Raw genomic sequence first — 144179 nt, forward strand, 5'->3', positions numbered from 1 at the left:
GAAATCCTGCGGCGCCCGCAAGGTCCCCCTGCTCAAGAAAGCACATATACATGCCTGTCTGAAGTTTGCCAATGAACATCTGAATGATTCAGAGGAGAACTGGGTGAAAGTGTTGTGGTCAGATGAGACCAAAATCGAGCTCTTTGGCATCAACTCAACTCGCCGTGTTTGGAGGAGGAGTAATGCTGCCTATGACCCCAAGAACACCATCCCCACCGTCAGACATGGAGGTGGAAACATTATAGGGGCCATGTACCGTCAAATTTTGGGTGAGAACCTCCTTCCCTCAGCCAGGGCATTGAAAATGGGTCGTGGATGGGTATTCCAGTATGACAATGACCCAAAACACACGGCCAAGGCAACAAAGGAGTGGCTCAAGAAGAAGCACATTAAGGTCCTGGAGTGGCCTAGCCAGTCTCCAGACCTTAATCCCATAAAAAATCTGTGGAGGGAGCTGAAGGATTGAGTTGCCAAACGTCAGCCTCGAAACCTTAATGACTTGGAGAAGATCTGAAAGAGGAGTGGGACAAAATCAAACCTGGAGGCCAACTACAAGAAACGTCTGACTCCTGTGATTGCCAACAAGGGTTTTGCCACCAAGTACTAAGTCATGTTTTGCAGAGGGGTCAAATACTTATTTCCCTCATTAAAATGCAAATCAATTTATAACATTTTTGACATGCGTTTTTCTGGATCTTTTTGTTGTTATTCTGTCTCTCACTGTTCAAATAAACCTACCATAAAAATGATAGACTGATCATGTCTTTGTCAGTGGGCAAACGTACAAAATCAGCAGGGGATCAAATACTTTTTTCCCTCACTGTAAATGTTAATATAATTCCCATTATTCATAATGCAATGTGGTCTCTGGCATTTTCTGTTAATCTCCGTAGCATTGTAAATGACAAGCCGATTTACAAGGGTTTGGCAAAATTGCTTTAGCATTGTAACACTCATAATAGATCCAATTTATTTCTCAGGTCACAGAAAGCTATTCATATTCAGCACAGTATCTTCTTTCTGTCTGTTCAGTTGAATCCCTATTATCATCTTTGCTATGGGAGTTTTCCTTTGAGCAACTATAAAACCATAGTGCACCCTAACCAATCATCACACAAACGTAGGAGAGCGCCTGTGCACTTCTCCTGTGCTGCCCTTCCTCTCTAAGAGGTGAAATGAGTGGAGCATTAAAACAGTAGGAGATGACACCAGTTGGGTGGGAGGCTATGCAGTAATAGTCTTGGTGGAACTGCTTCTGACAGATCACAGCTCTGAGGAGACAGAGGCAGGCTTAATGCTGGTATCTCTGTGACCTTTCCAGGCATCACCAGAGTGCCCAGAGCGTGGCACGTCACTGAGACACTGAGTCTCTGCTGCTGTATGTCTGCAATATTTCCCTTAAGATGTAATTCCTCCAGACAGACAGCCCGACCGTCATCGGACTGTAATTCAGCCCCTAATGCCCCAATAGCTGGCGACACTAATGATCCCTATTCTCATTAATGCATTGAAATGTTTCCCTCGCTGTTTTTATTTATTTATTTTATTTCACCTTTATTTAACCAGGTAAGCCAGTTGAGAAGTTCTCATTTACAACTGCGACCTGGCCAAGATAAAGCAAAGCAGTGCGATAAAAACAACAACAACACAGAGTTACAAATGGGATAAACAAAACGGACAGTCAATAACACAATAGAAAATCTTTATACAGTGTGTGAAAATGTAGTAAGTTATGGAGGTAAGGCAATAAATAGGCCATAGTAACAAATAATTACAATTTAGTATTAACACTGGAGTGATAGATGTGCAGAAGATGATGTGCAAATAGAGATACTGGGGTGCAAATGAGCAAAATAAATAACAATATGGGGATGAGGTAGTTGGGTGGGCTTATTACAGATGGGCTGTGTACAGGTGCAGTGATCGGTAAGCTGCTCTGACAATTGATGCTTAAAGTTAGTGAGGGAGATAAGAGTCTCCAGCTTCAGAGATTTTTGCAGTTCGTTCCAGTCATTGGCAGCAGCTGTTGGGTGGCTCAACCTTTGATGAGGCTCTGGCAGATCTCAGAACAGGGAATAAAGAGGATTAGTTGATTCATGAAAGCCATTGTAAAAGAAAGGTTGCATCAGATGCTGGTCTTTATTTAGGGAATTTGAACAAAAGCACAAGCCCAAACACACAGGAAATGACAGATGAAGAAAAATATTTTTCAACATCTGTTTAACAAGAGTGCAAATTGTGTTAAGTCTTAGAGAAACGGTTAATTTAGAGCTATCTATTTCAAACTGGTGATATGACATTTCCTTTCATGCAGAAGAAACACATTATCATTGTATTAACTCAACATAAGACTATTTAAAAAGATTAGCATCCATAAATACTATTACAACTACATCTTGCAATATCATATGTCTGCTGATTAGGGAAACATAATCATACTATGAGTAGGGCAACAACAAGGTTTCAGAGCTACAGCAAAATACTATTAATATGCATGCATATTTATATAATGCCAATTACATATCATAAGAGCCCCCCAAAAATAGTCCAACAAGTATTAATGCTTTAAATTGAACAGAAACAACTCTGAAAATGTGTTGCAAAGTTTAAAAAACGGTGAAGTTTATATCACAATGAGTCTCCTGGCTGTAAACCAGAAAACACTATTCGAAAAGTGCCTTTAAACACATCCAACACAACTTTGTTTTCCTCCCCCACAAGTTCCTCCCTGAAGGGAGATTTTATCAATTCATGACAACACTGCGTCTATGTTCCCCCCATCGGCCTCCATATCTGACGTCCTCCAGACACGTGCCTCTAAGATTGTGTTTTGAATGACAGATATGAGGAAATTATTCATTTATCAGACAGAGACCAGGCTGTAATCCCAGGTGCCTTGGTGACAGTAGCGGTGCGTAGGTAAAATCACCAGGGAAGCCAATCCAGAAAAAAATGCCATATTATAACCTATGTGTTGTGATAATTGCGTTGTTTGTGCTTTCACCTGTTAGTTCATATGCCTTGACACCGTCATATATAGGCCTAAACAATAACAAGGCACAGTGGTAGAATAAATTCAACCACACATTTGTTTCATTACAAAACCGGAGAGCAACATCTATTCGGTGAAGCCCACAAAACATATTGCATATAACAAACAGTTACATGGTCAAGCAAGGTAATGTTTCCGACATTTTCGGACTACTAAACAACTATTGATATGGAACCACGGAGAGTTACCGCAAGTCGCAAAGAAAACAGTAGCTGCCTCCACTATTCCAGCACCATTTCAACTTTAACATTTCAACATAATCTAATCACCTATGCTTAGTCTAATACAGTGACAACTAAAAGATACCAAAAACTATTTAGTCCATTCAACGTAAGCTAAATATGATTTGTCTGTCCATGTTACTGATTTCTGTGTGTGTGGTGTGTGTGTGTGTGCGTGCAAGTAGAAAAAACATGTTGACTCACCCTACTTGTAGAGAAATGCAAATACCATCCTCCTCTTTGATGTCGCCTAAACGGTCTATGACTCTGTCATACAGTACACACTTTTAGTTGTTGTTGTCCTAGGCTACCTGGCTGAAATACTTGCTCACTAGCCTAACTTCCTTTCATGGGCAACGATGCGCCAGGCCAGCTAGTTAACATTAGCATACTAAATCTAGCTAGATGTTGAACTTCCATCCTCTCAGGCCAGGGGCACAATGTATGAATTTATGGTTGGATCAGAATCACAATGCTACTCATACTGAGACAGAGGGGTGCTGTTTCATTTGCTCAGATGCTTTCTCCGGTGAGATACGTTCAGCCTCTTGCGAATTGAAAGACATTTATGAAACACAGAGAGATGAAAGATACATTATTTTTCTTGGTCTATTTGTTGGGGAAGCCTGGTTTCACTTGGCATCCATGAATACACACCACTGCCTGGTGATCAGACAGCTGATATTGTACATCCTGCCCTGGCTGATAGTTGAACCTGTTATAGGGCCTGTCAATGGACGTGCAGCGGCCTGGCAAATCTCAACCTCTTCTATAGGTTATCTTTCCTCTATCCATCCCTCCCCGACTTCTCTTAATGACAGAAAACACAAGCTGGCTGCCTTTGAAAAGTGGACGTCATGTTCTTAAAGACTGGTCATCCTCGTCACCTAATTCAAACGTCAGTCCAAATAGTTGAGTGAAAGGTGGACAGTCTGGAGAAATTAGGTGTGAACAGGCCTTTCAGGACTATAATGATATTCTTGGAAATTTAAATATGTGTTTGCACCCCTGAAATGAGAATTTTCTTCAGCTTTCTATAGCCATTGTGTGTCTGTGTGTTTGTGTGTGAATCATCTCAAGTTTGTGGCCAATGGACCATTTTTATGAATATAAAATTATTTCAGTGGGCAGGTAATTTCAGAGCATAAGTTATAAATTATGTGGACAATGTGATCTGCTGTCCATGGTGCTGAAATGCCAAATGTGCACTTTAGCGTCTGTACATTCCCTCACCACAACAGAATTAGAGCCTCAGAGGGAGTCAGTCTCTCTACCCTAAGGCAGAAATGTGACCATGACAGACTCACATTGGTGAAGTACAGTGGGGGAAAAAAGTATTTAGTCAGCCACCAATTGTGCAAGTTCTCCCACTTAAAAAGATGAGAGAGGCCTGTAATCCAGAAAATCACATTGTAGGATTTTTAATGAATTTTTTGCAAATTATGGTGGAAAATAAGTATTTGGTCACCTACAAACAAGCAAGATTTCTGGCTCTCACAGACCTGTAACTTCTTCTTTAAGAGGCTCCTCTGTCCTCCACTCGTTACCTGTATTAATGGCACCTGTTTGAACTTGTTATCAGTATAAAAGACACCTGTCCACAACCTCAAACAGTCACACTCCAAACTCCACTATGGCCAAGACCAAAGAGCTGTCAAAGGACACCAGAAACAAAATTGTAGACCTGCACCAGGCTGGGAAGACTGAATCTGCAATAGGTAAGCAGCTTGGTTTGAAGAAATCAACTGTGGGAGCAATTATTAGGAAATGGAAGACATACAAGACCACTGATAATCTCCCTCGATCTGGGGCTCCACGCAAGATCTCACACTGTGGGGTCAAAATGATCACAAGAACGGTGAGCAAAAATCCCAGAACCACACGGGGGGACCTAGTGAATGACCTGCAGAGAGCTGGGACCAAAGTAACAAAGCCTACCATCAGTAACACACTACGCCGCCAGGGACTCAAATCCTGCAGTGCCAGACGTGTCCCCCTGCTTAAGCCAGTACATGTCCAGGCCCATCTGAAGTTTGGTAGAGTGCATTTGGATGATCCAGAAGAGGATTGGGAGAATGTCATATGGTCAGATGAAACCAAAATATAACTTTTTGGTAATAACTCAACTCGTCGTGTTTGGAGGACAAAGAATGCTGAGTTGCATCCAAAGAACACCATACCTACTGTGAAGCATGGGGGGTGGAAACATCATGCTTTGGGGCTGTTTTTCTGCAAAGGGACCAGGACGACTGATCCGTGTAAAGGAAAGAATGAATGGGGCCATGTATCGTGAGATTTTGAGTGAAAACCTCCTTCCATCAGCAAGGGCATTGAAGATGAAACGTGGCTGGGTCTTTCAGCATGACAATGATCCCAAACACACCGCCCGGGCAATGAAGGAGTGGCTTCGTAAGAAGCATTTCAAGGTCCTGGAGTGGCCTAGCCAGTCTCCAGATCTCAACCCCATAGAAAATCTTTGGAGGGAGTTGAAAGTCTGTGTTGCCCAGCGACAGCCCCAAAACATCACTGCTCTAGAGGAGATCTGCATGGAGGAATGGGCCAAAATACCAGCAACAGTGTGTGAAAACCTTGTGAAGACTTACAGAAAACGTTTGACCTGTGTCATTGCCAACAAAGGGTATATAACAAAGTATTGAGAAACTTTTGTTATTGACCAAATACTTATTTTCCACCATAATTTGCAAATAAATTCATTAAAAAACCTACAATGTGATTTTCTGGAATTTTTTTTCTAATTTTGTCTGTCATAGTTGACGTGTACCTATGATGAAAATTACAGGCCTCTCTCATATTTTTAAGTGGGAGAACTTGCACAATTGGTGGCTGACTAAATACTTTTTTCCCCCACTGTATGTCTCCCAATACAAGGCATCCAGCCGCATCCAAAATCATGTGTATTAAAAGCCACACTTTAGACCAGGGATCATCAACTAGATCCAGCTGCAGGCCGTTTTCTTCTTGAGCGTATGGTCAGGGGGCCGGAACATAACTACAAAGAATTTGTAGACTGCCCAAACAGATATCATATTTTACTAAAACATAATCATTTCAAACCTTGCTTGGATTTGTATACAATCACATATATCTCTCTATTATGCGTGTGAATACTTTGGAACAAATATCCAAAATGTAAGATCACTTGGAGCTGATTTGCTGGCAGGACGCCAGATGCGGAACCCTGCTTTAGAGTGACCATGGACTCTCTTTCTTTCTCTTTCACTTTCTCTCTCTATTGTTTTAGGTCATAGTCTCACACTGTTGGGTGGACTTAAATTATGGAGCAGTAAAATAATCTAATAAAAAGGCGAAGGGTGAGAGCCATTGAGGTTGAACATAGTACTGTGACGGTGCCGAGGCCTGAGGTCCTTGTCAGGCTCATCAGAGTCCATTGTCAAACTGTATGTAGGAAGTAGAAGGTCTTTAATTCTGCTCTGCAATTCTTCTAAACAGCACAAAATCATAATCTCCTCCAACTCTTCTGCTTTCAGATTTCTATTGGTGACCTTTGGCACAATTTGCAGTGGAGCAATTGAAAAAGTCAATGAAGGGAGATGGAGGTTAAATGAGGCTTTACAGAGAGCAGCTTCCCTTCCATTACTTTTCCAACATAGCCATATTCTTTCAACCAGAGGACCCATCTTTTCACCTCATTCATTTGCAGCCCCGAGGTGTGTTGCCCTAATTCCTGTTGAATATTTACATATATATCTTATATTCACAAAAAGGGCAAATTTACCAGGCAGACAGATGCATTTGCTTTTATCCAATAAGCAAGATGCAAATGAATTCCAGGAAAGAAGGTAAATCACATTCAAGTCCCATTTGAAAAGGTATGGGATGGATGTTGTTAGTTTATAATGGAAGAGCAACTTTTAAAAGAGTATGCCCTCCTAACTCATGACACATACCAACCTCTTTGGACACACAAACAGGGAAAAAAAATATATTCTGCAAACATATGAATGGATATTATCTGAAAGTACATGAAAAGGTATTCAAACCGTTCTTAACATTGTGGAGAGAACTAAACCATGTGCATTGGGCAGGTCACCAAAACCATTTGGCGTCTGACCACATACCACTCTGCAGTATGTGGAGATGTGCTGACTTGGCTGCTCTGTTCTAGTCCACCTGTTCACCAGGGAATGACCTCCAGACCCAGGTAGGAGATCACAGTAGGACTCATCAGCATCATGGCTCAAATCCAGAGGAGAGGAGGTGAGAGGAATATGTTGATTAAAGAGTGATGAAGGGATAGAGGACAGGTAGGTGGAAGTGTTCTAAAGTATCAAGTCAACCTTACCTTTTTACACCTAGCTTCTTGCCAGCTATCCCCAACCTTTAATGATGAGTGTTTGTGTACCATAAATGGGTTATGAATGGCGGGAGAAAAGTGATGCCATTACTCCAGCCATTCAGAAACACTTCACACAGAATGAATGCATCTGATGTTTCATTACCTTCCTTCAGATCTTTATTTACTTATTTGCTGGGCACAAAATGTCAGCAAATGTCAGCTGTTGAAAATGCATGAGTGATGGGAGGGGAGGATGTTTGCATATCACATTCACAGATAATTGGTTCTCTCTCTATTTCCTCTCTCAGTGAGGGTCACGACATCCTGAGAATGGCTCTGGAGCCAATGGGGGTAATAACATGAATATGGATTAAAATTGAATAAACATGAGTAGACTAACATTGCACACTGTTGTAATTGAGTATGGTAAATATGTAGACACAAGGAGGGTTGCATCCCACTCAGAGTATCAAACTAGTACTACTGTAGGTAAGTTTTCCACAAAGTGTAATTACTGATTCAATAATATTGAGGATGTCTTACTCTCTAACTTCAGTTTTCTAAAAAGTCATAATATAATGAATATGGTTCTGGTTCTCTATGATGAGGTAAGATCTTTGCGTCCCATAAGGCAGCTTCATCAATATAGAAATGTCATATGTAGCTGTAAATAATGCAAACTAAAAACTGCACAGTGCACATTTACTAGGCAGCCAACAGTAAAAAGTTTTGTCCCCTTAAGGTATTACCATCCACAATGACCGCAGTACAATTGTTTTCAAAGATGGCAGTACAGTACATCTTCCTGCTTGGTACTTGCATTTGGTTATCAAGTTTATTAAAATAGGCCTACATTCCTTTTCAAGTAAGTCTCAGCACGTTTAAGTGACCAAAGATAATTGTTTTCGAACTCAAGATTCAAGTGTCATTTTGATAAATGTTTTGATATAATCCAAAGATGATGGATGTGAAATTAACAAAGTGTGAAACTAATTCAGTGTGTTTGTTTAGCAATCCTCTCAGTCTCATTCATTTGAAAGCAAGGTTGTAACGGCTCAGTTTTTTAAAATAGGTTTTTGTTCTTATTATCTATCTGTTATGACAGCTTGATTGGGCAGCCAGTCAGTTCAATACTCTACCATTTGCATGCACCTCCCCATTGTGTTTCTCCACAGTGTTGTGTTGTTATGGTAATTTCCATGCAGTAGATTGCATCTAACTGTTCAATTCTGTCTCTGTCTGTGAATAGGGCCCTAAGCAAAGGCATAAAACTGATAATGAATACATCTGAACAATACGTTGTATGGCAGACATATCATTACTGATAGCAAATACTAATGACCAACATGATCACTTTATTGGTCAAAATCATAATTCTAAAACATTCACTGTCTTGTCACTCTGCAAACCAGCTATGTACTGAACAAGTCTGACTGTTCTGAAACCTTTGTGTTTTTAGAGTGCCCTGTCTTTCTGTGTGTTTTTCCCTGTGTAATTGGGGCTCACGGCCAGATCACCTGTGGTGGGCCAGAGGGGAGTACCTGCCATCTGTGCTGCTGTGGGGCAGTCCAGCCAGCCTACTGGCCACCTCTGGGCCGCTCAGCACCACCAGGTAGTGGGTCTGACATCTCCACCCGTCAACCGCTGGATAATGAGGGCCAGACAGCTGGCCGACTGACAGGCTCTGCTACTGCCTCCAGGAAAACTGTCAGAAAAACCTTCTGCGCTTTTCAGCAATGTAAGCAGGTCTCTGGTCAACATTCTCTGGGTTTGACTTTGAGGAGTATACAATGGCACCTACTGCCTGTTTATTAATTAAACCATGATTGGTTTTCTAATATAAGGTGACCTTATTCTGTATTTAATGAATATTGTTAGGTTAGTTCCTCTACCAGCCCAGGCTGTGTCTATGGCAGAATAACTTCACAAGGAATGTTATCCTTACCACAACATTTACTCATGGGTAGAATGCATATGTAAATTTTCAAATTAGATATTCTGGATGTTTTCTCTACTAGTTAGATTTTCAGGCAGCTAGAAGCAAAGAGAAAGAGTACTTGAACGAGTGTGGTTGCAGCAATGAACCTATAGATGTCAGTGTTTAAAAGGGACATTTTACATTTACATCTCCAAGGGTACATAAATGATAATGTTGCATTGTGCAATGTTTCTTTCTTTACCCACTGGGCACAGATGCCAGTTCAACGTCTAGTTTTGATATACAAAAATGTCACCCTGTTGATTACTTTTTGTAAATCCAATCAGCTTTCCACATTGATTCAATGTCATCACATTGAATGTTTTGGTTGAAATGACATGGAAACAATGTTGATTCAGCCATTTTTTCCCTAGTGGGTTGTCACTATAAAAAAACTGTGCAATAGAACACAGTGTGTGAATGTGAGAGCATCAAATGACTCAGTTCTGTGGACTAATTTGTCGATTTTTATTGTATTTTATTTAACCTTTATTTTGACAGGGAGTCAATGCTGAAACCAAGGTCTCTTTTCCAGATGGGCCCTATTTAGCACAACAAAACACATAAAAATAGAATATATACACATTCAACTACACCTCCATTTACACATTCAAATATACATTATTATACACAACAATATATGAAAATAAAACCCAATCATAAAAAACATTCTTCATTAAAAAGGTCCCCTAACAGTCTGAAATTCCCTAGAGGCACCAATTCCTCAAATTTTAAAGATGAAGCCAACTAACGTTCACTGTCCGTTCAATAAAAAAGATTGCATTGAGCCCTTGCCAAAGGATGACGCGAGGAAGGTTGGGTTTAAACAGCACACTGTACGTGAGATGCAAGTGAACTGATGAGAGTCCTATCTTGAAGCCTACCACCGGCATTGAAACACAGAATTGAAACGTGAACGAGTGTTTTGAAATGTGGCAACAAGAGAAAATTATTGATGTTGAATTAGGGATGCGAGTTTAGAACACATGTAGGGCTAAATGTCCATTTATAAAATGCGAGATCAGATAACTGTTTCAGCCTGATATATGAGAATGATAATTGTCGCATCCTGAATGTTTTTTTTTATCGGCATATGGACATAGCGCGCATCACAGCTGACCGTGCCATTGTGGGACATTTTCCAACAACAAATAAGGACACAAAATTCAGCAGGTCGTTTATTAATTTAACACACCAGACACATCATGACTGAGCCTTTTTACATCTCAAGGTGAGTACCATACTAACATTGATAATTGCAGCTCATGAGAGGATGAAATGGCAAAGTTGGGTTATTACTTTGCCCGCTCAGGACGCAGTGAAATGATAAGCGCGCGTCCAAAATAAATTAGCTACATTCTTATTGTTTGAATGGATTTACATACCTGTATATAATTTCAAGATGTATTTACATACAGGTATATTCTTTCATGATCTTTCAGGATGTAGACAATGGTAACAATTCTGTAGAAGTCAGGTTGAATTGAATTGCATTTACTGTGATATAATTTCGTTCTTCCACTCACCAAGCAGCTGATTGGGTACTAACGCATATAGACCTCATGCTTCATGAGTTCTTTATATAGAGCTAGAGTAGGCTATCTGACTATCTGGAGTATCTCAGATTGTGATGCATTTCCTATTGAATCGCTCTTTTAAGGTGATGAAAAATCGTGGACTGATTTCTCTATAGAGGCATCACCTCTGATTGTGTTTTTGAGGCAGGCACGTTACTTATGATTGACAACTGTCATCATCATCATCATCATCATCCTAATCATTCTCATCATCCTAATCATCCTCATATGGGCATACATCAAAATGTGCATCCTTAACAACCCAATATTGTTAATAAACCAGGTTGTCACCAAAATAATTATAATAAAGTAGCCTTACATTTTTTAATATTTTTTATTAATACCAATACTGTTTTCTATGCTTGTTTTCACTTAATACTTTGGGATACTGGTGCACTTGTAGTCAGAAAGGCCCTTTTTTCGTGTGGGCAACCTACACGATTTTCTTCATAATGCATTTCATATTTCGTGGAGCCTACATTACACAATTTTCTTCATAATGCATTTTATACAAGGCTATGTCGAATTTTATGAGGGTTGCCAGATTGGGCAAAAATAAGTGTTATTATATATACAGTGAGGGAAAAAAGTATTTGATCCCCTGCTGATTTTGTACATTTGCTCACTGACAAAGAAATTATCAGTCTATAGTCTTAATGGTAGGTTTATTTGAACAGTGAGAGACAGAATAACAACAAATAAATCCAGAAAAACGCATGTAAAAAATGTTATAAATTGATTTGCATTTTAATGAGGGAAATAACTATTTGACCCCTCTGCAAAACAGGATTTAGTACTTGGTGGAAAAACCCTTGTTGGCAATCACAGAGGTCAGACGTTTCTTGTAGTTGGCCACCAGGTTTGCACACATCTCAGGAGGGATTTTGTCCCACTCCTCTTTCAGATCTTCTCCAAGTCATTAATGTTTCGAGGCTGACGTTTGGCAACTCGAACCTTCAGCTCCCTCCACATATTTTCTATGGAGGTCTGGAGGCTGGCTAGGCCACTCCAGGACCTTAATGTGCTTCTTCTTGAGCCACTCCTTTGTTGCCTTGGCCGTGTGTTTTGGGTCATTGTCATGCTGGAATACCCATCCACAACCCATTTTCATTGCCCTGGCTGAGGGAAGGAGGTTCTCACCCAAGATTTGATGGTACATGGCCCCGTCCATCGTCCCTTTGATGCGGTGAAGTTATCCTGTCCCCTTAGCAGAAAAACACCCCCAAAGCATAATGTTTCCACCTCCATGTTTGACGGTGGGGATGGTGTTCTTGGGGTCATAGGCAGCATTCCTCCTCCTCCAAACACGGCGAGTTGAGTTGATGCCAAAGAGCTCCATTTTGGTCTCATCTGACCGCAACACTTTCACCCAGTTCTCCTCTGAATCATTCAGATGTTCATTGGCAAACTTCAGACAGGCATGTATATGTGCTTTCTTGAGCAGGGGGACCTTGCGGGCACTGCAGGATTTCAGTCCTTCACGGCGTAGTGTGTTACCAATTGTTTTCTTGGTGACTATGGTCCCAGCTGCCTTGAGATCATTGACAAGATCCTCCCGTGTAGTTCTGGGCTGATTCCTCACTGTTCTCATGATCATTGCAACTCCACGAGGTGAGATCTTGCATGGAGCCCCAGGCCGAGGGAAATTGACAGGTCTTTTGTGTTTGATCCATTTGCGAATAATCGCACCAACTGTTGTCACCTTCTCACCAAGTTGCTTGGCGATGGTCTTGTATCCCATTCCAGCCCTGTGTAGGTCTACAATCTTGCCCCTGACATCCTTGGAGAGCTCTTTGGTCTTGGCCATGGTGGAGAGTTTGGAATCTGTTTGATTGATTGCTTCTGTGGACAGGTGTCTTTTATACAGGTAACAAGCTGAGATTAGGAGCACTCCCTTTAAGAGTGTGCTCCTAATCTCAGCTTGTTACCTGTATAAAAGACACCTGGGAGCCAGAAATCTTTCTGATTGAGAGGGGGTCAAATACTTATTTCCCTCATTAAAATGCAAATCAATTTATAACATTTTTGACATGCGTTTTTCTGTATTTATTTGTTGTTATTCTGTCTCTCACTGTTCAAATAAACCTACCATTAAAATTATAGACGGATCATTTCTTTGTCAGTGGGCAAACGTACAAAATCAGCAGGGGATCAAATACCTTTTTCCCTCACTGTATATACAGTAAGGGAAAAAAGTATTTAGTCAGCCACCAATTGTGCAAGTTCTCCCACTTAAAAAGATGAGAGAGGCCTGTAATTTTCATCATAGGTACACGTCAACTATGACAGACAAATTGAGGAAAAAAAATCCAGAAAATCACATTGTAGGTTTTTAATGAATTTTTTTGCAAATTATGGTGGAAAATAAGTATTTGGTCACCTACAAACAAGCAAGATTTCTGGCTCTCACAGACCTGTAACTTCTTCTTTAAGAGGCTCCTCTGTCCTCCACTCGTTACCTGTATTAATGGCACCTGTTTGAACTTGTTATCAGTATAAAAGACACCTGTCCACAACCTCAAACAGTCACACTCCAAACTCCACTATGGCCAAGATCAAAGAGCTGTCAAAGGACACCAGAAACAACATTGTAGACCTGCACCAGGCTGGGAAGACTGAATCTGCAATAGGTAAGCAGCTTGGTTTGAAGAAATCAACTGTGGGAGCAATTATTAGGAAATGGAAGACATACAAGACCACTGATAATCTCCCTCGATCTGGGGCTCCACGCAAGATCTCACCCTGTGGGGTCAAAATGATCACAAGAACGGTGAGCAAAAATCCCAGAACCACACGGGGGGACCTAGTGAATGACCTGCAGAGAGCTGGGACCAAAGTAACAAAGCCTACCATCAGTAACACACTACGCCGCCAGGGACTCAAATCCTGCAGTGCCAGACGTGTCCCCCTGCTTAAGCCAGTACATGTCCAGGCCCGTCTGAAGTTTGCTAGAGTGCATTTGGATGATCCAGAAGAGGATTGGGAGAATGTCATATGGTCAGATGAAACCAAAATATAACTTTTTGGTAAAAACTCAACTCGTCGTGTTTGGAGGACAAAGAATGCTGAGTTGCATCCAAAGAACACCATACCTACTGTGAAGCATGGGGGTGGAAACATCATGCTTTGGGGCTGTTTTTCTGCAAAGGGACCAGGACGACTGATCCGTGTAAAGGAAAGAATGAATGGGGCCATGTATCGTGAGATATTGAGTGAAAACTTCCTTCCATCAGCAAGGGCATTGAAGATGAAACGTGGCTGGGTCTTTCAGCATGACAATGATCCCAAACACACCGCCCGGGCAACGAAGGAGTGGCTTCGTAAGAAGCATTTCAAGGTCCTGGAGTGGCCTAGCCAGTCTCCAGATCTCAACCCCATAGAAAATCTTTGGAGGGAGTTGAAAGTCCGTGTTGCCCAGCGACAGCCCCAAAACATCACTGCTCTAGAGGAGATCTGCATGGAGGAATGGGCCAAAATACCAGCAACAGTGTGTGAAAACCTTGTGAAGACTTACAGAAAACGTTTGACCTGTGTCATTGCCAACAAAGGGTATATAACAAAGTATTGAGAAACTTTTGTTATTGATCAAATACTTATTTTCCACCATAATTTGCAAATAAATTCATTAAAAATCCTACAATGTGATTTTATAGATTTTTTCTTCTAATTTTGTCTGTCATAGTTGACGTGTACCTATGATGAACATTACAGGCCTCTCTCATCTTTTTAAGTGGGAGAACTTGCACAATTGGTGGCTGACTAAATACTTTTTTCCCCACTGTATATATATTGGTATTGATTAAGGTATTTGATTGGGGAATGGGGATACATTTTTATGATGTGAAATTATGATACACACCATAATACAAATACACACACACAAACACACACATATACACACACTCACTTTGTTTGTACTCATGTTGTAGCAAACTCTTTATTTTTGAATGAATTATTTTTTATAGATGTTGGGAATAGTGGTACAGGAGAGTCTGAAATGAATGAAATACTCTAACCCTAAGCTATGTTCAATGTCTGCAGCAATTTCCAGTGAGAAATGCTCAGTCTGAAGCCATTCGGCTATGGGTTTCAAAACCCTATAATAATGCTACAAGTTATTTCACCTTAAAAAGGGTTTATTTACAACATCTGGGGTATAACATGTTGGGCAAAGGGGTATAGGAGAGTCTGACATATAACCCCTAACTTGAGTTCAGTCCTCACCAATGAGAACCAAGAGGGGCCTAGCTTCGTCATTCATGACTGGGAAAGGCCTTGATTCTAGGCCGTAGAAAATCCTAAATCCATCTCATTAGATCAGAACAGGATGTATCACAGTGATTCATATTACTGGTTTGCATCCTAAAAAAAGGATAGTTGTGTTTTGCTGCATAACACACTTACATTATTTGTCTACCCATATGATGTGGATCATTGTCAGGTTATTTGATATATAAGGTTCAATAACAGAAGAACACCAAGTTTGTAGTGGGTGTTTAAAGAAAACTGAACCATGGATTACAGTTTCTCTTGGCCCATAGACTACTTTCAGGGTGAGGACCCATCTAACATCACGTAAAATAGTGAACTGCTCCTTTAAGCCTAAACAGCAGCTGCAGTACAAACTTCACAATGCTGTTGACCAAGCTCATCTCATCTTCGTTCTGTCTGTGTGTTTGGAAGAGGGATTTGGTGCCTTTTAGACTCTCATAGTCATGCAAACCAGATGAACCCAGGGCTCTCGGTGTGCTCTCTGTGCTCTCTGCGCTCATGCTTATCTCACTGGCCAGTTGGACTGGTATTTATTCCGATGGTCTCACCAGAGCTGTAAAGCTTCTCACAGAGAGGGAGATTGACTTCTCTCTGTTGGCGCACTAATGCCAGGCCAGTAGCTTTATCAGTTGCCTGCTAAGTTTAGAATTTAAATAGGTCTTTATTTTAGTTAATTTTTTATTACTGTAGGCCTACTGTTATATAATGAGATTGCGTTTTCCTTTAGTGGTAACTCTGGATTGCTTCCATTACTGTATCTCTAAATCATTCTTTGCAAGCGCCAATGGTAAAAAGAGGGCTATTTCCTGCAGCATAACTTTCTCTAATCTACTGACCCTGTTTTCATTGCCTCTCATCAGTTATGAGTTCTCTTCATATTTTTTGATTCAATGTTGCAGCACTGGCTAGTGTGTTCTTTACCAAGGTGTCATTCCCCCATTTAAAATGATTATTGACCAATACAAAGACTATAGATAACAGGAGGCATGTTCAGTTCACTCACATTATGATATATTTAGTGTGGAATGATAGCCTGATCAAATGTTGACATTATATATGGTTGTTGTGTGATCCAAACATCATCAGGAGCAATGTGGGTCAGCGGCAATGCCCTGCACTCTATTTGTAGTGGTAAGTCAGGCAAATTAATGTATGTAAGACAATTACACCGTGTGTGACTGCAGAGCAGCTCACTACCCAGAGCTGGAGACCCCTCTCGTTGCCCACGGAGACACTGATGAAGCACGTCAGCTCAGATGCTACAGCCTGAGGAGGAAGAGGAGGAGGAGGGCCCTCATGTTGGCTAGTGTGTATGTATGTACATATGTATATGTGTGTGTGAGTGTGCACACTTTTGCGTATGTGAAAGAGGGAGCGTCACAAAGACAGACAGAGAAAGAGAGAGTGAGAGAGTATGAGAGTGAGAAAATCAATTAAATCCCCAAATGAACAAACATGGCCTGTAACCCTCCTGCTCATGGCCTGTAGCCCTCCTGCTCATGGCCTGTAACCCTCCTGCTCATGGCCTGTAGCCCTCCTGCTCATGGCCTGTAGCCCTCCTGCTCATGGCATGTAGCCCTCCTCTCATGGCCTGTAGCCCTCCCGCTCATGGCCTGTAGCCCTCCCGCTCATGGCCTGTAGCCCTCCTGCTCATGGCCTGTAGCCCTCCTGCTCATGACCTATAGCCCTCCTGCTCATGGCCTGTAGCCCTCCTGCTCATGGCCTGTAGCCCTCCTGCTCATGGCCTGTAGCCCTCCTGCTCATGGCCTGTAGCCCTCCTGCTCATGGCCTTTAGCCCTCCTGCTCCATCTTTTCTTCTCCATCAAGCACCTGTTAATTTAGTCTTAAAGCCAGCATAGAGGTAAAAAGACGTGTAAAGTGTTTAGTGGAGAGTGTGGGAAGAGAGATACAGATGGAGGCATACAAGGAGCTCACCTGCCAGATGGTACTTTTGGCAGTACACTGCGTGCAATATGGCATGACGCCTCCATATTGTTATCCCTATTTTCAATGTAAATGCTGCTGTCACAGTGCTGTTGTACTGGATGTTCTCCTACAGTCTACTTCCATGTTGATTTGTAATCCCTGGCACTTTGTGAGATGGCATTGTGCCAGTGTAACTGGTTGAGCTTTTTAGACAATAGGTGAGAGCCACAGATTAATTAGTGAGAGTATGAGACCTATGGAGGTAATGATAGGACATTGAATAGATGAACAGGGTTGAGAACAAAGAGATAAGAGCAGAGATAAAGAGATGGACTTGGCAGTGTCAAACATATAATGTGAGGGGAACATGATTTGTGCAGCAAGTCAGTCTCTATGCTTTTATTCCCTGTACTGTGCCATTGACTCTGGCATTAGTGCAGGTTAAAGTTAGGGGCAGGACGGACCCTGCAGACCATGGGAAGAAGCTATGCTGTATGAGCAGATACTTTTATTTGCAGAGCTCTGGGTGCCACCTCCTTGGTCTTATTTACACTGGGGATTAAATGAGGAATGGGTGCTGCCGGTGCACCGGAGCCTCCAGGTGTGAAGTTGTGAATAGTAGACAACATGTATTGTCTCTCCTCCTCTTACCTGTTTTCTGTGTTTCTCTCTGGGCTCCCAGTAATTTGTCAGCAGTGAAGGTAGCAGCTGCTCTGTTTGCGTTGTCATTTCTTTGATCGCAATTTTTCGTTCCAACTACCTCCATCCTTGGCATCCTGCTCCCTACACAGCCATATGGGCCAGTAGAGGGAAGCTGAGGAAACATACATCCTTCTTCTGAATCAGTTGTTATTGGCTTTGTGTGCGTGTCCATATAATGCATGTGTGAATTTGCCGCTTCATATATTCTGTTCCACCGTTATTTCCCCCTCATATACAGTGCCTTGCAAAAGTATTCATCCCCCTTGGCGGTTTTCCTATTTTGTTACATTACAACCTGTAATTTAAATGGATTTTTATTTGGATTTCATGTAATGGACATACACAAAATAGTCCAAATTGGTGAAGTGAAATGAAAAAAAAAACTTTTTTCAAAAAATTATACAAAATAAATAACGGAAAAGTGGTGCATGCATATGTATTTACCCCCTTTGCTATGAAGCCCCTAAATAAGATCTGGTGCAAACAATTATCTTCAGAAGTCACATAATTAGTTAAATAAAGTCCACCTGTGTGCAATCTAAGTGTCACATGATCTGTCACATGATCTCAGTATATATACACCTGTTCTGAAAGGCCCCAGAGTCTGCAACACCACTAAGCAAGGGGCACCACCAAGCAAGCGGCACCATGAAGACCAAGGAGCTCTCCAAACAGGTCAGGGACAAAGTTGTGGAGAAGTACAGATCAGGGTTGGGTTAAAAAAATATATCAGAAACTTTGAACATCCCACGGAGAACCATTCAATCCATTATTAAAAAATTGAAAGAATATGGCACCACAACAAACCTGCCAAGAGAGGGCCACCCACCAAAACTCACGGACCAGGCAAGGAGGGCATTAATCAGAGAGGCAACAAAGAGACCAAAGATAACCCTGAAGGAGCTGCAAAGCTCCACAGCGGAGATTGGAGTATCGTTCCATAGGACCACTTTAAGCTCCACAGAGCTGGACTTTACGGAAGAGTGGCCAGAAAAAAGCCATTGCTTAAAGAAAGAAATAAGAAAACACATTTGGTGTTCACCAAAAGGCATGTGGGAGACTCCCCAAACATATGGAAGAAGGTACTCCGGTCAGATGAGACTAAAATTGAGCTTTTTGGCCATCAAGGAAAACGCTATGTCTGGCGCAAACCCAACCCCTCTCATCACCCCGAGAACTCCATCCCCACAGTGAAGCATGGTGGCGGCAGCATCATGCTGTGGGGATGTTTTTCATCGGCAGGGACTGGGAAACTGGTCAGAATTGAAGGAATGATGGATGGCGCTAAATACAGGGACATTCTTGAGGGAAACCTGCTTCAGTTTTCCAGAGATTTGAGACTGGGACGGAGGTTCACCTTCCAGCAGGACAATGACCCTAAGCATACTGCTAAAGCAACACTTGAGTGGTTTAAGGGGAAACATTTAAATGTCTTGGAATGGCCTAGTCAAAGCCCAGACCTCAATCCAATGGAGAATCCAGTGACTCTGTTAATAAAAAAGTGGTCAGATGAAGCAGATACTAAGCTACAGGACTGTTTTGCTAGCACAGACTGGAATATGTTCCGGGATTCTTCAGATAGCATTGAGGAGTACGCCACATCAGTCACTGGCTTCATCAATAAGTGCATCGATGACGTCGTCCCCACAGTGACCGTACGTACATACCCCAACCAGAAGCCATGAGCTAATGGAAGAGTGGCCGCACTGAGCTAATGGCTAGAGCTGCCGCTTTCAAGGAGCGGGACTGTAACCCGGACGCTTATAAGAAATCCCGCTATGCCCTCCGACGAACCATCAAACAGGCAAAGAGTCAATACAGGACTAAGATTGAATTGTACTACACCGGCTCTGACGCTCGTCGGATGTGTCAGGGCTTGAAAACTATTACAGACTACAAAGGGAAGCACAGCCGCGAGCTAAATCACTTCTATGCTCGCTTCAAAGCAAGCAACACTGAAGCATGCATGAGAGCACCAGCTGTTCCGGATGACTATGTGATCACACTCTCCGTAGCCGATGTGAGTAAGACTTTTAAGCAGGTTAACATTCACAAGGCCGCAAGCCCAGACGGATTACCAGGACGTGTACTCCGAGCATGTGCTAACCAACTGGCAAGTGTCTTCACTGACATTTTCAACATGTCCCTGACTGAGTCTGTAATACCAACATGTTTCAAGCAGACCACCATAGTCCCTGTGCTCAAGGACACTAAGATAACCTGCTAGGGCCCTCTGTAGCTCAGTTGGTAGAGCATGGCGTTTGCAATGCCAGGGTTGTGGGTTCGATTCCCATGGGGGGCCAGTATGAAAATGTATGCACTCACTAACTGTAAGTCGCTCTGGATAAGAGCGTCTGCTAAATGACTAAAATGTAAAATGTAAATGACTACTGACCCGTAGCACTCACATCTGTAGCCATGAAGTACTTTGAAAGGCTGGTCATGGCTCACATCAACACCATTATCCCAGAAACCCTAAACCCACTACAATTTGCATACCGCCCCCACAGATGATGCAATCTTTATTGCACTACACACTGCCCTTTCCCACCTGGACAAGAGGAACACCTACGTGAGAATGCTATTCATTGACTACAGCTCAGCATTCAACACCATAGTGCCCTCAAAGCTCATCACTAAGCTAAGCATAAGACTCCTGAACAGCTAATCATGGCTACCCGGACAATTTGCACTGCCCCCCCCACCCCGTCCCCCTTTTTTACTCTGCTGCTACTCTGTTTATTATTTATGCACAGTCACTTTAACTCTACCCATATGTACATATTACCTCAATTACCTCGACTAGCCGGTGCCCCCGCACATTGACTCTGCACCGGTACCCCCCTGTATATAGCCTCCCTACTGTTATTTTATTTTACTGCTGCTCTTCTTAGGTATTTGCTTTTATGTTTTTTGCTTAACTCTTTTTTTATTTGTTTTACTTTGCATTGTTAGTTAAGGGCTTGTAAGTAAGCATTTCACTGTAATGTCTACACCTGTTGTATTAGGCGCATGTGGCAAATAAAATTTGATTTGATTTGATTTGAATCTGTGGTATGACTTAAAGATTGCTGTACACCAACGGAACCCATCCAAAATCCTAGTGGCTAGATGTGCCAAGCTTATAGAAACATACCCCAAGAGACTTGCAGCTGTAATTGCTGCAAAAGGTGGCTCTACAAAGTATTGACTTTGGGGGGTGAATAGTTATGCAGGCTCAAGTTTTCAGTTTTTTTGTCTTATTTCTTGTTTGTTTCACAAAAAAATATATTTTGCATCTTCAAAGTGGTAGGCATGTTGTGTAAATCAAATGATACAAACCCCCCAAAATCAATTTTAATTCCAGGTTGTAAGGCAACAAAATAGGAAAAATGCCAAGGGTGGTGAATACTTTCACAAGCCACTGTACTGTACTCTATACAGGGAAGTGTACTTTGTATATGGAAGTCTACTGTCTATCATTTGAGAGAGCAACATCTTTCACTGCTATGTATGGCTTTTCTATCCTGAATGATTGATGCCAACAAAGCTTACACAATATAGCATACTACACACAGTCATACTGTAAATGACTAAGACAAAAATAGCTGATCTACATGGACAGTTCCAATAAATCTAGAATGTCGTAAGCTATACAAAAAAAAATGCACTCAAGGCAGGAATAGACTGTAATGTTGTAACTAGCTGGTAATCTAAGGGAACAGTGAGAGAGCATATCCAAACAGAACTCTATAGATGTTCCTTGTGCCTGTCCCAACCACACTGGAGAAGAGAGCTGGCCTTATTCCCTAGTCCCCTCAGCTGTCATGCCAACAGGGCACTCATAGCCTTGCTCTTTCCCTTGTTATTTTTCTAGTCCCTTAAATGTCATTACCGATGGGGGTGTTGTAGCGATGTACAGACTTGCTCTGTCTTTCACTGAATGCTGAATTATAGAAGACCTGGTATTGCACTTGGGCTGCACAGATTTTCAACAGAGTGCTGGAGGTCACTTTGACTTTCCCCTTTGATTCTCATCATTCATGCAACATGAGCGCTCCCTGATTCAAAGAGCCTGTTTCAGGTCACCATTAGTCAGTAGAGATCCACAGTGAAATGTACTGAAGACAGCCCAGGGAAGGGAATTGATGAGTGAATCTGACTATGGCAATATTGGGATGCTCTATATTTCCATGCGGACTCAGAATTCTGCAGTGTTGCAGCAATTTCAGTTTTACCACTGTGCATAATGCCATGCATTGTCAGAGGTCACTGATTGTGTTTTGACAATATGCTTGAAGAGATTCCTTTCCCCTAGCTTGGTTCACCACCCTGTGGTTTTAATAACCGTAACATTCTGGATTGATTGAGTGATGTTTTATGGTTCTTAATGCTTGGTCTCTAAAGCTAGCAGTCTGAGAATTGTTCACTAAACAACACAATTGATATAGAAATAAATGTAATTATAATTATTTTATTTGTAACATCAAACAATCCAACAAATTATTCTATCAAATAAAATGAGGAACAGCCTGAATTGATTTGAAGAGGCAAATGGTCACTAAATCTGGTAGAATTCACTGCTTGTAGGCCTATCCAATAATCACAGTATTGTGTGGTTTAAATGAACATCCATATGTCATTATAGCCATTTGGGGGCTGAATGTAGGTTTGTAAGAAGACCAATAAAAGCAGAATCCATAGCCCCCGGGCCTGGCTCTCCAATGGGAACACAAATAAGACACAGAGGAGTGATCACAAAACATTTATTTTACCATAAACCCCACAGGTCCCTCGTGATTAAATCTGACATTCATTTAAAAGTCATCGTTAATAAAGACAGCCTTTTCATGTCCTAATTCCTCTACCCCTCACTGTAGGTACCAGTCCGGCTCTGGTTCTCTGGCTCGCTCTCCCCCCATCTCCAACACGTATGACCTACTTCTGTCTCCGCATCATTGTAAACAGATCTACTAATTGCCTTCATTTATTCATTTGGAAGTCAAGTTCTGTTGGGGCTGGCGCCCTCCCAGTTCATTCATGTGTAATGTGTACAATTTCTCCCTCCCCCCATGACTCGTCCACATGGATTTGTGGACCCCAAGACTAAGGTATCCCATCAGGCTTTGTGATTTAGCCCATGATTAAATGAGTGCCATTTTGAGGGGCGTGAGACATTTCCGCAGTGTCCCATTGTGCAGACTTACCCAGAAGTGTGGCACATGACAATATACTGCACATAATGCATTGACATAAGCTCTAGAAGGGATGAAGATGTCTTTATGGTTACATGGCTTTGTAAAGTTATTGTCAAAACCCCTGATATTCCACTCTAAAACCTAGAATTGGGGAACATACAGTGGGGAAAAAAGTATTTAGTCAGCCATCAATTGTGCAAGTTCTCCCACTTAAAAAGATGAGAGAGGCCTATAATTTTCATCATAGGTACACGTCAACTATGACAGACAAAATTAGAATTTGTTTCTCCAGAAAATCACATTGTAGGATTTTTAATGAATTTATTTGCAAATTATGGTGGAAAACAAGTATTTGGTCAATAACAAAAGTTTCTCAATACTTTGTTATATACCCTTTGTTAGCAATGACACAGGTCAAACGTTTTCTGTAAGTCTTCACAAGGTTTTCACACACTGTTGCTGGTATTTTGGCCCATTCCTCCATGCAGATCTCCTCTAGAGCAGTGATGTTTTGGGGCTGTCGCTGGGCAACACGGACTTTCAACTCCCTCCAAAGATTTTCTATGGGGTTGAGATCTGGAGACTGGCTAGGCCACTCCAGGACCTTGAAATGCTTCTTACGAAGCCACTCCTTCGTTGCCCGGGCGGTGTGTTTGGGATCATTGTCATGCTGAAAGACCCAGCCACGTTTAATCTTCAATGCCCTTGCTGATGGAAGGAGGTTTTCACTCAAAATCTCACGATACATGGCCCCATTCATTCTTTCCTTTACACGGATCAGTCGTCCTGGTCCCTTTGCAGAAAAACAGCCCCAAAGCATGATGTTTCCACCCCCATGCTTCACAGTAGGTATGGTGTTCTTTGGATGCAACTCAGCATTCTTTGTCCTCCAAACACGACGAGTTGAGTTTTTACCAAAAAGTTATATTTTGGTTTCATCTGACCATATGACATTCTCCCAATCCTCTTCTGGATCATCCAAATGCACTCTAGCAAACTTCAGACGGGCCTGGACATGTACTGGCTTAAGCAGGGGGACACGTCTGGCACTGCAGGATTTGAGTCCCTGGCGGCGTAGTGTGTTACCGATGGTAGGCTTTGTTACTTTGGTCCCAGCTCTCTGCAGGTCATTCACTAGGTCCCCCGTGTGGTTCTGGGATTTTTGCTCACCGTTCTTGTGATCATTTTGACCCCACAGGGTGAGATCTTGCGTGGAGCCCCAGATCGAGGGAGATTATCAGTGGTCTTGTATGTCTTCCATTTCCTAATAATTGCTCCCACAGTTGATTTCTTAAAACCAAGCTGTTTACCTATTGCAGATTCAGTCTTCCCAGCCTGGTGCAGGTCTACAATTTTGTTTCTGGTGTCCTTTGACAGCTCTTTGGTCTTGGCCATAGTGGAGTTTGGAGTGTGACTGTTTGAGGTTGTGGACAGGTGTCTTTTATACTGATAACAAGTTCAAACAGGTGCCATTAATACAGGTAACGAGTGGAGGACAGAGGAGCCTCTTAAAGAAGAAGTTACAGGTCTGTGAGAGACAGAAATCTTGCTTGTTTGTAGGTGACCAAATACTTATTTTCCACCATAATTTGCAAATAAATTCATTAAAAATCCTACAATGTGATTTTCTGGATTTTTTTTCTCAATTTGTCTGTCATTATGAAAATTACAGGCCTCTCTCATCTTTTTAAGTGGGAGAACTTGTACAATTGGTGGCTGACTAAATACTTTTTTTCCCCACTGTAGATGTACAGCAATTCTCTGGAGGTTTGATATAACAACATCACATGCACTCCTGTCCCTATGCCTCCGTACTGGGTTATTACTCTGTCTTGTCCAGCCTGATCAGACTTGGCCACAAGGGACACAGTTTTCATCACATCTGATGAAAGGACACGACTCTATTGTTGACTCAGTGTGAGAACACTGTGTCTGTCCTGCAGCCTGAAAGATGGTGTCACAGTCTGCTGACTGTTTCCAATCCTCTCACATGTTATCAGCCTGGACCCAGCAGGAGCCTCAGAGGCTGCTGCAAATGGAACACATTCCTGAGCTATAAAGCACAATAAGCACTGTGCATAAAGTGCACAGAGGGAGAGAAGGATACATATTTCTGTGATCATTTTAAATCATGTTTATGTATGGTCACAGACGGTTACCCTCCAATGAATCACACATAATAAGACACTGCAGAGTTTATGCCAGAATGTCGAGCCAATGCACTCCAATATAGGCTGAAAACATAGGCACAGCCCTTGGTGAGGGACTTAAGGTCAAATTAAACATAGTGGCATGGCATGGCATTTTGACTCGGATTGGTGACCGCCACCGTAGCCTGGCATCCCCAGAGGCCTGAGCATGTTTTTCATTGAGTGTGTGTGAATGAGTCATGTCTGGGGCTGAGGCTGGGGTTGGCAGGAGTGTGTCTGACTGGCAAGGCAGTGTATTCAGCAGGGAGGGCTGCAGCCAGCAAGGAGCTGTCTCTATAATCCAGGGTTAACACAGAGCAGCATGACTGCATGCCAGTTACTTCCTGCTTCTGGCCCACCTTGTTATTCTCTATAGAAGGTTTGGCTTGATCTTCGCAACACTGAATTCAGCTCTGTAGGTCTCTGTATTGCGGAACTATGCTGCACCTTGTCCTTTCTGTAATATTTGTCCTTAGCTTTACGGTTTCACTGAACATTGCACAGACACAGACATAATACTTGAGGCGCAACTAAGATCTTAATGCAAATTATGTTCAGGTTCATAACACTGAAGTTTGTCATATGATTTGGATTGGAATGATTTACAATAGAATAATGGCTTTACCAAAGCACTGACCACAGCAACTCAAGGTGGTCTCCCATGATATTGTAAACTGGGAGCTTAATATAGAGTTTGAAATGGGGTGTACTCCTGGGGGGATAAAAATGATTAGTGACAATCCATTTGCTTGGGCAACCTGTTAATGGAATTCACTTTCTGCATGTACAACAATTAAATGCTGCATAGAGTCAAGCCAGATCACCCTGAAGCCTTCATAAAACAGAGCTATGGCTCACACCTGTGTGAGAATCATATAACAGGGCCCGGAGATTCACTAGGCTAAGGCTATTCATATTCATGCCTTATACAAAATACAAATAATGTTTCACTACAAAGGCCAATTGAATACAGAATGTTATTATATTAGCATAGAAACTAGACAAGGAATGTTTAGTTACTACAGATGTGAGAGAGGGATTGTCAGGAGAAGGCCATGTGATATCTTTATTCAAATCAAAGGAGAAGGAATGCTTGGTTGAGCTACCGTAGCCAAGGCTCTGCTAGTAGCTATGGCTCTGCTAGTAGCTATCTCCAGCAGTGGCGGTCAGTGGCGTTTATGATGAGGGAGGCCAATTTTTTTTTTCATGATCATGGCCTTATTTCTATTACAGCACGTTGGGTGACTGTCATTCATATTCCATTCATACAGTTCAATGTAACATCGATAGGTTTAGGCTACTACATGATACTCACATTTTCCCTATACCCATCATGAGGTTGCTACAACCTAGCCTATGAATGAAAGTTTACAACGTGCACACAGGTCAAGAGAAAAATTTGAGATGACAGACAGTGACACATGGACAGACAGTGACACATTCAGTACCGCCTTGCACACTCTTGCCTGCATCTAGCTTATCTAGGGTGTAATCATTAGTCCAACAGTTGCAAACAGGTTTCTATTGGACACATTCAGGGTTTTTTTATCCCCGTTTCGTTTGCTTCTGTTTAAGAAACGTTTTTCAACAGAATCGGTGGAATGAATACACCCCTGATCACGCATAAACACAGTTCACTTAAGTTTCATAACAGACACGTTGTATTAATTCTAGCCTCTATGCGCTCTCCTCCTCTCACCTTTTCCCTTCATTTGTGGACTTCAAAGAACAACACATCAGCTGTATGTGACCAGGCGAAAATACCTTTCCAAGCCAAACTATGTCATAACCGCTATAAACAGCCTACATCATTGTCCCCATATTAGCTAAAGTAACGTCCTAGTCAACATAGCTAATATAACTAATACGTTAGTAAACCCGCTACAATCATGCAGTAACATTACAGTGTATAGTCAGTAAGCAGTTAGACTGGCGGGCCCCAGTGGCAATAAATTAATAAAACCAAAAGCTTACCTTGACTTGGAAGAGTTCCAGTGTTGTGTTGGATAGTCATAGCCAGATAGCTAACATAGCATCCCTCTGTTTGAGCCGGGTGTTTGAGTAACTGAACAAGCCAGCTGCATTTGCTAGCTAAGTAAGTGAAAAAAATGATGAAATCTCTCTCTCTCTTGCTTCTCCTTCATTTTGGAAGAAATTAATTTGTTGAAAACTGTTCAACTATTGTCTTTCTCTCTCTTTGAGTCAACTACTCACCAGATGTTATGCACTGCAGTGCTAGCTAGCTGTAGCTTATGCTTTTAGTACTAGATTCATTCTCTGATCCTTTGATTGGGTGGACAAGATGTCAATTCATTCTGCAAGAGCGCTGGTAAGTTGGAGGACGTCCTCCGGAAGTTGTCATAATTACTGTGTAAGTCTATGGAAGGGGGTGAGAACCAAGAGCCTCCTAGGGTTTTGTATTGAAGTCAATGTACCAAGAGGAGGACGGAAGCTAGCTGTCCTCTGACTACACCATGGTGCTACCCTACAGAGTGCTGTTGAGGCTACTGTAGACCTTCATTGCAAAACAGTGTGTTTTAATCAATTATTTGGTGACGTGAATATATTTAGTATAGTTTTATCTAAAAAGGATAACTTTTTCAATGTTTTACAATAATACAAAAAATGAAATTCACTGAGGAGGATGGTCCTCCCCTTCCTCCTCTGAGGTACCTCCACTGATCTCCAGTCAGCACCTGTTGCTCTCCTTCCCAGGAGCCACAGGATTTACCTTTTACAGTGAGGGAAAAAGTATTTGATCCCCTGCTGATTTTGTAGGTTTGCCCACTGACAAAGAAATGATCAGTCTATCATTTTAATGGTAGGTTTATTTGAACAGTGAGAGACAGAATAACAACAAAAAAATCCAGAAAAACACATGTCAAAAATGTTATAAATTGATTTGCATTTTAATGAGGGAAATAAGTATTTGACCCCCTCTCAATCAGAAAGATTTCTGGCTCCCAGGTGTCTTTTATACAGGTAACGAGCTGAGATTAGGAGCACACTCTTAAAGGGAGTGCTCCTAATCTCAGCTTGTTACCTGTATAAAACACACCTGTCCGCAGAAGCAATCAATCAATCAGATTCCAAACTCTCCACCATGGCCAAGACCAAAGAGCTCTCCAAGGATGTCAGGGACAAGATTGTAGACCAAGGCTTGAATGGGCAACAAGACAATCGCCACGCAGCTTGGTGAGAAGGTGACAACAGTTGGTGCGATATTTCGCAAATGGAAGAAACACAAAATAACTGTCAATCTCCCTCGGCCTGGGGCTCCATGCAAGATCTCACCTCGTGGCGTTGCAATGATCATGAGAACGGTGAGGAATCAGCCCAGAACTACACAGGAGGATCTTGTCAATGATCTCAAGGCAGCTGGGACCATAGTCACCAAGAAAACAATTGGTAACACACTACGCCGTGAAGGACTGAAATCCTGCAGCGCCCGCAAGGTCCCCCTGCTCAAGAAATCACATATACAGGGCCGTCTGAAGTTTGCCAATGAACATCTGAATGATTCAGAGGAGAACTGGGTGAAAGTGTTGTGGTCAGATGAGACCAAAATCGAGCTCTTTGGCATCAACTCAACTCGCTGTGTTTGGAGGAGGAGGAATGCTGCCTATGACCCCAAGAACACCATCCCCACCGTCAAACATGGAGGTGGAAACATTATGCTTTGGGGGTGTTTTTCTGCTAAGGGGACAGGACAACTTCACCGCATCAAAGGGACGATGGACGGGGCCATGTACCATCAAATCTTGGGTGAAAACCTCAGCCAGGGCATTGAAAATGGGTCGTGGATGGGTATTCCAGCATGACAATGACCCAAAACACACGGCCAAGGCATCAAAGGAGTGTCTCAAGAAGAAGCACATTAAGGTCCTGGAGTGGCCTAGCCAGTCTCCATGCCTTAATCCCATAGAAAATCTGTGGAGGGAGCTGAAGGTTTGAGTTGCCAAACGTCAGCCTCCAAACCTTAATGACTTGGAGAAGATCTGCAAAGAGGAGTGGAACAAAATCCCTCCTGAGATGTGTGCAAACCTGGTGGCCAACTACAAGAAACGTCTGACCTCTGTGATTGCCAACAAGGGTTTGCCACCAAGTACTAAGTCATGTTTTGCAGAGGGGTCAAATACTTATTTCCCTCATTAAAATGCAAATCAATTTATAAAATTGTTGACATGCGTTTTTCTGTTTTTTCTGGATTTTTTTGTTGTTATTCTGTCTCTCACTGTTCAGATAAACCTACCATTAAAATTATAGACTGATCATGTCTTTGTCAGTGGGCAAACGTACAAAATCAGCAGGTGATCAAATACATTTTTCCCTCACTGTATGTGTATCCTGCACAACACAGCTTGCCAGGGCAGTGACATTTAAAAAAAACATCTGGATATAGAGTTTTGATATTTTCCTTGTAACATCCAGCTTTACATGTGTAACTGACATGCATTACAACCAAATAACTACATGGCAACAGAACAGGGCAGCAATGACAGTGCCAGTACAGTGTTTCCCCTAGGATTTCTTTCAGCACCGGAGGCAAAGGTGGCGCGGGGTGGGGGGATATGTGTTGTATGTTTTAGAGAACAGGGAGAGAATACACAAAGTGCGTCTGTCTGCCAAAGGGACCAGAGGAAAAAGGGACACTCCAGTGATTTCCCCCCTGATGTCTTTGAAGCAGGGACAGATGGAGAGGAGACACTAGAGTGGAGCTGGAGAGAACCCAGACACCACTGTGTCAATCCTCCAGTCCTGTCTGTCCTCCCCTTCTCTGGCTCATACACAACACACTGCCAGACATCCTGTTAGTAGTTAGCAACGGAGTGCAGCCATGGCCACTTCTGTCCAATGCTAGGACACACATGACCATTTTTATTTAACATTTACTCTAACCAGGACGTCTCATTGAGATAAATAATCTATTTTCCTATCTTAAGGGGACCTAGGACCGAGAAGGCAATTATTTCCAAGCTAAAAGCTTTGAGCTGGCCAGATGCTTCCGTACCATTCCACTGGGAAGGTGAATGGTTTGTGAAGCAGAGAGGCTACAGTAGAGAGCTGTTGGTCTGGCATCAGACAGGACAGAGCGTGTGGTTTGTGGGGGCTCCACAGCCTTATAGAGCCAGCTTGGCTAAGCCTCCAGAGCTGCTGGGACTCAGACAAAAGGAGCGGGTGCAGTGCAGGCAGATGTGGGCTCCTAATTTACAGTCCTTTCCTCCGCGCCTGGCACTTTTATTACTACTATGGACTGGGTGGAAGTATGAAGCCACCAGTTCTACCTCATCTCTGATCAATGTTCCCTACCCTACATTAATATAAGCAGGAGGCCTGGTAAAAGTGCCATTTGTTCTCCAGGTCCAAAGTGACTAACCAGGTTATCTTGACTAATCAGTGTGAGAATTGTTTTTAATTTAGATAGATGTGAACTCAAACTAAAGCATACAGCACATGATGATCAGTAGATTGTGAGAAGAAAGAAAGTCATACATAACATGATTTTTTACAAGGCTTTCACTCTCCTTTCTCTAATCCATCCATCAATCCACTCATCCATCCACTCATCCATCCACTCATCCATCCACTCATCCATCCACTCATCCATCCACTCATCCATCCATTCCATGCAATATTCTAGAGGCATTGTTTGTCTCCTGGTTGAAACATCTACATAAAATATGCTAATGAAATTAAACGAGGAAGCGAAAGGGTTGATGCTGCCTGACTTTTAATCCCTAATGATTCTCGCCATCCCTGGAAAAGGCCTGATTAATTTAGGAATGTCTGCCACGCTGGAGAGAGTGATTAATTCCTGGAGGATTCAACCATTTAGGAGAACAAGAGGGAGGGGAGTAAAGAAAACAGGGAGCTGGAAATATGGAAGCATAATTAATACATTTGGATCCTATTTAATTAGCTGCCTGAACAGAATGTAAGGCACAGAGTCACTGTTTGTCACTGCTTTGTTGAAGTGTTAGGCTACATAATGTACCTTCCTGGCAGTCACAGAGAGAATGAGCCCCTGCAGATAGGGGAAGCAGAGAGAACACCTCTCCTGCTAATCTAGCCCAACGCATTGATTGCAGTGGGGATAGAGGTCTACACTTCTCCTGTGAAGTGATTACTAGAATTACATGTTCCGTTGATGTATGTTGTGTCTGAGAAAGCAGAGCAGAAGAAACAGGGTGAAACCATTTCAAGATGCTATTTATCAGTGTGAATCTGTGCTGTCTCTGGCCTGTATCTCTTAGTCCTGTCTTTTATAATGGAAAACTCTTGTCATTGTAAAATGTCACCCTTGTAAAATTGGAGGGAGGTAATTCATATAATTATTTTAATCAAAACATTTTATGAATAAAACCCTGTTTTATGAGTTCTCGCTAAAGGTTTATGAAAGGTTTATTATAACGTCTTCGGTTTGTTTCTGGTTAAATCAAAGTATTCTAGGTCATCTCAAGTCTAGAACAAACCATTTATCTTCTATTTCAGGACGATGTGAAAACCATTGTTGAGGATATCAACTACAGTGCAGCCTGACTGAGTACAGCCTTGTTCATTCCTGCCCTACAGCACTAGAGAGTTAGTCTGGACTTGCCATCTCTTAGAACCCCAATGGGGATGGGGACGTGTTTGGATATAGGATGCACTTACTGCGGCCGTACTAAGGGGCAGTCATGGCCCCTGACGTGGTGGCTGTTGGTCCTGATGTCCATCTCTCTAGCGATGGGCCAAGGTCAGACTGTCAACACTTTCCAGTCAGAGAGGAGAGAGTGGACCCTGAACCACCTGACAGTGCACAAGACCACTGGTGTTCTCTACGTTGGTGCTGTGAACCGGATCTACAAGCTGTCTGCTAACCTAACACTTCTGGTCTCCCACGACACAGGTCCTGAGTACGATAACAACGCCTGCTACCCTCCTCTTATAGTGCAGCCCTGCTCGGAACCCCTGGCATCCACTGACAACATTAACAAACTGCTGCTCATAGACTACTCCCACAACCGCCTGCTGGCCTGTGGCAGCCTCTACCAGGGTGTCTGCAAGCTGATGCGACAGGACGATCTGTTTATCCTGGTAGAGCCCACTCACAAGAAAGAGCATTACCTCTCCAGTGTCAACCAGACAGGCACCATGTATGGGGTCATCGTGCCCTCCTCGCAGGGCCAGGATGGCACCCTGTTCATCGGCACAGCCGTGGGTGGAAAGCAGGACTATTTCCCCACCATCTCCAGCCGTAAGCTGCCCCGTGACCCAGAGTCCTCTGCCATGCTGGACTATGAGCTCCACACTGACTTTGTCTCCTCTCTCATTAAGATCCCCTCTGACACGCTAGCTCTGGTCCCGCGCTTTGACATCTACTACATCTACGGCTTCGCCAGCGGGAACTTTGTCTACTTCCTTACCGTGCAGCCAGAGACCCCAGAGAACGGGATGCCTGCTGGCAGTTCCCCTGGTGACCTGTTCTACACAACCCGCATCATACGCCTCTGCAAAGGGGACACAAAGTTCCACTCTTACGTGTCTTTGCCAGTGGGCTGTGTACACAAGGGAGAGGAGTATCGCCTCCTACAGGCCGCCCACCTGTCTAAGGCAGGGAAGGTACTGGCCAGGTCCTTCAACATCAGTGCCCAGGATGACGTCCTCTTTGCTGTGTTCACCAAGGGCCAGAAGCAGTACCACATGCCTCTGGACAACTCCGCCCTGTGTATCTTTACCATCCGAGACATCAACGCCCGCATTAAAGAGCGTCTGCAGTCCTGCTACCAGGGAGAGGGCAACCTGGAATTACACTGGCTGCTTGGAAAGGATGTGCAGTGCACCAAGGCGGTAGGTACCTGTAGCTAACACCCTGAAGAGGGCTGCATCCAGTCCCTTCATTAGCATCCAGCTAGCCAGGGGCAAACCAGCATTGGCTCCTCTGATGTGGCATACAGTCACATTATTCAGACAGTGGAGCTGACAGGTTAGAGAATGTAATATTTAAAGCTCTTTGAATACCCCACAGCCTTGATTACACTAACAGTAGCTGATAGGCAGAAAGGTAGACAGAATCCCGCTGAAGAGTCCCATTCAACGTTTTCAATATTCCTCAAGAGCAGCAGAGTAAGTTGGGGAGATGAATGTACAAGGCTAATCAGAGGAGTTTTGTATGTGACTTTGATTCCATTCAGAGGCTCCGGCTCAGGCTCTCTCTCTCTCTCTCTCTCTCTTTCTCTCTCACTCTCTCTCTTTCCATTTGTGACTGTAATTCTGTATGATATGAGGCTGTCAGTGTTCAGAAAAATGGTAACAAGGACATCCATCAAGGTTGTTATTCAGCAACTCTCACCCAACTACTTTGATTCCAAGATCCTATTTTGCTAATAGTCACATACTGCCTCTTACCCATGTCATCCATCTGTTCCAGTGCAGAAGAAAGCAGAATAGATGCTCTCGAGAGGTGCAGGAAATGAAAGTACAAATGTGTTGCCCTAAAAAGTGAGATTTCTATTCTGTCTGACAGGCCATTAGTGGATGTTTGAGGTGGGTTGTGCTAGATGTAACAGGACTGCTTAGCATGCGAGCCTCTTTGATGCTAAATCAAAATCTGACATCTCTGGGCCTGTATGTTTGTGTGATGTCAGATCAAGCGATTTAAATCACAGAAACCTGCACCAAATACATGGCGTTCTCCTGTTTGCCACAAGCAATTAAACTGCTCAACAAACACACTGTCCTGGCACTGTTGACAAATGTAACAGCCCCAATATCTTTTGAAGTCGCGGCCTTGAAAACCATGGTAATTGTGTGTAGCAAATATGTAAGGATTTTTACAGTAGTCATTTTGAGATTTCTTACTCTCCTTCTCTTGCTCTCTGACTCACCCATCTCTCCCTGTCTTCCCCCATCTCTCTCTGCAGCCTGTGCCTATCGATGATCACTTCTGTGGGCTGGACATCAACCAGCCCCTGGGGGGCTCCCAGCTGGTAGCTGGCCTGACGGTGTACACTGAAACCAGGGACAGGCTGACCTCTGTCACCTCCTACATCTATAATGGCTACAGCGTGGCCTTTATCGGCACCAGGAGTGGCAGACTGAAGAAGGTAAGCATGGGTAATGCACTGACAGATCTAGCAGGGGGATTCTTTCTCCACACCCACATGAATAAATACTATAGTATATTATGGTATAAATACTAGTATTCACTGTAGTGTTTTTTCAGACTTGACTGTCATATTCACTGAAGTCTGCAAAAACACTACAGTGAATACATTTTCCATAACCTGTAGGTGGGTGGGTGGGTGGGTAGGTAGGTAGGTAGGTAGGTAGGTAGGTAGGTAGGTAGGTAGGTAGGTAGGACTGGGGTCTGAACGGATAGTTCAGAGCTTCTTCTCTTTTCTATAATACAATATATGGTCTATACATGGCATGTAGGTTTCTCACTTATGGGTTGCACAAATTGGGAAATGGAGGAGGGGAATGGGTATATGCAAATGAAATACTGTAGTATTTACAATAGGTAAAAAAGTGTAGTGTTTTTGCAGACTGTCATGTTTTTTGCTGACATTACTGTAGTATTTACTACAGTGTTTTGCGGATAATACAGTAGTATTTACTATAGTATTCTACAGTATACTACTACAGTCTAGTAAGTTATACACATGATTGAGGGACACTACAGTGTATAGTATAGTATTCTACAGTATACTACAGTTTACTACATAATTCTATAGTAAGTACTGTAGTATTCTATAGTAAACTGTAGTATTCTTTCATGTGGGCATTCCTGTAAGCAATCAAAAGAGAACCATGGCACTCTCCCAGAAGCTTTGCTGGTGCGTAAAACCCGCAAATTCAGACAAACAAAGAGGTGTAATGGGTTTGCGCTAAAAAATATGTTGCATAAAGCTTACTTCATTATTCAAGGTTTTTTGTTTTTTTTACTGCATCAGGGATTGCGTACACAGACGTTTCACTGCATCAGGGATAGCGTACACAGACGTTTCACTGCATCAGGGATAGCGTACACAGACGTTTCACTGCATCAGGGATAGCGTACACAGACGTTTCTGCTTTACAGCCTTCTTCAGTGTGTAGGTACAATATTCTTTAATTCAAAACAGCATTTAGTAAAGAACAACAGATGAGCAGCAGGTGCTTCTAATCAGGGTTGCCACTTATCTGCCAATCAGGGTTGTGGCTTTTCTGGTCAGCCAATATTTAGAGATCAATGGTTTATCATCAGGAAAAATAGATCAACAGCCAAGACTAGCAATATCATAAATTCTAGCCCCTTGGCTTTAATCGCTATGCAAGAGGCACAAATAAAAATATTCTTACAATATTTAGTTACTTCAAGAGTCTCTCTTGATATAACTGTATGGACATAAATCAAGATAGGGAAGTATTATTGTACGGATTAATGGGGACATGTTGTTGATGTTGTGACTCTCAGTGGTCACTAAAGATCCCATGTTAACCCCGGTGGCATGGCTAAATTCCCAATCTGGCCCTCATAACATCATGGCCACCTAATCATCCCCAGCTTCCAATTGGCTCGTTCATCCTGTAACTATTCCGCAGGTCATTGCTGTAAATGAGAATGTGTTCTCAGTCAACTTACCTGCAAAAATTAGGGTTAAATAAAAAATTTAAAGACATTAGCCAGTGGGGCACAGTGGTATAGGGTACAGTGTCAGCCTGTCTGGCACATATGTAGGGTGGAATTGGAGCAGAGGCTCACATAACTAGACAAGTTATGTGAGGTCCTTCTAGAAGCATGATACCGACTTCTGGGAGCCCCCATGGAGAAGCAGGTTACGTCTAGCCTCGTACGAACCATCCTGATCTCGCAAGCTCACATTGTGTAGCGAAACAGAATGTGATCTTGCGAGATCAGGATGGTTCGTACGAGGCTAGGTCACGTCTGTACTCCTATTCCATCATCCCAAATGGCCACGTAGAGTGGAAATGGGGCATGACAATAAATGCCTTCAGGAGATCAGTCAGGCAACAAGGCCATTGGATAAGGGCAGGCTCAGCACATTGGAAGGTCAGGGGCCAGAAGGTCATTCTCACGGTTCAGCCTCAGACACAGCATCTGGGGATGTCACTCATCAAACCCAGCAACACCCATTTCCAACCCGACTGGACATGTATTCTATCAATACATTGAATTTGTCTGTGTTTTGTTGTTAGAGTGTGGTAGTTGGGAAATGTCATTCTAGATTGGCTTCTTGTGTCCCATTAGCTAGCCTACTGTATGTTCCTGGCTCAACACAAAGCTGAATATGCCAGTAATCCCAGACCAACATAATGTGCCACTGCCACCAGTGACAGTAAGGCTACAGTTGGGGAAAAAAGTATTTAGTCAAATCAAATCAAATCAAATTTTATTGGTCACATGCGCCGAATACAACAGGTGCAGACATTACAGTGAAATGCTTACTTACAGCCCTTAACCAACAGTGCATTTATTTTAAACAAAAAAGTAAGAATAAAACAACAACAAAAAAGTGTTGAGAAAAAAAGAGCAGAAGTAAAATAAAGTGACAGTAGGGAGGCTATATATACAGTAAAATAAAGTGACAGTAGGGAGGCTATATATACAGGGGGGGTACCGTTGCATAGTCAATGTGCGGGGGCACCGACTAGTTGAGGTAGTTGAGGTAATATGTACATGTGGGTAGAGTTAAAGTGACTATGCATAAATACTTAACAGAGTAGCAGCAGCGTAAAAAGGATGGGGTGGGGGGCAGTGCAAATAGTCCGGGTAGCCATGATTAGCTGTTCAGGAGTCTTATGGCTTGGGGGTAGAAGCTGTTGAGAAGTCTTTTGGACCTAGACTTGGCACTCCGGTACCGATTGCCGTGCGGTAGCAGAGAGAACAGTCTATGACTAGGGTGGCTGGAGTCTTTGACAATTTTGAGGGCCTTCCTCTGACACCGCCTGGTATAGAGGTCCTGGATGGCAGGGAGCTTTGCCCCAGTGATGTACTGGGCCGTACGCACTACCCTCTGTAGTGCCTTGCGGTCAGAGGCCAAGCAGTTGCCATACCAGGCGGTGATGCAACCAGTCAGGATGCTCTCGATGGTGCAGCTGTAGAATTTTTTGAGGATCTGAGGACCCATGCCAAATCTTTTTAGTCTCCTGAGGGGGAATAGGCTTTGTCGTGCCCTCTTCACGACTGTCTTGGTGTGTTTGGACCATGATAGTTCGTTGGTGATGTGGACACCAAGGAACTTGAAGCTCTCAACCTGTTCCACTACAGCCCTGTCGATGAGAATGGGGGCGTGCTCAGTCCTCTTTTTTTCCCTGTAGTCCACAATCATCTCCTTTGTCTTGGTCACGTTGAGGGAGAGGTTGTTGTCCTGGCACCACACGGCCAGATCTCTGACCTCCTCCCTATAGGCTGTCTCATCGTTGTCGGTGATCAGGCCTACCACTGTTGTGTCGTCGGCAAACTTAATGATGGTGTTGGAGTCGTGCCTGGCCATGCAGTCATGGGTGAACAGAGAGTACAGGAGGGGACTGAGCACGCACCCCTGAGGGGCCCCCGTGTTGAGGATCAGTGTGGCAGATGTGTTGTTACCTACCCTTACCACCTGGGGGCGGCCCGTCAGGAAGTCCAGGATCCAGTTGCAGAGGGAGGTGTTTAGTCCCAGGATCCTTAGCTTAGTGATGAGCTTAGAGGGCACTATGGTGTTGAATGCTGAGCTGTAGTCAATGAATAGCATTCTCACGTAGGTGTTCCTCTTGTCCAGGTGGGAAAGGGCAGTGTGGAGTGCGATAGAGATTGCATCATCTGTGGATCTGTTGGGGCGGTATGCAAATTGGAGTGGGTCTAGGGTTTCTGGGATTATGCTGTTGATGTGAGCCATGACCAGTCTTTCAAAGCACTTCATGGCTACAGACGTCAGTGCTACGGGTCGGTAGTCATTTAGGCAGGTTATCTTAGAGTTCTTGGGCACGGGGACTATGGTGGTCTGCTTGAAACATGTTGGTATTACAGACTCAGTCAGGGACATGTTGAAAATGTCAGTGAAGACACTTGCCAGTTGGTCAGCACATGCTCGGAGTACACGTCCTGGTAATCCGTCTGGCCCTGCGGCCTTGTGAATGTTGACCTGCTTAAAAGTCTTACTCACATCGGCTACGGAGAGCGTGATCACATAGTCGTCCGGAACAGCTGGTGCTCTCATGCATGCTTCAGTGTTGCTTGCCTCGAAGCGAGCATAGAAGTGGTTTAGCTCGTCTGGTAGGCTTGTGTCACTGGGCAGCTCGCGGCTGTGCTTCCCTTTGTAGTCTGTAATAGTTTTCAAGCCCTGCCACATCCGACGAGCGTCAGAGCCAGTGTAGTATGATTCAATCTTAGACCTGTATTGACTCTTTGCCTGTTTGATGGTTCGTCGGAGGTCATAGCGGGATTTCTTATAAGCGTCCGGGTTAGAGTCCCGTTCCTTGAAAGCGGCAGCTCTACCCTTTAGCTCAGTGCGGATGTTTCCTGTAATCCATGGCTTCTGGTTGGGGTATGTACGTACGGTCACTGTGGGGGACGACATCATCGATGCACTTATTGATGAAGCCAGTGACTGATGTGGTGTACTCCTCAATGCTGTCTGAAGAATACCGGAACATGTTCCAGTCTGTGCTAGCAAAACAGTCCTGTAGCTTAGCATCTGCGTCATCTGACCACTTTTTTATTAGCCGAATCACTGGTGCTTCCTGCTTCAGTTTTTGCTTATAAGCAGGAATCAGGAGGATAGAGTTATGGTCAGATTTGCCAAATGGAGGGCGAGGGAGAGCTTTGTATGCGTCTCTGTGTGTGGAGTAAAGGTGGTCTAGAGTTTTTTCCCCTCTGGTTGCACATTTAACATGCTGGTAGAAATGAGGTAGAACGGATTTAAGTTTCCCTGCATTAAAGTCCCCGGCTACTAGGAGCGCTGCATCTGGATGAGCGTTTTCCTGTTGATTAATGGCCTTGTACAACTCATTCAGTGCAATCTTAATGCCAGCATTGGTTTGTGGTGGTAAATAGACAGCTATGAAAAATATAGATGAAAACTCTCTTGGTAAATAGTGTGGTCTACAGCTTATCATAAGATACTCTACCTCAGGCGAGCAAAACCTTGAGACTTCCTTAGTATTTGATTTTGTGCACCAGCTGTTGTTTACAAATATACACAGACCGCCGCCCCTTGTCTTACCAGAGTCTGCCGTTCTGTCCTGCCGATGTAGCGTATAGCCTGCTACCAATTTTGCAAGTTCTCCCACTTAAAAAGATGAGAGAGGCCTGTAATTTTCATCATAGGTACACATCAACTATGACAGACAAAATGAGAATTTTTTTTCCAGAAAATCACATTGTAGGATTTTTTATGAATTTATTTGCAAATTATGGTGGAAAATAAGTATTTGGTCAATAACAAAAGTTTCTCAATACACTTTGTTATATACCCTTTGTTGGCAATGACACAGGTCAAACGTTTTCTGTAAGTCTTCACAAGGTTTTCACACACTGTTGCTGGTATTTTGGCCCATTCCTCCATGCAGATCTCCTCTAGAGCAGTGATGTTTTGGGGCTGTCGCTGGGCAACACGGACTTTCAACTCCCTCCAAAGATTTTCTATGGGGTTGAGATCTGGAGACTGGCTAGGCCACTCCAGGACCTTGAAATGCTTCTTACGAAGCCACTCCTTCGTTGCCCGGGCGGTGTGTTTGGGATCATTGTCATGCTGAAAGACCCAGCCATGTTTCATCTTCAATGCCCTTGCTGATGGAAGGAGGTTTTCACTCAAAATCTCACAATACATGGCCCCATTCATTCTTTCCTTTACACGGATCAGTCGCCCTGGTCCCTTTGCAGAAAACAGCCCCAAAGCATGATGTTTCCACCCCCATGCTTCACAGTAGGTATGGTGTTCTTTGGATGCAACTCAGCATTCTTTGTCCTCCAAACACGACGAGTTGAGTTTTTACCAAAAAATTCTATTTTGGTTTCATCTGACCATATGACATTCTCCCAATCCTCTTCTGGATCATCCAAATGCACTCTAGCAAACTTCAGACGGGCCTGGACATGTAGGGGGACACGTCTGGCACTTAGTGTGTTACTGATGGTAGGCTTTGTTGCTTTGGTCCCAGCTCTCTGCAGGTCATTCACTAGGTCCCCCGTGTGGTTCTGGGATTTTTGCTCACCGTTCTTGTGATCATTTTGACCCCACTGGGTGAGATCTTGCGTGGAGCCCCAGATCGAGGGAGATTATCAGTGGTCTTGTATGTCTTCCATTTCCTAATAATTGCTCCCACAGTTGATTTCTTCAAACCAAGCTGCTTATCTATTGCAGATTCAGTCTTCCCAGCCTGGTGCAGGTCTACAGTTTTGTTTCTGGTGTCCTTTGACAGCTCTTTGGTTTTGGCCATAGTGGAGTTTGGAGTGTGACTGTTTGAGGTTGTGGACAGGTGTCTTTTATACTGATAACAAGTTCAAACAGGTGCCATTAATACAGGTAACGAGTGGAGGACAGAGGAGCCTCTTAAAGAAGAAGTTACAGGTCTGTGAGAGCCAGAAATCTTGCTCGTTTGTAGGTGACCAAAAACTTATTTTCTACCATTATTTGCAAATAAATTCATAAAAAATCCTACAATGTGATTTTCTGATTTTTTTGTTCTCATTTTGTCTGTCATAGTTGACGTGTACCTATGATGAAAATTACAGGCCTCTCTCATCTTTTTAAGTGGGAGAACTTGCACAATTGGTGGCTGACTAAATACTTTTTTTCCCCCACTGTAGTAGCAATATCAAAAACATTAAGTGTCCAGATAAAAATATTTTATAAATATTATATAATTATTAGATGACGCTTACCCGACACACTTGTCTAAATTGCTGGGTCATGTGAAGGATGCTATAACCACCCCTCACCCACATCTAGCTAAGTGGATCGATCACTATTGTCTAGACATGTACACATGTTCATGAAATACAATAGATGGCCGTAATCACCCCCAGACACACCTGGCTAATTAGGTGGGTCATGTAATAATCTGGCCGAAGTGGAGTCTTTTGTTTAGACATGTAGCTAGCTAGGTAGCTAGCTAGCTAAACAATGAACCGGCATAATCCCAACTCGTACTACTACCAATACAAACATTGTCATAGCTGTAGTATAAATCTGCAGGTAGCTAAAGCTAACAAACTAGATTCAATGTTAGCTAACTAACAATAGGCTATAACTAGCAATGCAAATGGATTTCTGATTAGAATAATATTACTACACAGATCATATGGCACACAATTGGCCCAGCGTCGTCCGGGTTTGGCCGGTGTAGGCCGTCATTGTAAATAAGAATTTGTTCTTAACTGACTTGCCTAGTTAAATAAAGGTAAAAAATAAAATAAAATAAAAAATACACATAACTTTAGCTAACGAGCCAGCAAGCTAATGTACGCGTTAACTTGCAATAAACATGACTTTCTGACAAAATTTGAAACTTATATCTGAAAATGTATCTAGACTCTTACCCGTATTCATGGATGAACGCTTCACGGCAGACTGGAACCATTTAACTCTGTTTTGTTTGTAGATACATCTTGTTTGGCCAGCATGTGTCAAGTCGCTCCGGTTCACACTGACAGTGGCGTGTGCAGAAAGTAGCCCATCACTTATTCCAATTGATCTGTCGATAGCGCCTGCTAAATTCAGGGCATCAATATTGTAGAGAAAATTAGTAGTTCTCGATGGCTAACATTATATCTTTCAAAAAACTTTCAAAAAACAGCGCGGTAGAAAGGACTATCAACACATACTGAACAGCTCACGTTACAGACAAAAGCATGCTACATGGCAGACCAATCCAAACTCATCTCCCGGCATGTCCAGCCCATCCATTATCTCAGCCAATCATGGCTAGTGTGAAGGTTCCTGTCTTTTTCCGTGGCTAAACCGACTAGGCTCGTAATTTAACAATTGTATTTGCATTTATGGATGGAATACAAGTTTGTTATTAAGGCACATGAAAGTTCACGTTTCAGAAGGCATTTCTGCAACAAACAAAAAAATCAATGTTTACGTTCAAATCCCTCTCCTGTGAAGTAGTGACGTGGGACACACGCCTAGTTTCCTGAAACGAGTCACAAATGCACCCAACATTCTCCTCAGTGATAAACTATAATAATTTAGGAGTATTTCCTTTAGATTAAAATGATAAGCACACAGCAAACAAAGCTCTCACGAATGCTCTCAAGTGCCGATACTGCATTCATTTTAGCTTTTTGAGAACTGGCATAATGAGGAAACTCTCCAAAGTATATCTAAATGATTCAAGCTTTTCAAAGACATGGCTTCACAATGGACAGGAAGGAGATATTTGGTGATTGAAGTGATTAGTAAAGAATCTCAGACAGGAGGACGACTGGCAAGGAAGGTGTGTTTGAGGCTAAATTTAAAGAGTTTTCAAAACTGCATGCTGTGAACAGTAGTCTCATTAAAGAAATCTTCACAGTAGATAGACATTTCACTACAAATGAAGATGTACATAGCATTAAAGTGACAACATTTACTGATGGCATGTCTATGTTTATATCCTCTGCTTCCCCTGAGTTCTGCTTGCATTAGGACATTTAAACATATGCTGTACTTAGTACACACCCATGAGCATGCATGCAAAGACACGCACATGCACACACACACACACACACACACACACACACACACACACACACACACACACACACACACACACACACACACACACACACACACACACACACACACACACACATACACACATACACACACACACACACACATACACACACACACACACACGCACACACGCACACACACACACACACACACACACACACGCACACACACACACACACGGGCTTGCATATACACAAACAGGATGCTACTGTTGGAGAGCAGTTAAGAAAGTTAAGACCAGACGAGTGCATGAATCGCTCTGTTGTCTTTCTCCCACAGCACAGTATTATTTGGTTGACCCTAGGAACCCCCCAAAACAAAGGGAATGGAGGAGGGGGTATAAAGGAGGACAGGAATGAGAGAACAGGAAGCAGGGACCTGAAGGAGAGCCCAAAAGATCTTAGGGGAAAACACAGAGACTTAGAGGAGTCTCTGGATATGTAGTAGAAATTGTGGTATGGGGGCTTGGAAGCTAGCCACACTGTAGAATGTTAACTTCAGGGATTTAGGGAAAACCTCAAGGATCATTCAGAAAACCTCCTATACCTTTGGGGAAAAACTGACGTACTGGAGATGCTGTATGTTTTTATTTTCTTTGTCAGACAAGCACTCTCCCACACTCAGCACACACTCAGCACATACTCAGCACACACACACACACACACACACACACACACACACACACACACACACACACACACAATTAGAGTGCATCCATCATAGTTAGTAATCATATTTGGTAATGGCATTTGCTAACACACAGCTTGTTCAATGCTGGGAATCAAGGAAAGTCGTCGCAGGACAGACTCCTCTTCATCAGCATTCAGCCAAAGTCATGATGGATATGGGCTAATCAATGTCCACTCTCCAGTCTGTCAGTTAGAATCTGCCCAAACACACAGCCACTCAACCCTGAAGGTTTGCCAGACGTACTGGCCTTATGTCATTGTATTTTTAGTGTCTTAGAAAGAGGCTATGTTTGGAAAATGTCATGAATCTTTGTTGATAGAGTGTCCTTGCTACCATACAGTACTGTATATGGGGCAAAGGAATAAGGGAGATTGGGTGACTGCTGTTCCCACATGCTTCAAGATGGCCACCATTGTTCCTGTACCCAAGAAAGCAAAGATTATGATGTGGAAAATAATCAATATACTTTATTAAAAATCAAAGTTCTTCCAGAGTTTTTGTAGAATCAAGATTGACTTTATTACAATGAACAAAGCCGTGCTGGTCTGCAGAGTAGCCTCCCTTCTCTCTCTCTGCTCCCCATCTATATAGTCCCATTCAAATCCCTCCTAGCTCAAAACTCCTCCTTCTTGGGTTCTCCTACCATTATCTTCAGTTTCCCACTCTCTATCGCTCCGCCCACTCCCTTCTTCTATGATGGCGGCTAAATTTAACTTTTATTCAGTTCAGAATCAATAGTAATACAATCAATCAATCCCTTATCTTGCAAAAACACGTTCATCATGTTTAGTTTAAACTCTGTTCAACCCCAGCTCTCCCGAGCTTGACCTAAAGATTCATTGTTGGACATGACAGGTTTACACTTAATCTTTCAAACATACCCAAACCTACTCCTCTTCCCTCCCGTCATGCTGTAATTACTCATGACTAGTCTAAACGCTGTTCAACTTTGGCTCCGCTCTCAGAACCTTTGTTTGAGGAGAGATGCATTAGGCAACAGTCTGGTTTCAGTCTCTGATAAGGTAAGACAGCCATGGATTAGGTAAGAGCGAGCAATTCGACCCTAGGTCAGATCCCCATTTCACACATACACAAGCCCAGTGAAAGGAACCATTCTTAGTTCTTGCCTAGCAACAGAGACGTCCGTGATTTAACTTTGTTTAGCACATAGTTCACTACAAAATCCACCTCATATCCCCCCAATGTGAGACTCATTGTCCCACAACCCCACAAAAGTATATAATGATTAATTATGGTCATGATATCAGACACAATCCTGGCATTTAAGGTTATAGTTTTCAAACATAAAAATTCAGAAGTTTCTACTCAAACCAATTCCAATATAAGTGTTAGTATCCTAACACATTAACATACCTAAAATAAATGCAACTTTGTTTTAACCATAATATCTAGGACATGTTGAGAATAGTGTCAACATCTTTAACTCACATTTCATCCAGATCAATCAGTCAGCTTAAAATGTATAATCATAATCAAATTAATTACCCAAAACAAATTTTGAATGACAATTCATAATTATTCACCTTGGTTCCATCACTCAAAGTTAAAACCCTCACCTTAGCACCCATTAACACTGGCAGAATGTACATTTATATTATCCATAATTCTAGCATTTGCTTCCTCATAAGGAGAATAACAACAGATCAGTATCTCAATGCATTCTTAATCTAAATTACTATAAATGTAGCAGTGTATAATACCTCCTTAATCAACCTACTACCTCAAATAACAATCCCTTCTTCCCCCGGCACTCAATCTTCTGGCCTGTCTTCATTATGTTCTTCAGATAGCTTCATAGTTCATCTTGGATTGCCCATGACAATGTCTCAATTCCAATGTCACACCTGAGCCGCCCCACCTCTACCTCGATTCTGTTTTGTCCGTTTTGCCAACCATTTTACCAGAACCATGAGAAATGTTGTATTTGAATAGATCTCTCTTCATGCCCACTCCACATGGACTCCTGTCACATTCTTGAGAGAAAAGGCATAAGAGAATAGGCAGTTGATCGCTTCGATTGGATGCTGGTTCTGATTCAGGTCTCCTGGTAGAGGTGGTGCTGGACAGGAATGTCTTCAACGCTTTTGTTGCTCCTCTTCAGCCGGGTAGAGGGTTTTTTGTTTTTATTGAGGTTCACACCGTTATGGACCGAATTATCTCTGCTATGCATCAAAACACCATCCATAGTAACCTCGAGAAAGGACAGATCATAACAGTTTAGTTGGGTTCATTTACAATCCAAAAATTCCCATAAGCATTGGATATATGACGAATTATTATGTTTCACCAATCATTCTTAATACCAATTTCTAATACTTGACCTGGCTGCCTAATAGATTTTTATTTGAGGGGTCCCTGCATTCCGAAGGCTATCTGTATCTAAGTGTGATATAGTTTCACCTTCTCCCTTGAATTCTCCTAAATTATAACTCAATTGTTTTATTGTAACGCTCATATTTTTGCTCATAGTCTATTTGATATTTCTCTGGTGTTTCCCTTTCCCTTGTCTCTATTCTAACATCTAATTGCTTACACTTCTTTCCCCACCCTGGTTGATTATAAAATTGTTTATATTTAGGATTTTCTAAATATGACAAACATTCTGCTTGGCAATATGAGTTCCTTAGATGACGGAAGTTGTGGTTGAACATAGCACAGTCCTGGTAACTGTGGAGATCTGGAACTACTGTTAATTATTTTAAAGGAGATGAAGTGTATATTAGACAGTTTTCTTTCTTTAATTTTAATGTAGTATATTGTACTCATCGATACCAGTCATTGTTTAACGCCTCCTTCCATTCCCTTTCTTCTGCGTTTGATGGGGCTCTAACATGTAAGGGGTTTAGTGCACTTCCCCAAGGAATAACTACTTCAACAACTCTTCCCCCTGGAAATGTAGCACTAAGTACTACAGTGAGGGAAAAAATTATTTTATCCCCTGCTGATTTTGTATGTTTGCCCACTGACAAAGACATGATCAGTCTATAATTTTAATGGTAGGTTTATTTGAACAGTGAGAGACAGAATAACAACAAAAAAATCCAGAAAAACGCATGTCAAAAATGTTATAAATTGATTTGCATTTTAATGAGGGAAATAAGTATTTGACCCCTCTGCAAAACATGACTTAGTACTTGGTGGAAAAACCCTTGTTGGCAATCACAGAGGTCAGACGTTTCTTGTAGTTGGCCACCAGGTTTGCACACATCTCAGGAGGGATTTTGTTCCACTCCTCTTTGCAGATCTTCTCCAAGTCATTAAGATTTCGAGGCTGACGTTTGGCAACTCGAACCTTCAGCTCCCTCCACAGATTTTCTATGGGATGAAGGTCTGGAGACTGGCTAGGCCACTCCAGGACCTTAATGTGCTTCTTCTTGAGCCACTCCTTTGTTGCCTTGGCCATGTGTTTTGGGTCATTGTCATGCTGGAATACCCATCCACGACCCATTTTCAATGCCCTGGGAAGGAGGTTCTCACCCAAGATTTGACGGTACATGGCCCCGTCCATCGTCCCTTTGATGCTGTGAAGTTGTCCTGGCCCCTTAGCAGAAAAACACCCCCAAAGCATAATGTTTCCACCTCCATGTTTGACGGTGGGGATGGTGTTCTTGGGATCATAGGCAGCATTCCTCCTCCTTCAAACATAGCGAGTTGAGTTAATGCCAAAAAGCTCAATTTTGGTCTCATCTGACCACAACACTTTCAACCCAGTTCTCCTCTGAATCATTCAGATGTTCATTGGCAAACTTCAGATGGACCTGTATATGTGCTTTCTTGAGCAGGGGGACCTTGCGGGCACTGCAGGATTTCAGTCCTTCACAGCGTAGTGTGTTACCAATTGTTTTCTTGGTGACTATGGTCCAAGCTGCCTTGAGATCATTGACAAGATCCTCCCGTGTAGTTCTGGGCTGATTCCTCACTGTTCTCATGATCATTGCAACTCCACGAGGTGAGATCTTGCATGGAGCCCCAGGCTGAGGGAGATTGACAGTTATTTTGTGTTTCTTCCATTTGCGAATAATCGCACCAACTGTTGTCACATTTTTACATTTACATTTTCGTCATTTAGCAGACGCTCTTATCCAGAGCGACTTACAAATAGGTGCATTCACCTTATGATAGCCAGTGGGACAACCAATTTACAATTATATATATATATATATATATATTGTGATGTCACGAGAGGCTGTGTCCTGGAGGGACGTTACATCCCCCTGAGGTGGCTGCAAACCCAGACAGCTATGGCTCCATCTGCTGGTATGGTCGGGAACTCCACCCCTCTATGGCCAATCTTCCCACGCAGCTGAAACAAATGAGGAGCTGATGAGCTGAAGGTTTGGGAAGGGAAGAGACACAGTCTCCAACCTGGGCTCTCTGGAGGACAAGAGTGCTGCACGTCCACTTCCATGAGGAATATAAGGATTTGAAGATACTTACCTTTGGGAAATACTCACCTTTGGATATATGCACCTGTGGAAATACGTGAGAGACATTTGGAAGGACTTTTTGCTGGGTTGGCCACTAGCTGCAACGTGGACTACAGTAAGGCTGGGGAAAAGTTATCTGAGCGAGTGAGAATTATGATTTTGGATGTGGAAGAGACATCCCTGAACTGTTAACCCTTAAAGAGCCACAAGAGAACAGAATTTTGTTATATTTTCGTTAATTTCCCAAGACCTATAATAAAATCCTTGTTTTGTTTGAACCTTGTCTCCTTGCACTACTTGAGCAATTCCGCTGAAAGCTGTGTAGCCTCTCGTGACGTCACAGATGGTGGAGAATACGGGCACGCTCAAGCGTTAATAGTGCATGTCAGAGGAGGATACCGAAGGTTTGATCACCCAGTTTTCCAAGTTGGCCGTAGGCTCCCCGCCCGACTGAAATGGAGGACATATTGAAAGCCCTTGTTGCTGGCCAGCAAGCCCAGATGCAAGCAAACGTGGCTCTCTTGGAGGAGCAAAAGAAAGCCAACCTTCTGAAGGCAGAGGAATTGCAGTTGCAGAGACAGAGGGTGGTCCAAAATACCCGCCCAATAAAGGCAAGTGACTTTATATCTAAGATGGGAGCTACCGATGACATTGAGGCATACCTGCATGCATTTGAGGCCACGGCCACTAGGGAAGCCTGGCCCAAGCAACAGTGGGTTGGTCTGTTAGCCCCCTTTCTAACCGGGGAATCGCTGAATGCTGTCCGGGACCTGGGCCCTGACCAGGTTACTGACTATGATGCCCTGAAGTCTGAGATCCTCAGCAGATATGGACTCACAAAGTTTGGTATGGCCCAGCGCTTTCACAGCTGGACCTTCCAACCAGACCAACCTCCTTGGGCGCAGATGCATGAACTTGTCCGAATCGCAAGGAAATGGCTGGATCCGCAGAGGAATACAGCAGCGGCGGTGGTGGAGGCCGTTGTGGTGGATCGTTACCTACGCGCCCTGCCTTATGAGGCAAAACGGGTCATCAGTCAACAGGCCTTGACCACGGCTGATCTGACCGTGGAAGCTGTGGAAAAGTACCAGGCCACAGCGGAGATGCTGAATGCTTCCCGAAAAGACCCCAGGAGTGCGGCCCCACCACAAATGGGAAGAACCCGTCCAAAGGACCCCAAGGTCTCGAACCCAGCCACGTCAGGACTTATCCCGGCTCCAGGGGGAGCCAGAAACCAGGCGGGTCCAAGAAGAGTACACCAGGAGGGGGAAACTCGACAGTGTTACCGGTGTGGGGAGATGGGACATATCTCCTGGCAGTGTGGGAAACCAGCCGATGAACCTATGCCCACTGCGGAGTCCTCCAGCTCAGCACCCACACACCGTTCTGCCTCGCTCTTGGGAGTCGTAGATGGCGGCCCAGATCGACCCCCCACCTGCCCGGTAACTGTGAATCACCATGATGTGGAGGCCTTACTGGATTCTGGTAGCCGGGCCACCCTGGTGCGTAAGGATTTGGTGGGCCCAACGTGTCTGACCCCGGGGAAAGTCCTCCCAGTTTCCTGTGTCCATGGGGACACCAGAGAATACCCCATTACTGAACTTACAATGACCAGCACACGGGGAACCATACACACGACGGCCGGGGGTGGTTGATTCCCTCCCCGTCCCTGTCCTAATTGGACGAGACTGCCCAGCCTTTTACCCACTCTGGAGAGAGTCTCAGGAGAGGATAACCCGAGTACCTCGGAAACGGAGAGGCAAGACTCATCCTGGGAAGGCTCCGGTGCAATCCTCCGAGTTACTCACTCCCGCCCGGGCTCTGATAGGGATGGCAGGTGCCCAGACCGACACAGAGACGGAGCTACAGAATCTGGACAAAGAACTGTCTGGTCTGAAGGGGACCGCTGAGAGGTATCGTTTGTTAAAGCAACAGTTAGACATGAAGACAGAAGAGTTAGATATCCTCCAGGCTAAACTCCAACAGAGCTCCTTCCCTAAGCAACAGGAGGAGCTGGAGAGGCTGCGCAGGACCATCGAGGAGTGTGAGGAGACCCTGCGCCGTAGTAAGGAGGTCCAGAAGAAGGCAGAGGAGAAGTACAAGGTGTTGGAGAACAAGATGAAGAATGCGGAGGCAGAGAGAGAAGGAACTGAAAGCTGCTCAACAGAAGCTAAACTCTGCTAAAACCAAGGCTGATGCGTTCAGTAAGAAACTCAAGGAGAGACAACAGGAGGCTGAGTCCCTGGTCCTAGAGTTGGAGGAGTTGAAGAGAGAGCAGTCTGGCAAGCACCACGGCAATGCGGACGCCCTCTCCCGGCGTGATGCCTTCTTCGCTGCCTTTACCCCGACGAGGACGTCGGTCCCGAGGAGGGGGATGTGTGATGTCACGAGAGGCTGTGTCCTGGAGGGACGTTACATCCCCCTGAGGTGGCTGCAAACCCAGACAGCTATGGCTCCATCTGCTGGTATGGTCGGGAACTCCACCCCTCTATGGCCAATCTTCCCACGCAGCTGAAACAAATGAGGAGCTGATGAGCTGAAGGTTTGGGAAGGGAAGAGACACAGTCTCCAACCTGGGCTCTCTGGAGGACAAGAGTGCTGCACGTCCACTTCCATGAGGAATATAAGGATTTGAAGATACTTACCTTTGGGAAATACTCACCTTTGGATATATGCACCTGTGGAAATACGTGAGAGACATTTGGAAGGACTTTTTGCTGGGTTGGCCACTAGCTGCAACGTGGACTACAGTAAGGCTGGGGAAAAGTTATCTGAGCGAGTGAGAATTATGATTTTGGATGTGGAAGAGACATCCCTGAACTGTTAACCCTTAAAGAGCCACAAGAGAACAGAATTTTGTTATATTTTCGTTAATTTCCCAAGACCTATAATAAAATCCTTGTTTTGTTTGAACCTTGTCTCCTTGCACTACTTGAGCAATTCCGCTGAAAGCTGTGTAGCCTCTCGTGACGTCACAATATATATATATATATATATATATATATATATATATATATAACATTTTTTTAAAATGATTTTTTCTTTTATTCATTATTATTAAATTTTTTTGGGGGGTGGGGTAAGGGGGGGTAGAAGGATTACTTTATCCTATCCCAGGTATTCCTTAAAGAGGTGGGGTTTCAAGTGTCTCCGGAAGGTGGTGAGTGACTCCGCTGTCCTGGCGTTGTGAGGGAGCTTGTTCCACCATTGGGGTGCCAGAGCAGCGAACAGTTTTGACTGGGCTGAGCGGGAACTGTGCTTCCGCAGTAGGGGGGCCAGCAGGCCAGAGGTGGATGAACGCAATGCCCTCGTTTGGGTGTAGTGACTGATCAGAGCCTGAAGGTATGGAGGTGCCGTTCCCTTCACAGCTCCGTAGGCAAGCACCATGGTCTTGTAGCAGATGCAATCTTCAACTGGAAGCCAGTGGAGTGTGCGGAGGAGCGGGGTGACGTGAGAGAACTTGGGAAGGTTGAACACCAGACGGACTGCGGCATTCTGGATGAGTTGTAGGGGTTTATGGCACAGGCAGGGAGCCCAGCCAACAGCGAGTTGCAGTAATCCAGAAGGGAGATGACAAGTGCCTGGATTAGGACCTGTGCCGCTTCCTGTGTAAGGCAGGGTCGTACTCTGCGAATGTTGTAGAGCATGTACCTACAGGATCGGGTCACCGCCTTGATGTTAGCGGAGAACGACAGGGTGTTGTCCAGGGTCATGCCAAGGCTCTTTGCACTGGGAGGAGGACACAACGGAGTTGTCAACCGTGATGGCGAGATCATGGAACGGGCAGTCCTTCCATGGGAGGAAGAGCAGCTCCGTCTTGCCGAGGTTCAGCTTGAGGTGGTGATCCGTCATCCACACTAATATGTCTGCCAGACATGCAGAGATGTGATTTGCCACCTGCTTATCAGAAGGGGGAAAGGAGAAGATTAATTGTGTGTCGTCTGCGTAGCAATGATAGGAGAGGCCATGTGAGGATATGACAGAGCCGAGTGACTTGGTGTATAGTGAGAATAGGAGAGGGCCTAGAACTGAGCCCTGGGGGACACCAGTGGTGAGAGCACGTGGTGCGGAGACAGATTCTCGCCATGCCACCTGGTAGGAGCGACCTGTCAGGTAGGACGCAATCCATGAGTGAGCCGCGCCGGAGATGCCCAACTCGGAGAGGGTGGAGAGGAGGATCTGATGGTTCACAGTATCAAAGGCAGCAGATAGGTCTAGAAGGATGAGAGAGAGTTAGCTTTAGCAGTGCGCAGAGCCTCCGTGACACAGAGAAGAGTAGTCTCAGTTGAATGACCAGTCTTGAAACCTGACTGGTTTGGATCAAGAAGGTCATTCTGAGAGAGATAGCAAAAGAGTTGGCTAAAGACGGCACGCTCAAGAGTTTTGGAGAGAAAACAAAGAAGGGATACTGGTCTGTAGTTGTTGACATCGAAGGGATCGAGTGTAGGTTTTTTGAGAAGGGGTGCAACTCGCTCTCTTGAAGACGGAAGGGACATAGTCATCGGTCAAGGATGAGTTGATGAGCGAGGTGAGGTAAGGGAGAAGGTCTCCGGAAATGGTCTGGAGAAGAGAGGAGGGGATAGGGTCAAGCGGGCAGGTTGTTGGGCGGCCGGCCATCACAAGTCGCAAGATTTCATCTGGAGAGAGAGGGGAGAAAGAAGTCAAAGCATAGGGTAGGGCAGTGTGAGCAGGACCAGCGGTGTCATTTGACTTAACAAACGAGGATCGGATGTCGTCAACCTTCTTTTCAAAATGGTTGACGAAGTCATCCACAGAGAGGGAGGAGGGGGAGGGGGAGGAGGATTCAGCAGGGAGGAGAAGGTGGCAAAGAGCTTCCTAGGGTTAGAGGCAGATGCTTGGAATTTAGAGTGGTAGAAAGTGGCTTTAGCAGCAGAAACAGATGAAGAAAATGTAGAGAGGAGGGAGTGAAAAGATGCCAGGTCCGCAGGGAGTCTAGTTTTCCTCCATTTCCGCTCGGCTGCCCGGAGCCCTGTTCTGTGAGCTCGCAATGAGTCATCAAGCCACGGAGCAGGAGGGGAGGACCGAGCCGGCCGGGAGGATAGGGGACGCTGCTTGGCTGCTTGGCGATGGTCTTGTAGCCCATTCCAGCCTTCTGTAGGTCTACAATCTTGTCCCTGACATCCTTGGAGAGCTCTTTGGTCTTGGCCATGGTGGAGAGTTTGGAATCTGATTGATTGATTGCTTCTGTGGACAGGTGTCTTTTATACAGGTAACAAGCTGAGATTAGGAGCACTCCCTTTAAGAGTGTGCTCCTAATCTCAGCTCGTTACCTGTATAAAAGACACCTGGGAGCCAGACATTTTTCTGATTGAGAGGGAGTCAAATACTTATTTTCCTCATTAAAATGCTAATCAATTTATAAAAATGTTGACATGCGTTTTTCTAGATTTTTGTTTTGTTATTCTGTCTCTCACTGTTCAAATAAACCTACCATTAAAACTATAGACTGATCATTTCTTTCTTTTTTTTTGGGGGGGGGGGGGGGTAGATCAGCTTAATATTGCAGATAGATTGTAACTTCCATCAATGTAATGCAATAAAATGCTAATTAATTACATAAAATTCATACAATGTGATTTTCTGGATTTTTGTTTTAGATTACGTCTCTCACAGTTGAAGTGTACCTATGATAAAAATTACAGACCTCTATATGCTTTGTAAGTAGGAAAACCTGCAAAATCGGCAGTGTATCAAATACTTGTTCTCCCCACTGTATATATACACATATACATACATATACATATATATATATACATACATATACACACATACATACACATATACATATACATATACACACATACACACACACATACACACCCACATACAGTGGGGGAAAAAAGTATTTAGTCAGCCACCAATTGTGCAAGTTCTCCCACTTAAAAAGATGAGAGAGGCCTGTAATTTTCATCATAGGTACACGTCAACTATGACAGACAAATTGAGGGGAAAAAATCCAGAAAATCACATTGTAGGATTTTTAATGAATTTATTTGCAAATTATGGTGGAAAATAAGTATTTGGTCACCTACAAACAAGCAAGATTTCTGGCTCTCACAGACTTGTAACTTCTTCTTTAAGAGGCTCCTCTGTCCTCCACTCGTTACCTGTATTAATGACACCTGTTTGAACTTGTTATCAGTATAAAAGACACCTGTCCACAACCTCAAACGGTCACACTCCAAACTCCACTATGGCCAAGACCAAAGAGCTGTCAAAAGACACCAGAAACAAAATTGTAGACCTGCACCAGGCTGGGAAGACTGAATCTGCAATAGGTAAGCAGCTTGGTTTGAAGAAATCAACTGTGGGAGCAATTATTAGGAAATGGAAGACATACAAGACCACTGATAATCTCCCTCGATCTGGGGCTCCACGCAAGATCTCACCCTGTGGGGTCAAAATGATCACAAGAACGGTGAGCAAAAATCCCAGAACCACACGCGGGGACCTAGTGAATGACCTGCAGAGAGCTGGGACCAAAGTAACAAAGCCTACCATCAGTAACACACTACGCCGCCAGGGACTCAAATCCTGCAGTGCCAGACGTGTCCCCCTGCTTAAGCCAGTATATCTCCAGGCCCGTCTGAAGTTTGCTAGAGTGTATTTGGATGATCCAGAAGAGGATTGGGAGAATGTCATATGGTCAGATGAAACCAAAATAGAACTTTTTGGTAAAAACTCAACTCGTTGTGTTTGGAGGACAAAGAATGCTGAGTTGCATCCAAAGAACACCATACCTACTGTGAAGCATGGGGGTGGAAACATCATGCTTTGGGGCTGTTTTTCTGCAAAGGGACCAGGACGACTGATCCGTGTAAAGGAAAGAATGAATGGGGCCATGTATCGTGAGATTTTGAGTGAAAACCTCCTTCCATCAGCAAGGGCATTGAAGATGAAACGTGGCTGGGTCTTTCAGCATGACAATGATCCCAAACACACCGCCCGGGCAACGAAGGAGTGGCTTCGTAAGAAGCATTTTAAGGTCCTGGAGTGGCCTAGCCAGTCTCCAGATCTCAACCCCATAGAAAATCTTTGGAGGGAGTTGAAAGTCTGTGTTGCCCAGCGACAGCCACAAAACATCACTGCTCTAGAGGAGATCTGCATGGAGGAATGGGCCAAAATATCAGCAACAGTATGTGAAAACCTTGTGAAGACTTACAGAAAACGTTTGACCTGTGTCATTGCCAACAAAGGGTATATAACAAAGTATTGAGAAACTTTTGTTATTGACCAAATACTTATTTTCCACCATAATTTGCAAATAAATTCATAAAAAATCCTACAATGTGATTTTCTGGATTTTTTTTCTCATTTTGTCTGTCATAGTTGACGTGTAACTATGATGAAAATTACAGACCTCTCTCATCTTTTTAAGTGGGAGAACTTGCACAATTGGTGGCTGACTAAATACTTTTTTTCCCCACTGTACATACATACATACATACATACATACATACATACATACATACACATATCCTTTTAAAATATATATATATATATTCCCCTTTATTACTTTCCAACTCCGCCACCCTTTCCCCACTTGGAGTAAACTAGTGAACAACAACGCCTAGGCCTCTACTTCCAGCCCATACCCACTATCTACATTTTATGGACACAGTCAATTTTACAATAATTACATTTTGTTTGTTCTTTCTCCTGATCTTCTTCCACTCTCAACCTCTCCGATCATTTTCATGATGTCCATCCGGTTTGCTTCTATATGCCATATCTTTCTAACTGTGCTCCTTCACAAAAGCTCCCAACCTACAACCCATACACTTATTATGGACACAGCGTGCCCACATTATTAGTTATCTTGTTATTGTTTGTTGTTAATTGTTATTAGTCCCATCCTTCAATTCCATTCAACACCTCCCATCTATATTTTAACACCATCCATATAGGATTTTTATTTGCCATATATTTTTCAACTGTACTGTGATGTTTTACAAAAGTTCTGAACCTTTCTATTCTCATTGTTTCTACAGATTGTGAATTGAATTGAAATTTTTGCTAATAGTATTATTATGTTATTGATCGGTTGACTATGACTTTTCAGATCACCCAGTAGTGCTATCTGCAGGGTTAGCTCCAGGTAAATATTGCAATCCTTTAGCCATTCCTGGACCTGTGTCCAAAAACAAGCTACAAATGGACAGTACCAAAACAAATGATCTAATGATTCTGTCTCTTCGCAGATAAATCTGCAGAGCTGTGAAAATTGTATCCCCCATATAAATAACATTCTATTGGTAGCAAGAATTGTATATAATAATTTAAATTGAAAGATTCTAAGTTTTGAATGCGGTGTCGTTTTGCGTATCAGTTCATAAACACTATGCCATGGGATCGGTACGTCAAAAATCTCTTCCCAACTATTTTGCAATCTATATTGGACGGCTGTCAATCCTTTGGTCCTTAAATGAAACTGATATACTTTTTTATTTATCACAGTTTTCCTTAACCAATTATGTTCTTTAATGCAAAGCCGACAGACAAGTTCCTTACTTTCTCCTCCTTCCACTTTCCTCTTCCATTTTTGCGGTAAGGCTGCAATTATTTGGTTGTAATTTTGGGTAGAGCAGACATTTCCATATGTTTTTGTTAGCTGCATGTGCGACATAACTCCACCAGTCCTACCGATGATATCATTTACAAAGATTATACCTTTTTTAAACATTTTGTCCCAAAAAATGTTTTTTTGTCAATTAGTATATTTGAGTTATTTGTTCTGTCGTTTCTGGAGGATTAAATTGAAATTGCAACCAACTTTCTATGGCTTGTTTTAGAAATAGTGATATCTGGGAGACTGATCATTTCTTTGTCAGTGGGCAAACGTACAAAATCAGCAGGGGATCAAATACTTTTTTCCCTCACTGTACATCAAATTGTTTATCTAAGTCTTGGGCTGTTATCCTTATGTCCATGATCCACCTGTCTTTTTATTTTATTATCTTAAGGCCACATTTACCCCATGTGATTTCTCCATAATCCTTGTGTTGGTTCCTCCCACAGCAATAACCAGTTGACCCTCGTACATTAATAGCGATCCCTTTCTGTATTTTAGTTATGGTTCCTGCCTGTGCAGGAATATACATTTGTCTATACTGTCTGTTTCTCTTCTCTGTCTTGTTATTTTGCTCTTTACTATTGTCAGTATGCCATTCCCCTTATTCTTAGGGGAACTAGCCAAGGGCAGAGAAATCAATGATGGGAATATCTGGTGCGTCTTGGATGTCTGGAATATCTTGGAGGTCTGGGATGTCTTGGAGGTCTTGAAGGTCTTGAAGGTCTTGAAGGTCTTCCCCTCCTCCGAGGGAATCAGCAAGAACACATAGCTCATCAGTAATTGCCATCCTCCCCCATCTCCTGATTCTCACCAGCTCCAGCATCCTCAGCTCCCTCATCTCTAAGTAATTGGTTCCCTCGTGGTACTCTGGTACAGTGGTTTAGATGATACCAGGTCGATCTCCCCTCTATCCGTACAGCCGTTGGTGTAACCAGGATGACGATGTATGGTCACTTTAGCTCTTAACTTTCTTCCGTCACTAGGGTCTCCGGATCAGCCAGTCCCTCTCAATCCATCGACATCGGTCTGCGAAGAGTGTCCTTCTACCAGCCTACCCATAGGGAAGCTCAGAGTTACTGCTGCAAAGACACACAAACACAGACAAACACAAAAGAAAACAATGCTACCCAATGGCAGGGCCATCATCCTCTCCTGGGGTTGGAACACTCCTACGGTGGGAAACATGGATCTCAATATCTGTCTCTGCCACTTTCACCGTCATTGAGGTAGCCAACAACACCTGGTATGGGCCCCCCACCTAGGGTCTTTCCAGCTCTTTCTTCTGTAGTCTTTTACCGCCACATAGTCTCCAGGGCGCAGAAAATGCTCAAATTCTCCTGCTCAGTTGGGCAGAGTTGCCTTCACCCATGGGAAGAAAGTCTTAAGAACATTGTTAGGTTAGGTGACACACATTATGCTACTGTACCATGTCTTCTTATCACCCTGCATCCAACCACAAAAAACATTTAACCTAACTGTCACGAACCGGCTCAAAATTCGTAACAAAAGGGAGACAACTCCGCCCACCGGCATCCTAATAAGGAAACAAGAGCAAAGAGAGAGAATACGGCAGACAGAGTGGGAGGGTCGTCACATAACCCATAACACATTACTTACTACTGCTCATATCCTTAATACAATTTGCATATTTTCCTAAAAAACCCATGCAACCAGTACTCCCCCTATTGGACACATGATTCACATCGTGATTCATGCGTTCAAAAACCAGAACAACAACATCGCCTGTTAAACCAAAATAATAAATGAAATTAAAATGACAACCTTTGAGAATATCTTAACTTAATTGTATTCCATAACCTTATTCAAGGAATATCCCTCATTCAGGACTACCTCTCTCACTTTATCCTTGTCCTGTTTGGAATGATATATAAGATTAGTGCCAAATTATAAACTTCTTCATAATTATCAGTATTATAAATTACCCTTAACTCGGTATAATAAATTACCTTAAACCCATCATCCTATGTCACTCGGTTTTCCAGTGTGGGTGATCAAATCACACTAGAAAGTCAGGACAAAGGTCAGAGGTCATTCAAACCCTTCAAATAAGTGTTTCATTCTATAGTAGACTAATCATTAACAACCGTCAAAACATTTAATACATTTTGTATCCCAAGTGTACAGTAAGTCCTTAGTACAGCTCTTTTCAAAAGAAATCACATGTATTTACTTAAAACTCACTCAGTAAATAAAACCTCAAATTACATGTGTTTGCCCCTTTAAGATATATCACTTCTATCCCGTGAAAAGAACCCTAAAATAAAAATAAAAATCCTATACAGCTAACATTTCATACTAAGTGGGTTGTTTGTGGTTATTTAAAAATAATAAATATTAAAACAACAAACAAAAATGGCCAGGCCTTTTAATAGTCTCCGGAAACATTTCAAAGAAAGAGAATCACTACTCACATTTAGTTAGTTTCCATTTTGATACCTCTTAACCAGTCCAAACAATTTAAATTCGAAATTCTCACTCTCTATTGAATTTACCAGTCCACATCTCCTGATCCCCCCCACTCAGAAAACCGTCAAGAACATCACTCGTGACTGCTCCCTTCCCTGGTGAATTTCACAATCCAGTGTACATAAAACTAAATAAAGTCTCATGAGATTTAAACCCCTAGGCTTTTCCCTAGTAACACTGCTCCCACTCGAACACGCCCAACATGCATCGTGACTTTGAAAACTCAAATCCCCAAATATGCTATCTCTTGCCTCAGTGGTTGCACTTTCCCACATGCCCTGTGGCCCCCTCCACCAAACCAGTTTACTAATGTGATGATGGTCTGGTCCATCAGTGTTCTCATCATTCGACGCCCATATCAATTTACTACAATACACAACACTCAAATTCACCCCTTTCAGCAATTGTTTAAATGCAGCGTGATACAACATTTGAGTATTTGTAACCCTCATTCGTGCTGTCTCCCATACATACTACCAATTTACATGTCACCTTTCAGAATCCATTATCTTTGACCCTTGGAAGGATTCTTTAACCTCACTAAATGTAATACCTTTCCCTGTCGCTAATACAGTCAATTTCTCAGTGTAAGGTATCAGGTGATATTTTATCCCAAGTATCTATTCAAATGTTGTTTGAGATGTGGTCTCCTACATCTCCCTTATCATTCTGTAGGGGATTCAATCCTAGAAGAGAAACTCCCAATCAAGACACATCAGATATTACCATGTTTCATTAAGTGGAATATACACCTATAACATAACAAACCCATAACCACTTTCCGGTAATCTAATAATTTCAACCTGTTGCATTGATTTAGTTAAAATATATATTTGTTGTTTGATCAATCCAGAACCTACAAAAAGTTGGTGCTATCCCATCAGCATAATAGTTAAAACTACCTGCAATCCACTGATCCACGTACCGAAAACAAATTATAGTTTTAGAATTCATTATCTATTTGCATACTAACCCAACGAGCACGACTCTCTTTCACACGCACACTAAATCATGACATTAGTCAAATCTATCCACAAACCACCAAAAACGAATAACATATGTGCATTCTCATTACTAGAAGGCATTATTTTAATTCCAGTCTTCTCAAACAATTTCGATTCAACACTTATTATTTCCCAATTAACCTACCTTCCTTTTAACCCAGAAAGCCCTCTACAATCTATCATCCTCTATCTCTGTTTTTCCATCCAACGTTACTTTACCAGATTAACAGTTATTTTTAAATTATAGTTAAAACAAACACAACATCTATTCACAGGGAGGCCACTAATTACTATGTTACCCTAGGCCGCCATGAGTTGGTAGGACAATCCCTTTCAGATAATCCAATCATTGCAACCAGTCATCCGGGTCAACACCATCAACGTAACAGATCTGCTTCCGTCCCTCTCCTCGCCCCAAACTGGGCTCGAACCAGGCATCCTCTGAACACATCAACAACTGCCTCCCACAAAGCATCATTACCTATCGCTCCACAAAAGCCTCGGCCCTTGCAGAGCAAGAGAAACAACTACTTCCAGGTCTCAGAGCGAGCGATGTCACCTGTTGAAACGCCACTAGTGCGCACCGCTAACTAGCTAGCCATTTCACACCGGTTACACTCACCCCCCTTTGACCTCCTCCTTTATCCCAGCTACTAGTGATCCGGCTACACCAAATGTAACCCATTATCTCCCTCCCTCGAGTTCAGCGAGCCCCAGTCACTAACACCCGCAGACTAAAACATGGAAACTCTTCTATTCTTATTAGTAAATAACAAATTAAACCATTCTCAACCAACGTTCTGCATTTACCTCTATCGTAAGGCTATAAACAACTTTCACAATACTAAATTGCTGTTTTAGCCTCATGTTTGATTCAGTGTCTTTGTTAGGATGTTGGGTCAGTAACATTTCTGTAGTGAGCTCAGCTAAAAGTTTTTACATTCCTCAGTTCATGATATCTTTCTCCCTAATAAATCTTCATACGCTGCTTCTTTCCAAAAATACGCTTCTATCCCTTGTGCCCCTCCTTTTAATATTATTTTATTATCTTTGTCCACATGCTTCACTTCCCATTAAGATAATACACTCGCTCCCCTGTGTTTTGGTATTTTCCTTTGTTCCCTTATCTTATCCCAAACCTATAAAATAGCCCCCTCACTTTCCTGCACCCTATTTACCCATATGCAGTTCTAGGTCGCTAGACCACCCCCTATTTACCCCTAATCATATTCACGTTACTATTTTCTTTAATCTAGGTTTTTTGTATCTAATTCCTATACCTTATTTTCCTGTCTTTCAGTATATCTATATCATACATTATTATTGTTATGTTTCTTGTCACTGTGTAATCCACTATTGTATCTCCCCTTATCCTATACATAAATGCGACTGGTTCTCGTTCTAATCTTCGTCTTGGCATTTATTCCCTAACTCATCTTTCTTTGTCTTTCTCTTTTACTTGTCTATATCTAGACGCCTAGTTCATATCCTAACTTCTCCTACCTTCTCTGTTATTACTATTTCTTCCTAGTTCATATCCTAACTTCTCCTACCTTCTCTGTTATTACTATTTCTTACTCCCACCACTGTTTTAATAATCGTGGTTTGACTGCTATCTTTTCTCCCTATCTGCGCCCCCACCTTCAAATTTCATGTACCAATTTGTTTATTTGTGCCCATTTGTTCTTACCATTCCTATTTGTGCCTACCCATTACTGTTGCTCGTTTCGGAATAACCCTTGTGCCCCTTTCCGATAATGTTATCAATTAAGATCATGGCCACAGCTCTATTGTAATTGCTAGTCCACTATTACATTTATGTTACTATCCTTTCTGATTACACTCTAATTAATAAAACAAATACTTGCTATAGTTGACAAGCATACATTCAATTCATATCCATATTTAATTCAATATTCCAAATTACAACTCTATTCTCAGTAGTTTTAAACTATCAACTCATTAGGCAACACAAAAAATGACTCTCTTACTCCTCCCACTATTTCTGTTGAATAAGTGAGTCTTTCAATTTGAAACACGCAAACTGCTAAATCCCAGTCTTACATCACAAAATCAATACTGACTGTTCTATCAATCTAAGCAACCCATAACCATAGTTGAACTACAATCAGAAAACCTAGATTTTAGTCAGTCATGCAGAACCTATGCTTTATTGAAATGACAAGTAAATCCTCCTTTATTCCAATTATAATGGTCTGTAGTCTTAACATCTGGCGCATAACACAATTATAAGAAAATAACTTTACAGGACAAATATCTCACAAGTTCAAAGGGAATTAATTAGCCGTCAACGAGTCAAATCTACATTCATTGAAACAGATCTAGTGAGTATGCACTCACTAACTGTAAGTCGCTCTGGATAAGAGCATCTGCTAAATGACTAAAATGTAAAATGTAAAATGTAAATGTACCAAATATAATGAAACTCTAAAAGATTGGCCGAAATACAATGTGTAGACGTCATACGATCACACCCGTACACGTGACCTGTTCCTCCAACAGGATTTCTCATACCCCTCCTGGTAAACACACACACACACCTTCTGATCCCCTTCTGATCAGGACACACGCACACCTTCTGATTTTCTTCTAATCAGGACACACACACACCTTCTGATTTTCTTCTAATCAAGACACACACACACACCTTCTGATTTTCTTCTAATCAGGACACACACACCGGTTACGATGAGCAGCCTCTCATGCCGAAATGAAACTACTTTTCAACTAAGTTCCCTGTGTATTGCATCCCCTGGGCTGTATCCGCAGGATTTTTAAACATCAATTTTCAACAACATTGCATGCATGCTTAGTTCTCATTCCAACAAAAACTCTGTACTTTTCCTAAATGTAGTTCTTAATATTGGAGAGACCCCTTCCGTACCTTACCCTCAGATTCAGCTTGATCGAATCACATGGTTTATTATGCTAAAAGTAAGAACGTCGCTTACCTGTATTTAACAGTGGCCACTGAATTTTTGTGTGTGATTCGTCCAAACTTTCTCAGATGGCGAAGCACTCAACAATCTCTTCCCAGTCCTGCCGAGGTTGCCAATTATGATGTGGAAAATAATCACTATACTTTATTAAAAATCAAAGTTCTTCCAGAGTTTTTGTAGAATCAAGATTGACTTTATTACAACGGACAAAGCCAGGCTGGTCTGCAGAGTAGCCTCCCTTCTCTCTCTCTGCTCCCCGTCTATATAGTCCCATTCACATCTCTCCTAGCGCAAAACCCCTCCCTCTTGGGTTCTCCTACCATTATCTTCAGTTTCCCGCTCTCTATCGCTCCGCCCACTCCCTTCGTCTATGATGGCGGCTAAGTTTAACTTTTATTCAGTTCAAAATCAATAGTAATACAATCAATCAATCCCTTATCTTGCAAAAACACTCATGTTTAGTTTAAACTCTGTTCAACCCCAGCTCTCCCGAGCTTGACCTAAAGATTGATTGTTGGACATGACAGGTTCACACTTAATCTTACAAACATATCCAAACCTACTCCTCTTCCCTCCTGTCATGCTGTAATTACTCATGACTAGTCTAAACGCTGTTCAACTTTGGTTTCGCTCTCAGAACCTTTGTTTGAGGAGAGATGCATTAGGCAATCTGGTTTCAGTCTCTGATAAGGTAAGACAGCCATGGATTAGGTAAGAGCGAGCAATTCGACCCTAGGTCAGATCCCCATTTCACACATACACAAGCCCAGTGAAAGGAACCATTCTTAGTTCTTGCCTAGCAACAGAGACATCCGTGATTTAACTTTGTTTAGCACATAGTTCACTAAAAAATCCCCCTCAGTAACTGAACTAAATGACTATCGCCCTGTAGCACTCACCTCTGTCATCATGAAGTGCTTTGAGAGACTAGTCAAGGATCATGTCACTTCTACCTTACCTGTCACCCTAGACCCACTTCAATTTGCTTACCGCCCCAATAGATCCACAGACAATGCAATCGCCATCACACTGCACATTTGCCCTTTCCCATATGGACAAGAGGAATACCTATGAAAGAATGCTGTTCATTGACTACAGCTCAGCATTCAACACCATAGTACCCTCCAAGCTCATCATTAAGCTCAAGGCCCTGGGTCTGAACCCCACCCTGTGCAACTGGGTCCTGGACTTCCTGACGGGCCACCCCAAGGTGGTGAAGGTAGGAAACAACATCTCCACTTCGCTGATCCTCAACACTGGGGCCCCACAAGGGTGCGTGCTCAGCCCCCTCCTGTACTCCCTGTTCACCCATGACTGTGTGGCCAAGCACGCCTCTAACTCAATCATCAAGTTTGCAGACGACACAACAGTAGTAGGCTTGATTACCAACAATGACGAGACCGCTTACAGGGAGGAGGTGAGGGCTCTTGGAGTGTGGTGCCAGGAAAATAACCTCTCACTCAACATCAACAAAACAAAGGAGATGATCGTGGACTTCAGGAAACAGCAGAGGGTGCACCCCCCTATCCACATTGACGGGACCGCAGTGGAGAAGGTGGAAAGCTTCAAGTTCCTTGGCGTACACATCACAGACAAACTGTAATGTTCCACCCACGCAGACAGTGTGGTGAAGAAGACGCAACAGAACCTCTTCAACCTCAGGAGGCTGAAGAAATTCGGCTTGGCACCTAAAACCCTCACAAACTTTTACAGATGCACAATTCAGAGCATCCTGTCGGGCTGTATCACCGCCTGGTACGGCAACTGCACCGCCCACAACCGCAGGGCTCTCCAGAGGGTGGTGCGGTCTGCCGAACGCATTACCAGGGGCAAACTACCTGCCCTCCAAGACACATACAGCACCCGATGTCACAGGAAGGCCAAAAAGATCATCTGTCTGTTCACCCCGCTATCATCCAGAAGGCGAAGTCAGTACAGGTGCATCAAAGCTGGGACCGAGAGAATGAAAAACAGCTTCTATCTCAAGGCCATCAGACTGTTAAATAGCCATCACTATCACATTAGAGGCTGCTGCTGCCTATTGAAATCGCTGGCCACTTTAAGGAATGGAACACTAGTCACTTTAATAATGTTTACATATCTTGCACTACTCATCTCATATGTATATACTGCATTCTATTCTATAATATTCTACTGTATCTTAGTCCATGCCGCTCTGTCATTGCTTGTCCATATATGTATATATTCTTAAATTCCATTCCTTACTAGTTTTGTGTGTATTGGGTATATGTTGTGAAATTGTTAGATATTACTTGTTAGATATTACGGCACTGTCGGAGCTAGTAGCACAAGTATTTTGCTTTACCCGCTATAACATCTGTTAAACACGTGTATGTGACACATACGATTTGATTTGATTTTGGTGGATACTAGACTAAAATGTATAGGCTAGCTGAAGAGAGTGCTCCCAGTCTATTATCCATATGGTATGATACACTTAACACGCTTTGCCCATGCTAGTCACATCTGGTCACATTTAGTGGGATTGGCAGGCTAAAGACATGTACTGTGAACTGATCCTCTTTCATACCAACTTCCAGGGAAATGGAAAGCTAGAAGGAACATTTATGTACAGTAATGTTTACGTCTTCTAGAACCCTTTCAAATTGTTTCATAGATCACAATAATCACATAATCAATTCCATATCGCAATAGTGGTAGAGAAATGTAAGAACGTGTTGTGATGTGGGTCCAGGAAGCTGTCTGGCAGCTTTCAAACTACCCCTACTATTTTTTTTGTATGACATCCTAGAGGTTTGTGCTTTTGTTTTTATTGGCATTTAAAGATGCTCCTGAACTTTGGCGACTACTAAGTATTTCTTAAACCTGCTTTGGGCTTGATGTGTGAATGTGTAGTTCATACATGCATAATCTATCAACATAATTACTGTCATAGCTCAATTAGCCACGAAATTAGTTTGAAAGCGACTGATTTTCTGGATTCTGTGCTGCGCCATTTTCCCTGAATTATTCCCCACGTGGGCTAGCCCGCTAGCAATTAGAGTTCTAGCCAATGTGCTTTAGCCCCTCGCCATATGAATGACAGCTAGCAAGATGCACACACAGCAGAGTTATAGAGAGAGCAGTGACGTGGTGCACATATCTGCACATATGTGATGTAGTATGCAATTTTCGGGACCACTTTTGGCTCATGAGCACTACTTTCAGAACTACTGGCTAAAAAGTATACAAAAGAACCAGAGAATCTCTTTAAAGGATGGAATCACAACAAGCTACCACTGAGAAGCAGAAAAAGCAGCAAACCATGCTAAAAGAGCTGTGGAAGGGAAAAGGTGTCGGGCGACGTGTATGCTGTGAGCGAAGTCAAACGCAGGACACCGAGCTACTGGCAGACGAACTTTACTTGCACAGTAATCAAAATTACAAACAAAACCTGCAAACAGGGAGGAACAAAATACGCATACACCCGAACACTGCCGACCTCACGGAAAACAATCACACACAATAACCAATGAGAGACAGGGGGTTATAAAGGGAATACAATGTAACATAATGGGAAACAGGTGAAAACAATCAAGACAAACTAGACAAACACCGAAACATCGATCGGTGGCAGCTAGTACTCCGGGGACGACGAACGCCGAAGCCTGCCCGAGCAAGGAGGAGGAGCAGCCTCGGCTGATTCCGTGACAACAGGTTAATTTAATTAAGTCCTTACTAAGAGTATGTGGGGTCATATGACATTCTAATACTTATTTGTAGGGTTAATTTACTTTCTTGTTTGTATCCAATGTTGGCCTCTAATGTTAAGATGAATTCCCCCTGTCAGTATAAAGGAAAGAAAACACACTGTTGTAGGTCTAAATATTATTCAGTAGTAAAATGTATTTCCTCTTGTAACGTTAGGTTACAGTTTGGACATTTAAGGAAAGACAACAGAAAAACTAGAGTAGAAAAAGGCATTTAGCCAAAGCATTAGTAACCTTTCTATTCAGCAAAACAGACTGCACATGAAGAGAGAGCAAAAATCTTTGTGTGCACATACACTAAGAGCCATGAAATTAATTTATTTGTGGTTTGTGGTTCATGTGTTCTGGACCTTGAATGATGTTTCCTACTTATTTACAAAACATTTTCATCATTACATGGCTAAGGTTGATGGGGTAGCAGGCATGAGTTGAACTTTGTAAACTAGCCACTTTTTATCATGTACATTACTTCTACCAGAAAACTCTGGCTGAACTAGGACAGCTTCCAGATACTGTGCACATCTCATTAGCTACCACCAGGCTCATTATAAAACCAATTAAACGGTCCTCCTCTCATTACGAACTGTGAGGCTTAAGAGAGATTGAGGACCTGATGTAGTCCCACAGGGCCAAAGCCCAAGCAACCCTGTTTTAAATTATAAAATCATGTATAAATGGACTGCAATCAAACTCTGGGCCAGTCAAATTGTCACTATTTCCTCTGAGCTCATACATTGGACCTTGTTCACTGTGGTTGCCCCTGGTCAACCTCCTACTTTACATTGACATTTACATTTTTGTCATTTAGCAGACACTCTTATCCAGAGCGACTTACAGTTAGTGAGTGCATACATTTTCATATACAATTTCAGTATCACATGTCTTAGTGATGGACTGTGCCATCCTCGTGGTGTCCGCAATGGATTAGTCCACTGAGACAGGCGCGAATCAGACAGGTGTCTTGCACCATGAAAAAATAAAAAGTGTGACTTCTCGACCAACAGCCTATCGACCAAATAACTAAATGGGGTCAGCCCTAAACAAATCAGTATCGTTAACAGTGGCAGATAGCGAACATTGGTAGCTAGCTGACTAACATTGGCTACTCACTACTCCTAATGCCCTGCTTAATACACTGGCACAATATCTCTCTGGGCAATTTCAGTTTTATTTCCAATCAAGTTTTGAGAGTGGAACTCATACAAGCTCTGGTTTATATGAATGAAATATGGATTGTGGGAAATAGAATGGAAGCCGACTCCACTTTACGTGGGATTGTGGTAAGAGAGGCCGAGGATGAGCGGGGCGACAGGGAGGGGGGGGCAGGGAACCATGAAATAAATGAAGAGTTACAGATGCTTAACTGGATACAACTTTCTATTGAGTGACTCGTTAGGGGGATGACAGTGTCAAATCAATGGTGGACAGAGCTGGTTAAATGACAAACGAAGCTGATATAATCCCCTGACCGTGTCCCTAAATGACTCCAGCGCTGGGGCTGCTTGCCAGGCTTTGGTCTCTTTGTCACAGAGGGATTCTACTGTAGGATTCTCCCATCTCAGTCCATGAGGTGTTTTTGTCTATATTCCCCTTTGTTTATGGTGGGGAGCCCAGCCTGCAGGAGAGGGCTGCTGACTGGAAGGTGGAAGGGTTGATTAATTGGTGCTGTTTTTGAGCCCAGGGGATCCAATCACGTAATCAGTTTCTATTGATTCCTGCTGTGTCTATTGAGAGAGTGTTGTGGGCCTGCCAGTGGCTATGTGCACTGACCTGGCATGCAGGGAGATTTGCTGCAGTCCAACTTGATCTTGGTGCTGGAGATTTGTACAGTCCAGATAACCAGAATGGAGGATATATAGTTTATTATGGGCTTCTCACGTCTGCTCCCTAATGTATATCCCTCTGCTTAGTCTCCTGTCATTCTGTATTTAGATGAGTATCGTCTTTATCTGAGAAAGCATTTCCACTTCACGGTAGTTGCATAGGTTTAATCAGCCAATTGATATTATCGTGCTGAATTCTAAGCAACCATTAAACTGGAGATAGTATATCTAATGAGGATATTTTTTCTCGGTTGTCAAACTTGAAGGTCTATTATTTTTGTCTGTTAAGACTCAGGGTATATCAATTTACATGTTCAGATGTGATAACAATGTACTGTTACTGTATGAAGCAATTCAGATTTCTGACATCACCTACTAATGAGGAGGTCAGTGTTTTCTGTGTATTGATGAAAATGTGGCCACCGGACTGAAGTGGGTTGGGGAAGGGAATCCAATTCTCTGTTTGTAAGTGTGTGCCTATCCGTACACATGCTTTTAATGCGCCCCAAAAGAACGTGGTTTGAATGTCGTGCCAAAGTCAAATTAATCCTTAGAGTCTGGTTTACTTGAAAACAACCCAGAAACATGCCATCACCAGTCACAAAATGAACTAATCCTGGAGTAGGGACAAACATTACAAAGCGGAGCTAAGAGTACAGTACTCCATAGGTTTGTTTGGTCAAAACCGTCACTATTTTATTGTCAAGCATACAGATGTAATTGACCAGACCTATGTCTGTCTCTCTCTCCTCCAGATCCGAGTGGATGGGCCTCCTGAGGGTGGGGTGCAGTATGAGACCCTGACCGTGATGTCAGAAGGTAGTCCTATCCTCCGAGACATGGCCTTCTCTCTGGACCGCAACTCTCTCTACATCACATCTGACAATCAGGTGAGGAATCTCCCATTCCCTACCTTATCAGAAATGTGTAAAGGTTAACAAGATCCTTTCCTATGAGTATGAATAGAATTATGTACTGTATGTACTTTATGGGTTTAGAGTTGTGATGAAAATAATAATACATTAATTTATAATTAGCCAACATTATTTGGGCTTAGGGTTATGTGTATAATATCACAATATTACCACGAGAATCAAAAATAGTAAAGATGAATTGGAAATCAAGCAAATAGCGGAAATATTTGATATTGTGCTCTCCTACACACATTGTGGTACTACTTTTTTCATTTATCGCTCATATTATATGTAAACTCCATGTTGGGTTGTGTGTAAGATATGCAGGGCATGCTCAGACAGAAGGACAGATGCTCTAATTCTTCACCCATGTGCATCGACTATGACTAACATGCATCATACATGCCTCACACACCCCATAGAAAACCTCTAGACTACATGCATGTTATACATGCTACACACATCCCACAGAAAACCTCTAGACTACATGCATATTATACTTGCTACACACATCCCATAGAAAACCTCTAGACTTCCATACATTTTAAACTATGCTACACACTCCATAGAAAACCATTAGAGACATTTCCTTGGTTTGTAGATGTCATATGGTGTTTTCCAGTTGGGCCAGCATTACATCAGCTAGCAGAGCAGTTGTTGTTGGCAGAAGTCCTCTGGACTCATTGGGAGATAAGAGGGAACAGTGGTAATCACTTTTAACTCAAGTGATTATTCTGGCTCAGTCGCATGGCACTGTGTAATGGGATTAGATTTCAGTGCGGCCAAAAGCCCTGCTATCACTGCTACACTCACTTGTCTCCCGACTGTTGGAATGTATTTTTAAACTAAACTGAAGAACAAGGAGGCAGAGGGTGTTTGGACAATACAGGCGGCATAAATTAGTTAAATGCGTCTGGAAATAACCTATAAACATCAAGTGAAGGCACAAATAAGGTTTTTCGGTAAGGGAGAAACGGGCACAGGCATTGTACAGAAGTGTCTCTTGATACAAATCAAGGCAGCACTTCCTAGAGTGTGATGGACTTGAAGAGACAGGACATCACTTATTGATGAGCCCTGGTTGTTCAAGGAGAGACATATTCTTCCTTCAAGGAGATAGTCTCCCCATTCTGACTGTATTATGAGAACATGGATGCATGTAACCAACAAACCAGGACATGGCCATGCACTCTCTTTCTCCTAATATTGGAACCATACCGACTGCTTGTGGCTTTTGGCCCTTAAGAGCCAGGAAAGGCATAAATCCTTTCCCCCTCTCTCTCATTTCAATCAGGCCTTCCTAGAGCTTTAGAGAGGAATTCCAGGAGGAGAGGAGCTTGCTGGGCTGCTCTCTCAGATTTCCTGCTTTTCCAGCCGATCCCAGAGTAGGGGGATTTGGGGATTTCTCTGAGCCAAACAATAGAGAAATGATGTGGAATCAGGAGCGAGGCACAGACAGATTTGGCTGAGATCAGGCGACCCTCGCAGAATAACAATGAGCCTCTCTTTCTCCTGCCGAGCACAGTGCCGCACACAAGCATGTGATGCAGAGTGGAGAGGAATGGAGTGTGTGAGTGTGTGTAATAGTTTATCTGTTTGATGTCCTCAGGTTGATTATTTATTGAAGGATCCCTGCTTCACATGGAGAAGTATTGTCCGAACAGACACACTCTCTATTGAATTGTAATGGTCTACATCAGGGATGGGCAACTTTGATGGGGGTGGGGGCCACAAAAAAATTGAACTCATCATGAGGGGCCGCAGTGGCCCTCCCACCTTGCGTGCAAAACATTTTAGCTACCCCCCTCGTGACAGCAAAGAAAAAACTATTTTTTGTTCTAAAGTTAATATCCTGCAATTCTACACCTTTTGCCATGGGGTGGAGAGAAAAATGAGCAGTTTTAAAGCAAATTTCCTGAATTCTACACATTTTGCCAAAGGGTTGTTAGGTTCTGACAAACAGAGTAAAGCTCACAGACAACTAGTAAAGCTCAAACCAAGTTTATTCACCCACCGGGTCACACAGCTGCATAAAACAAAGACATGTTCACACAAGCACATATATTTATACCTTCCTCTTATGCTGAGTCTCCTCCTTGCACATCTGAACAGCCAATACATCTCTGTTGCTAGACAGGACTTTAGTGGTGACTTCTTTCTCACTTCATCTGACCTGACCTCGGCCCAAATTCCTTACTCCTCCTCAACTCATGGCTTTCCTACCTTGTCTGTTGACTGAAACCAGACTGTGGATACCTGAGATTTAACAATAACATGTTCTGACAGAATGTAAACTTTCTGCACTTCCCTTTCTCACTCAGTAGATTTCCATACCCTCAGTTCTAATATGGTAACATTTTAGAAGTTAGTACCCAACAGGGTGGAGGCAAATGTTTGCAGTTTTTAATATGATAACTGATTATCAATATTTGTATTTTTTGTTGTTAATTTATTTTAAATTGGCCATCCATGGTCTACATCATGGGGCCATAACAAGCGTTATTACAGTTAATCACTCAGAGGGAATACAACCTGTATTGGCTACAAGGCAATCTCTCAAAGTGCTACACTGTAAAATGTGAAATCCTCATCACCCGGTTTCACATTTGCTTGTTTTGTGTGTAACTTCAAAAGTCATTTTTTGGGAACGAAACATTAGATAATGAATTCTCCTCTTGATCAGTGTAATCAACCTGAAGGCAATAGCTATAACCCAGGTGAAATGTCACATCATCATAAACATACAGTACACATAGTCATTAAACAGTATAGGCTGCCTGTAGTTCTTATAGAGCAGGGCTCTCCAACCCTGTTCCTGGAGAGCTAACGTCCTGTAGGTTTTCGCTTCAACACTAATCTAGTGATCATTATTATATTAATTAGCTGATTGATAAGCTGAATCAGGTTAGTTACACCTGGGGTTGGATCGAAACCTACAGGAGGTTAGCTCTCCAGGAACAGGGTTGGAGACCCCTGTTATAGAGGCACCCATGACCCGTCTTGTCAAGGGCCAATGGCATTGGAGTAAATGCTTAATATCTGTGCTATTTGTTGAGCGTGGTCTGGTCAGGCTTTGTGTGAGCTTGTTTGGACAGGGAGGGTTATCAGTCTCTGTCTTGGCTTCCCCCTGACCCATCATTAGACCTTTTGTTATCCCTGTCAAGGGGTCAGCAGCTGTGAAAACAACAGGTCAGGGAGGAGAGGAGAGCAACCTCTAGCCATGTCCATCAGTGCCCTTTGTCCTCCCACCCACCTTCACCCAGCAGATCTATGGGTCAGATAATAAGCTGATGGTTGATGGATATGGTCAGTTGCATTCACATTTAACAGTAATTGATAGAGACAACTTTTAGAGGCAGAGGAGAAATCACATTATTGCAGACAAAGCATTGTTGTGCTTTTAGTGTGTTTTCATTGGAGAAGAGAACACAAATCCCTATAATCTGAAAACATGTTAAATTCCAGATAAATCTGAATGAAAGTGGTAAAGTGATAGTAGACTGATACGATAAGCCTTACTTTCATAAGCATTACATGTGCCTAGCATCGCTGTAAGGGGCCGATTCAGACTTAGGAAATGCAAGCCTTTCCTACGTACTTTTCAGTATTTGAAATTCAGTCGCGTAACGCGCTCTGCAGGTGTGGCTTCCTTCCACACTCTGAATACACTCCTACTTGCTGGCCAACAGATTTTCTAGTGGAGTTTTCATTCAATAAGGTTTTCAGTACATTTATCTTAAGTCATCCCTTTAGATACGGTGTACTGTATCATTGTATATGTATATTTGTGTATTGTCTAAAAACCAAAATAAAATGATACAATAAATAAATAAATAAATACTGTATGACATTTAGTTAGAATTTTGTCGACAGATTCACTAGAATATATTGAGAGAACGGGTTCCGAATATTAGGGATCAATTAAATAAATCCATCTAAATATATGCATATTCATCGCCATTTCAACACCAATTGGTAGATTTAAAAATACTCTGATCTTGTAGATTATTTAGCTTTAGGAAAGTATTTATGGATCATAAAAAACTGGTTTGGAGAGCCTTTACGTACGAATGAACGAAAAAGGTGGTTTGATTCATTCAGAAAAGTGCCACATTAGTTCTTCAACCCATGGTAATTTTGAAAGATTAGTGTACATAGAATTATAATAGGGAGAATAGTGTACCATAGTAGCCTGTACCCTCGTCTATTGCCTGCACTAACCATGGAACTGTGTGATGACACGGCCAAGTATTGCGCCATACATCAGGTTCAAACCGTTACAGCTTGGTCTGCGCTTCGCTCCAAAACGATTTAATTAGCTTACATGTCTTTAAAATATATATATATTATCAGCTGTTACCAATGATCCTCAGCAACAACAACACGGCCTTGACGGCGTTTACAGAGGAAGCAACTTAAGGTAAACAAAACAATGTAATTAAATGGAATGATAATGTAGGCTATACCAACTGAAGGGAATTAACAGTAAATTGGCAGTTGAATATGTGTTGTTATTAGGCCTACTGACAATCGATACTGACAGTGGTTAATATTTAACATGATAGATATAGGAAACAGAGAAAGTCAGGGTAGCCTATAATGAAGACATTCAAGAGTGCCAATCCCTGCAGGTTAAAAGCCATACAATTTAAAATCTGCATAATGGCACAGCATTTCATAAACTTTACTGTGGGAAAATTTATATTTTGATATGCTTCCGTTTGCTGCCATATGACTGGTTTCACATTTGTCATTTAAATTTACAAGTCCCTTATCCAAACGGATTACTCATTTACCTAGCTCTTATCAATAGCTCTTTTCAAGTTGTAAATTACAGTGCATAGAAATAACACCATTCTCCATCAGAAAAAATAAGTATATGGTTTTTTCACTTGGAACCGGTAGGTTCGCTAGACCTTATTCATGGTTTCCTCACGCGTAAAGTGTCAGTGTTGCTGTAGGTGGGTGTGGTGGTGGAATCAGGCGCAGGACGCAGAAAATAAGTCCAAAAGACTTTAGTGAATGCACAAACTCAAGCACGATGAAATGCCCTGAGGCGAGAACTCCGCACGCAGGCGAAAACAAAACGGGCGCACTAAACATGTGCGACAAAACACTCCTACACATAGGAGAACAGCTCAACCGAGCAAACAGTATACGAACTAGCAAAACGCACGACAGTGAAAACAATCACACACAACACCTGACAAACACAACGAGAACTTATAGGACACTAATGACACTAAACGATAACAGGTGTACAATACCAGACCAGGCCAAACGAACATAGAAACATACAACGGTGGCAGCTAGTATTCCGGAGACGACGAACGCCGAAGCCTGCCCGAGCCAGGAAGAGAGGCAGCCTCGGCCGAAACCGTGACAGTACCCCCCCCTTGACGCGCGGCTCCAGACGTGCGCCAACTCCGGCCTCGGGGACGACCAGGAGGACGCGGAGCAGGGTGCGTCGGGTGACCATGATGGAATTCCGTCAGGAGAGACGGGTCCAAAATGTCTCTCCTCGGCACCCAGCACCGTTCCTCCGGGCCGTACCCCTCCCACTCCACTAGATATTGGAGACCCCCCATCCGACGTCTCGAATCCAAGATGGACCGCACGGAGTACGCCGGTGCCCCCTCGATGTCCAATGGGGGCGGAGGAGTCTCCCTGATCTCATTTTCTTGGAGTGGGCCAGCTACCACCGGCCTGAGAAGAGACACATGGAACGAGGGGTTAATACTTTTATACTCAACAGGTAGTTGTAATCTGTAACACACCTCGTTCAATCTTCTCAGGACTTTAAATGGCCCTACAAACCGCCCGACCCAGTTTCCGACAGGGCAGGCGGAGGGGCAGGTTTCTGGTAGAGAGCCAGACTCGATCACCAGGTGCGTACACCGGTCCCTCACTGCGGTGGAGATCGGCGCTCGCCTTTTGACGACGGAGGGCCCGCTGCAGGTGGACGTGTGCAGCGTTCCATGTCTCCTCCGAGCGCCGCACCCACTCATCCACCGCAGGAGCCTCGATCTGGCTCTGCTGCCAAGGTGCCAGAACCGGCTGGTAACCTAACACACATTGGAAAGGGGGTTAGGTTAGTGGAGGAATGGCGTAGGGGAATTCTGGGCCATTTCGGCCCAGGGAACGTACCTTGCCCATTCCTCCGGCCGGTCCTGGCAGTATGTTCTAAGAAACCTACCCACATCCTGGTTCACACGTTCCACCTGCCCATTACTCTCCGGATGGTAACCCGAGGTGAGGCTCACCGAGACCCCCAACCGCTCCATAAAAGCTCTCCAGACTCTGGAGGTAAATTGGGGACCTCGATCAGACACAATATCCTCGGGTACCCCGTAGTGCCGGAACACATGGGTGAATAGCGCTTCGACGGTCTGCAGGGCAGTAGGAAGGCCCGGCATAGGGAGCAAACGACAGGCCTTAGAAAACCGGTCCACAACGACCAGTATAGTGGTATTCCCCTGTGAAGGAGGAAGGTCAGTGATGAAATCCACCGAGAGGTGAGACCATGGTCGTTGTGGAACGGGCAGGGGTAGTAACTTACCCCTAGGCAGATGTCTAGGCGCCTTACACTGGGCGCACACCGAGCAGGAGGAAACATAAACCCTCACATCCCTCGCCAACGTGGGCCACCAGTACTTAGCACTAAGGCAGTGCACTGTCCGGCCGATACCAGGGTGTCCAGAGGAGGGTGACGTGTGAGCCCAATAGATCAATCGATCCCGAACCTCGAGCGGAACGTACCTCCGACCCTCCGGGCATTGAGGTGGACTAGGGTCGGTGCGTAACGCCCGATCGAGTTCAGCATCGACCTCCCACACTACCGGTGCCACCAGACAAGACTCCGGTAGTATGGGAGTGGGCTCCACGGACCTCTCCTCCGTGTCATACTGCCGAGACAGTGCGTCTGCCTTACCGTTCTGTGACCCAGGGATGTACGTGATCTTAAATGTGAACCGGGTCAAAAACATATTCCACCTCGCCTGGCGAGGGTTCAGTCTCCTCGCTGCTCGGATGTACTCCAGGTTACGGTGGTCCGTCAAAATGAGGAAAGGCTGTTGAGCCCCCTCAAGCCAGTGCCTCCACACCTTTAGGGCCTGTACCACGGCTAACAGCTCCCTGTCCCCTACGTCATAATTTCGCTCCGCCGGACTGAGCTTCTTGGAATAAAAAGCACAGGGGCGGAGTTTAGGTGGCGTGCCGGACCGTTGCGATAGCACGGCTCCTATACCGGCCTCTGACGCGTCCACCTCTACCTGAAATGGTAAAGAGGGATCCGGATGCGCCAGCACCGGAGCCGAGGTAAACAGGTCCTTCAGCCTCCCAAACGCCCTGTCCGCCTCGGCTGACCACTGCAGACGCACCGGACCCCCCTTCAAAAGAGACGTTATGGGAGCTGCCACCTGTCCAAAACCCCGGATAAACCTCCGGTAGTAATTCGCAAACCCCAAAAACTGCTGCACCTCCTTCACAGTGGTTGGCGTTTGCCAATTACGCACAGCTGACACCCGGTCTACCTCCATCTTCACCCCTGACGCAGACAACTGATAACCCAAAAAGGAGACCGACTCCTGGAAAAACAGACACTTCTCTGCCTAGACATACAGGACGTGCTCCAACAGCCTCCGCAACACTCGGCGCACCAGGGCCACATGCTCGACTCGGGTAGACGAGTACACGAGAATGTCATCTATGTACACGACCACCCCCTGCCCCTGCATGTCCCTGAAGATCTCATCCACGAATGATTGGAAAACTGAAGGAGCGTTCATCAACCCGTATGGCATGACAAGATACTCGTAATGGCCCGAGGTGGTACTAAAGGCTGTCTTCCATTCATCGCCCCCCTAATGCGCACCAAGTTGTACGCGCTCCTGAGATCTAATTTAGTGAAGAAACGCGCCCCGTGCAATGACTCCGTCATGGTCGCAATCAGCGGGAGTGGATAACTGTACTTCACCGTGATCTGATTGAGACCACGGTAATCAATGCACGGGCGTAACCCACCATCCTTTTTCTTCACAAAAAAGAAACTCGAGGACGCAGGGGAAGTGGAGGGGCCGTATGTATCCTTGTCTCAGAGATTCGTCTATGTAAGTCTCCATAGCTCTCTTCTCCTCCTGAGACAGAGGATACACATGGCTCCGTGGGAGCGCAGCTCCTGCCTGGAGGTCTATCGCACAATCTCCCTGCCTATGGGGGAGGCAACTGCGTCGCCCTCGACTTACTGAACACAATAGCCAAATCCCCATACTCAGGGGGAACGTGCAATGCGGGCACCTGGTTTGGACTCTCCACCGAGGTAGCCCCTACGGAAACGCCTAAACATCGACCCACACATTGGGCAGACCACTCCATCAGAGCCCTCTCCTGCCACGAAATAGACGGGTTATGGGTACTCAACCAGGGCATGCCCAGCACCACCGGATACGCAGGCGAGTCGATCAGAAATAGCTGGATCATCTCCTGATGACCCCCCTGCGCACACATCCTAAGTGGCGCTGTGACCTCCCTGATCAAGCCCGCACCCAACGGACGGCTATCTAGGGCATGAACGGGGAAGGGGACGTCAAAAGGGAGAAGGGGAATCCCTAAGGCTAAACAAAATTTCTTATCAACAAAATTCCCAGCCGCGCCTGAATCTACCAGCGCCTTATGCTGGGAATGAGGTGCTACCTGTGGAAAACGCACAGGTATACAGAAGTGTGCAACAGAGAGCTCTGGGTGAGTGGGGCGCCTACTCACCTGGAAGGACTCCCCAGTGCGGGGCCTGTCGTCTTCTCCCCTAGGAGGCCATCCCCAGCACCTAGCCGTGGTGTGTCCTCCCCGACCACAGTTGGTGCAGGAGATGGACCCCTCGTACTCCGACCCCTCCTCTCTCTAGCGCCAGCGCCCCCGAGCTCCATGGGGCACGGCTCGGAGGCGCTGGAGGGTGAAATGGATGGACCCCCCTCGGGACGTCCGCGGGTAGCTAGCAGGGTATCCAGCCTGATGGACATGTCGACTAACTGGTCGAACGAGAGGCTGGTGTCCCGACAGGCCAGCTCCCTACGGACGTCCTCACGTAGACTACAGCGGTAGTGATCGATGAGGGCCCGCTCATTCCACCCTGCATCCGCCGCTAGAGTACGGAATTCCAACGCGAACTCCTGGGCACTCCTCTTCCCCTGCCGGAGGCAAAACAGACGCTCCCCCGCCGCTTTCCCCTCCGGGGGATGGTCAAACACCGCCCTGAAGCGGCGGGAGAACTCAGCATACGTGATGGTGGTAGCGTCTATTCTCCTCCACTCGGCGTTGGCCCATTCTAACGCCTTGCCGGAAAGGCAGGAGATCAGGGCGGACACGCTCTCGTGTCCCGAGGGCGCCGGGTGCACGGTGGCCAGGTAAAGTTCCACCTGGAGAAGGAAGCCCTGACACCCGGCAGCGGTCCCATCGTAGGCCCTCGGGAGCGAGAGTCGAACTCCTCTGGGTTCCGGAGCGGGAATGGGCTGACTTGCCGATGGTGAGGGCAGGGAAGATGGCGTTGGTGGTGTCCCTCGGGTCTCCCAGCGTTGGAGGGTGGTGATCACCTCCTGCAGGGCGGACCCCATCCGCAGGATCTGGTCATTCTGCTCCCGGACCCTGTCCTCCAACGTCTCCTGTGCTGCTGCGGCTCCTGCTGATTCCATTCGAAATGGTGTGTGATTCTGTCAGTGTTGCTGTAGGTGGGTGTGGTGGTGGAATCAGGCGCAGGACGCAGAAAATAAGTCCAAAAGACTTTAGTGAATGCACAAACTCAAGCACGATGAAATGCCCTGAGGCGAGAACTCCGCACGCAGGCGAAAACAAACGGGCGCACTAAACATGTGCGACAAAACACTCCTACACATAGGAGAACAGCTCAACCGAGCAAACAGTATACGAACTAGCAAAACGCACGACAGTGAAAACAATCACACACAACACCTGACAAACACAACGAGAACTTATAGGACACTAATGACACTAAACGATAACAGGTGTACAATACCAGACCAGACCAAACGAACATAGAAACATACAACGGTGGCAGCTAGTATTCCGGAGACGACGAACGCCGAAGCCTGCCCGAGCCAGGAAGAGAGGCAGCCTCGGCCGAAACCGTGACATAAAGGTGGTGGAATTAAGTCAAGGTCAGAATATGGAGTATCTGTAGACACATCTCAGCAACACCTTAATTTATTCGAGCTTCACGTGAATGATTAGCGGGTAAATAGCATGCTATTCACATTTATTTTATTTTATTTTACCTTTATTTATTCAGGTTAGTCTCATTTAAGAGATACTTGGTCTAACCAAGACAGCAGCAGGGGGGAACAATGTTTGAGACAAATATCAGACATACTGTAACAACTTACAGACATAGACACACCATTAAAAACAAATTGGGATGTAGACACATACATTTCAATTACAGAAACATACAAGCGTCAAAGATAAATACATCTATCATATGTACCACCGCATCAAGTCCTAATGACAATCACATTCCTCACATTCCTATATTCCTGATATCTCCAGGAGTATAATTTTTGTCTTTATCTGTTGTCTAGTACTGTCTTTTTGCTAGATAGGGTCATCTACTTTAAGTGCTGTCTGTCTTCCCAGTAGCCTACTTGGTATGTGAACCACTGACTGCTATTAACTTGCAGATGATTGTTGACACATCACCCAGGATTAAGGGGCAGGGCAATTTGTGACTGTTGTTGTTTTAGTAATCAGTGGCTGTATTGGAGGGGGAGTGGTTTCTCCTCTCCTAGGCAATCAGCAATTAGTACCGGGAGGTGTACTCTTCACCTTTGCAAGGGAATGAGATATTAGTATTAGTCGCAAAACTAAGACCGTCGCCGAAACAAAGATGGTCCTGCCGAGATGTTCGAGGAAGGAAAGAGAGGAAGGCTCCACACCAGAGCGGAGCGTGCTCAATTTGACTGGAGAGCAGAGCGAGTTTCCAACAGGCTGGAGTATCCGCCTTCTCACCTGCTCCAATTTTGCTCCAGTAGCGCTCCAGTAGCGCTCACTTCACTTCCCGAGCTCAGGGCATGCCCGTCCCAGCATGCATTTGTAGGCTACTTGTGTTAGCCCTTTGCTTTAGTTACCGTCATGGAGTTTGTTAAATATTTTCATAAAGAAACTGATAAAACACACAGGTGCAAAATCAAGGTGACTTACAAAGATGAGGAGGACCAACAGCAAGAGCGGGAGTGCGGTGATGTAGTGTCCACAACTACAGTGGCATGCGAAAGTATTCACCCCCTTTGGCATTTTTCCTATTTTGTTGCCTTACAACCTGGAATTAAAATGGATTTTTTGGGGGGTTTGTAACATTTGATTTACACAACGTGCCTACCACTTTGAAGATGCAAAAAAAAAAAAATGGTGAAACAAACAAGAAATAAGACAAAAAAACTGAACATGAGCGTGCGTAACTATTCACCCCCGAAAGTCAATACTTTGTAGAGCCACCCTTTGCAGCAATTACAGCTGCAAGTCTCTTGGGGTATGTCTCTATAAGCTTGGCACATCTATCCACTGGGATTTTTGCCCATTCTTCAAGGCAAAACTGCTCCAGCTCCTTCAAGTTGGATAGATTCCGCTGGTGCAATCTTTAAGTCATACCACAGATTCTCAATTGGATTGAGGTCTGAGCTTTTACTAGGCCATTCCAAGACATTTAAATGTTTCCCCTTAAACCACTCAAGTGTTGCTTTAACAGTATGCTTAGGGTCATTGTCCGGCTGGAAGGTGAACCTCCATCCCAGTCTCAAATCTCTGGAAGACTGAAACAGGTTTCCCTGAAGAATTTCCCTGTATTTAGCGCCATCCATCATTCCTTCAATTCTGACCAGTTTCCCAGTCCCTGCCGATGAAAAACATCCCCACAGCATGATGCTGCCACCACCATGCTTCACTGTGAGGATGGTGTTCTCGGGGTGGTGAGAGGTGTTGGGTTTGCGCCAGAAATAGCGTTTTCCTTGATGGCCAAAAAGTTCAATTTTAGTCTCATCTGACCAGAGTACCTTCTTCCATATGTTTGGGGAGTCTCCTACAAGCCTTTTGGTGAACACCAAATGTGTTTGCTTATTTCTTTCTTGAAGCAATGGCTTTTTTCTGGCAACTCTTCCGTAAAGCCCAGCTCTGTGGAGTGTAAGGCCTAAAGTGGTCCTATGGACAGATACTCCAATCTCTGCTGTGGAGCTTTGCAGCTCCTTCAGGGTTTTCTTTGGTCTCTTTGTTGCCTCTCTGATTAATGCCCTCCTTGCCTGGTCCGTGAGTTTTGGTGGGCGGCCCTCTCTTGGCAGGTTTGTTGTGGTGCCATATTCTTTCCATTTTAAAATAATGGATTTAATGGTGCTCCGTGGGATGTTCAAAGTTTTGGCAATTTTTTAACCCAACCCTGATCTGTACCTTCCACAACTTTGTCCCTGACCTGTTTGGAGAGCTCCTTGGTCTTCATGGTGCCGCTTGCTTGGTGTTGCCCCTTGCTTAGCGGTGTTGCAGACTCTGGGGCCTTTCAGAACAGGTGTATATATACTGAGATCATGAGACACTTAGATTGCACACAGGTGGACTTTATTTAACAAATTATGTGACTTCTGAAGGTAATTGGTTGCACCAGATCTTATTTAGGGGCTTCATAGCATTCCGTTATTTATTTTTTCAATTCACTTCACCAATTAGAACTATTTTGTGTATATCCATTTCATGAAATCCAAATAAATATCCATTTAAATTACAGGTTGTAATGCAACAAAATAGGAAAAACGCCAAGGGGATGAATACGTTTGAAAGGCACTGTAAGTCTTGGAATCGGAAAAGACACCGAAAGCATGATGGTGTACTACGTGCACATGCTAACAGAAAGAAATGAGGTGGGTAGCTAGCTAAGTGTGTCATTGTAGCAAAGTATTTAAGTTTAGTTAATTTTCGTTCTATTATCTATACAATAAGCTATCATTGATTTTGGCCCAATTGGCTGACATATTACCTATTTCAAGGAGCTTTCCGTTTTGATAGGGTTATTTTCCTAAAAACCTTTAGTCCTACCTATAGAAAAATAAAAAACAACTCTACATCCATGCCCAGCATGGCAAGAGTGGCCCAAAGGGTGTTTAGCATCCTCAGTGGCAATACAAGCGCATTCCGCTTCTGGCCTGCTCTCCGGGCATGAGCCTGAAGCCACAGACTCTGGCCAAACTCATGTTTCTAAAAGTGAATTAAAAGGCACTGAGCCTAATAAGGCATTTTTCGTAAAATGTGTATTTAATTCTAAGTAAGTCACAGCCTATATGCACAATTTATAGACTATAATGGTTTAATACAATGAACTGTTGTTTAAATGCTGAGCGCACTCGCAAATGCTTCACAATTTATTTATTTGTAGGCTATAGGCTATAATTGAAGTAATAGGCTAATAATTCATTTTCGTTCCTTCTTAGGCTACCTGTTTAGAGTGTTTATATGCTGTTTAATACGACATGTAGCCTATTTGAAATAAATGATGAATGCTTCTTACAGTCACTTTTTCATGTTGTTTATTGAAATGTGTTTGGTTCCAATACTTCAAAACCAAAGGTAGGTCCAGGTAGTAACAAAAATAGATGGGTGTTGGTTCAATGGGGATTTTAATGAATGGAGCATATTTGGAGCAGCAGTCTTTTTTCCTCTGAGCGAGGAGTGTTTTTTAGTGGTGTGGTTGGAAAGGAAGTGGAGGAAAAATTCCGCTCAACTCCACTCAACTCCGCTCAACTCCGCTCACATACTCTGTTCCACACCACTCTCTCACTTTAGTATCTTACCTAGTTATTTTCAGATCTCATTTTGCTATTTTTTAGCTATGGCAACTATGTGTGTGTTTTCTATACCTGTTCGCTCCTTTCCATGTAGGCTTTACAGACGCTCCCCATCCCTTGGCTGCAACTCTTCCAATTTAGTGTACCCATGTGGAATTCCTGGTCTCTGGCAACGTTTGGAACGGTCAAGAACGCCGAGTTCATCTCAGCCTATGCAGCCCTTCAGTCCCTTGACTTTTTGGCCCTGACGGAGACATTGATCACCCCAGAGAACACTGCTACTCCAGCTGCTCTCTCTTCATTTGACTACGTTTTCTTTCATAGTCCGAGAGCATCTGGTCATCGCGTTGGTGGCACAGGGCTACTAATTTCTCCTAAGTGGAGATTTTAAATGTTTCCCCTCTCTTACCTGTCCATCTCCTCATTTGAATTCCATGCTGTCACTGTCACTTGTCCACTCAAGCTTAAAATTGTTGTCATCTATTGCCAACCAGGTGTCCATAGAGTTCCTCAATGAGCTTGACACCTTGATAAGCTCATTTCCTGATGATGACTCACTGCTCTTCGTACTTGGCAACTTCAACCTCCCGACGTCTGCCTTAGATTCATTTCTTTCTAACTCTCTCTTTCCCCTCGCCTCTTTTGACCTCACCCTTTCCCAGTCCCCTCCCACTTAAGAGGCAGGTAATACGCTTGACCTCATCTTTAATGGAGGCTGTTTGCCTACTAATCTCACTGCAACCCCCCTCCAGGTCTCTGATCACTACTTTGTTTCCTTTTCTATGTCGCTTTCCTCCAACCCTAGCCACTCAGCCCCTACCCAGATGGTCATGATCTTCGCTCTCCATCTCCCACTACTCTCTCCTCTTCTATCCTATCTTCACTCCCTTCTGCTAAATCCTTCTCCCTCCTGTCTCCTGATTCTGCCTCTTCGACCCTACTCTCCTCCCTTTCTGCATCCTATGACTCGCACTGTCCCCGCAGTGACTCATTACAAGCTTACAGAACAGGGCTGCGGGCAGCTGAGCGAAAATGGAGGACAACTAAACTTCCGGAGGACCTATCATCCTTTCACTCCCTCTTCTCTACCTTCTCTTTCTCTATATCCACTGCTAAAGCCACTTTATATCACTCAAAATGTAAAGATTCTACCTATAACCCTATGAAGCTCTTTTCCACCTTTTCCTCCCTTTTTAATCCTCCACCCCTCCCCCTCCCTCTTCTCTCTCTGCGTCAACCACTTTGAAAATAATGTTGACGACATCCACTGCTCATTCACTCAACCTTTTGAGTCCACTAGACCCACAGAACTACCCTACGCCTTGACCTCTTTCTCCCCCTTCTCTCCAGAGGAAATCCTGTGACTAGTGAGGTCCTGCCGCCCAACAACCTGCCCGCTCGACCCCATCTCATCCTCCCTTCTCCAGACCATCTCAACTCATCCTTGACCACTGACCCTCTGACTTCAAAATGGCCTGACACGCTCCCCTCCTCAAAAAACCAACACTCGACTCCCAAAACACTTGAGCCTCTGACAAACTCTCTCACTATCTCTCTCAGAATGATCTTCTTGGCCCTAACCAGTCAGGCTTCAAGACGGGTCACTCAACTGAGACTGCTCTTCTCTATGTCACAGAGGCCCTCCGCACTGCCAAAGCTGACTCTCTCTCTTCTGTTCTCATCCTAGATCTATCTGCTGCCTTCGACACAGTGAACCATCAGATCCTCCTCTCCACTCTCTCAGGTCTGGGTGTCTCAGGCTCTGCACACTCTTGGATTGCATCCTACCTGGCAGGCCTCTCCTACCAGGTGACATGAAGAGGATCTGTGTCTGCACCACATACTCTCACTACTGGTGTCCCCCAGGGCTCGGTTCCAGGCCCTCTCCTCTTCTCTCTACACACCAAGTCACTCGGCTCCTTCATATCGTCACATGGTCTCTCCTATCATTGCTATGCGGATGACACTCAACTACTTTTCTCCTTCCCCTCTTCTGACACCCAGGTGTCGACACACATCTCCCTGTCCATCTTCCGAAAACATCTGAAACAAGTATCTTAAATAATCCCACAGCACCCCCCCCACCCCCCCACCCCCCCTCGCAACACCTCCTCACCTCTGGATAAGAGTGTCTGCTAAGTTACTAAAATGTCAAATGTAAATGTGAATGTGAGTCAACCAAACGTTTAAACTCCTCCAAGGAAACAAGATCCTGGAGTTTCAAGCTGGTCTGGAGAGAATTCCAAGACCACGGAGCTAAAACACCTTTTGCCATGATCCGTTCTGATGCTTCAGTTCAAGGTCAGAATACATGTAGAGAAAAAGTGCATAAAAAGAGAATTACGTTCCATTTCCGGGCGCTTAAATCAGGTCGGAATGGGCCCCACCCCCCAAGAGCATGATTTAAGATGATGAGGATTGCATAATAGCCAAAGCTGACAGTTGCAGAGTGGATTAGAGTATATGACTGTTGAAAGTAAAATACCACACCATAATTATAACCATCTATGGTAGAATTATCTTCCTCTCACTTTCTCTTGCTTGCATCTCTATGTAGTGTGTACTGTAGGTTTGTGCTGTCCTGGAAATAAAATAAACTAATAAAGAGAAAAATATGAAGCTTTCATCAAGTGACTGCCAATTATATTTCAGTGTGATAATTAATTGTAGTTACATTTCAAGGGATTTCTAAGGCTGTGTGGGAAATTGTTGTCCTCAAACAAAATGTTGTCTGCTGTCAATGTCATCTCATTGTATTTCATAGCTTTGCCTGCATGCTCAGGTAAAATTCGATGGACAAATAAACTCACATCATGTGAGCTGAACATTAAATCTGAGCAACACCAGAGGCACACTGTTGGCACGGTAACAGCAAGGCCCATCTGTCTGTCTGCTCGTTCCCCTCCTTAGCTAGTTTTGGAGAGGCTAATCTGAGTTGGGCTGGTAGGGAGGATTACTCTTTCTGTGTCAGATTTGGACGTTGAGCCTGTCCCCCTATCCCTTCTAAAAATCATTTAGCTTTTTCTTAAAAAAAGAAAAAGTGCTTTTGCGGAGAGCGGCAGATAATCTGTTTAGCCAACACAGACCTGAGAGAGAAGCCATTTACACTATCAAGAGCAACGGAGACGCTCTCATCCATAATCCACTCTTCATTTGTGATTATTTACCTCAGGAAATTACTTGCATGGTCCGTCAAGGGGGAGAATAATAACAAAGTATAAAATAGCAAAGCTTCAACCTGTTTGTATATGCATGGGCTGGCGCTGCCCACTCAACAGCAGCGTCTGTCACAGCGACTAATGGGAGCGTATGCTTTGCCAGGCATCCACACAGATAAGTGGCGGTGTGTGTATGTGTATCTGTGTGTGTAGGCTGATCCAAGCTGTGAGCACACCCATGGATATCAGGCTTATCTTTTCTGTGGCTTTACTTGTTTCTCAGCCTGTTTGCCAGAGCTACTTCCTCTGTTGAACCTAGGTTGAAGATGACAAAGGTTAAGACAACAGGATTCTAATATCCAATAACTCTTTGCAAAATTTAGACCAGCGTTGCTAGTTAGCAACGGTGCTAGTACTTATCAACGATGCTGGTCCAATTAATTTGTTTATTTCCGAACGCTGCCGCGTGTAATTATTACATTGTCTTAACCTTGTCATCTTCAACCTAGTGCTGAACCCCCCACAATCAATCAACGGAATGAATCCGATTTCACATACTACCAGGCTTTTCCCCATTTCCTTAGATCATGTTTACTAAGTCAACAGGGAATACATTATTTCATTGGATACATGACATACTGTATTATATAATGTATCACACACAATTAACCAGTTAAACAAGTCATGAAGCAATTATATAGAGCAATATGTTTTACACTAATTGTAAATGATGTGCTGTTCATGTGTATGTGAATGTTGTAGGCTCCATGGCCTATGTTATGCGTCTAAACCTTCCTCTGTTGTGTTGTAGGTGACCCAGATCCCAGTGGAGGCATGTGAGCAGTATGGGACCTGTGGAGAGTGTCTGAGCTCTGGGGATCCTCACTGCGGCTGGTGTGTCCTGCTCAACATGTAGGTCCACTACTACACTATTCTCAAAAGGCACAATGGTCATGTTTTAAAACACCAATCACATAATTTACCAAGAAAAAAGGAGTAAGAGGTCATACAAGCCCTCAAATACAAAATGATGCTACTGAGCACACAGATACAGACAGCCTGTCTGTCACTGCTGGTATGGAGGGACAGAATGACTGAGATAATGGGGACAGAGTACAGAGGGATTACAGACAGAGAGTAGTGCAGAGGGTAACCAAATGGACTGCTACAGTCTCTAGAACATTTAGAACTGTGAAAGAGGCTCATCTTCGACATCTTAATTATCGGACCGCCAGGTTATCTTACGTAATAGAACAGGACAGAGCAGAAGAGATCCAGAAGATTAAAACCCAGGCAATGTTTCTGAAAATGCACTGAAACAGACCTCAGAAAGGATTTATGCATTATTATATGTCATTTGCATTTCAGCAATCTCTAAGATCATCATTATCTAAATTGCAGCTCTTGGAGAGCCCTCTCTATGTTATCAACCCACTTGACTAGCAAAACACAGAACATATTTATCCTAATTACTTTATTCCTCTTCTGTTTTCATAAGTGCATTTTCTGCTCCAATTCCCACGATTATACTTTACATTATTAGTCATTTAGCAGACGCACTTATCCAGAGCGACTTACAGTTAGTGAATACATATTTTTTTAATACTGGCCCCCCGTGGGAATCGAACCCACAACCCTGGCGTTGCAAACGCCATGCTCTATCAACTGAGCTACATCCCTGCCGGCCATTCCCTCCCCTACCCTGGATGACGCTGGGCCAATTGTGCGCCGCCCATGAGTCTCCCGGTCACGGCCGGCTGCGACAGAGCCTGGATTCGAACCAGGATCTCTAGTGGCACAGTTAGCACTGCGATGCAGTGCCTTAGACCACTGCGCCACTCAGGAGACTACTTGTATGCATGCCACTTCCATGAGCTACTATTCACTATCTAGCTACTGTTCACTGAATAGTATCCTAAGTGGAAATACTCACCTTGTCTCTCTACAGTAAAACAATTAGAAAATGCAACATACAGTCACTGTATATGCTCACCCAAAGCATGTGAAGGTAAAGCACCACGTGCCATATAGGGGAGTATGTGTGTATATATGGTATGTTAATCTCTAAGAGGCTAGGACAGGAGAACAAACAGCTCTATCAGGCATAACATGGAGGGGGAGATGAAATAAAAGGGAATGAAAGGGCGCCTGGGATGAAATGGGTGTCCAGGGGCACTTCAATTGATGAGAAGCTAAGAGGTTAGTGTCTATTCTCCCTATGGATACCGGCTGTATCAAGGAGCCGGCAGGAACAACAACCATCATTGGGTTTCCATTCTGCCTTCATTGTCTTGTATTTACTGTTGAGGTCTCTGTGCGCTTTGAAGGCTCTCGTGAGATGTCACCCTCGACCACATCTGAGAGTCCATTAAGCACCGTCTCATCCCACAGTGGGCATTACACATGTAAAACAGAGACAAGCTCTATTGTTAGCTCCTCATCAAGAGGAAGTGTGATCGCTGAGAGATTCAACCTTGAGAGCCTCTCATTCTCTTAAAGGCCCAGTGCATTCAAAACGTGATTTTCCCATGTTGACTCCAATGCTTCCCACAGTTGTGTCAAGTTGGCTGGGTGTCCTTTGGGTGGTGGACCATTCTTGATACACACAGGAAACTGTTGAGCGTGAAAAACCCAGCAGCGTTGCAGATCTTGACATAAACCGGTGCGCCTGGCACCTACTACCATGCCCCGTTCAAAGGCACTTAACTATTTTGTCTTGCCCATTCACCCTCAGAATGGCACACACACAATCCATATCTCAATTGGTTCAAGACTTAAAAATCCTTATTTAACCTGTCTCCTCCCCTTCATCTACACTGATTGAAGTGGATTTAACAACTGACATCAATAAGGGATCATAGCTTTCACCTGGATTCACCTGATCAGTCTATGTCATGGAAAGAGCAGGTTTTCTTAATGTTTTGTATACTCAGTGTATATTTCCACACTATGAGATTAGAATAATACTGTGAAATTGTGAAAATGTGAAAATGATTATAATGTTATTTTAGTGTTAGAGCTGTTTGAAAGGACCGTGTGAAATCTCAGCCTCTTTTAGTGGGATGGAGTTTTGGCCTGCCTGTAAATTAGTAAATAGAACAATAAGAAAGAGAGTTCTAAACCTCTCTGCCAATAAGAGCTAGTTTTCAGATTCCCCCTCCCCACTCAGATCACTCCCAGACAGTCCTAGCAAAATTCTTGCTTGATAAATTGCTCTTTGCTAAGAAGCTATTTTTGTTTCTTTTGGACTGTTTTAATTGAAAACAATCACAGTAAGGTACTTAATTGTTACCCAGAAATTATTTTATAATGAGATAAAAACGGCTGCATTGGACGTTTAAGTGCAATGTTTACGTATGTTTGTGTGCGTTCTGAATGTCTAAATCTGCACGTCCCAAGCTACCACAATATCTCATTTGAAGAGACAGGTCTTCACGGTGGTGGCACAGGGCTACTCATTTCTCCTAAGTGGAGATTTTCTATTTTCTCTCACTGGTTCATCTCCTCATTTGAATTCCATGCTGTCACTGTCACTTGTCCACTAAAGCTTAACATTGTTGTCATATATCGCCCACCAGGTGCCCTTGGAGAGTTCCTCAATGAGGTTGACATCTTGATAAGCTAATGTTTACGACGTTGGCTCACCACTCATCGTACTGGGCGACTTCAACCTCCCAGATGCCTGACTTTGATGAATTTCTTTCCACCTCTTTCTTTCCCACTCCTTTCCTCTTTTGAGCTCAACCTTTCTCAGTCCCCTCCCACTCACAAGGCAAGCAATGTGCTTGACCTCATCTTTACTAAATTCTGTTCACCTACCAATCTTACTGCAACCCCCCTCCATATCTCAGTTGTCAAAATTGTCAAAGACTCCAGCCACCCTAGTCATAGACTGTTCTCCCTGCTACCGCACGGCAAGCGGTACCGGAGTGCCAAGTCTAGGTCCAAAAGACTTCTCAACAGCTTTTACCCCCAAGCCATAAGACTCCTGAACAGCTAATCATGGCTACCCGGACTATTTGCACTGCCCCCCCACCCCATCCTTTTTACGCTGCTGCTACTATGTTAATTATTTATGCATAGTCACTTTAACTCTACCCACATGTACATATTACTTCAATTATCTCAACTATGCCCCCGCACATTGACTCTGCACCGGTACCCCCCTGTATATATAGCCTCCCTACTGTTATTTTATTTTACTTCTGCTCTTTTTTTCTCAGCACTTTTTTGTTGTTGTTTTATTTTTACTTTTTTTGTTAAAATAAATGCACTGTTGGTTAAGGGCTGTAAGTAAGCATTTCACTGTAATGTCTGCACCTGTTGTATTCGGCGCATGTGACCAATAACATTTTATTTTATTTTATTTTATTTGATCACTACTTAGTTTCCTTTTCTCTCCCTCTCTCCTCCCAACCCTATACACTCAGCCCCTACCCAGATGGTCATGTACATCACAATCTTCAATGCACCTTGGCATAGATTCTACAAGTCTCTGGAACTCTATTGGAGGAATGCGTTTTGTTGATGGTGGTGGAAAACGCTGTCTCAGGCACTGCTCCAGAATCTCCCATAAGTGTTCATTTGGGTTGAGATCTGGTGACTGAGACGGCCATGGCATATGGTTTATATAGTTTTCCTGCACATCAAATAATTCAGTGACCACTCATGCCCTGTGGATGGGGGCATTGTCGTCAGCATTTTTATATATGACCCTAAGCATGATGGAATGTTAATTGCTTAATTAACGCAGGAACCACACCTGTGTGGATGCACCTGTATTCAATGTACACTTCATTTACTCAAGTGATTCCATTATTTCGACAGTTATCTGTACTTTATTGAGGGAAAATGTACTTACTACAACTGTGATATGTGCTTATCTCACCTAGCTAATTAGATTAATGCACTAATTGTAAGTCTCTCTGGATTAGAGTGTCTGCAAAATGACTAAAATGTCAGTGTAAAATGTTAAATAACCCAAACACAAAACACTCACTGCTTAAAATCAATTTATCCCATCGTACAACTGGATTTACTTCAGCAGAGCAATCCAACCAAACTGATAGGGGCTCACTTTCCTTAAAGGAAAATACCACTCAAAAACTATCTTGGTATTTGTTTCATTAGTCCACTGTTGATACAGTCCCAAAATGTTTTGTATGTCAGCAATCAAGTTTTCAAGATATAGAACTTTCAAAATACAGAAAGTGTCACAGTATGATGTGTTTTGCATGATGTTGTTTAGATGTTCCTTAAAGGAAAATGTTTATCTCACATGTACAGTAAACAGTAAGAACGAATAATGTCCTGGTTCCCATCCACAGATGTGCCAGAAGAGACCGGTGTCAGAGAGCAGAGGAGCCCTTCCGGTTCGCAACTGATATCGAACTTTGTGTGAAAGTTATCGCTCACCCAGACAGCATTGCCGTGTCAGCACACAGTGTGCCTGTGAGTCAACTATTAACAGTACAATCTTTACTTCTGATCAAACTGATTCTTACATGTTCTGAGTCTTGATGGTGGGAAGAAGTCCTCAGTGTTTCATGATAGACCAGAGTGTTCCAACCCAGCTATCTCTCTCTGCTCCTCTCCTATAGCTCCTGCTGGAAGTCAGCAATGTGCCTGACCTCTCGACTGGGATCACCTGTTTATTTGGAGAGCAGGCCGAGGTGGAGGGCCATGTCAACGGCAACAGAGTCACGTGCCTGTCCCCGTCTGGCAAAGAGGTCCCACACATACCTGAAGGACAAGGTGACAAAATATATAGCTCCAATTTAGGACGTATTGCTCTGTGTTCCTCAGTGATACAGATGTGACTCTTTTACAGAGGACCAGCAGTCTGAATAAAGCCAACTACCCCCCCATTTTCTCCATCAGACTGGTTGGGTGTGGCGCTGCGTCTGAACTCTAAGGAGACAGGTCAAATGCTGGGCAGTACAGAGGTCAAGTTCTATAACTGCAGCATGCATCACACGTAAGTTCATCTACCGGCCCACACATTATCTGATCCATTCAAAAGATAGTATTGCACAACCTCATTTAGGACATTAATGCATGCAACCCCACTTAAGATCAGGCAGACAGGTAACCCATAAGTTCAAATGACCCATCCATTTTGATATAGGTGAACCTAAGGCAGTTAGCCACGCATTGTTAGCTTGTTTCTAGACTGGTGTTTCTAGACTGGTTCCCTGAGGAACAATGTACATACTGAGTAGTACGAGTACATACATCTAAACATAGCTCCCTGACCGCTACCTTCAGGTCCACTTTAACAGAAATACAGTCCAAAGCCCCATCACATCTGTTTGATCAAAATGAGGTGTCCATTAGCAGCTAGCGACTGTCTCTGGTCTACAGTGTGATTCATATTTCAGTCTAAACAGCCTCCCCCTCCCCCCTCTGCCTCACACAGCACAGCAGTATCACATCAGCATCACATCCGCCTCCATAATTAATTATCCTGTGTCTGAAAGGGCCTGGCAGGCCAGTTCTATGCATACAGAGCTGTTACAGAACATACTGACTTACTGTGTGCTGGTGCTTAATACTGCTCTCTCTGCAACACTGTTGTATTAACAGTATGTGTTAGTGGTACAATGTTGAGGAAACAGCCTAACTCTGTGAACTCCATGAACTGTATAATATACAGTGTACTGTATATTGGATGGATCGTTAGGAACTTCTGTTCCCTAAGAGCATGTGTTTAGCCACAGAGTATCTAGAAGCATTGGGATGTCTGTTGGCTGGTTGGTCATATGATGTGTGTAACATGTCCATTTGTCCCTCTCCTTGCACTGCAGGTGTCTGTCCTGTGTGAACAGTACCTTCCGCTGCCACTGGTGTAAATATCGCAACCTGTGTACCCACAACCCCTCCAGTTGCTCCTTTCAGGAGGGCCGGGTCAACGCCTCAGAGGTAGCTACATGGCTACTGATAAACATACACCAGATTAACAGTATTTTCCGGTATAATGCACATTAACCCATGTTTTCATTAACCCATATTTACATAACATGTTAGTCTTTAGGCAATCTATCTTTATAATTTAATAGACCTCGATAGACCCCTGCTGAGGTCGTCTGACCTTTGACTCTTGCAATATGTTCTCTAGGACTGCCCTCAGCTGCTGCACTCTGGGGAGATCCTGATCCCAGCAGGGGAGGTGAGACCCATCACCCTGAGGGCCCGGAACCTTCCACAGCCCCAGTCTGGCCAGCGGGGGTACGAGTGTGTGCTCCACGTCCAGGGAACCAACCACCGTGTCACTGCCCTGCGCTTCAACAGCTCCAGCGTGCAGTGCCAGAACAGCTCGGTGCGTACTGTGACTGCGTGACCCTCTCTAACACTCCCCCTGGGACCAGCCTCAGCCTGGCTGTGCATTATCCAGGTCGATTATCTGTAGTCTAGTGAATTACGTCTGAGCTAGTCTCTGAGAGCAATCTGCATCTGATCTCATCCCACTGAGATGAGTTCAGTCATGCCGTGTCTTGATCAAATAAGAAGTAGGTTGTCTGCAGTGGAATAAATAAAACATTTAATGTCTGTCTGAAACCGAACATGTCAGTGTCATTCAAACATACATCTAGGTCCGTGTAATAGGGACATAATAGGTTAACATCTCAGATAGTTGACAGTGAGGATGAGTGGCAGACAGTGCTGCATAGACTACATGACAAACAATCAATTTTTAATGCATCTATTCCTCACTCTCTTATCTCATGTCCAGTGAAAGCCCATTTTCCTCAGCTCTAGATGAACAGCCTCTCCAGTCCCCGCAGAGTCCTGTCCCAATATGGCCATGCACAGCAGAGAGGAGCAGACAGCAATGATAGAAATGACAGGTGGTTAAAAGCCTCATCTCTCTCTCTCTCCCTCTCACATCCCTCTCTCTCTCCCTCTCCCACCCCTCTTTCTCTCTCGCTCTCTCCCTACCTCTCTCTCTCCGGCAGTACATCTATGAGGGTGTGAAGATCAGTGACCTGGCAGTGGACCTCTCCATCATTTGGAATGGCAATTTCATAATCGACAATCCAGATAAGATTAAAGGTGCCTCTGCCATCCATCACTGTCTGCCATTGCTGAGGAGTGGAAAGCTCTCACTCTGTGGGATGGATGGGGTTTAGCCCACGCCAAGGCTTTCACTCGGCCTTGGGAGAACGTTAATATGGCACTCTCTACTGTGTTATTAGTCCTAGCCAATCATCTGGGCTGTGAGGGTGAACTTTTGTGTTTACCATTTTGGTTTCTCACTGACTGTTAGAGCTCTCCATTATCCTGCTTGAGTGTGTATTTGGTTGTAGAATAGTGCCATTCAATATCTAAATACTGTCAAATATACACTGAGTGTACGAAACACTAGGAACATTGCTCTTTCCATGACATAGACTGACCAGGTGAATCCAGGTGAAAGCTATGATCCCATGTTGATGTCATTTGTTAAATCCACATCAATCAGTGTAGATGAAGGGGAGGAGACAGGTTAAATAAGATTTGTTTAGCCTTGAGACAATTGAGACATGGATTGTGTATGTGTGCCATTCAGAGGGTGAATGGGCAAGAGAAAATATTTAAATGCCTTTGAACAGGGTATGGTAGTAGGTGCCAGGTGCACTGGTTTGAGTGTGTCAAGAACTGCAACGCTGCTGGGTTTTTCACGTTCAACAGTTTCCTGTGTATATCAAGGATGGTCCACCACCCAAAGGACATCCATCCAACTTGACACAACTGTGGAAACCATTGGAGTCAACATGGGCCAGCGTCCCTGTGGAATGCTTTAGACACCTTGTAGAGTCCATGCCCCGACGAATTGAGGCCGTTTTGAGGGCAAAAGGAGGTGCAACTCAATATTAGGAAGGTGTTCCTGATGTTCTGTACACTCAGTGTACAAGCATTGAATGTAATTCAACTGCAGTCCTCCCGTATTCCACAGTGCACCTGTATAAGTGTGGTGCCCAGCGGGACAGCTGTGGCATGTGTCTGCGGGCTGAAAGGAAGTTCCAGTGTGGCTGGTGCAGTGGAGAAGGCCGTTGCACCATGAGGCAGCACTGCCCACCCATCAGCCCCTACGCCAGCCGCTGGCTCGACCTGTCCACCAGGAACGTTAAGTGTACCAACCCACGCATAACTGAGGTTAGTCAGTCAGACCCTTATCTGTTACAACTAACCCCTACTTTAAGCGTCACCATTATCCATCATTTGGCCTTAGTGATAAGAGGCCTTCTCAGAAATAACCAGTAAAAACCATTGAGATCAGTCCTTAGACATGAGCAAGACCGGTGGTAACTTGTGGAATAGACACTGGCTGGAATGCGGTTTTAACCAATCAGCATCGAGGACTAGACCCACCCGTCGTATAAATAAGACTATATCAGACATACAGCTTGTGCCAAATTAATGCAACCTTAAGCTATGCCCTATGCATCCAATTTTGTGCATGGCAATGAGTGTTTTTGGCCCCAACACACTGTTAATTTTTTTGAATGAGAGACACACAGTAGGTCAGACAGCCACAGACAATTACTGCTCCAACTTCAAAGAGCCATGAGCCTTTGAAGTCCCTGTCACATGATTAGTGTTTCAGTGGCAGTCTGGGAGTGAATTGATAAAGAACTGGGCTGCTACTGCCTGCTGCTGGGAACTGGAAGAGCACTGCTCAACAGGCCTGAAGGCTCTTTGTGTGGTCAAGCCATTTTAGATAGAGCTTCTGCATAGTTGTCTTTGGGCATAGTGATGCAATGCATTAATCTGTTGTCATGTATTGAAAATATTACAATACTTGTGTGCTGCCACCATAAATCTGTCCCTTCTCCATGTCCACCTCTCCTTCCTGTAGGTGAGCCCAGTGGCAGGGCCTCCAGAGGGGGGAACACTGGTCACCATCCAGGGCCTGAACCTGGGCCTGTCCTTCTCTGAGCTGGTGGGCAACGTGGAGGTGGCAGGGGTACAGTGTACCCCACAGGAAGAGGGCTACATCACTGCAGAACAGTAAGAACCAAAATGCACAGAAGCACCCAGACCCCCACCCTAACCTTAACTCCAAAACCCCCACCCTAAACCTAACCCTAGCTCCTAACCCTAACCCTAAAACTAACCCTAGCTTCTAACCCTAAACCTAATTCTAACCCTACCACTAATTCTAACCTTAACCCTAACCCCCCTAGAAATTGCATTAGACCTTGTGGGGACTAACAAAATGTCCCCAGTTGGTCAAATATTTGTTTGTTTACTATTCTTGTGGAGACTTCTGGTCCCCACAAGTATGGTTAAACACCTCCACACACACACACACACACACACACACACACACACACACACACACACACACACACACACACACACACACACACACACACACACACACACACACACACACACACACACACACACACACTATAACTAATGATGAACATAAAGATAAACAAGTTGCAGCAGGCTTTCTTTAGTGTGCTGAGGAGTAGAGAGCAGAGTTGTTTTGTGTGCCGTCGTGAGGCTGACGGCACTGCTGTAATTGAAATGCGCTGCATGTCACTGACTGCAGAGACAATCTGTTAGCCATGTGTTTCTCTCACAGCCATATAATTCGATTGAGCCATGGATGAAGGGACCTTATTTATATCCTTGTATAAAAAAGGAACATGCCAGCAGAAAAACTGAAAACTCTCATGACAACAGAGGGTGGAGAGAAGAGGATTCATTGGGTCCTGTCGTCAGGGTGAAAGGTTTATCTCTAATACTTAGCAATACTTTTCTGTGACTATTCATTTAGGCCCCACACAGTGCTTTAAAACATGGCATTACAAACATAAATGTTATTGTAGGTCAGTTTTTATAATGACTTATTCATTGCATACTGCATTATCTTATTGACCTGACAGGCTAACTGATTTATCGAGAACACACTGTTGCCATGGTGATGGAGGTAATGGTGGGTGGTGGATGTGGTGTAGTTTATTATTGCTGTTATATTGGTGCTATTGGTTTTTCATTAGGAAGAAAGATGGCCCTCCATATTGACCTACCACTACTATGAAAGTCTGCTTCAATCACATTGTATGGAGACCAACAGAAAACAGCAATTTTTTCTTCAATTGAAAACCGTGTACAGCACAGTAACCACCTCTCTCTCTCTCTCTCTCTCTCTCTCTCTCTCTCTCTCTCTCTCTCTCTCTCTCTCTCTCTCTCTCTCTCTCTCTCTCTCTCTCTCTCTCTCTCTCTCTCTCTCTCTCTCTCTCTCTCTCTCTCTCTCTCTCTCTCTCTCTCTCTGTGTGTGTGTGTGTCCTGACAGGATTGTGTGTAAAATGGCCTCTACGCCTCAGGGAAGTGCACCTGGTCCAGTCCATCTGTGTGTTGGTGAATGTAGACCAGAACTAAAAACTCAGTCCTCCCAGCTCTACTCCTTTGAGGTTTGATCTGCATCTTGAACCATACATAGAACACATCTCTCTACTACAGTATTATTGCTCTGGAACAGTTTGTTCTCACACACTATCATAATTTATGAGTCATCAACAAAAAGTCCACAAAGTAGCCAGCCATGTGGAGTATTGAGAAAATGCTCTTTTCACAGACCCCTACCATGGTGGGACTTACCCCTGGCCGAGGGCCTGAGTCCGGGGGCACTAAAGTCACCATCGTGGGGGAGAACCTGGGTGCTGGGAGCAGTGTGAACGTTACCTTTGGAAACCAGACTTGTGAGCTGTACAGGTGAGTTAACAGGAACAGACCAACAGAGAACCCGTATATAAAAGTGGGGACTTGATTAATGTGCCTGTGGAAAGGCTGAGAGCCAGGACAGTGCATTGTTTTCTACTCTTATTTTTAGAGATCTATTTAAAGATCAAAAAGGCCCTCATTGTGAGACTCAGGAGGGTGAAGAAAAGGCACCATTAGAAATCCTCTAATTACCACGTTTAATCTCTAACGTGTCTCTAACGAATGCTCACCTGCCCTGCATGGTAATGTGCATAACTCACTGTAGTAGAGTTAAGATTCTCACCACGGTAAAGAGCAGTTACAGACAGAATTGAACCCTGTTGGTATTCCTTGTTGGTTTTCCCAGGCGGAGCATGTCGGAGATCGTGTGTTTCTCGGCACCCTCTGTGACGGGCGCCGCCCTTGTGCAGGTCAGCCTCAGTGTGGATCTGGCCAAGGTGCCAGGAACCCTGGGCTTTGAGTACATCGAGGATCCCACAGTCCAGCGCATCGAGCCAGAGTGGAGCATCACTAGGTACAACAAACCTCCCAGCTAAGACATTGTGTGTGCAATCTGATATTTTATAGCATGGCTTCCTATTTATGTTCCTCCCCCCCATTTGGTTCAGCTGTATATTACTGAGGGATAAGGTGACCTTCCAGTCACATATTATGCATGATGGTTGGTGCAGGGCTGTATGTGGCTTGAGGACACAGAGACAGCCAGCCAGGGAGAAGTGGTGCAGTGTCGTGGCTACTGGCTTTCTACTCTGTCAACTGACAGGGGATTTCACAGACTTATAATCAAAGTACCATCGTCTCATCATCTGTGTGCAGTCACACCATGTGCCCACCTAGGCTTAGGTATCCTTTGAAGTGTGGGAATGATTGGATTTAGTTTCTCTCTTCTCTTCAGGTGGGTCTCTATTCCCACACTCTCAAACAATTTCGGAGCTCTACATGATGCATGATATCGCGGCTAGTTTGTTTATGTTAATGACATCTACGTACATGTGGCACAATCATGTAGCATTCATGAAATGCTAGCCTTGGATACCTGATAGATTAATAAATAGGAAGCCAGCTGGCAGAACCGTTCCATCTGGCTCTATCTGGCCAGAACAATTAGATGTTTTCCTGGTACCAAAGATGCATTTATGCTGAAAAGCACAATTCAATGCAAATCAGGTGCTGTTACAGTTTTTCTCAATTGCTAAAACACTAAACCCTATTGTCTGAACCAAATGCTCAGTTGCCTGAACCCACTCATTGAATCAATCACTCTTTTGGCAAAACCATAAGCACTTTTCACCTGTTTAGACATAACTTGCCAACACATTTTCATTGTGATGCACCCGTGCTGCATAATGGTGAGCACAGGTGACAAAAGTCAAACACAATTAGAGCACAGGTGTCACCGCTTGAACACAACAACTCAAAATTGATCACACTTGTGGCTAATGATGTGAAGGAACATATACAGTAAGCCAGTTCAGAGAGCACTGGTTTGTGAGGCCCTACAATGGATAGAAATCTGAGAGGAAGAGTTCGTGTGAGAGGAGGTCGAGGTGGTCGAGGTGGTCAGCGAAGACAAAGAACAGTAATATCTGATGAAATCAGAGCTACTGTGATTGACCATGTTCTTGTCCATGGTATGAGCATGAGGGAGGCTGGACAAAGGGCACAACCAAACATCAGTAGATTCACTGTGTCCACCATAATCCGAAGATTTAGAGAAGAGAACAGGTAATTACCTTTTTTGACATTATAGTACAGTATGTAAATGTTGACAGCAATTACTGTATGACATACTATATACTGTACCAAAGTATACTGTAAGTAAATATATGTTTCAGTACATCACTGTACCAATGTACTGTAGTATTGTAATGGAGGGTTGGTCTAACTGTTTGTAGGCCTAGTATTCCATGTATATTTTTGTAACTCCATGTTCTCTTTTTGTAGAATTGAAAGACTGCCACATGGGGGTGGGAGGACAGGTATGTTCTCCCCACACCAAGAGACCCTAATTGTTGATATGGTCCGTGAGAACAATGCCATTAAACTGAGCGAAATTCAGCAGAAGATCATTGAGGACCATTTAAATTTTGAGGGTATCAACAGTGTCAGCCTCTCTACTGTTGATCGTGTCCTCAAGCGCAACAGACTGCGCATGAAACAGCTATACAGAGTGCCCTTTGATCGCAACTCAGACAGAGTCAAAGAGCAAAGATTCCAGTATGTACAGGTTGGCATATATCCAGACACATTCAATGTTGATTACTCTAAATAGTGATTTACTGTAGTGGCCTAAATCACTTTTTCCGTATCACTTACAAAACTATATCTATTTCTACAGAGGGTTTTTCAACTGGATGCAATGGAAAGACCCCATCAATACATCTACATGGATGAAGCTGGGTTTAATCTCACCAAAAGGAGAAGGAGAGGCCATAATGTGATTGACCATCGGGCCATTGTTGGTGTTCCTGGGCTTACATGGGCTTACTGGACACAAGTGGCAAACGCATAAGATTTCTGTTTGTTTTTACAAGTGCTACATGTAAATGCACAAGATTTCTGTTTTGTCTTTTTGTACAAGTGCTAAATGCACAGGTTTTTTTTGCAACATGCATTTAGCCTACAGTGAACAATAAACATTTATTTCTCCAGCTTCATGTCCTGAGCATTGTGTTTTCTATTTTTCTACGTAGTGTTTAGTGACTGTTCAGTAGTGTTTTTTTATTTTGATTGACTCGGGGCACGATTTGACAACATAGTTCAGTTTTGAGCACAGATTGAACTGTTTTGAGGTGAAAGTTTGGTTTTGCAAGAAGAGTCTGAGGTTTTGTGAATGTAGCTTGAAAATTGGGTTTTGTGTTCACAGTTAAGAGAAAAGGAGAGCAGCTTTCAAGAAATGTGTCTTAGCAATCGAGAAAAACTGTAATAACGACAGGAAGTAGAGTTTATCTTGGCTCACCTATTCAGAGGCCGATATGGATGTGTATATTGGTGTATGTGTTGTGTTTCATAGTGGACACACTACCCTGATGGTGACCGGGACCAACCTGGATGTGGTGCAGGAGCCGAGGGTCAGGGTGAAGTACGCCGGCCACGAGTCTGTCAACGTGAGTCTGTCCACTGATAACATAGTAGGATATCTCTGTCCCCTGTCCAGTATCTTGTATAGTACTGAGAAATGGTGGCCATTTTATATAATTGTAATTTCAAAATTCTTGACAAGTATTTCTCTTTGCTTGTCTGTCCCTGGATCTCTTCCCAGGTGTGTAAGGTGCTTAACACCACCACAATAATCTGCTTCGCTCCGTCCCTGAAGGCAGAGGACACACTGGAGCAGGAGTCAGTGAAACACGTGGAGGAGTTTGGTTTTGTCTTCAACAACGTGCAAGCCCTGCTCACCTACAACAGCACAAGCTTCATCTACTACCCCAACCCTTACCTGGAGCCCCTCAGCTTGTCTGGGGTGCTGGAGCAGAAACCTGGCTCCCCCATCATACTCAAGGTGGGACAGCCCAGCCAAGCCTATGGCAGCCCATAACCGTAGCACTATTGTCATTAGATGATGAGTTCTATCTACTGACCTGACGGATGTGGGGTTTCCCTCTCTGTGTTGCAGGGGCGTAACCTGGTGCCCTCGGCATCTGGAGGGGCCAGGCTGAACTACACCGTGCTGATCGGGGACACACCCTGCTCCCTCACCGTCTCTGACACACAGCTCCTCTGTGAGCCGCCAAACCTCACAGGCCAGCACAAAGTCCTGGTCAGTCTGTCATTCTGTCTGTCTGTCTAAGTCCAGGTCTAGATAAACTATTAAGTCAAATGCAGTTTGGCCAAGGTCAAACAATGTATAAAAGGAAACTATTGTTCAGTATGGTTCCCCTATCTGTTACAGTCTATTTGATTTATGGCCTTTGTACACGTGTGTTTATGGTTTATTGCCTATGTATAGGTCCAGGTGGGTGGTCTCCACATCTCTCCTGGTGCAGTCCACATCCGCTCAGACAGCCTGCTCACCCTGCCTGCCGTATTCAGCATCACGGCTGGAGGTGGCCTGCTGCTCATCATCGTCTTCATCGTCCTATTGGCCTACAGACGCAAGTCACAAGAGAATGACCTCACTCTCAAACGCCTGCAGATGCAGATGGACAACCTGGAGTCCCGGGTGGCTCTGGAGTGCAAGGAAGGTGAGACTGACCAGCACATTATCAGACAATCTTAACTGAGAGAAATATAATGCTGATAACTCACAAAACTCTTGAATATGGACTAAATTCCTCCAATCATTCTCTTTCTCTGTAATTGTACCCAGCGTTCGCTGAGCTGCAGACTGACATCAATGAGCTGACCAGTGACCTGGACAGGGCTGGGATCCCCCACCTGGACTACCGTACCTATACCATGAGGGTCCTCTTCCCTGGCATCGATGACCATCCTGTACTCAGGGAGCTGGAGGTAACCAACCATTACCACCATGACAAACCTGGCCACACCTGTCCCCTTGTCATCTACTGTAACTGTAAATGATTTGTAGAATCAGAATTTCTAACCAACACAACCAATTTTCCATACATAGACAAACCATTTTACAATTGTGAGACAAAACGGATTAAAAGCCCGACGCAAGATCCCTCTACTCTCTAACTGAGGGTTCTGTGTGTGTCTCTGTGTGTGTAGGTGTCTGGAAGTGGGCAGCATGGTATGGAGAAGGCCCTGAAGCAGTTTGCCCAGCTGGTGAATAACAAGGTGTTCCTGCTGACCTTTATCCGTACTTTGGAGCTCCAGCGCTCCTTCTCCATGCGTGACCGCGGCTACGTGGCCTCGCTCATCATGACTGCGCTGCAGGGCCGTCTGGAGTACGCCACCGACGTGCTCAAACACCTCCTCTCTGACCTCATCGAGCGCAACCTGGAGAGCAAGAACCACCCCAAACTACTGCTGCGCAGGTACAGATAGATAACGCTAGAGCAGACAGGTGAAAGACAGGAGCAGTGACAGCAGAGAGAGAGAGAGAGAGAGAGAGAGAGAGAGAGAGAGAGAGAGAGAGAGAGAGAGAGAGAGAGAGAGAGAGAGAGAGAGAGAGAGAGAGAGAGAGAGAGAGAGAGAGAGAGAGAGAGAGAGAGAGAGCGAGAGAGAGAGGAGTGTAGACAGCCATTGTCAGTCTGACTTATCCTCTGTGTGCCACTCATGAAACATTCAGCTGTAGCTCACGTTTCCTCCCCTCCACCTTGCTTTCTTCTGCACATTGTCATCCCAGGACTGGGAGAAGCCTGCTAAATTTTTCATAGGATTTTTTGGGGAGCACTAAGTCTGAGACACACTCATTAAATATAGGGATGAGTTAACATGGGAGGCAGCAAGGCTGACCTTGTTAGCCCAAACATTCTGCACTCATGAAAAGACAATGAAATGCAGGCAATGAGAAAGAAGTGACAGCCAGGTTGAGTGGCGCAGTGGTCTAAGGCACTGCATCGCAGTGCTAACTGTGCCACTAGAGATCCTGGTTCGAATCCAGGCTCTGTCGCAGCCGGCCGCGACCGGGAGACTCATGGGCGGCGCACAATTGGTCCAGGGTAGGGGAGGGAATGGCCGGCAGGGATGTAGCTCAGTTAATAGAGCATGGCGTTTGCAACGCCAGGGTTGTGGGTTCGATTCCCACGGGGGGCCAGTATAAAAAAAATAAAAAAATAAAAAAGATATGTATTCACTAACTGTAAGTCGCTCTGGATAAGAGCGTCTGCTAAATGACTAAAATTTAAAAAAATGTAAATGTAAATGTATATACAGTGCAATGAAAAAGTATTTGCCCCCTTTCTAATTTTCTCTACTTTTGCATATTTGTGATACTGAATGTTATCAGATCTTCAACCAAAACCTAATATTAGATAAAGGGACCATAAGTGAACAAATAACACAACAATTACATATTTATTTCATAAACAAAGTTACGCAACACCCAATTCCCCTGTGTGAAAAAGTAATTGCCCCCTTACACTCAATAACTGGTTGTGCCACCTTTAGCTGCAATGACTCCAACCAAATGCTTCCTGTAGTTGTTGTTCAGTCTCTCACGTCGCTGTGGAGGAATTTTGGCCCACTCTTCCATGCAGATCTGCTTTAACTCAGTGACGTGTGGGTTTTCAAGCATGAACTGCTCGTTTCAAGTCCTGCCACAACATCTCAATTGGGATTAGGTCTGGACTTTGACTAGGCCATTCCAAAACTTCCAATTTGTTGCTTTTTAGCAATTTTCATGTAGACTTGATTGTGTGTTTTGGATCATTGTCTTGCTGCATGACCCAGCTGCGCTTCAGCTTCAGCTCACAGACGGATGGTCTGACATTCTCCTGTAGAATTCTCTGATACAGAGCAGAATTCATGGTTCCTTCTATTAAGGCAAGTCGCACAGGTCCTGAGGCAGCAAAACATCCCCAAACCATCACACCACCACCACCATGCTTGACCTTTGGTATGATGTTCTTACTGTGGAATGCAGTGTTTGGTTTTCGCCAGGCATTACTGGAACCATGTCGTCCAAAAAGTTATACTTTTGAATCATCTGTCCATAGAACATTCTTCCAAGAGTCTTGATGATCATCCAGGAGCTTTTTGGCAAACTTGAGTCAACTTTTTGGATGAGATGGATCCCATTATGCCTGGCGAAAACCAAACACTACATTCCACAGTAAGAACATCATACCAAAGGTCAAGCATGGTGGTGGTGGTGTGATGGTTTGGGGATGCTTTGCTGCCTCAGGACCTGGACGACTTGCCTTAATAGAAGGAGCAATGAATTCTGCTCTGTATCAGAGAATTCTACAGGAGAATGTCAGACCATCCGTCTGTGAGCTGAAGCTGAAGCGCAGCTGGGTCATGCAGCAGGACAATGATCCAAAACACACAATCAAGTCTACATGAAAATTGCTAAAAAGCAACAAATTGGAAGTTTTGGAATGGCCTAGTCAAAGTCCAGACCTAATCCCAATTGAAATGTTGTGGCAGGACTTGAAACGAGCAGTTCATGCTTGAAAACCCACACGTCACTGAGTTAAAGCAGTTCTGCATGGAAGAGTGGGCCAAAATTCCTCCACAGCGACGTGAGAGACTGAGCAACAACTACAGGAAGCATTTGGTTGGAGTCATTGCAGCTAAAGGTGGCACAACCAGTTATTGAGTGTAAGGGGGCAATTACTTTTTCACACAGGGGAATTGGGTGTTGCGTAACTTTGATTATGAAATAAATATGTAATTGTTGTGTTATTTGTTCACTTATGTTCCCTTTATCTAATATTAGGTTTTGGTTGAAGATCTGATAACATTCAGTATCACAAATATGCAAAAGTTGAGAAAATTAGAAAGGGGGCAAATACTTTTTCATAGCACTGTAAGTATGATGGAGACAGCATGAGCAGGAGAAAGAGATGAGCAAGTTAGGAGGCTGCAATGCAGATGTAGGGTTAACTCTAAAGGGAGGCAAAGGGCTAATATTTAACAGTTATCTTTGAAGTTGGATTGTTTTATCAGATAGAACATACAAGTATGTTTTTAGTGTGTTATTTGTCTATTGATATATAATAAATCACTTCATCTTGCCCACACAGTGTTTGATGATGGGATGAGTGCTGCTGACACAGTGAAAGGACACAAAGTAGCTTTTGCACAATTATGTCATGACCCAAATAGGTTATGTTCTATAGCAGCAGCACTCAGGTTCTGGTGTGTTATTCCTCTGAGACCATGCAGAGCAGCATGTTACTTTTACATAAACATTGGGTTTTCTACCTCTTAAGCATTTTCTCTACCTACATGTATATGGTCAGACCAATCTACCTTTACACATCTACCTGGTAAAATGTATCCATCTGTTCCTTTCTTGCAGAACTGAGTCAGTTGCAGAGAAGATGCTGACAAATTGGTTTGCCTTCCTACTTCACAAATTCCTTAAGGTAATATCAATGACTTGGAACCTCATCACTGCAGATGTCAGCTTGATGTATTACTGCAATCCTCTAATGATTGTTATTGATTATACACCAGATGGATTTCTATGTGCGTTGGGATTACACTTGTGTCCCATGGTGTGTGATATGAATATGTTTTATGAACAATGTAGAGTGATAATGTTCACCTCAGAGGTCAAGCATGTCTTATTGGTCTCTACAAATCAACGCTAAGCAACCTGGAGTTTATTAGAGTTGATGACTCATGCTCTGTTCTCTGAATCCCAGTCATATGGGGGTGAATAGCTCATAGGCATGTGTCCCCTCTCCTTCCTCTCTCAATCCTCTCCTCTCTCATCCTCCTTTCCTCCCTGGACAAAGGAGTGTGCAGGTGAGCCTCTCTTCATGCTCTACTGTGCCATAAAGCAGCAAATGGAGAAGGGGCCTATAGACTGCATCACCGGGGAGGCTCGCTACTCCCTCAGTGAAGACAAACTCATCCGCCAGCAGATTGAATACAAGACACTGGTGAGTCAACATTTCTTAGTTACCACCATGATGGTGGAAGGCTTGCCTACACCACAGTTGGTAGGCAACATGCTGTGCTCTGTAAATATGAACTCATGGTGCCCTTATGTCAAACTGCTGAATAAGAGATAATTAATTTGCTTGATAATAAAACGGTAAAGAACCAAAAGAGCCAAATAATATTTTACATGCTTTTCAGTGACACAATTAGCTAAGAATTAAACAAGATTATCTAACCAAGACCACACAGTCCCAGTTTTTGCTTGGCTACTGGGGAAAATTGTCTGTAGCTAAAGCAGAAGTTGAATGCAGCAGCAGCAGCAGTGTGCCTCATCCCCCAGGCCTTAGCCTGAGAGCAGCCCAGTGACAAGATGACACCTCTCTGATCGCCCTGTCGGAGAGGTTGTGTTTCATTACCCATTTAGTGCCCTGCTGGAGCTGGCAACCCGGCATCCAGCTGAAAGTGTGAAATTACATTTCTGGCCAAAGCTGTGAGAGAGATGGCACACAAGGAGAGGAGAGCCTCCTCCATGCAGCCATTAGACCAGTGTAGAGAAAGGGACAGTGGGTAGTGATGACAGCTCTCTCTCTCTCTCTCTGGTCCCTCCTAAGACTCTGAGCTGTGTGAACCCAGACAACGAGAACAGCCCTGAGATCCCTGTCAAGGCGCTCAACTGTGACACCATCACCCAGGTGAAGGAGAAGATCCTGGATGCTGTCTGTAGGAACATGCACTTCTCCCAGAGGCCCCGCGCTGCAGACATGGACCTAGGTGAGACAGACTGGCTCCAGTCGGAATTAATGGATGACTTACAATAACTGATATTGAGATAAACAAGTGATTATACACTGTCTGCTTGTTTGACTTATTGAGGGACTCATAGATGCACCCCTGTGTTTATATCCCCAACAGAATGGCGCCAGGGGAGGACGGCACGTGTGGTCCTGCAGGATGAAGACATCACCACTAAGATTGAAGGCGACTGGAAGAGACTCAACACCCTCATGCACTACCAGGTCAACCCACTCACTCCCCAATCCCCATCACACAGTTCACTAACATGAATGTACAGTATGTTGTACTCACTGCTGCCTCTGGCCAAGTAAACCAAACTGATCCACCTCTTTCATCTCCTGTATGAGTCACCTGCTTCCTCCTACAGGTAAATCATGGGGGGTGTTCATAGCAGCTCCAAATAGAGCACTAGTGTAAATACATTACAGTCAATCTCACTCTGCACTCACAAATGCTCTGACTCTCCAGCTGGGGTGTAAAACATGTTTGCATGAAGCCAAGAGACAAATACATTCAGCCTTGGCTGCCACACCAGGAGGAAGGTTTGAAAGAGGCATAATGTGTTGATAAAATCTATCAAGGAAATGAACAATTTTCCTCAATTACTTTTAGTCTCTCTGGTGCGTACCTGGTTCTGTGTGACAGCTGAGACTGCAAAGCAGCAGCAGCAGTGAATTCTGCTCATGTTGGAAGCCTGCTTTACTGCAAAAGGCATGCACATAGCATAAGTGAGCAGACTCTATAGGACATTTCTCAGCATGTAATGGATATCACACAAAGGAACATCCATGACATTTATAGCATAGCAACCGATATCTAAAAAATAGTCGTTGCTAGATTGTGTCTAACGTTCAAGCATCACTGCAAATGCATGTTTTATTTCACAAACTGTATTATCAAGTTCCTTATATATCTCAAATTGTACATTTAATAACTCCTATAGGTCTCATCGGGCTGGATTCATCACATCAATGTCATGTTTCTGTGGAAATCATTCTGACCCAATAATGTTGATTTGGGAGTGGGTCAAACTGACATGAACCCTTGTGTTTCTCCTATGAATCCTGCAGGTGTCAGACCGCTGTGTGGTGGCCCTGGTGCCCAAGCAGATGTCCTCTTACAACCTGCCCTCCTCAGCCAGCTTCCCACGCAGCATTAGCCGATACGGTCAGTCAGTCAGTCAGGCCTGCCCTGGAGCCACTATCACCACCAAACCACTCAATTACCTATTCATTATTCTACCTAATCTACTGATGTTCCTGCTCATGTTTTGTGACCATCCGCCTGTGACCCTCTCTCTGTCTCTGCAGATGTACCGTTCCGCTCCACCCCCACCAGCCCTGACAGCCCTCACTCCCGTGTGCCAATGCTCACCCCGGACATGGAGAGCGGGATGAAGGTGTGGCACCTGGTCAAGAACCACGACCACGGGGACCAGAAGGAGGGCGAGCGCGGCTCCAAGATGGTGTCAGAGATCTACCTGACCAGGCTACTGGCTACTAAGGTATTACCTCACCCTCCCCCAGAGCATCTTAGCAATTACAGATTCAGTAAGTATGTTCCAATGCTATGGTGTGCTTTTAACATTGCTGTGGTGTTTTTGTCAGGGTACGCTGCAGAAGTTTGTGGATGACCTGTTTGAGACTTTGTTCAGCACTGTGTGCTGGGGCAGTGCTCTGCCACTCGCCATCAAGTACATGTTTGACTTCCTGGACGAGCAGGCTGACAAGCATGGCATCCATGACATGGACGTTCGCCACACATGGAAAAGCAATTGGTGAGGGAGTGCAGATTTAATGTGCTACTTGAAAGCAATAGCACAAAATAATGAATTTATACTGATTGTCTTAATGTATAGATTGTCTAGAAACGGTTATTTATTGTCCTCTCTGCCCCAGCCTGCCTCTGCGCTTCTGGGTGAATGTGATCAAGAACCCCCAGTTTGTGTTTGACATCCATAAGAGCAGCATCACAGATGCCTGTCTGTCTGTGGTGGCACAGACCTTCATGGACTCCTGCTCTACCTCAGAGCATCGCCTGGGCAAGGACTCACCCTCCACCAAGCTACTCTACGCCAAGGACATCCCCCACTACAAGAGCTGGGTGGAGAGGTGAGATGTGTGTGTTAGTTACATCACTGCGATATTATTAATGGATGATTAGTTATTATTTTCCACTGAAATGACTGAGGAAGACATACTTTATTAGTCAGACTACCTTTATAGCTTACAGTCACACGTGGGCTGACAGAACAGCTCTAACCCCCAGGCTTGATGGCTGCTGACAGTACAGTGTGTGTCTTTGTCTCCCTCTAGGTACTACGCGGACATAAACCGCTTGCCTGCCATCAGCGACCAGGACATGAATGCCTACCTGGCCGAGCAGGCCCGCCTTCACTCCAATGAGTTCAATGTGCTGAGTGCCCTCCACGAGATCTACGCCTACGTCAGCAAGTACAGCCAAGAGGTGAGGCCCTACACCTCAATATCTTTACAAATTAAAGTAGGGGACCAGGGTGGCATCCAAAACATAGGCATCTAGATTCAAACTATTATTAAAGTATCCCTTAGCCTGTCTATGTGTAGTAACAGGAGGGAATGTGCAGCATAAAGTACAGTAACCTTGTGTTTCCCTGCATGCTTTGATGATTTAATGTCTGTCTTGTATATGTGTGTGTGTCAGATCATTGAGGCCCTGGAGCAGGATGAGCAGGCCCAGAAGCAACGGCTGGCCTACAAGGTGGAGCAGATCATCGCAGCCATGTCTGTGGAGAGCTGAGACAGACAGACGTGTGTACTCAGAGACACACTGACATGACAAGGCCCAGGACACAGGCCACAAGCTGTCAGCAGTGCAAGCATTCCCAAAAGCAGCAGGTAAAGTGAAGTGAACTACAGAATAATTCAGCCTGAGTGCTCAACAAGGGAAGCACACGGATAGACAAGCAAATTCACCAAGCACAGCTGTCCTCTTTCTGTTGGCTGCAATGTGGCCACATGTGGAGGCAAAGAAAAAATTACTTTCTGTTTTTACCTCAAAAACAAAATACATTTATCTAAGTATGAACTAATGGCATACATACAGTGGGGGAAAAAAGTATTTAGTCAGCCACCAATTGTGCAAGTTCTCCCACTTAAAAAGATGAGAGAGGCCTGTAATTTTCATCATAGGTACACGTCAACTATGACAGACAAAATGAGGGAAAAAAATCCAGAAAAACACATTGTAGGATTTTTAATGAATTTATTTGCAAATTATGGTGGAAAATAAGTATTTGGTCACCTACAAACAAGCAAGATTTCTGGCTCTCACAGACCTGTAACTTCTTCTTTAAGAGGCTCCTCTGTCCTCCACTTGTTACCTGTATTAATGGCACCTGTTTGAACTTGTTATCAGTATAAAAGACACCTGTCCACAACCTCAAACAGTCGCACTCCAAACTCCACTATGGCCAAGACCAAAGAGCTGTCAAAGGACACCAGAAACAAAATTGTAGACCTGCACCAGGCTGGGAAGACTGAATCTGCAATAGATAAGCAGCTTGGTTTGAAGAAATCAACTGTGGGAGCAATTATTAGGAAATGGAAGACATACAAGACCACTGATAATCTCCCTCGATCTGGGGCTCCACGCAAGATCTCACCCCGTGGGGTCAAAATGATCACAAGAACGGTGAGCAAAAATCCCAGAACCACACGGGGGGACCTAGTGAATGACCTGCAGAGAGCTGGGACCAAAGTAACAAAGCCTACCATCAGTAACACACTACGCCGCCAGGGACTCAAATCCTGCAGTGCAAGATGTGTCCCCCTGCTTAAGCCAGTACATGTCCAGGCCCGTCTGAAGTTTGCTAGAGTGCATTTGGATGATCCAGAAGAGGATTGGGAGAATGTCATATGGTCAGATGAAACCAAAATATAACTTTTTGGTAAAAACTCAACTCGTCGTGTTTGGAGGACAAAGAATGCTGAGTTGCATCCAAAGAACACCATACCTACTGTGAAGCATGGGGGGTGGAAACATCATGCTTTGGGGCTGTTTTTCTGCAAAGGGACCAGGACGACTGATCCGTGTAAAGGAAAGAATGAATGGGGCCATGTATCGTGAGATTTTGAGTGAAAACCTCCTTCCATCAGCAAGGGCATTGAAGATGAAACGTGGCTGGGTCTTTCAGCATGACAATGATCCCAAACACACCACCCGGGCAACGAAGGAGTGGCTTCGTAAGAAGCATTTCAAGGTCCTGGAGTGGCCTAGCCAGTCTCCAGATCTCAACCCCATAGAAAATCTTTGGAGGGAGTTGAAAGTCCGTGTTGCCCAGCGACAGACCCAAAACATCACTGCTCTAGAGGAGATCTGCATGGAGGAATGGGCCAAAATACCAGCAACAGTGTGTGAAAACCTTGTGAAGACTTACAGAAAACGTTTGACCTGTGTCATTGCCAACAAAGGGTATATAACAAAGTATTGAGAAACTTTTGTTATTGACCAAATACTTATTTTCAACCATAATTTGCAAATAAATTCATAAAAAATCCTACAATGTGATTTTCTGGATTTTTTTTTCTCATTTTGTCTGTCATATTTGATATGTACCTATGATGAAAATTACAGGCCTCTCTCATCTTTTTAAGTGGGAGAACTTGCACAATTGGTGGCTGACTAAATACTTTTTTCCCCCACTGTATGATAGCCTTGGCATTTCCACTTCAGTGGACAAGTCTAATGTTGGTCATAAAGCCTTTATGAAACCGTATGAAGGCTCTATGAAAGTTAGAGTTAGTTAACTCTGAGATTGGGTGACAGTAAAATGTTATCCTGAATCTCCATGTCATCCAAGGTAGCAGAATATTTTTGTTTGGCTATCGCTCTGCCCGACATTCAGCTTTCCAGACACACAAAGCTCTTATTACAGGGTGGGGGTTCAATTCCATTTTTGCATACTTTGGGCTGGATCCAATCAAATCTGCCTTAGCAATGGTTACACAGTTACTCTGCCTACTGCCTGTGTAAACATGTGCCTAAATCTGGACACTGGGTGCATGGTGAGGGGAGGTAATGTGGTGCCCAAAATCTTTCTGTGAATCTATTTATGCTATTGTGTAAATACTGCAGTGCATATTTGATTGAATTAAACCATCAGAATTCCATACATTATAAATAGAACACATCTAGATAGAAAGCCATTCCAAATATATACATTATTTAAAATGATCACTTCAGTTTGTTGACCTCTTAGTGCCAAAAGTGTATCATGTTTAATACTAGGCCTACAGTGAGGGAAAAAAGTATTTGATATCCTTCTGATTTTGTGCGTTTGCCCACTGACAAAGACATGATCAGTCTATAATTTTAATGGTAGGTTTATTTGAACAGTGAGAAACAGAATAACAACAAGAAAATCCAGAAAAACGCATGTCAAAAATGTTATAAATTGATTTGCATTTTAATGAGGGAAATAAGTATTTGACCCCTCTGCAAAACATGACTTAGTACATGGTGGCAAAACCCTTGTTGGCAATCACAGAGGTCAGACGTTTCTTGTAGTTGGCCACCAGGTTTGCACACATCTCAGGAGGGATTTTGTCCCACTCCTCTTTGCAGATCTTCTCCAAGTCATTAAGGTTTCAAGGCTGACGTTTGGCAACTCAAACCTTCAGCTCCCTCCACAGATTTTCTATGGGATGAAGGTCTGGAGACTGGCTAGGCCACTCCAGGACCTTAATGTGCCTCTTCTTGAGCCACTCCTTTGTTGCCTTGGCCGTGTGTTTTGGGTCATTGTCATGCTGGAATTGCCATCCACGACCCATTTTCAATGCCCTGGCTGAGGGAAGGAGGTTCTCACCCAAGATTTGACGGTACATGGCCCCGTCCATCGTCCCTTTGATGCGTTGAAGTTGTCCTGTCCCCTTAGCAGAAAAACACCCCCCAAACCTCCATGTTTGGCGGTGGGGATGGTGTTCTTGGGGTCATAGGCAGCATTCCTACTCCTCCAAACACAGCGAGTTGAGTTGATGCCAAAGAGCTCCATTTTGGTCTCATCTGACCACAACACTTTCACCCAGTTCTCCTCTGAATCATTCAGATGTTCATCGGCAAACTTCAGACGGGCCTATATATGTGCTTTCTTGAGCAGGGGGACCTTGCGGGCGCTGCAGGATTTCAGTCCTTCACGGCGTAGTGTGTTACCAATTGTTTTCTTGGTGACTATGGTCCCAGCTGCCTTGAGATCATTGACAAGATCCTCCCGTGTAGTTCTGGGATGATTCCTCACCGTTCTCATGATCATTGCAACTCCACGAGGTGAAACCTTGCATGGAGCCCCAGGCCGAGGGAGATTGACAGTGCTTTTGTGTTTCTTCCATTTGCGAATAATCGCACCAACTGTTGTCACCTTCTCACCAAGCTGCTTGGCGATGGTCTTGTAGCCCATTCCAGCCTTGTGTAGGTCTACAATCTTGTCCCTGACATCCTTGGAGAGCTCTTTGGTCTTGGCCATAGTGGAGAGTTTGGAATCTGATTGATTGATTGCTTCTGTGGACAGTTGTCTTTTATACAGGTAACAAACTGAGATTAGGAGCACTCCCTTTAAGAGTGTGCTCCTAATCTCAGCTCATTGCCTGTATAAAAGACACCTGGGAGCCAGAAATCTTTCTGATTGAGAGGGGGTCAAATACTTATTTCCCTCATTAAAATGCAAATCAATTTATAAAATTTTTGACATGCGTTTTTCTGGATCTTTTTGTTGTTATTCTGTCTCTCACTGTTCAAATAAACCTACCATTAAAATTATAGACTGATTATTTCTTTGTCAGTGGGCAAACGTACAAAATCAGCAGGGGATCAAATACCTTTTTCCCTCACTGTAAATGCCCTGTAGACAAAGTAGGCATTGTATATAAAATTGTTGAATAAGGTGGTCTTAAGTTATTAAGGCACTCTGGGAATGACAGACATGAGGGAAGTGGCTTTCTAGACTGCTAATTTAACCAACTAGATTAGCAGTGACCCAAAGTAGCCAAATGGAGCTTTGGGAATCATTCCATAGAGCTGGAAGATTAATGACAACTAACCACTTCCTGTGGGCCAGATCATTTTCGTCCTGGTTTATGAGACCTCTCAGCCATCAGTCATTGTTTACACTGAACATGATACTTGAATTACAGTAGATCTTTGTTGTGTGTTATATTTTCAGAGAATCCTCAAGCTTCCACGTAGCATGCTTTTAAAGGTGGACACTCAAGATTCCTGTTGCATCAAGTAGACTGTATCATTCTTTTAAATATGTCTCATTAATGTTTTTACAGAATGAGATCAAAATGACAGACTTTTAAATGGTTTGATTTTAACATATTCAAATGACAAATTATTTTTGCTGCTGCATTCATTGAGCGCCATCTTAAAGATGGTCATTATAAAACTGGGCTCTCCATAGGATTGCTTTAATCCAGGGTTTGTGTTTGTTATCTTTATCTGCATTGAAGACATTCATTACGCTCCTGATGATTTCTCCATTATTCTATAGTCATTTTGACCAGTAAATTGTCCTGGTCATTTTGGTCAACATAAATTTTGGCGCACTCCATAAATAAATCTTCGGTCATTTCATGTAAAAGAGTAAAAAACTAAGAGGTTAAAGAAAAGAAGAAAAAACCTTGTAAAGTCCTGTTATTACAAATAATCCCTCCCACTATTATAGCTACACTGTTTCATGTGTGACGTTTTGATGATGAACATTTATAAATGTGTTGTGCAATAACCTGTAAGACATTTTAACATTTAACCTTTTTAAAACTATACATTATTGTATAAATATTGTACATACAAAACACTCCTATTTTGCAAGCAAATGATTCACTTTGTACTGTTGCTATACATTAAAAAGTAAACTTGCAGAAATACATTTGTCTGGATTATTTTACAGCAATAATGTGTTTTTGAATTAGCACAAAAGAGTCATAGCTAGAATGTGTAGGCCTTGAGGATATGTTGCACTAGTAGCTTACAGATATGCATATTATTTTGGACAACATTTTAGACCAATAGAATAGACGGCATTGACGCCGACTTGGCCCGTCTCCCAATCCTCACGATGAAGCTAACATGCAGTGGATTATCTACTCAAGCATTATATGTTTCATAATTCATGGCCACTCCACTCTATGTTCCAATTCTCACACTGGAGCCAATGTCTGATGCTGTTATTGGGGAGGTGATTTGTCTTTCGTGCCGGCGTAAGCAGCCCTAGACAACCCAGCCCTGAAGCCTACTCTACTCACCATGCTTAGGCTGCATTAGCATGCAAATTGAATAGTGTTGTGAATTGGTATCGGTTTTGTCTGGAGTGGTTCTCTGGACAGGGCTCCCACAGTCTGATGTCAGAGGTCGACAATGATCTCCGGGATATTGTCCAACTCTTGTTCATTAATCTGGGTAATTGCTAACATTGATTTGGCCATCTACATTATTACTGATGCCTTTAGACCTCTGAAATCAGTCTTCAACAGAGTGAGCTTGGAAAAGTAAATTCCAACTTCAGGTCTGTTTCTCAGAAAAGGATCCTGGGTATGTTATTGAGCTAAGATTTGAGCAAATAAAGAGGGATTGGATTCTCAGTCTCTGAAAATCAATTTTTAGAAAATAGCTTGAATCAAATTGGAGCCACAAACTTTTAAATTGGGGATAGTCCACTTGTCCTACAGCCAGCAAACAATTTTACAGTATGTAGGTACAGTAGAGGGTGCCTCAAGAGTACTTACCATAGGAGTAATTCATTATTCATACTAACCCTCCAGGGGTAAAGGAGTGGGGGAGAGGTATCTTACCTTTAAGACTCTATACTGTATCTGTTCTTCAGAACTGACAGCCTCACTCCTTTGCCTGTCAGAGAGCCTCCACCCCCTTCACCCAGCAGCTAGCAGCCATCTCACCTCCCTGAGAAACACTGGGGAGCATCATTAGAGCTCACACCTTCTCCACTCACAGACAGACAGACGAGCAGCCGACAGGGAGTCCTATTATTTGGCATATGTATGGTTGGCCAGAAACAGACTGGATATATTCACAATACAGTAGAGCTACAAGAAACACTGTGGCACTTTAATCACAACCAAACAACCATACAATCTAAGAGTGCTTTCCCCCTGCTTGATGGGAACATAAGTAAGCCTACTTGATTCTATCCACAGTCACAATCTGCCTGCTTTAATAGTCCTTCAGCTCGGTCTTCTCACTCCATAGCCCTGGCTACAGTATGTTTGAGCCAGGGAAAGCAATACCTTGCTCTCACAGCAAATCTTGGAGAATAATTCCATTCTTAGCTGTAACTGTACAGTGAATACTAAATGGGAAAGACATTGGAGTCTCTTTTGACCCTGAGCAACAGAACAGTCAACGGAAAGTGTAGCCAATTATCTACGTACAAATACACACACACACCCCAATTGATTAATGGACTGCTGAATGTATATTTATTTCTCTTGTTTTGTTTGCTCTTTTCCATATTATGTCCATCTCTGATAAGCTACCCAGGAAAGGCCTGAAAATAGCCCATATTAATATATGTAGCCTTAGAAATAAGGTTCATGAAATCAATAACTTGCTAACATCAGATCACATTCACATATTAGCTATGTCTGAGACCCACTTAGATCATTAATTTGATGATACAGCAGTAGCAATACAAGAATATAACATCTATAGAAGAGACAGAAATGCTTATGGGGGAGGTGTTGCTGAATATATATTCAGAGCCATATCCCTGTAATGCTTAGAGAAAATCTTATGTCAAGTGTTATTGAAGTGTTGTGGTTGCAGGTTCACTTGCCACATATAAAGCCTTTTCTTTTGGGGTGTTGCTATAGGCCACCAAGTGCAAACAGTCAGTACATAAATAATATGTGTGAAATGCTTGATAGTGTATGTGATGTAAACAGAGAGGTCTACTTTCTTGGGGACCTGAATATTGACTGGTTTTCATCAAGCTGTCCACTCAAGAGGAATATTCTTACTGTAACCAGTGCCTGTAATCTGGTTCAGGTTATTAATCAACTTACCAGGGTGTTTACAAACACTACAGGAACAAGATCATCCACATGTATCGATCACATTTTTACTAATACTGTAGAACATTGTTCTAAAGCTGTATCCGTACCCATTGGATGCAGTGATCACAATATATTGGCTACATCCAGGAAAGCCAAAGTTCCAACAGCTGGGCCTAAAATAGTGTATAAGAGATCATACAAAAGATTTTGCTGTGACTCATATGTGGATGATGTAAATAATATTTGTTGGTCTGATGTGATTAATAAGGAGCATCCAGATGCTGCACTTGATGAATTTATGAAATTGCTTCTTCCAAATACCAAATACAAATCATCTTCTATTTCTCACTCAACATCTCACTTCACTTTTTCTTACTCGCATAATAAATTATGCAGGTGCACATTTACAAACACACACATTCTGCTATAATGTAGTTGAAAATAATTGTTTATGAAATAAAGGGCTTAGAATAGCCATCACAGTCAGTGTTGTTGGATAGATGGATACAGTTTCCCTGTTCGTTGCTTGTTATTCTCCCGTCTGGTGCCCAGGCTACCTCTTCAATATTCTTAAACCAGTCATATCTCAGGTGAGAACAAGGTGGTTAGTCAACCTAACCTTTTCTCACACACTAATCAATTTAACATAAAAGTCATATTTGCATAAAATTAATGTACTCTAGTCAATAATTCATTTTCATGCCACTAGAAGGTAGCATTGAGATGGCTCCAAGCTTTTAGTTATTAGGCTGGGAGGTGTACACTGCATTTCATCAATGCCTAAAAAGTGCTGTTTCAATTAAATGTCCATGTATCAGAGAGCACTTAACAAAAATGTATTGATCCATCTTCAGTGAGAGAAAACCAAGGCTGGCAGAAATAACTCTGGGGGAAATACTGTAGAGACCTGGATAGAGGAATTGTGCTCATGGCTGGACCTATTAAGTCTCCATTAAGTGGTAGACTAATGAAGTGGTAGACAAAACTATTTGTGTCAGTGTATTTGTCTTCCATTTTTTCATTCTAGTTACATCAGATAATGCTATTACTGGCAACGATATAAGATAAATAATAATTCTCTATATCACCCTATGGCATCTCTAATTGAGTAATGATGACATATTCCCTAAAATACATATCATTTTGTGGCCATTTTGTTGTATTAGGTATAGTACTGACAAAACATATTTCACACATACTGTATCATCATTGATTATATGAGCAAGTCTGATGGCGCCATCTCCTGGACAAATCCATCATCATCTCCACAGGATGGAAATAAACAACTAGGAAAGGTATAGAACAGGGGTATTCAAATCTTAAAGGCGCTGCATGGTCAATCCGACGTCTGCAATGGCCATGCAGCATTTACGGTGATACGGCCTCTGCAGAAGTCAGGGCATTCATACTTCTTGTGCTTCGCGGAGCAGCGCAGAGCTGTTGTGAAGGAAGTTGTCAAGGAAGTGAGTTTGTGTTTATACAGGACCTCCCGCCCTCACCTACCGTCCACCAATCATGTCAATGCAGAGCTATATGGAGCCCTCCACTTTGTTACAAAATTTGGGCGGTGCACAGCGATGCGGTACGAAGCTCAATTTGGCCTCTGCATGCCTCCCGAGGCTCCGCAATTGCGTCACACCATCCATACGGCGCCTCTGACCACATTTTCGAATCAAGCATAAATTGGCTCTTATCCTACGAGGTCTAGAGCCTGCTGGTTTTCTGTTCTACCTGATAATGTCAACCACCTGGTGTCCCAGGCCTATATCAGTCCCTGATTAGAGGGGAAAATGAAAAAAAAGCAGTTGACCTGGCTTCGAGGTCCAGAGTTGAATTTGAGGGGTATAGAAATATCCCCACACTGTGGCATGCTCCCGTAACAGAAGGTCTTCACACTAGCAATAAAGCATATGGAAGAACGCAACATCGTGCTGTTATTTGACATGAGTTGCACTGGAGTATGTATGAGTATGTGTGTGTAAATTCATGTGCCATTGTCTATGTGACAAAAAAGTGTCTGTCTCATCACTGAGGGTTGCCTGAGGGTGGAATACAGCTGGTGAGCTGCACAGGGTCACATAGCCATAAGGTTAAGGGTCTTAAGCCCATGGCAGCACAGACCCCAGTCAGTCAGTCTGACGAAGCACAGTCCTTTGGGACTTCCTCAACAAATTCCACAATGAGTGTGTGTGTGTGTGTTTGTGTGACAGAGGGAGGGACAGGGAAAGAGATGGGGATCTTCATCTATTTTGCATTGTCAACGTTTTAATGAACTTAATTGAAGCTTTGCCTTATACATACAAACAAATCAACAAACCCACTCAGTTTGTAATTTACATAAGAGAGATGGATAGTGTCTCTTTGGTCCCAACTAATTCATGAATCACTCAAGCCACTTGTTAGTAACAAATGGTCTGCCAATAATTTTTCTTCCCACAAAAGGATGTCACATTAGTAAAGAGTCCCCGTTTACAAATTCCTGTGGAATCTGGCTTCTGCCTCAAGCACTTCCACTTACAAATAATTATCTGCTGTAAGTTCTCTCTCAGTCCAAAAAGAACAGCGCTGCAGAACACCAGAGGTACAACAACTCTGATATTCAAACAGTTTCAACATGGATACAATTCTGTCTGAGTTTTGTTCACTTTTCGTTTTGTTTTTGCAAACAGCTTTAAATGTATCGTTTACAATGAGCAGTTTATTTGAAACCTTTTGAAAAACTATCCCTGACATTTTTTCTACTTAAATTGTCAGCTCACAGTGAGGGAGATTTCTCATGAATTACAATGGTGCTTTCTTTTGCAAAAAGTGATTTGCCATGTATCTCCCGAGTGGCGCAGTGGTCTAAGGCACTGCATTGCAGTGCTAGCTGTGCCACTAGATATCCTGGTTTGAATCCAGGCTCTGTCATAGCCGGCCGCGACCGGGAGACCCATGGGGCGGCGCACAATTGGCCCAGGGTAGGGGAGGGAATGGCCGGCAGGGATGTAGAGCATGGCGTTTGCAATGCCAGGGTTGTGGGTTTGATTCCCAGTATGAAAAAATAAAAAAAAATAATGTATGCACTCACTAACTGTAAGTCGCTCTGGATAAGAGCGTCTGCTAAATGACTAAAATGTAAATGTAATTGCTATTCCAGTGCTAGCCTTATTAGCGACTGAAACAACCCCCTTTCAGAAAATAATACGCTTGTGGAGCCAATCACTGATGATGACCTTTCCTGTCTCACGACCTGAGTCATGTGTCATTACAGTCAGACCGAAGGAGCTTCATCCTTACACAGCTTTTATAGATGAAGACAAAGCACATATATTCATCACATTCTGATGTTCAATGCAGGACAAGGTTAGCATTCAACTCCACTTCGACACGCACAACTCCAACACCATCATCGCCATTTGCTGGCGACATGACAGTGGTAGGCCTGATTACTGACGCTGATAAGACAGCCTATCTTGCACTGACTATCTACACTCACAAGACTATATATACACACACTATATACACACTCACTCACATACACACTACCCTGACACTCACACAAAACCCACACACATACCGACACAACACACACACACACGCACAAACACATAAACACACATACTTTCACATTCATATGCTGCTGCTTAATTTTTTACTCTTATTATGACCTGCCATTATGTACACATATACCTCAGGAGGCTCTCCACACTGCTAAAGCTAACTCTCTCTCCTCTGCTCTTGTCCTTCTAGACCTGTCTGCTGCCTTTGATACTGTGAACCATCAGATCCTCCTCTCCACCCTCTCCGAGTTGGGCATCTCCGGCGCGGCTCACTCTTGGATTGCGTCCTACCTGACCGGTCGCTCCTACCAAGTGGCGTGGCGAGAAGCTGTCTCCGCACCACGTGCTCTCACCACTGGTGTCCCCCAGGGCTCAGTTCTAGGCCCTCTCCTATTCTCGCTATACACCAAGTCACTTGGCTCTGTCATATCCTCACATGGCCTCTCCTATCATTGCTACGCAGACGACACACAACTAATCTTCTCCTTTCCCCCTTCTGATAACCAGGTGGCGAATCGCATCTCTGCATGTCTGGCAGACATATCAGTATGGATGACGGATCACCACCTCAAGCTGAACCTTGGCAAGACGGAGCTGCTCTTCCTCCCGGGGAAGGACTGCCCGTTCCATGATCTCGCCATCACGGTTGACAACTCCGTTGTGTCCTCCTCCCAGAGTGCGAAGAGCCTTGGCGTGACCCTGGACAACACCCTGTCGTTCTCCGCTAACATCAAGGCGGTGACCCGATCCTGTAGGTTCATGCTCTACAACATTCGGAGAGTACGACCCTGCCTTACACAGGAAGCGGCACAGGTCCTAATCCAGGCACTTGTCATCTCCCGTATGGATTACTGCAACTCGCTGTTGGCTGGGCTCCCTGCCTGTGCCATTAAACCCCTACAACTCATCCAGAATGCCGCAGCCCATCTGGTGTTCAACCTTCCCAAGTTCTCTTACGTCACCCCGCTCCTCCGCACACTACACTGGCTTCCAGTTGAAGCTCGCATCTGCTACAAGACCATGGTGCTTGCCTACGGAGCTGTGAGGGGATCAGCTCTGATCAGTCCCTACACCCAAACGAGGGCATTGCGTTCATCCACCTCTGGCCTGCTGGCTCCCCTACCTCTGCTGAAGCACAGTTCCTGCTCAGCCCAGTCAAAACTGTTCGCTGCTCTGGCACCCCAATGGTGGAACAAGCTCCCTCACGACGCCAGGACAGCGGAGTCACTCACCACCTTCCGGAGACATTTGAAACCCCACCTCTTTAAGGAACACCTGGGATAGGATAAGTAATCCTTCTACCACCCCCCCTTACCCCACCCCCCCAAAAAAATATTTAAAAAAAATAATAATTGTAAAGTGGTTATCCCACTGGCTATAAGGTGAATGCACCAATTTGTAAGTCGCTCTGGATAAGAGCGTCTGCTAAATGACGTAAATGTATACAGTGGGGAAAAAAAGTATTTAGTCAGCCACCAATTGTGCAAGTTCTCCCACTTAAAAAGATGAGAGAGGCCTGTAATTTTCATCATAGGTACATGTCAACTATGAAAGACAAAATGAGAAAAAAAAATCCAGAAAATCACATTGTAGGATTTTTAATGAATTTATTTGCAAATTATGGTGGAAAATAAGTATTTGGTCAATAACAAAAGTTTCTCAATACTTTGTTATATACCCTTTGTTGGCAATGACACAGGTCAAACGTTTTCTGTAAGTCTTCACAAGGTTTTCACACACTGTTGCTGGTATTTTGGCCCATTCCTTCATGCAGATCTCCTCTAGAGCAGTGATGTTTTGGGGCTGTCGCTGGGCAACACGGACTTTCAACTCCCTCCAAAGATTTTCTATGGGGTTGAGATCTGGAGACTGGCTAGGCCACTCCAGGACCTTGAAATGCTTCTTACGAAGCCACTCCTTCGTTGCCCGGGCGGTGTGTTTGGGATCATTGTCATGCTGAAAGAGCCAGCCACGTTTCATCTTCAATGCCCTTGCTGATGGAAGGAGGTTTTCACTCAAAATCTCACAATACATGGCCCCATTCATTCTTTCCTTTACACTGATCAGTCGTCCTGGTCCCTTTGCAGAAAAACAGCCCCAAAGCATGATGTTTCCACCCCCATGCTTCACAGTAGGTATGGTGTTCTTTGGATGCAACTCAGCATTCTTTGTCCTCCAAACACGACGAGTTGGGTTTTTACCAAAAAGTTATATTTTGGTTTCATCTGACCATATGACATTCTCCCAGTTCTCTTCTGGATCATCCAAATGCACTCTAGCAAACTTCAGACGGGCCTGGACATGTACTGGCTTAAGCAGGGGGACACGTCTGGCACTGCAGGATTTGAGTCCCTGGCGGCGTAGTGTGTTACTGATGGTAGGCTTTGTTACTTTGGTCCCAGCTCTCTGCAGGTCATTCACTAGGTCCCCCCGTGTGGTTCTGGGATTTTTGCTCACCGTTCTTGTGATAATTTTGACCCCCCGGGGTGAGATCTTGCGTGGAGCCCCAGATCGAGGGAGATTATCAGTGGTCTTGTATGTCTTCCATTTCCTAATAATTGCTCCCACAGTTGATTTCTTCAAACCAAGCTGCTTACCTATTGCAGATTCAGTCTTCCCAGCCTGGTGCAGGTCTACACTTTTGTTTCTGGTGTCCTTTGACAGCTCTTTGGTCTTGGCCATAGTAGAGTTTGGAGTGTGACTGTTTGAGGTTGTGGACAGTTGTCTTTTATACTGATAACATGTTCAAACAGGTGCCATTAGTACAGGTAACGAGTGGAGGACAGAGGAGCCTCTTAAAGAAGAAGTTACAGGTCTGTGAGAGCCAGAAATCTTGCTTGTTTGTAGGTGACCAAATACTTATTTTCCACCATAATTTGCAAATAAATTCATTAAAAATCCTACAATGTGATTTTCTGGAATTTTTCTTCAATTTGTCTGTCATAGTTGATGTGTACCTATGATGAAAATTACAGGCCTCTCTCATCTTTTTAAGTGGGAGAACTTGCACAATTGGTGGCTGACTAAATACTTTTTTCCCCCACTGTATGTAAATACGTTGTACCCCTGCACAGCGATATAGTACTAGTACTCCCTGTATATAGCTTCATTATTGTGTATTTTATTCCTCTTGTGTTACTATTTTATTTGTTGTATTTATTTTTTTACTCTGCATCGTTGGGAAGGGCTAGTAACGGTAAAGTCTACATCCATTGCATTCGGCGCATGTGACAAATACAATTTGATTTGATTTGATTTTGATTTGACTTAATCTCCCTTCAAAACTGGGGAGTGGGAAGAGAACATGTGCATTATTATCCCATCATGTTAGAGATGTGTATAAGTGTATTTGTAGGAGGTGTACTGTATGTGCATTTCTATGTGTTTGTGGGTGTGCATGCGTGAGTGGTGGTTACACTGTATGTGCCTGTATGTACAGTATGCTCAAATACACTGAGTGTACAAAACATTATGAACACTCTACCATAAAGGCCTGATTGGTGGAGTGCTGCAGAGATGGTTGTCCTTCTGGAAGGTTATCCCATCTAAACAGAAGAACTCTAGAGCTCTGTCAGAGTGACCATTGGGTTCTTGGTCACCTCCCTGACCAAGGCCCTTCTCCCCCGATTGCTCAGTTTGGCCGGGCAGCCAGCTCTAGAAAGAGTCTTGGCAGTTCCAAACTTCTTCCATTTAAGAATGATGGAGGCCAATGTGTTCTTGGGGACTTTCAAAGCTGCAGAAATGTTTTGGTACCCTTCCCCAGATCTCTGCCTCGACACAAACCTGTCTCGGAGCTCTACGGACAATTCATTTGACCTCATGGCTTGGTTTTTGCTCTGACATGCACTGTCAACTGTGGGACCTTATATAGACAGGTGTGTGCCTTTCCAAATCATGTCCAATCAATTGAATTTACCACAGGTGGACTCCAATCAAGTTATATAAACGTCTCAAGGATGACCAATGGAAACAGGATGCACCTGAGTTCAATATGTAATGCCTAAATGCCTTCCAGATTGGCTTTCTCACAATCTGGAGAGAAATGCAACCTGTCTGTGTTGGTTTCCTGGGCTGAGACAATAACAGACCATTTATAGACATACTGTAGCTGGAGTCTGAGAGAGAGCGAGGGAGAGAGATAGAGAGAGGGAGAGAGGTGTTTATTTATTTTCAACTATTTGCACATTGTTACAACACTGTACATAACCAATCATTTAACATTTGAAATGTTTATATTATTTTATTGAGTGTTTATTTCCCTTGTTTATTTCCCTTTTGTTTATTGGCAATGTAAACATATGTTTCCCATGCCAATAAAGCCCTTTGAATTGAATTGAGCGGGAGGGATAGAGAACAGAGAGAGCGAGAGACAGCAAGAGAGAGAGAGAGAGAGAGAGAGAGAGAGAAAGACAGCAAGAGCGAGAGACAGCAAGAGCGAGAGACAGCAAGAGCGAGAGAGCGAGAGAGAGAGAGAGAGAGAGAGAGAGAGAGAGAGAGAGAGAGAGAGAGAGAGAGAGAGAGAGAGAGAGAGAGAGAGAGAGAGAGAGAGAGGAGAACGGCAGATGGGTAGACCACTTCTCCAATCTTTTTGGCCCTATAACAAAGCACAAACAGCAAAAAATATACATGATCAAATGCAAATCTTAGAATCAACTATTAAAGACTACCAGAACCCACTGGATTCTCCAATTACATTGAATGAACTACAGGACAAAATACAAACCCTCCAACCCAAAAAGGCCTGTGGTGTTGATGGTATCCTCAATGACATAATCAAATATACAGACCACAAATTCCAATTGGCCATACTTAAACTCTTTAACATCATCCTTAACTCTGGCATCTTCCCCAATATTTGGAACCAAGGACTGATCACCCCAATCCACAAAGGTGGAGACAAATTTGACTTCAATAACTACCGTGGGATATGCGTCAACAGCAACCTTTGGAAAATCCTCTGCATTATCATTAACAACAGACTAGTTCATTTCCTCAGTGAAAACAATGTACTGAGCAAATGTCAAATAGGCTTTTTACCAAATTACCGTACGACAGACCACGTATTTACCCTGCACACCCTAATTGACAAACAAACAAACCAAAACAAAGGCAACATCATGCTTTGTTGATTTCAAAAAAGCTTTTGACTCAATTTGGCATGAGGGTCTGCTATACAAATTGATGGAAAGTGGTGTTGGGGGGAAAACATACGACATTATAAAATCCATGTACACAAACAACAAGTGTGCGGTTAAAATTGGCAAAAAACACACACATTTCTTTCCACAGGGCCGTGGGGTAAGACAGGGATGCAGCTTAAGCCCCACCCTCTTCAACATATATATCAACAAATTGGCAAGGGCACTAGAACAGTCTGCAGCACCCGGCAACACCCAACTAGAATCTGAAGTCTACTGTTTGTGTCACACTCTGGCTCCAGGACTTGTGTATTTGAGCCAGGGTGTATGTTGTTTTGTTGGGTTTTGGGTGATTTTTTATGTTTGCAGGTCTGTCACGGTTATTTCTATGTGGGGAGTTCTGTTGTGTCTATTTCTAGGTTGTGGTTGTGTTTCCTTGTTTGTAGTTAATGACTCCCAATCGGAGGTAACGAGTGTCAGCTGTCGGCTCGTTATCTCTGATTGGGAGCCATATTTAAGCTGTAGGTTTTCTTGTGTTAGTTGTGGGTTTTTGTTCCAAGTTCAGGCATTGTTTCTGTTGGACTTCACTTTCGTCTTTTGTTTTTGTATTGACGTGCTTTCTAATTAAAGTCATCATGTTCACTCGCAACGCTGCGCATTGGTCTCCTGATTTAGACGATCGTGACAGAAAAACCCACCATCAAAGGACCAAGCAGCGCGTCCAGGAGCAACGGCATCAGCAGGACCATCATCGTCGGAAGGACGAGAGGCAACCCCAAGAAATTTTTTGGGGGGGGCACATGGCTTGGGCGACGGAGCAGCAGGAGGCTGCCACAAGGCAGAGTCAGAGGGCTGCCAGGTTAAGGGGGCTGACGGAGGCAGAGAAGGGACGGATTCAGTGGGCTACCAGGTCAAGGGGGCTACTGGGTAAAGCAGGGAAGGAAAGTGTTGAGGCACGGCGTGAGGTACTGGGGTGTGTAACCAGTTCGGTCCGGCCCGTTCCTAGTCCCGAGGTGCAGCCAGTAGTGTGTGTTCCCCGTACGGTACGGCCTGTTCCGGTCCCTCGCACTAAGTGTACGGTGCGCGTCGCCAGCCCGGTTCGACCTGATCCTGCCACCCGCACCAAGTGTACGGTGCGCGTCGCCAGCCCAGCCCGGCCTGTTCCGGCCCCTCGCACTAAGTGTACGGTGCGCGTCGCCAACCCGGTTCGGCCTGTCCCTGCCATACGCACCAAGTGTACGGTGCGCGTCGCCAGCCCAGCCCGGCCTGTCCCTGCGCCACGTAGGATGCCTACGGTGTGCGTCGTCAGCCCAGCCCGGCCTGTCCCTGCGCCACGTAGGAAGCCTACGGTGTGCGTCGTCAGCCCAGCCCGGCCTGTCCCTGCGCCACGTACTAAGCCTCCTGTGTGTCCCCAGAGTCCTGTGCGTCCTGTTGTTTCTCCCCGCACTAGCCCTGAGATGCGTGTCCTCAGCCCGGTACCTCCAGTTCCGGTACCACGCATCAGGCCTATGGTGCGCCTCAGATGGCCAGAGTCTGCCATCTGCCCAACGGCGCCTGAACTGGCCGTCTGCCCAACGGCGCCTGAACTGCCCGTCTGCCCAACGGCGCCTGAACTTCCTGTCTGCCCAACGGGGCCTGAACTGCCCGTCTGCCCAAAGGCGCTTAAGCCGCCCGTCTGCCATGAGCCTTCAGAGCCGTCCGCCAGACCGGAGCCGCTAGAGCCTTCTGCCAGACAGGATCAGCCAGAGCCTTCCGCCAGACAGGATCAGCCAGAGCCTTCTGCCAGACAGGATCAGCCAGAGCCTTCTGCCCGACAGGATCAGCCAGAGCCTTCTGCCAGACAGGATCAGCCAGAGCCTTCTGCCAGCCAGGATCCGCCAGAGCCGTCCAGCCGGGATCCGCCAGAGCCGTCCAGCCAGGATCCGCCAGAGCCGTCCAACCGGGATCCGCCAGAGCCGTCCAGCCGGGACCCGCCAGAGCCGTCCAGCCGGGATCCGCCAGAGCCGTCCAGCCGGGATCCGCCAGAGCCGACCAGCCAGGAGCCACCAGAGCCGTCCAGCCAGTATCCGCCATTCAGCCTGGTACTGCCCCTTAGTCCGGTACTGCCCCTTAGTCCGGTACTGCCCCTTAGTCCGGTGCTGCCCCTTAGTCCGGTGCCGCCCCTTAACCCAGTGGGGTGTAGTTGGGGGGTGGTAATGTGGAGGAGGCTAGGGAAGCGGGTGGTGACTAAGGTGGGATGGGGACCACGACCAGGGGCAGAACCGCCACCGTGGACAGACGCCCACCCAGACCCTCCCCTAGACTGTATGCTGGTGCGCCCGGAGTTCGCACCTTTAGGGGGGGGTACTGTCACACTCTGGCTCCAGGACTTGTGTATTTGAGCCAGGGTGTATGTTGTTTTGTTGGGTTTTGGGTGATTTTTATGTTTGCAGGTCTGTCACGGTTATTTCTATGTGGGGAGTTCTGTTGTGTCTATTTCTAGGTTGTGGTTGTGTTTCCTTGTTTGTAGTTAATGACTCCCAATCGGAGGTAACGAGTGTCAGCTGTCGGCTCGTTATCTCTGATTGGGAGCCATATTTAAGCTGTAGGTTTTCTTGTGTTAGTTGTGGGTTTTTGTTCCAAGTTCAGGCATTGTTTCTGTTGGACTTCACTTTCGTCTTTTGTTTTTGTATTGACGTGCTTTCTAATTAAAGTCATCATGTTCACTCGCAACGCTGCGCATTGGTCTCCTGATTTAGACGATCGTGACAGTTTGCTGATGATCTGGTGCTTCTGTCACCAACCAAGGAGGGCCTACAACAGCACCTAAATCTTCTGCACATATTCTGTCAGATCTGGGCCCTGACAGTTAATCTCAGTAAGACAAAAATAATGGTGTTCCAAAAAAGGTCCAGTTGCCAGGACCACAAATACAAATTCCATCTAGACACCGTTGCCTTAGAGCACACAAAAAACTACACATACCTCGGACTAAACATCAGTGCCACAGGTAACTTCCACAAAGCTGTGAACGATCTGAGAGACAAGGCAAGAAGGACCTTCTATGCCATCAAAAGGAACATAAAATTCGACATACTAATTAGGATCTGGCTAAAAATACTTAATCAGTTATAGAACCCATTGCCCTTTATGGTTGTGAGGTCTGGGGTCCACTCACCAACCAAGAATTCACAAAATGGGACAAACACCAAATTGAGACTCTGCATACAGAATTCTGCAAAAATATCCTCTGTGTACAACGAAAAACACAAAATAATGCATGCAGAGCAGAATTAGGCCGATACCCGCTAATTATCAAAATCCAGAAAAGAGCTGTTAAATTCTATAACCACTTAAAAGGAAGCGATTCCCAAACCTTCCATAACAAAGCCATCACCTACAGAGAGATGAACTTGGAGAAGAGTCCCCTAAGCAAGCTGGTCCTGGGGCTCTGTCACAAACACAAACAGACCCCACAGAGCCCCAGGACAACAACACATTTAGACCCAACCAAATCATGAATAAAAAACAAAAAGAGATTTACTTGACACATTGGAAAGAATTAACAAAAAAACAGAGCAAACTAGAATGCTATTTGGCCCTAAACAGACAGTACACAGTGGCAGAATACCTGACCACTGTGACTGACTCAAACTTAAGGAAAGCTTTGACTATGTACAGACTCAGTGAGCATAGCCTTGCTATTGAGAAAGGCCGCCGTAGGCAGATCTGGCTCTCAAGAGAAGACAGGCTATGTGCACGCTGCCCACAAAATGAGGTGGAATCTGAGCTGCACTTCCTAACCTCCTGCCAAATGTATGACCATATTAGAGACACATATTTCCCTCAGATTACACAGATCCACAAAGAATTCAAAAACAAACCCAATTTTGATAAACTCCCTTATCTACTGGGTGAAATACCACAGTGTGCCATCCCAGCAGCAAGATTTGTGACCTGTTGCCACAAGAAAAGGGCATTTGCACATTGTTACAACACTGTATATATACATAATATGACATTTGAAATGTCTTTATTCTTTTGGAACGTCTGAGTGTAATGTTTACTGTTAATTCTTATTGTTTATTTCACTTTTGTTTACTATCTACTTCACTTGCTTTGGCAATGTTATCATATGTTTCCCATGCTATTAAAGCCCTTAAATTGAATTAAATTGAATTGAAATTGAGAGCGGGAAAGAGAGAGAGAAACAGAAACAGATAGAGGAATTTGCCCTGGCACTTCCAAATGCCCTTTCACAGAGGAAAAGGGGTATTCTGTGCATTTACGGTCATCTGAGAGGAAGCCATGATTCAATGGGACCCCAGCAGCCAATGAATGCCTCTGCCTAACAGCCTAAGTAGTGAATGTTTTACTGCTGTGACATGGACACTGATTCCCAGCTGTGATGTGTCCCAATATACCCAGTTACCCATGCTGCCCCATCAACCCCAGCCCCCCGGGATGAGGGCAAAGCTCAGGCTGAGAAGCACCAAGAGGCCAACTACCCACCTCAGTGCCCCATTGTTTTTCATTTAATGTTACTAATATGGGTTTGGTTAGGGGGGATGGCGGAGAGGAAGGAAATGGAGTAAAGGGAGAGAGGGGGATGGAGGTCAAAGCAGGGACAGGGGACCTTCGGTATCATGTTACAGGCCTGTTTCTTAAAAAAAAAAAAAAAAAAAAATGTATAGGAAGGTCTTAAAAACTCCAGTTGGCTTCGACTGCCCTCGGGGGGGTTGGAGCTTTTAACAGGTCATTTACCATACCTCTACCAGTGGTTCCAGATGTTGGATGTGCACTGTATATAAGAACAGAGGAGAAGAACTAACAAACAGTAAACCAAAGATCCACAAGTGGAGGGAGAAGAGCGTTCTGTACCCTGTACGGGTGTGAAAGCTAGAGGCATCTCCAGCAGTGCTAGGCCCTGTCATGCTGCTGACAGTATTGGATTGGTTGGTGTCAATTGATGGCCTGGATGGGGACATCGACAGCTAAAACTTGCTGGGATGGATTTAAAGGCTTTAGCATAAGAAGAGGATCACACCACTGTTTCAGCTAGCACCTTAACGCGTACCTTACCTCAGGGCATCTGCATAAGCCCATTACAGACAAATGGTCCACATTTGTATTTTCCTCTAATTCCTTCCATTGTGTGTAGAATGACTGGTTCCCTTCAAAGCCTTTTAGGAGTTCACAACAGAATTAGACTCCAACTGTAAACATCTCCACTATGAACAATAGATGTTAAGTTATAGCCAATGATGATGTTAGATGTTTCATTTTATGACAGGCATCATTACTTTGAAGTTGTTTAATTAACCAGCATAATCTGTATAATACAGAAGTTCAACAAAATAACACACGATTTCTGCAGATCAACTATTTTCAAACTACATTCAACTAATCAAATCAAATCAAATCAAATCAAATTGTATTGGTCACATGCGCCGAATACAAGAGGTGCAGACATTACAGTGAAATGCTTACTTACAGCCCTTAACCAACAGTGCATTTATTTTTTAAACAGTGCATTTATCCAATTAAAAATAAAACAACAACAAAAAAAGTGTTGAGAAAAAAGAGCAGAAGTAAAATAAAATAACAGTAGGGAGGCTATATATACAGGGGGGTACCGGTGCAGAGTCAACTATACACCAAACACAAGTTTAGAATCACAACACAAGTCCATTATTTTCTTATTTCTCGTTTTCCCTCGTTCTGCCATGCTCCTTCTCTCACCGCATCCACCCAGGAGGGAGGGGCCAAAGAGAAAGGGTTAAAGTAAGCAGTGAGAGAAGGGGTGTGGGGTTGGGCCTCAGCAAGGGGGGGCAGCCATATAAAAGTGCCAGAGCACAAGTTGCACTTTATCCGTCCCGTCCTGCTCACGGTAAGAGGAAATCCTAAACTGGTCTGGTCCACTGGTGCTCCCCTTCTCTCTCGCTCACACACACTGGACGCTCACACAAACAGGAGGAGAATGGCAGTAGCAGCATCCACACAGAGAATAAATGAGACCCACAAAATGCTGGTATTCACTTTGCTTCTCATCACCACCCCCTTTCACGGTAAGTACAAATTCATACATCCAGACTCCTCAAGCTGAACTTGAAAGAAAGCATGGCCATCTGCAGTAGAGAGAGAGGGAGGGTCAGTGGTGGGGTTCTGGGGGTGTCTCAGGCTGAAAACAGATTTTCATGATATAAACTTTATACAACGATATCAACATGATTTTCACTTTCATGAAAATAAACCCATGGTTTAGCAGTGTGTAATAATTTATAAATGCAGGATAACTCCATGGAAAGTTTTTTTCCCATGATTCTGAGAGGGAAAAGTTACTTTGGAGCATAACATAGCAAACAAAGGGGGCAATTTGAATATGAAACCTACAGTCATGGAGCAGCTGAGTCTTGCATGCATAACATGTGACTATTCATTGCCTATGGGAGCTCTCTCTCCAAATTATACTACTTCTCAACAATGTGACCCTTTCAAGGCCCCAGGGCTGACTTACTGTACTGCAATGTCTGCTATTTCATTGACTAGATGCCAATGTTCTACTATAGCTGTGTGTGTTTATAATTAGCAGGTGGTTGTGTGTGGACGTATGGGGTGGGGTGGGGTGGGGAGGGTGAGGTTGAGTGAGGAACTGTTGGGTATAAAATGTGGGTGGCAGTTGTGCTTGTGTTGATACAGCAGGGGCCGTAACAAGGCACCCAGGGGTGAAACTATGTCAATTAGAGACTCTCTTTGTGGTTACCTAGAGTATAGACTAGTCTTCACATGGCAGAATAGCAGCTATTGTCTGGAGCATAAACACTGGCCACATGCCTGATGAGAGGGTTAAGTACAGGATTGGGAGGTTTTGCCTGCCATCTCCATCTGATCTATCACATTTCCTGCCAATCAGAAGAGACCACACTTGAACTTTGAGTTAACCTAAAACATTTGTCTTTGTTCTGACAGCAACACCAAACTGCACATCAATTAACATTACAACAATAGCAGTTATTTATGTGATACCTAATTGCATTAGTCTTTTGTTGTGGTGTGGGAAGAAATATTGACATAGTTAATAGCTTAATCTGAAAGTAATGCAATGTTCATTAGATTTATTAGAAATGATGTCATTGGTATTGGAAGCACAATTATATTCCTATAAGTAGAAGGCAGTTGGTTCTGCTATGATCTGAGAAACACATGCATGTAGATTAATGTTGAAAAGTAAACATGTTATGTCTACACATATCTTAGGAGAACCTTGAATCTTAAGAATGTGTGGACACTTGTTTAATATAATTTACCATTCAATGAAAAGCTGGACATCCCAATGCCATGCCAAGTTAGCTGACAAAAATGAATGGTAGCAGAATGCCTCATAGTTATCCTAAACAGTGTGAGGGAGAATGCATGTGCGCAAGAGGTGGAAAAGCAACAGGAGAAGCAAGAGGTAGGGACAGAGAAAGAGGGAGAGAGGGAGAAAAGGAGGGAAAAGAACAAAACAGTCTATAGTTTGTTTAAAGTCTATTTCCTGAGAAAAGACAAGTATTTCTGCTTTCAAACAAAGTCCAACTTATACCATTTGTTTTACCGCCGGATGCTCCCGTCAACTTTAGAAATGTGGGAGAGGGCTGTATTATGTAAGCACTGTGCCGAATTACTGTAGTACCATGGATTGAGTCAGAGCTAAAAGACAGATGTTGGCATAGCTGCAGTACAGTAGTTTAGGTGGAGGGGCTTGTCAAATATGGGTGTGGAGAATGGATTTAGGAGCTACAGCCAAATGCAATTGTAACGTTTTAAAGTCACCTCTAAAAGTTAAACTAACCAAAACAGAGAATAGATGGATCTCATCTCTCTACCTCATCTCAGCATCACATGATGAGTGTAAATTTACATTTTTACATTTTAGTAATTTAGCAGACACTCTTATCTAGAGCTACTTAGAGGAGCAATTAGGGTCAAGTGCCTTGCTCAAGGGCACATCGACAGATTTTTCACCTAGCCGGCTCAGGGATTCAAACATGCGACCTTTCGGTTACTGGCCCAACCGCTAGGCTACCTGCAGCCTGCCTAAATCACAATTGGAGTAGAACCACCTATTGTTTTTTTTATTGTTTTTTTATTTTACCTTTATTTAACTAGGCAAGTCAGTTAAGAACAAATTCTTATTTACAATGACGGCCTACACCGGCCAAACCCGGACAACGCTGGGCCAATTGTGCGCCACCCTATGGGACTCCAAATCACAGCCGGTTGTGATACAGCCTGGAATCGAACCAGGGGGTCTGTAGTGACGCCTCAAGCACTGAGATGCAGTGCCTTAGACCGCTGCACCACTAACATTTCTAGAGGTTGTGTTTGTAAACACACTACAAAGGATTTAAGCCATATGCTTTTCCTTGGTTTTAGGAGGCTTATTAGTTTCAGAGTGAACTCGACCTGACCTCAGGACCTGCAATTATGTGAATCATAGATATTGTTTTAGCAACATCTACTGAACACTCACACAGGAACATGTCCAACAAAGAAGCTACTCCTCTCATAAAGTAAATACCAGTATGTCCAGGGCATGGCTGAAAACCCAGTCCAAGTCCAGCACCTGTGGAAGAGGAAAATTAATTTTGTTATCTTATATGGTCTGAAGAAGGACAGGTCATCCTCTTCATCTTAGTTTCTGTAAGATTGCTAAATCGCACTGTTTCAAGTTGCCTGTTACATTTTTGTAGTCTGTTTTATAACTGTTTCTAGCTTTCTGTGAAACAATCTTTCATGGTTACTGTTCTCTCAGGATGTGTGGGAGAGTAGACATGTCCATGTCTTTCCTTTACTCTCTGTGGTGATAAGCAGAAGTAATATGGGTACTTAACAGCAGATAAGAAATTGATCATTCTAAATGGAAAAGCATTCTGTTTTTTGTTGAGGGCCAGTCTACGTTTCCAGTTTAGTGTCTTGAAATTGTCTAGTATAGTCTGGACATGGCTGTTATTCAATCCCACCTCCAGAGGCATGTTAGTAATTAGTCTGCAGGAGATTTGCGATCTCGTTGCGATTCTCTCTGAACTGAATCAATGTCCAAACTTTTACTGATTTAGTCCACCCAGACAGGAACAGTTAAGGTAATGTATACAGCAGTGAAACTGTAGCGGACAATCGGTAAAGTGAAATACATACACAAGTAGAAACAGATGTCATGTGTCCCGAGTCCTGACTGAAGTCCCCAGCACTTGGCTGTCATAGCCCCCGGGTGGGATGAGAGCATCTGGGAAGCCATGGGTGCAGCACTAGGGAATGATTAAAAACTTGAGATCCTCCATCCTCTTTCTGGGTTTAATGCCAGGGAAAAGAGATAACTATACCATGGAGGGTGTCAGAGGGGTGTTATGACAGACAGGGGAGGATTATAATCAGGGTCTTACACACAGGATCACCCGGTGCCCCTTCTCCAACACACCCCTCTCATTCCTCACTGAGCCACCCTTCACACATATCCTGTTGGAGGATGTGTGAGGAATATTCCAAACATATATCGCTGATGCAAAAAAAAATGATATTTCAGTCCAGTTTATAGAACCTGTCTTGCATAGAGGAGACTCCCTTACTCTAAAGACATGTGCATTTAGCTTTATAGCTGGTGGAAAAAAGGTCTGGCTAAAGCAGCATTTTATTAGTGGAATTTGAAGATTAATGAGACAGTTTGTTTTAGAGTTTGTGTGTCTGGCCCTCCCTGTGCAAACACTATCTCCTGTGGTTAGCACACTGTGTGAGAATGGTGGTCCTCTCGTGCCTGCAGACCATTATCACCTCACTAAGCCCTGTGCCACAGTCCAAAGCCTACTCTGCCCCTGCCCCTCCAGCAGCAGATAGGAGTAGCCTACTGTAGGGGCCAGTCTGGTTGTCTGTTCCTGGCCACGGGAAGACAAGGCCACTACCCAGCTCTGACTATGGGCATGGCGTGTTGCGTTGCGTGGGAGGGAGGGATGCGACCTGGTGAAAGCCAATACTTCTCACCTCTGTAGATCCTGGGGATTAGAGGTCCACAACTGGAGGAGGGTGAGTGGAACAGATGGGGGGTTGCCTATATGTTTAGCCGTCTTGTTCGCCTCCAAGGCTGCTGCTGCTGCCTGCATTCCCCCATCCAGAACTCCCTTGAGACGAGTGAAAGCCGGAGGATATCCAGACCTGTCAATCTGACCATCTGCTGGGAAAATCTCAGTAGAGGCCGTTGGAATAACATCTGGAGCGGAGTGGCTGAAAAGGCCTAGGGGATATTGTGGTGATATAGGGGGGTGAGGGGGTTAAGTGACATGGCTCAGGGTTACACATTAGTGCTCCATGCAACACATAAATAATAGGTAAGAAGAATAAAGAGAGGGGTAGAGAGACAAAGGGGGTCTCAGTGTAAGGAATGGATGCAGTAATTAATAGACTGATAAGCTATAGCCGTGGTTCCTGGGTAGAGGGCAGAGGAGAGGTCATCTTGTGAGAATCAGAGAGGAAGTGTTCTGTCTGATAGCTAACCTCCTGCTCTGAGCGGCATGGCAGCTGACCCCACAAGACCCCACTGTATCCATTACAATACAAACCAAAGGGGATGTCTACATACTGGCCCTATGCTCCACAGCTATGCTAAAGGTTATTTACACTTCCCAATTCCAATATAGTGAGGATCATCGGTGATGACTAACAGCTACATCAAATCGTTCATACAGCACCACCAGTCGCCTGAACTTAACATTAACAGCCATATAATGTAATGAAACCATGGAGCCCTTAAAAAGCGAATCAAAATTAAACAAAATGGTGTTCAAAGGTTCCTTGCCGTTACCATGTCTGGTAATGATGCGCAGCCGTCTTTATCGACCTGGCCAAGGCTTTCGACTCTGTCAACCACCGCATTCTTATTGGCAGACTAAATAGCCTTGGTTTCTCTAATGACTGCCTCGCCTGGTTCACCAACTACTTCTCAGATAGAATGCAATGTGTCAAATCGGAGGGCCTGTTGTCTGGACCTCTGGACGTCTCTATGGGGGTGCCACAGGGTTCAATTCTCGGGCCGACTCTATTTTCTGTGTATATCAATGATGTCGCTCTTGCTGCTTGCTGGTGACGCTCGGATCCACCTCTATGCGGACGACACCATTTTGTATACACCTGGCCCTTCATTGGACACTGTGATAACAAACCTCCAAACGAGCTTCAACGCCATACAACACTCCTTCCGTAGCCTCCAACTGCTCTTAAACACTAGTAAAACTAAATGCATGCTCTTCAACCGAACGCTGCTTGCACCCGCCCACCCGACTAGAATAACTACTCTCGGCGGGTCTGACCTAGAGTATGTGGACAACTACAAATACCTAGGTGTCTGGTTAGACTGTAAACACTCCTTCCAGACTCACATTAAGCATCTCCAATCAAAAGTTAGATCTAGAATCTGCTTCCTATTTCGCAACAAAGCCTCCTTCACTCATGCTGCCAAACATGCCCCTCGTAAAACTGACTATCCTACCGATCCTTGACTTCGGCGATGTCATTTACAAAATAGCCTCCAACACTCTACTCAGCAAATTGGATCTAGTCTATCACAGTGCCATCCGTTTTATCACCAAAGCCCCATATACTACCCACCATTGTGACCTGTACGCTCTTGTTGGCGTTCGTCGCCAAACCCACTGGCTCCAGGTCATCTATAAATCACTGCTAGGCAAATCCCTGTCTTATCTTAGCTCACTGGTCACCATAGCAACACCCACCCATAGTCTGCGCTCCAGCAGGTATATCTCACTGGTCATCCCCAAAGCCAACACCTCCTTTGGCCGCCATTCCTTCCAGTTATCTGCTGCCAATGACTGGAACGAACTGAAAAAATCTCTGAAGCTGGAGACTCTTATCTCCCTCACTAACTTTACGCGTCAGTTGTCAGAGCAGCTTACTGATCACTGCACCTGTACACAGCCATTCCGAAATTAGCCCACCCAACTACCTCATCCCCATATTGTTATTTATTTTGCTAATTTGAAACCCAGTATCTCTATTTGCACATAATCTTTTGCACATCTATCATTCCAGTGTTAATACGAAATTGTAACTATTTTGCACTATGGCCTATTTATTGCCTTACCTCCATAACTTACTACATTCGCACACACTGTATATATATTTTCTGTTGTATTTTTGACTTTATGTTTTGTTTACCCCATATGTAACTCTGTGTTGTTGTTTTTATCGCACTGTTTTGCTTTATCTTGGCCAGGTCGCAGTTGTAAATGAGAACTTGTTCTCAACTGGCTTACCTGGTTAAATAAAGGTGAAATAAAAAAATAAAATAAAAATTATGAGATGACTGCTATGCACTGGCATAGCGGAAACCCCCGTGGGGGGACGAGCGCTGGGGGCCCATGTGCCCGTCATCTCACACCTACAGTTGAAGTCGGAAGTTTACATACACTTAGGTTGGAGTCATTAAAACTCGTTTTTCAACCACTCCACAAATTTCTTGTTAACAAACTATAGTTTTGGCAAGTCGGTTAGGACAATTTACTTTGTGCATGACACAAGTCATTTTTCCAACAATTGTTTACAGAAAGATTACTTCACTTATAATTCACTGTATCACAATTCCAGAGGGTCAGAAGTTTACATACACTAAGTTGACTGTGCCCTTAAACAGCTTGGAAAATTCCAGAAAATGATGTCATGGCTTTAGAAGCTTCTGATAGGCTAATTGACATAATTTGAGTCAATTGGAGGTGTACCTGTGGATGTATTTCAAGGCCTACCTTCAAACTCAGTGCCTCTTTGCTTGACATCATGGGAAAATCCAAAGAAATCAGCCAAGACCTCAGAAAAAAAATTGTAGACCTCCACAAGTCTGGTTCATCCTTGGGAGCAATTTCCAAATGCCTGAAGGTACCACGTTCATCTATACAAAATAGTAAGTAAAAACACCATGGGACCACGCAGCCGTCATACCGCTCAGGAAGGAGACGCGTTCTGTCTCCTAGAGATGAACGTACTTTGGTGTGAAAAGTTCAAATCAATCCCAGAACAACAGCAAAGGACCTTGTGAAGATGCTGGAGGAAACAGGTACAAAAGTATCTATATCCACAGTAAAACGAGTCCTATATTGACATAAGCTGAAAGGCCGCTCAGCAAAGAAGAAACCCTTGCTCCAAAACCGCATTAAAAAAGCCAGACTACGGTTTGCAACTGCACATGGGGACAAAGATCGTACTTTTTGAAGAAATGTCCTCTGGTCTGATGAAACAAAAATAGAAATGTTTGGCCATAATGACCATTGTTATGTTTGGAGGAAAAAGGGGGTGCTTGCAAGCCGAAGAACGCCATCCCAACCGTGAAGCACGGGGGTGGCAGCATCATGCTGTGGGGGTGCTTTTCTGCAGGAGGGACTGGTGCACTTCATAAAATCGATGGCATCATAAGGAAGGAAAATTATGTGTATATATTAAAGCAACATCTCAAGACATCAGTCAGGAAGTTAATGATTGGTCGCAAATGTGTCTTCCAAATGGACATTGACCCCAAGCATACTTCCAAAGTTGTGGCAAATGGCTTAAGGACAACAAAGTCAAGGTATTGGAGTGGCCATCACAAAGCCCTGACCTCAATCCTAAAGAAAAATTGTGGGCAGAACTGAAAAAGCGTGTGCGAGCAAGCCTGACTCAATTACACCACCTCTGTCAGGAGGAATGGGCCAAAATTCACCCAACTTATTGTGGGAAGCTTGTGGAAGGCTACCCGAAACGTTTGACCCAAGTTAAACAATTTAAAGGCAATGCTACCAAATACTAATTGAGTGTATGTAAACTTCTGACCCACTGGTAATGTGATGAAATAAATAAAAGCTTAACTAAATCACTCTCTCTACTAATATTCTGACATTTCACATTCTTAAAATGAAGTGGTGATCCTAACTGACCTAAGACAGGTGATGTTTACTAGGATTAAATGTCAGGAATTGTGAAAAACTGAGTTTAAATGTATTTGGCTAAGGTGTATGTAAACTTCTGACTTCAACTGTATGAGGGATTGCAGATGTAGGCTAGAGGACAGGGTTGGGTCTTCTGGGAGAGAGACAAGGTCAGGGATTCCTTGACATGTCACTGACTGCCCCAAAGACCCTCAACCCTCCCTGTTGGGTCAATGGCTGGGTGGCGGAGTGGAGCCCTCTGAGCTAGGAACTAGTGGGAGACGCTGGTTGGCTGGCTCTGTGGGATGTTATATACCTAAAACAGAGCTGGTAGCAATATGCACATACATTATTTACAATGCCAGAGAGGTAGCTAGTAAACACAATAACATTGTCACAGAATTGCAGGACAAACCAAACACAAGTGACAGCTATAATCAACAGTTGCTAGTCTAAGTATACCAGTGTGAGACCTCCCTCAGTACTGTTGACCCACCTGTTACTATGGCACGCTGACTGTTTAGCACTTGTGGCACCTGCTCGTCATACAGATTTAGCAAATCCAATCAATGCAACACACTGCATTTACCATACTACAACAACTGACTGTAAAAGTTAAATTCCACAAGCTAACAGGGTGGAAAGACAGTCAGAAATGACCAACCTGGTGATTACAGTAGCTTATCAAAACCCTGACCAATTACGCAACATTCAGTTCTGGCTTGGACAAGGCTTCTGTGGGTTTAACCAGAAAACAACAAAGTGTAACTGCATGGGGAAATGGCAGGGAGGGAGGAGAGAGTCTTAATGAGATTTACAGAATTATGGCAAAGCCTTGTGGATGAGGTAATGCCATTGTGTTAGAGGAGGGGGCTATGGGGGGCAGACGATTGCAGAGCTTTCTTCATTGCCATAAGTATCTCAGTAAATATGTTCAATATCAGGAAAAAGGGAGTCAGACGCACAGCTTATTAAGGTATTTCATACCAGCAAGATCTATGCCCAGTTTAGTTTATTAAACATACACTGACCTGCATGGTATGCACTGCATTAGCACTGCCCACATGAAATATAGTTGCTGACAAGACTAGAATACAATATGACAAACTATGAGTTTTGAACTTGATTCAACCCACCACCACAATAACTTACTTGAAAAGATAAAATGGCACATCACGTTGTGTAAAACAAGCTTTTAAGTCAGAGGGCCTGATAGGTAGAACTAGTAGAAAAAAAGAGAGCAATTTTTGATCAAATTATGTATTCGACATCATTGAGCCAACAGTTTTAGTAAAGCAGCAGTATATTTCTGCAGGGTGTTCGGCTGTTTAACAGGCTAGCTAGATGGAAACTTAATTCACCTAGATGACTTGATGTTGTGTATCCCACTGACTAATGAATGTGAACTGTTGTTGGGTGGCACAGCTCTCCCATTACTTCTTTGCATGTGAGAGCTGGGACTGAGATGGCGTCAGTACCAAAGCCCATCAGTCTAAAAGACATGGCCATCCCCAAGTAAGGGTATCAGTGATATATAAAGACGCCCAGTCAAAGCACCCACATACAGGCACAGACGGGCACAAGGGACGTATATTTCACATTATATTTCACATTCAAACCTGCCATGGCGTTTATGTGCCCATGAGCAGTTACATACACAGCATGACTTCACCCTGTTGGAGGATAAATGGGTGTTATAATCACACACTGGGGAGATATCCTTACCCTCTTAGCATTGAGCGGCATCTCTCTTATTGCATGATGCCTGGCAATGAAAGACTTCATAGTCTTCTGATAGTTGGGCATTGAAATATCAAATTCTTCAAGGTTTTAGAAATTACAAGATGGTTTTTGAGAGTATTATATTCATCCACATAAGTAGCTATGAAGGAGGAAGAAACAATCACATTCCTCGGTCCAGCTGCATAGGTAACTGGGCATGAGGATATGAATGCACATAGTAAGACTTTAAAGAGTAAATGACCCAGAGGCCCATGTATTAAAGCCAGTGTGTTTGCTGCATAGCTCCCATTATGTCTGTAATTAGACCAGAGAGAGATTTCCCCTGGGGGGCTTGTACCCACCGTCCCAGCTGGGTCAGGCCTAATTCATTTCAGGTCAGGTCCTGGGTGGAGCCTATTAGAGCCTATTAGAGACATAGCTCCAACACAAACACCTCAGTCAAGATTACATTCACAGCCAATGAGATCTCCCCGCCTGGGATCACTAGTAATACCAGACTATATGAGTGTGGCAGGATTGCTATCAGTCCTGTGAGTCTAGGTGCTAAGTCAAGGCTGTTTGCACACATGCTGCCGATTAATGTGGTGCTATGGACCTGGACACAGGTGTGGGATCAGTTGAACATAGCTTGGAAAGACAATGTCATGTAAAGGTCAAGACAAATGACCATGTAGATTGGTGTAAATGAGAATAGCAGCCATTAAGCTTTGGGAGGTAGCAGACTCTTTACTCTTTCATAAAGGGACATCACTGTTGTGACAAAGTTGTCATGGTATCTACATTACGTGTTGGCATGCAAGTGTTATAGTGCAAGTTATCCCTTCATTGTTCTCTTCCAGGTGGTGTAGTTGCACAAGATGAGAGTGAATCAGATGTTGTCACTGGGCCCACACAGCCAGTGGATATTGCTGAATTAATTCGTGGAGACGACATTGACACCACACAACCGGCAGATGAAGGTAAGAAATTGATCCATTAGCAGATGATCTCCACAGAGCCACTATTGGTGTTGCTGTATTAATATACCGTCCTAGGCTCATCCTATCAGCTTTTTGTCATCAATGTATTAAATACAACTGGACACAGGGGCGTCATGCACCCCAAAAACCTGTTGGGACACAAAGTACATGAGAATGTCTGGGGGGTGCATTTTTCAAAGACCTGAAACAGCTTTTTCCTGCAATTTAGAGCCATAATCATTATGCTTAATTCTATTTAAAAATATGTATAATTTTTTGCATATCTAAGCATACCTTTTGAGCTGTCTGGTTATTTTATGCGTGATAGCCTAAAATGGCTTCTTGGTAGCTATTTATGTGGTTGGGTAATTGGGAACCTATCTGGGCTCAACTTAATAAAATTGCTAGGTGGCTAGTAATATTACAGAGGAACAACAACAACAAAAAATTATAATAATACAATCTGAGGGGGCACGTGCCCCTGTGCCCCCTATGGGTATGATGCCTCTGACTGGACATAAAACACTAAGAAAGAGACTTGCTGTTTTTTTTTCAGAAGCAGATACATCCCAAGTCCAGATCATTGTATACCCCAGTATTCCTGGCCTGGATCAGTCAGGCATCTTACATGACACCACAGCAGCTCCAGTCACCAAGGGGGTAGTGGAGACCACAGACGTGGGGGAGGCCACAGTGGAGGCTGGTGAAGCAGCAACCACAGACCCAGACGACGACCAGGAGACCCAGGCTCCCCAGCAGATTCTGACCTCCCAGTCCAGTGACACTGTGCTCATCCCAGAGGTGAGCCTCAAGTGCAGTGACAATGCCATCCAAATCATAAATCCAAGTTCAGAATGAATGATACAGACTCTAGTCTAACTGAAGTGGTCTGGTCTCTCTCTACAGGCTGATGTGATGTGTGTTGATAAAGAAGCTGTCCAGGACAGAGATGCAGTGAGTCTGAAACTCAAGGCCTCATCCAGCTGTGTAAGTAATGTGCACACCACGGGTACACGCACACACACACGCACACCTCACTAAACGAAAAGCCAATGCATTCCTGATCTGACATCCAGGAAACCCTCACAGCAGTGTCCACTTCAGTTCAAACTGTATCCAC

At 44.0% G+C, this 144179-nt stretch overlaps 2 protein-coding genes across 4 annotated transcripts in view; both read left to right on the forward strand.

The window, feature by feature from the left end:
- The first annotated feature begins 10453 nt into the window (after positions 1-10453).
- On the forward strand, positions 10454-115616 carry LOC121575791 (plexin-A2-like). Its single transcript, XM_045222901.1, has 33 exons — positions 10454-10800; positions 31905-33242; positions 34316-34498; positions 69594-69728; positions 87548-87648; positions 92064-92187; positions 92337-92490; positions 92617-92713; positions 93543-93657; positions 93854-94054; positions 94692-94788; positions 95672-95871; positions 96575-96726; positions 98027-98144; positions 98309-98445; positions 98801-98968; positions 101468-101561; positions 101717-101956; positions 102071-102214; positions 102404-102638; positions 102764-102906; positions 103129-103397; positions 106331-106397; positions 106773-106919; positions 107532-107691; positions 107833-107936; positions 108786-108882; positions 109026-109219; positions 109323-109492; positions 109614-109826; positions 110031-110181; positions 110398-110591; positions 114911-115616. Exons 2-32 carry the CDS (start codon positions 32028-32030, stop codon positions 110491-110493), a joined length of 5721 nt encoding a protein of 1906 aa, XP_045078836.1. The 5' UTR covers positions 10454-10800; positions 31905-32027; the 3' UTR covers positions 110494-110591; positions 114911-115616.
- A 16656-nt stretch (positions 115617-132272) lies between these two features.
- LOC121575834 overlaps positions 132273-144179 on the forward strand; it is a 16483-nt gene continuing 4576 nt past the window's right edge. The window contains exons 1-4 of one of the 3 annotated variants that reach the window (XM_041889128.1): positions 132273-132488; positions 142940-143059; positions 143619-143860; positions 143966-144046. In XM_041889128.1, coding sequence (XP_041745062.1) covers positions 132401-132488; positions 142940-143059; positions 143619-143860; positions 143966-144046 — 531 coding nt within the window. In that variant the 5' untranslated portion in view covers positions 132273-132400. Of the gene's footprint in view, positions 132489-142636; positions 142706-142939; positions 143060-143615; positions 143861-143965; positions 144047-144179 lie in introns of those variants that run through there. The other 2 variants (XM_041889127.1, XM_041889129.1) reach the window with 2 other exon arrangements.

The sequence above is a fragment of the Coregonus clupeaformis genome, chromosome 10 (genome assembly GCF_020615455.1).
Source record: "Coregonus clupeaformis isolate EN_2021a chromosome 10, ASM2061545v1, whole genome shotgun sequence".
Taxonomy (NCBI): domain Eukaryota; kingdom Metazoa; phylum Chordata; class Actinopteri; order Salmoniformes; family Salmonidae; genus Coregonus; species Coregonus clupeaformis.

Bases quoted from the DNA above. Each gene is read 5' to 3' on its own strand.
- LOC121575791 (XM_045222901.1), top strand. From the start codon at position 32,028: ATGGGGATGGGGACGTGTTTGGATATAGGATGCACTTACTGCGGCCGT. The intron at 93,658-93,853 runs GTAGCTACATGG...TATGTTCTCTAG, and splicing joins GCCGGGTCAACGCCTCAGAG to GACTGCCCTCAGCTGCTGCA. The intron at 108,883-109,025 runs GTCAGTCAGTCA...CTGTCTCTGCAG, and splicing joins ACGCAGCATTAGCCGATACG to ATGTACCGTTCCGCTCCACC.